The sequence below is a fragment of the Tamandua tetradactyla genome, chromosome 24 (genome assembly GCF_023851605.1).
Source record: "Tamandua tetradactyla isolate mTamTet1 chromosome 24, mTamTet1.pri, whole genome shotgun sequence".
Taxonomy (NCBI): domain Eukaryota; kingdom Metazoa; phylum Chordata; class Mammalia; order Pilosa; family Myrmecophagidae; genus Tamandua; species Tamandua tetradactyla.
Genome location: NC_135350.1, coordinates 45687749 through 45831927, shown reverse-complemented (window position 1 = coordinate 45831927; position 144179 = coordinate 45687749). Strand labels below are relative to the sequence as shown.

The 144179-nt window shown below is 37.5% G+C and overlaps 1 protein-coding gene across 8 annotated transcripts; it reads left to right on the top strand.

Moving 5' to 3' along the window:
- Nucleotides 1-67500: 67500 nt before the first annotated feature.
- Nucleotides 67501-137450, top strand: LOC143668318 (uncharacterized). 8 transcript variants are annotated; one of them, XR_013168379.1, is made up of 8 exons: nt 67501-67655; nt 72619-72689; nt 74929-75025; nt 77105-77206; nt 80762-80908; nt 88807-89036; nt 95402-95465; nt 95563-95674. XR_013168379.1 is itself a non-coding variant. In XM_077143032.1 (6 exons), the coding sequence occupies exons 1-6, from the start codon at nt 67578-67580 to the stop codon at nt 137368-137370; spliced, it is 645 nt and encodes a 214-aa protein (XP_076999147.1). In that variant the 5' UTR covers nt 67501-67577; the 3' UTR covers nt 137371-137450. The 8 variants fall into 8 exon arrangements, 2 of the variants coding, with proteins under 2 accessions (XP_076999147.1, XP_076999148.1); XR_013168380.1 differs by lacking the exon at nt 88807-89036; XR_013168381.1 differs by lacking the exon at nt 95402-95465 and having other exon boundaries at nt 95563-95671.
- The last annotated feature ends 6729 nt before the right edge of the window (nt 137451-144179 follow it).

Below are 144179 nucleotides of genomic sequence, written 5' to 3'. Positions count from 1 at the left end.
CCCCACAGAAATAAAGGAGGTAATAACAGGATACTCTGAACAATTTTATGCTAATAAATACAACAATGTAGATGAAATGGACAACTTCCTAGAAAGGCATGAACAACCAACTTTGACTCAAGACAAAATAGACAACCTCAACAAAGCAATCACAAGTAAAGAAATTGAATCAGTCATTAAAAACCTTCCCAAAAAGAAAAGTCAAAAAAACTAAAGAACAAATACTGTATGGTCTCACTGATATGAACTGACATTAGTGAATAAACTTGGAATATGTTGTTGGTAACAGAGATCATCAGGAGATAGAAACAGGGTAAGATATTGGGTAATTGGAGCTGAAGGGATACAAACAGTGCAACAGGACTGGATACAAAAACTCAAAAATGGACAGCATAATACTACCTAACTGTAATATAATTATGTTAAAATACTGAATGAAGCTGCATGTAAGAATGATGGAGGTGGGCTGGGGACATAAGAAAGATAGATGTTAAAGACTGGGATGGTATAATCTAGGAATCCCTAGAGTGTATAATAATAGTGATGAAATGTACAAATTTTAAAAATGTTTTTGCATGAGGAAGAATAAAGGAATGTCATTATTGCAGGGTGCTGAAAATAGATGGTAATTAATATTTTAAAATGTCACCTTATGTGTGGGACTAAAGCAAAAAATGTTTATGTGGTACAAAATTTATATTTTGACTAGTGCATTTCCTAATATAACTTATGTAGATAGTTTGATTGAATACCATCAGTACTTGGAATCTCAGGTAGAACATGAGATTTTGTTGGTTTGTCCAGAGTGATGCCCCGATGAATCCCAAAGTGATTCGATCAATGTGTGGAAAAGTATTTGCAAAGTCCCCTTTGGGGAATAGTGAGAACGGGGAGAAATTCAACTTTCCCAAGTTGAATTCTTGATATTCTCACAAGCACTGTGGACAACCAAAGCTATAGGCTGAGCCCCAGTCTTGGGTTTGTTCGCATGAAACTTAACCCCACAAAGGATAGGTCCAGTCTACTTAAAATTTAGGCCTAAGAGTCACCCCCAAGAGAGCCTCTTCTGTTGCTCAGATGTGGCCTCTTTCTCCAGCCAACACAACGAGCAGACTCACTTATTCTCTACATGGGACATGACTCCCAGGGGTGTGGACCTTCCTGGCAACATGGGACAGAAATCCTGGAATGAGCTGAGTCTCAGCTCATTCTAGGGTTTTTCTCAATCCCTTGATGCTCTATTATCATTTTATTTTTTTCTGTTGTCTTTTTATTTCTTTTTCTAAATCAATGCAAATGTGCTAAGAAATGATGAATATGCAACTATGTAATGATATTAAGAATTACTGATTGTATATGTAGAATGGAATGATATCTAAATGTTTTGCTTTTTAATTTTTTTAATTAATAAAAAAGTTTTTAAAAAATAATAATAAATAAATGATTTTTAAAAATCAAAGGAGAAGGTGGAGTTATAAAAAAGAAGATAGGATTTAACAAATGTATATGACTCCTGAATCATTATATTACTATTTCTTTTAGTCTCTAGTCTCTTGGAGCAACCAGAAGGAAAAATTAAAATTATGGAACTGTAACCCAAACCAAACTCTAAAATCTGTTCTATAACTAATTGTTGTGGTGTGCTTTGAAATTTACTACTTTTTTGTATATACATTATTTTTCACAATAAAAAATGTAAAATAAAAAAAATAAAAGATGTTATGAGAGGCTGGAGGGAACTGCCTGAAAATGTAGAGCTGTGTTCCAGTAGCCATGTTTCTTGATGATGACTGAATAATGATATAGCTTTCACAGTGTGACTGTGTGATTGTGAAAGCCTTGCGTCTGACGCTGCTTTTATCTACCTTGTCAACAGACAAGTAGAACAGATGGAATAAAAATAAGTAATGGGGGAACAAATGTTAAAATAAATTTAGTTTGAAATGCTAGTGATAAATGAAAGCGAGGGGTAAGGGGTATGGTATGTATAATCTTTTTTTTCTCTGTTATCGTTTTATTTCTTTTTCTGTTGTCTTTTTATTTCTTTTTCTGAATTGATGCAAATGTTCTAAGAAATGATGAATATGCAACTATGTGATATATTGGGAATTACTGATTATATATGTAGAACGGAATGATATGTAAATGTTTGCTCTAAATTTTTTAATTAATAAATAAATTAATTTTTAAAAAATTGATTTAACTATTATAATTATATTTAAAAAATCTTTTGACTATATGTGCCAAATGCAAAAGTAAACTGGGAAAAATGATGACTTCATCAAGCCTTATTTTGAATCTTCAATTTTATTAATATTTGGGCAAGATCTAAGTGGCTTGAGGAAGCACATCTTTAGCAACATCTCCCTACATTCCTAAACAAATTTTGCAAATGACTAGGAGTTCAAAAAAAAAACAAGAAAAGAGAGAGAACGAGCAAAAGCAATATTTAAAGATAAAATAGCTAAGAATTTTCCAGACCTGATAAAATGACATTGATACACAGATTCAGAAATTCTAATGAATTTCAACAAGAAATACAAAATGCAGCTAAATGTTTTATATTGAAATTATAGACCACCAGTGAGAGACTGTATTAGTTAGAGTTCTCTAGAGAAACAGAATCAACAGGAAATATTCATGAATACAAATGTATAAAAGTGTCTCACGTAACCATGGGAATGTGGAGTCCAAAATCTGTAGGGCAGGCTGTGAAGCTGATGATTCCAATGGAGGGTCTGGACGAACTCCATAGGAGAGGCTCGCTGGCCAAAGCAGGAAGAGAGCCTGTCTCTTCTGAATGCTCCTTAAAAGAATTCCAGTGATTAAATTAAGCATCACTCATTGCAGAAGACATTCCCCCTTGGCTGATAACAAATGGAACCAGCTGTGGATGCAGCTGACCATGATCACGATTTAATTCTATGAAATGTCCTCAGAGCAACAGACAGGCCACCACTTGCTCAACCAGACAAACAGGTACCACCACCTGGCCAAGTGAACCTGACAATGACAGAGCCCGAGGTGGATTTTCTGCAAATAAATGACATTTGGGCCAGGAACTGACAACCTGACAGTAGTGAATTGATGAGCAATGAAAGTGGCAAATGCATGCAAAAATCTAAACAACTGTGGACTGCAAGCAAAATAACAAAAATGTCTTATGGGGTTAAAAAATAAAATAAACCTACAATGCCCATCAATATTATATAAGTTAGGGGGACTGAAAGGGGAAAAGTGTTCTAAGTTCCTTATTTACTCTGAAGGAGGATAAAGATATGAATTTTAGACTTTGATGAATATACATTTTTCTAATATAAACACTAAAAGAAAAGAAATAAGGTGCATAACTTCATATTAGCAGAGAGCAACAACGGAATAAGAAAAAGTAATCAATTGGTTTAAAAGAAGATAAAAGGAAAACAGAAAGAGCAGAGAAAAGAGAAAGCACAAAATGAGAGGGCAGAGAGACAAATCTATATATATTAATAATTATATTAAATAATAATGAAATAAATGCTCAAATTAAAATATAAACTGTCATCCTGAATCTTTATCCAATTTTACGCTATTTATAAATGAAATATCTGAAGTGTAGAGACAGAAATGTTGAAAGAAAAAAGATGGAAAAAGATACAGCAGATAAATACTAGTCAAAAGAAAGCTATATGTAATATCTTTTAAGCTTGATTCAAAGACCAAAAAGCATTTCTAGGAATGGTGCTTTTAAACTTTCATCCTAATCCTACTGGAAACAGGGAGGCAGGTGTTTTTAATTGGGAAAGTAACTGTGGCTGGTTAGGGTGAGAAAGAGACCACAGGGAAAGGTCCAGAAAGAGAAGGCGGAACACAGGGAGGGCTAAACTCCTCTGAATAAGGAATTTGGGATTTACTTTATCTCCTGGGAAAGGAGGGGAGAGGTGGTCAGGTACCCTCATGGAAGCCTGCAGCCTTCTGCAGAGGTGGGAATGGCTATGGGTCCCTTAAGCTCATGGATGTCTAACATGCAACTTTAAGATTTTTGTATTTTTGCTATGTAAACCCCCTCCATCTCTCCAAATCATCAGTAAAGTCTGATAATACCCAGAAAAAAAAAAAGCATTTCTAGGGATAGAAATACTGCATAATAATAAAAAGCTCAGAACATAAGAAAGACATAAAATTCTAAAATTTTATTCACTTACAATAACTTCAAAATACATAAAGCTATGACAGAAGCTCAATAAGAAACAGGAAATTTACCAGCTAAGTGGGATATACTCACATACTTCTCTCAGTAATTGCTAAACAAGCAGACAAGAAATTTCTAAGGATATAGAATATTTGGACAACACAATAAGTTTGATCTAAAATTCATGTATAGAGTACCACATCTAAAAACAACTGGATACACATTATTTCTTTTAAGGCACACTTGAAATAGTTTAAAAAAAAAAAAAAAACTTTTACCAGGACATAAGGCAAACCTCAACAAATTTCAAAGGATTGATATCTTATAGATCATATTCTCTGACCACAGTACAGATAAGCTAGAAATCAGTAACAGCATTGATTGATCAATAATCAAAAAAGTGGTACCGGCAAATGGATAGACATAAAAGCCAATAGGATAGGATTAAGATCAAGTAATAAACACATACATCTATGGCCAATTGATTTGTCAATAAAAATGCCAAGTCCATTCAATTAAGAAAGAATAATATTTTGCACAAATGGCTCTGGAACAAATTCAACAATTACTGAATATCTACAAGCAAAAGATTGAAGTTGGACCTCTACCTTGCACCACATAAAAAAATTAACTCAAAGTGGATCAAAGTCCTAAACATAAGAGCTAAAACCATAAAACTCCTAGAAGAAAACATAAGGGTAAATTTTAGTGTTTCAGTTGGCTAAAGCTGCTGAAATACAATATACCAGAAATGGATTGCCTTTTAACAATGGGAATATATTAGCTTACAGTTACCATTCTAAGACCATTAAAATGTCCAAATTAAGGCATCAGCAGGAGGATACTGAACTCTGAAGAAAGGCTGCTGGCATTTGGGACACCTCTGTCACTTGGGAAAGCACATGGCTTGTGACTGCTGGTCCTAGGTTTCCTGGGTTTCATTGCTTTCAGCTTCTGGCTTCAGTGACTCTCTCATCTTCTGTGGGTATGTCCTTGTCTCTCTGTATCTCTGAGGTTCTCTGAGCTCTCTGGCTTTTTCTGTCTTTTATCCTCTCATAAGGGACTCTGGTAAAAGGATTAAGACCCACCTTGAATGGGGTGGGTCACATCCCTAACCAGAGTCTCACCTACAACAGGTCTATATCCACAGGAATAGATTAAGAGAACATGAACTTTTTTGAGTACATAACAGCTCCAAAGTAACACACTTAGATACAACACCAAATGCATAAGCAACAACAACAAAAAAAAAATAGATAAATTGGACTTCACCAAATTTAAAAACCTTTGTACATCAAAGGATATTCTCAAGAAAGGGTAAATACAACATACAGAAGGGGAAAAATATATCAAAACAATATAATTGATAAGAGTTTAATATCCAGAATATATATAAAGACACCTATAACAACAACAAGATAAACAACAAATTTAAAAATATTCAAAGGACTTGAATAGAATTTCTCCAAAGAAGATATACAAATGGCCAATGTTCTAGTTTGCTAGCTACCAGAATGCAAAACACCAGGAACAGAATGGCTTCTGCAAAGGAGAATTTAATAAGTTGCTAGTTTACAGTTCTAAGGCTGAGAAAATGTCCCAATTAAAACTAGTCTTTAGAAATGTCCAATCAAAGGCATCCAGGAAAAAATACCTTGGTTCAAGAAGGTCGCTGAAGTTCAGGGTTTCTCTCTCAAGTGAGAAGGCACATGGTGAACATATTAGGGTTTCTCTCTCAGCTGGAAGGGCACATGGCAAACATGGCGTCATTTGCTAGCTTTCTCTCCTGGCTTCCAGTTTCATGAAGCTCCCTGGGAGGCATTCTCCTTCTTCATCTCCAAAGTTGCTGGCTTGTAGATTCTCTGCTTCATGGTGCTGCAGCATTCTCTGCTCTCTCTGAATCTCCTTCATACTCCAAAATGTTTCCTCTTTTATAGAACTCCAGTAAACCAATCAAGACCCACCCAAATGGGTGGAGACATGCCTCCATCTATTCCAGTTTAACAACTACTCTTGATTAAATCTCATCTCCAGAGAGATGATGTAATTACAGTTTCAAACATACAATACTGAATAGGGTTTAGAAGAAACGGCTGCCTTTACCAAATGGGATTAGGATTAAAACATCATTTTTCTAGGGTCCATACATCATTTCAAACCAGCACAGCCAATAAGCACCTAAAAAGGTGCTCAACATCATTAGCCATTAGAGAAATGCTAATCAAAACTACATTGGGATACCACTTAATAACCCCTAGGATAACTATCATGAAAAAAAGAACACACAGAAACTAATCAGCATTGGCAAGGATGTGCAGTGCATTGCTGGTAGGGATGCAGAATGGTTCAGTCAATGTGGAAAACAGTTTGGTGATTCCTCAGAAAGCTAAACATACAATTACCACATGACTGAGTAATTCCATTCCTAGGTAGATACCCAAAAGAATTGAAAAGAGGGATTTGAACAGATATTTGTACAGCAATACCCATTGCAGCATTACTCGCAATAGCCAAAAGGCAGAAGCAACACAAGTGTGTCAACAGATCATGGATAAATAAAACAACAGATCAATGGATAAACGATATACATACAGAGGAATATTATTCAGCCTAGAGCAATATATAAGACTCCACAATGGTTCCATGCACTAGAGTAATTTTCCAGAAACCTACAACCTCCAAATGGGTCCCTGGATCACATTAAGTCCTGTAACCTAGAGGGCCCAGCCTCTCCAGAACATCAGATGGTTCCATCTCCCTCCCCATATTAGTGACACACTCTTCCAACATGAAAAAGTTAGAAAGGCCATAGCCCAAACATCCCTAAAGAGAGGGATGGAAAGATCGAAGGTGATGGTGGAGTTATACAGAGAAGATAGGATTTAACAAATTAATATGAATGCTGGATCATTAAATTGATATCTCTTTTAGTCTCCAGTATTTTAGAGCAGCTAGAAGTGAAAACCTAAAATTATGGAATTGTAACCCATGTCAAACTCTGAAATATGCTCTACAAGTAATTGTGGTGCTGTGCTTTGAAATTTATAGCTTTTTGGTATATATGTTATTTTTCACCAAAAAAAGAAAGAAAAAAGTCAGTTGTGATGATAAAAAATATATATTAAGCCTTCTAGCCTCCTATATTATGGAACAGCTCGAAGGAAAAATCTGAGAGGATCGTATGGTGGCTCATGACAAACTCTGGGATCTGTCCTGTAACTACTTGTTGAAGAGTGCTTTGAAAACTATTGCTTTTTTCTTTCTTCGTTTTGTATATATGTATACAATTTTAAAAGTTTTAAAAAAATAATAAAATAACAAAGGCTGGGACTTCCTGGAAGATGGTGGAATAGGATAGGCTGAGTTCATTTCATTCAAGGAACAACTAGAAAAGTAAAAGAAAACAACCAGAGCAGGAGTTCCAGGGAGCATGTGACCTGAGAGGGTCTTCTACACTAGATAGGGAAGTCCTGGATGAAAAAGTGGAAGAATTGAGACGCAGAGAAAGAGGTGATTAGGCTCTGTCAGGACTCCACCAGAGACTAGAGGCTGTACCCTGCAAAGTGCCTGCCCCTGCAGCCAGATTGGGATATGAGCCCTTCAGCTCCACAGCCCGGAGCTCCATGGGGGAACCTGGAAGCTAGTAAACTTGCTAGCTAGTGCACGGAACTTACCTATACCCTTTTCATAAGAGGCAGGGAGGCCTCAGGAGTGCATGGACAGGGAGGCAGGAATGAGGAAGCAAGCCAAGCTGTGTCTCTAGCCCCAGCACCCACACATGCCACATCCCAGGCCCATGCCTCCCTGCACCCCGCTCGGTGCTGTGCCCTGCCCCCATGCGCCGCACCCCACTACCCACACCCACCCTCCCAAGCAGCCCTATACCTGCAACCCTGCATCCTGTGCCTCATTCCCCACACACACACCCTCCTGTACATTGACCCCCGGGTCCCGCCCTACCACCCAGCACCCTACTCTGTGCCACCCCACCGCACTGCACCCTGCCAGTGCCCTGTGCCATCATGCCGTGTTCAGCATGTGCCCCACCCCAGTGTGCACCACAAAAAGCTCCACACCGCACCCCCATGTCCTATGCCAAGTCTCACCCCTGTGTGGCACCTCACCCTACACAGCTTTCCACGTCCACCCTGTACTGGCCCTGCCCAACACCCCATGCTGTGCCCTATCCCCGCACCATATCCTGCACCGCTGCCCCCATGCTTTGCACCTGGTGCCACACCCCGCACCCCATGGCCCATGCCAAACCTAACCTGCAGGCATTTGCAGGTAGGCTGTGGGCAGGGGCAGATGACATAACCAGTCCCATGACCAAAGGCCAACCCAAGCTGGACTCCAGGGGCCAACAGTCCCATCAGTCATGCAAGCAGAATCTCCGCTGCGGTGCACACTGCCCACTCCCCACCTCCACCCCAGCCCTGGAATTAGAGGCTTTCAGCAGGCACTGGGACCAGCAGAACAGGCTGAAAATGGCCAGGGTCTCCATCCAGCTTATCTAACTGACACAGTCCAGGAGAGATGGGTTGAGGAAAAGAGGAGGCCCAAGAAAGCCATCTGCTGGGAAGAAATGGAAAGCGCGGTCTGGCAAATTGCATGTCTAGCTTAAACAGATCCTCAAGTAGAGTTGCATTTTCTGCATGAGGCCTTGGTTTGGCAGGGAATTGCTGACAAACCAAGTGCAAAAGAAGATCTTCAACACAAATCCAAGCAAACAAAAACCTAAGAAAACTGAGGGAAATCAACTTCCAAAATAACCTTATTAAATCAGAAGACTTTGTCATAAAGGTGAAGAGGCAGCAAACTCAGTGGGAGAAAATATTTGGAAATCACATATCAGATAAAGGTTTGCTATCCCGTGAACATAAAGAAATCATACAACTCAATAACAAAAAAACCCAATTATAAAATGGGCTAAAGATATGAAAAGAGTTCCGGGCCAAGATGGTGGCTTAGCAATGTGCGTGTTTTAGTTCGTCCTCCAGAACAACTACTAAATACCAGAAACAGTACAGAACAGCTCCTGGGGCCACGTCAGTGACAGGACACACAGCATACCCCAGTCTGGACCAGCTGGACTAGCTGCAAGCCTCCCCAGAACCGTGAGTTCCCCAAGCCAGGGCGGCCAGCACCCCTCCCCCACAGGCTGTTTCCCAGAGGGGAAAGAAAAGAGACTTTAACAGCAGCAAGGGCTGAGCCCAACCAAACACCAATTGTGGCATTAATTAACAAATTCTGACTACTAAAAATAGGCCCCCAGCTCAGGTGAACTTGGTCAAAGCGGAGGTCTCTCATTTTTAATAGAGGTTTTTGTGGCTGTGTTTCTACAAAGGCTTGACTGCCTTTGGATTCAGTGCCAGGACTTCTCAGGCTGCAACTGCCCCAGACATAGGCAGAAACAAGCTCATTTGAGGGCTTGTCTGGAAACTGTGTCTTCCCCAGGGGAGGGGTGAAGCCCAACTCAGGTGGAATTCCTCCCTCAAGGAATTCAGACACCAGAGCTTGGTAATTTGAAGCCATTAAAACTAGCCTACCCTCTGTCATTAAAACTAACCTCTCCTCTGTCTCCACCACGCCCCCAGCAGGGAGAGTCTGCCAAAGTTAAAGGTACTGCATCATCTTATGCTGGTGGGACCTGCAGGCCCAGTAAGTGCCACATACTGGGCAGGATAAGAAAAACAGAGCCCAGAGACTTCACAGGAAGGTCTTTCAACCTCCTGGGCCTCACCCTCAGGGGTGACACTTATAGAACATTACACCCCACAACAGCAGGATACACCTTTTTCTCAAGTGCTCATGGATCATTCTCGAGGATAGACCATATTCTGGGTCACAAAGCAAGTCTCAATAAATTTAAAAAGATTGAAATCTAGAGGCACTGACTGGATAGCGAAGAGTTCAATGAGAATCTTCTTAATTACAGTAAAAAGAAGATAGCAACTTCCGGAGAAGATGGCGGCTTAGTAAGATGCGCGGGTCTTAGTTCCTCCTCCAGAAAAGCAACTAAAGAAACAGAAACAATACGAAACAGCTCCCGGAGTCACGACAGAGACCAAAAAGACAGCGTACCCCATTCTGGAACAGCTGAACGGGCAGGGAGAATCTGCTGCGGTGAGATACCCGAGGGGCGCGCGTTTTCCCGGCCGGGGCGGCTGGCGACTGGGGTCCCCTCCACGCATGTGGCTCCCCGGTCTGACTGGGAACGTTGGATAGCGGGGCCCTCCCATCACGCTTGGCGTTTCGGGCCAGCTGGGCAATTAGGACCGGCACTCTCCCAAGCCGCGGCGGCCAGCGCGACCCCCACCTCCACGCGTGGTTTCCCGGGCCGACTGCCGTGCAGACAGACGAGCGCCACGAGCACCACCTACTGGGCAGGAAAAGAAAAACAGAGCCCAGAGATTTCACAGAAAAAGCTTTCAACCAGCTGGGTCCCACACCCAGGGAAATCTGATCAAATGCCCAGACACCAGCAGAAAATAATGGATGACGCTCGGAAAATTGAAGATATGGCCCAGTCAAAGGAACAAACCAATAGTTCAAATGAGATACAGGAGCTGAGACAACTAATGCTGAATATACGAACAGAAATGGAAAAACTCTTCAAAAACCAAATCAATAAATTGAGGGAGGACATGAAGAAGACATGGGCTGAACAAAAAGAAGAAATAGAAAATCTGAAAAAACAAATCACAGAACTTATGGGAGTGAAGGACAAAGAAGAAAAAATGGAAAAAACAATGGATACCTACAATGGCAGATCTAAAGAGACAGAAGCTACAATTAGTGAACTGGAGGATGGAACATCTGAATTCCAAAAAGAAACAGAAACTATAGGGAAAAGAATGGAAAAACTTGAGCAGGGGATCAGGGAACTGAATGACAATATGAAGCGCACAAATATACGTGTTGTGGGTGTCCCAGAAGGAGAAGAGAAGAGAAAAGGAGGAGAAAAACTAATGGAAGAAATTATCACTGAAAATTTCCCAACTCTTATGAAAGACCTAAATTTGCAGATCCAAGAAGTGCAGCGCACCCCAAAGAGAATAGACCCAAATAGGTATTCTCCAAGACACTTACTAGTTAGAATGTCAGAGGTCAAAGAGAAAGAGAGGATCTTGAAAGCAGCAAGAGAAAAACAATCTGTCACATACAAGGGAAACCCAATAAGACTATGTGTAGGGCGGGCCGCGGTGGCTCAGCGGGCAAAGTGCTTGCCTGCTATGCCGGAGGACCTCGGTTCGATTCCCGGCCCCAGCCCATGTAACAAAAACGGAGAAACAGAATACAATAAAAACAAGAAAATGTTTCCCTTTCTTCCTTCCTTCCTTCCTTCTATCCTTCCTTCCTTCTCTCTGTCTTTCCTTTAAAAAAAAAAAAAAAAAAAAAAAAAAGACTATGTGTAGATTTCTCAGCAGAAACCATGGAAGCTAGAAGACAGTGGGATGATATATTTAAATTACTAAAAGAGAAAAACTGCCAACCAAGACTCCTATATCCAGCAAAATTGTCCTTCAAAAATGAAGGAGAAATTAAAACATTTATAGACAAAAAGTCACTGAGAGAATTTGTGACCAAGAGACCAGCTCTGCAAGAAATATTAAAGGGAGCACTAGAGTCAGATACGAAAAGACAGAAGAGAGAGGTATGGAGTAAAGTGTAGAAAGAAGGAAAATCAGATATGATATATATAATACAAAAGCCAAAATGGTAGAGGAAAATATTATCCAAACAGTAATAATACTAAAAGTTAATGGACTGAATTTCCCAATCAAAAGACATAGAATGGCAGAATGGATTACGACCCAGCAATACCACTGCTAGGTATCTACTCAAGGGACTTAAGGGCAAAGACACAGACGGACATTTGCACACCAGTGTTTATAGCAGCATTATCTACAATTGCAAAGAGATGGAAACAGCCAAAATGTTCATCAACAGACGAGTGGCTAAACAAACTGTGGCGTATACCTACGATGGAATATTATGCAGCTTTAAGACAGACTAAATTTATGAAGCATGTAATAACATGGATGGACCTAGAGAACATTATGCTGAGTGAGTCTAGCCCAAAACTAAAGGACAAATACTGTAAGGTCCCACTGATGTGAACCGACATTCGAGAATCAGCTTGGAATATATCATTGGTAACAGAGACCAGCAGGAGTTAGAAACAGGGTAAGATAATGGGTAATTGGAGCTGAAGGGATACAGACTGTGCAACAGGACTAGATACAAAAACTCAAAAATGGACAGCACAATAATACCTAAGTGTAATGTAACTAGGTTGGAACACTGAATGAAGCTGCACCTGAAATATAGTTTTTTGTTTGTTTGTTTGTATCTTTTGTTTTTGTTTTTTTCTTTTACCTTTATATATATATATTTTTTTTAGTAGTATTATTATTTTAATTCTCTTCTCTATATTAACATTCTATATCTTTTTCTGTTGTTTTGCTAGTTCTTTTCCTAAATCGATGCAAATGTACTAAGAAATGATGATCATACATCTATGTGATGATACTAAGAATTACTGAGTGCATTTGTAGAATGGAATGATTTCTAAATGTTATGTTAATTTCTTTTCTTTTTTTTGATTAATAAAAAAATTTAAAAGAAAAAAAAGATCAAAAAAAAAAAAAAAAGAAGATAGCCATTTCTGAAAGTTTTCTATTTCCTGAATTTTACTTTCTCTACTTGTCCAACAGTGGCTAATTCGTAAAGTTTATAAATAGTTATTACTGTTCCTTAAATTTTCTACTTTTTAATGAAAACTATAAAAGTTCTCATAAATGAAAAAAAAAAGATATGAAAAGACATTTTTCCAAAGAGGAAATACAAATGGCTAAAAAGCACGTGAAGAGATGTTCATTTTCATTAGCTATGAGGGAAACAGATCAAGACTACAATGAGATGCCACTTCACACCTATCAGAATGGCTGCTATTAAACAAGCAGGAAACTACAAATATTGGAGAGGAGGTAGAGAAATTGGAATACTTATGCACTGCTAGTGTGACTGCATAATGGTACAGTCTCTGTAGAAAACAGTTTGGTGGTTCTTTTGGCACATTACCCTATGACCCGGCAATACCATTACTTGGTATATACCCAGAAGAGCTGATGGCAGTGACACAAACAGACATTTGCACACCAATGTTCCTAGCAGCACTATTCGCAATTACCAGAAGGTGAAAACAATCTAAGGGCTCATCAAAAGACGAGTGGATAAACAAAATATAGTATATACATACAAAATGAAGTTCTGAAGCATATGACAACATGGATGAACCTTGAAGACATATGCTGAGTGAAATAAGTCAGACACAAAAAGATAGATACTATATGATTTCACTATTATGACCCTGGTAAAGATAAACTCAGAAGATTATAATATAGAATATAGGGGACCTAGAGATACATAGAAGCTACAGATGGGTGAACAGTTGGCTAATGAGGTTGAACTTAGATGTAAGGGAATGCACCAAAGTGAAAGTGATTCATAAATGGGTCTATAAGTAATAACCATATTGAAGGTGAACATGATTGAAAGGGGTGGTATAGAGCCATGTATCCTGCCGAATAACACTACAAATATAAATAAGTTCTTGCATGAACTACTTCAAAGGTATGAATCTTGTACAAAGAGTAAATAATAGAAGGGCATAAAAGGAAAACTATTATTACAGGCCATCATCTATATTTAAAAGGAAGACTTCAATAGCACCACAGCAATACCAGGGGTAAATAACTGAAGGAGGGGAAGGACAAGAGTTAAGGGGAAGTTTGGATTTTCTATTTGGTGAGGGTGTGTATCAGTTATTTTCCTCTTAGGAGCAATGAAAGTTGTCTAAAATTGAGAGTATTGATGACTGTACAACTCAGTGAGGATAATGTGAGCCATGGATTGTTGACTGTGGATATTATACATGATGCCCAATGGAAGGAGGTGGTTAAAGGATACATTGCCTGAGAAGTAGAATAGCAAACTGTGGTGTATACATATGATGGTATATTGTGTGGCTGCAGAAAGGAATGAAGTCATGAGGCATGAAATGAGGTGAATAAACCATGGGGACATTATGTGGTGCAAAACAAGCCAGAAACAAAAGAACAACTATTGTATGGTCTCTTTTAGAAAATACTTATAAGAAAATCGGGGTCTAGATTGTAAACTCATATAGCAGTCACATTTAGTCTGGAGCTGCAAATATTGCTTCTAGATTTTGAGATGCTGTGTTATATATGTATAACCTTGTATCTCCCTAGAACTTTGGCTATCTGTATAACACCAACGACTCAGAGATGGATTTCTGCACCCTCTGAAAGTCAGCATTGCTACACACAACAGTTAAAGAAACCAAAAAACAGATCAGGCTTCAATTAGAGATAAGAATGAAGCCTATCAGATCAGAACTAAGGTAAACCAGAATACAGGGGTAAAGATGATATTGTCAATATTTTAGAACTTCACCTACTGCATGAGACCAAAGGAAGAGCGATTTAGGTTGTCCAAAACCTAAATTTTCTGTAGCACATAATCTAACTCAACCTGTCCAGATGGTTCATTTAAACAACCCAAACACATAAAGCCCAGAATGGGAATGAGGGCTTGTGATTCTGTATAGCTTAATGTAATACCCAGAGACACCTCAGAGTATGTTGAGCAGAATTTAAAAGTATTAGCAATATTCTTTGAGGGACAGAAGAAAAAAAAATGGACCTTTTAGGCTTTACCACTGGGGAAATCCCTGATATTATCTTAAACATTACAGGCTCCCAAGCCAACAGGCCAAGCCCTTGATCTTGAGGCTTGCTCCTATGAAGCCTATCTCTGTAGCAGGGGAGCTAAGTCTACCAACAATTATACCTAAGAATTACTTACGGAGGAACTCTTTTGTTCCTCAGATGTGGTCTCTCTCTAAACACAACTCTGCAAGGAAAATCATTACCCTCCCCACTATGTTGGACATTACAAGCAGGGTGAAAGTCTCCCTAGCAATGTGGAACATGACTTCCTGGCTCTGGCCCTGGCACCATGGGATTGACAACACCTTCCTGACCAAAAGGGGGGAAAGAAGTATAATAAAATAAGGTGTCAGTGGCTAAGAGAGTTCAAATAGAGTCAAGAGGCTATTCTGTAGACCACACTTACACTAGTTTCAGTTAGATATTGCTAATTAACAGGGTTTGCCAAACCCCAACCAAAACTGTTCCTGTCAACCCTAGAGAATGCATAAGTCTATATCTGAGAGTCTACAAAAGTTTCACACACTGAGATTGCTTTCCAGAAATCTACAAACTCCAGGTGGGTTCCCAGGCCAAATAATACTGAAATCCAGAGGTCCAGCCTCTCCAAGAACAACAATTAGTTTCCATCCCATATTATCAACAATCCCTTCCAACATGAAAAAAGTTAGAATGGGCAAAGCCCAAACAACCTTAAAGATTCGTAAAAGGATCAAAGGAGAAGGAGGAGTTATAACAGAGAAGATAGGGTTTAACACATGAGTATGACTGCTGAATCATTATATTGATGTCTTTTAGTCTCCAGTGTCTTGGGAAAAACTAAAATTGTGGAACTGTGACCCATACCAAACTCTGAAATCTGTTCTATAACTACTTGTTACTATGTACATTGAAATGTATTGTTTTCATATATTTATATATATATATTCTATTTCACAATAAAAAATGTTTAAAAAATAAACCAAAGGCTGAAAATCAGCCAAGCATCTTAAAATGTTAGGGAAAAAAAATACAGAATAAACTAACAGAATAAATTTAAGGGAAAACAGAGGAATGAAATAATAAAAATTAGATTATAAATTAATGAAGTAGTACAAAAGTATATAATGAAGATAACGATCAAAAAAGCTAAAAGTTGGTGCTTTAAAAAAAAAACAAAAAAATAGAATGCCAAGATGGATGAAGAGAAAAAGAGAAAAGGCAAAAGCAATATTAAGAATGGAAAAGGAACCATAACTACCATAACTACAATGATGAAGACATTAAAAAGATTAGACTATATTATGAAAAATTTGTTGCAGAAAATAGGTGACTTTTCTGGAATGGAAAAAGTCTTATGAGAAATACAAATTGCCCAAATGAGCCAACAACTTTTTATAAAAATCCAGATAGTCCAAGAACCACTATAAAAATTAAATCAATAGTCAAAAATACTTCCCCATGGATGGACAGATACATGATAAAGTAAGTATAGTGAGATAGCGATATAATCTGGATGATAAGTACATGAGTAATCACTGTAAAATTTCTTAAACCTGGTTGTTTATTTGAAAATTGGCATAATGAAATGTTGAGAGAAAATATTCCCGCAAAGGAAACATAGCCCCCCCCCCCCCAGTTTTACTAGCAAGTTTTATCAAATATTCAAGGAATAAATGATTCTAATTTTATATTAAACTATTTCAAAACATAGAAAAAGAGAATACTCAACTAATTTTATTAATCTAACAAAACCTTGATTCCAAAATCTGTCAAAAGTAGAATAAGAAAAGAAAATTATAGGCCAAAATTGTTCAGAGACACAGATGCCAATATCCTAAACAAAATATTAGCAAACAATAAAGCAATTCAGATGAAAAGCAAATATATCAAACAAGATGGTTTTACCCCAGGAATGAAACATTGGTTTAATATTAGAAAAGCAAAAAAATATATATATATATGATTTACCACATTAAAGATTAGTAGGGAAAAACATATGATCATCTCAACAGATGCAGAAAAAAAAGTATTTGATAACGCTCATTTTAACAACTTTTAGCAAACCAGATATTCTTAACCTAGTAGAGAATATTCAAAATCCTATGGCAAACATTGTATTTAATGATAAAGCCTTGAAAGAATATATTTTAAGATTAGGAACAAAACAGGAGTGACTCTTATTTCCACTTCTATTCAACATTGGTTGGAGATTCTAGTTAGTGTAGTAAAACAAGAAAAATAAATGAAATGTTTAAGAATAGAAAGGAAGACACAAACAATCATGTTCACAGATGATATGATTGTCACTGTAGAAAAATTAAAAATAATCTACAGAATTAATAAGAGAGTTTAACAATACAAAATCAATGCATAAAAGTAAAGTCTCTGGCATTTCCATTCACTGGCAACAAATAGAAAATAATAAAAGATACCATTGCACCAAAACATACAAAATTCCTAGTAATAAGTCTAGACTTCATTAAAAAATCAAAATGATAGCCTAATATCATATTGATGAATTGGAAGAGTCACTATTATAAATATCTTTATTGTTCTCAAATTGATCCATGGATTTGATTTAACTCACAAAATTCCCAACAGATTATCTTTCAGGGAAGTTGACAAGTTAACTCTAAAATATATAAGGCAGGGCAAAAGGGCTAAGAATAACTCAGAAATAAAAAAAAAAAATCTGGGAAAAGGGCTCATTTTACCAGATATAAAAAATTATTAGAAGAATTTAAGATGCTGGTATTGGTACAAGGATAAAAAGAGTCTCACATAATATAGAAACATACTATTATGGATTCTGGTATTGCAGTCAGGAAAAGATAGACTTGCCAATAAATGCTGCTGGGACAGTTGGTTAAGCATATCAAAAAAATAATAATAAATTAAACCTCCTACTTCACACCAGTTCCGTGTAGATTAAAATATAATTTTGACAGGATAAAGTATATTGGGTAGATGGAAATATGAGCAGTCAATGAGAGGGAGGCGTAAGGGGTATGGTATGTGTGGGTTTTTTTCTTTTTTCTTTTTATTTCTTTTCTGAATTGATGCAAATATTCTAAGACATGATCATGGTGATGAATATACAATATACAACTATGTGATGAAATATATATATATAAAATTGTGAAAGGAAAAGCTATAAAACAATTAGAAGACAATAGGTAAGGATTCATTTAATAAGATGCAAAAAGCAGAAGCCACAAAAAATAAATTTGAATATCTTAAAGTTAAGAGTGTCTATTCATCAAAGGATGCAATAAAATGATTCAAGAATCAATTCAAAACTTAAAAATACTTCCAGCTCTTATAACTAGCAAATGATTTACTTTTAAAATATAAAAGAACTCCTACAAACCAATAAATAAAATTCACCTCATCCAATTGAACAAGTATTTCACAGAAAAGGAAACCAGCTAACAAACACATGAAAGTATGCTCAACTTCATTAAAAGTCATATAAATGCAAACTAAAATCTCAGTGAAATATTTCACACCAACCATAATGTCAAAGATTTTAAAGTCTGACAATAATAAATATTCTCAAGGATATGGAGCAAAAGAATACTCTTAATCTGTTAGAGGGAGTATAAATAAACATAAGCATTTGGGAAATACTTCTTTATCTAGCAAAGTTGAAAAGTGCCTTTCATCAGGTCTAGCGAATCCCAATCCTACAGCAGGCTTCCCTGCTCTTGGCCAGAGTTGAAAAGGCTAAGTGTTCTAGTTTGCTAGCTGCCGGAATGCAATATACCAGAAACGGAACGGCTTTTAACAAGGGGAATTTAATGAGTTGCTAGTTTACAGTTCTAAGGCCGAGAATTAAAACAAGTCTATAGAAAAGTCCAATCAAAGGCATCCAGGGAAAGATACCTTGGTTCAAGAAGGCCGATGAAGTTCAGGGTTTCTCTCTCATCTGGAAAGGCACATGGCGAACACAGTCAGGGCTTCTCTCTCAGCTGGAAGGGCACATGGCAAATATGGCATCATCTGCTAGCTTACTCTCCTGGCTTCTGGTTTCATGAAGCTCCCCGGGAGGCATTTTCCTTCTTCATCTCCAATGGACTCTCCACTTCGTGGTGCTGCAGCATTCTCTGCTCTCTCTGAGTCTCTCATTCTCCAAAATGTTTCCTCTTTTATAGGACTTCAGAAACTAATCAAGACCCACTCAAATGGGTGGAGACAGATCATCCCCTAATCCAGTTTAACAACCATTCTTAACTAAATCACATCAACCAGGGAGATGATCTCATCACAGTTTCAAATATACAGTGTTGAATAGAGATTATTCTACTTTTAAGAAATGGGATTTATATTAAAACATGGCTTTTCTTAGGGGACATGCTTCCTTTCAAACCAGCACACTAAGGACCACAGTCTCCAAGGTTAGTTGCTCTAGGTCCCATCCAGCTACTCCATGGCCTGAGGTGATCCATTCCTCTGCATCCATGTAGCCCACTTACTGCACAACAATGTGCAAAGAACACCAGTTGGGAAGTGCTTCAACAGAGAAACTCTCCCATATATACACCATGAGAAATAACAGAAAACCCTAAAACAATAAAAATGTCCGCTAACAGTAAAATAAATTATTAAATTCTGATATCTTCAAGTGATAGAACATAATAGTAAAAGTTTATAACAGCATTATTCACAATCGCCAAAGGTGGAAGCAAACCAAATGTCCATCAACAGATGAATGGATAAACAAAATGTAGTATGCACTTACAATGGAATATCATTCAGCAATAAAAAGGAATGAAGTTCTAAAGCATGCTAAAGCATGGATGAACCTTGATGACCTCATGTTGAAGGAAATAATTCAGACAGAAAAGGATAAAATTATATGATCTTACTGATATGAAACAATTAGAATAAGCAAATTCACAAAGTCGTAAGTTAGAATTCACAAATGCATCAGAGTAACAAAATATTGAGCATTAACAGCAAATTAGAAAAAAATAAATAGGTTCATTGCTGGTGGCAATGTAAAATCGCACAGCCACTGTGGAAAACAATTTGATGATTCCTCGGGAAGCCAAGCATAGAATTGTCATATGATTCAGCAATCCAGCTACTAGGTATATATTCAGAAGAACTGAAAGCAGGGACACAAACAGACATTTGCACATCGATATTCATAGCAGCATTATTTACAATTGCCAAAAGATGGAAACAATCCAAGTGTCCATCGGCCAATGATAAACAACATGTGGTATATACACACAATGGAATATTATCCAGTAATAAAAAGGATTGAAGTGCTGATGCATGTAACAACATGGGTGAACCTTGACGACATTATGCTGAGAGAAGTAAACCAAACACAAAAGGACAAATATTGTATGGTCTCACCAGTATAAACCAATTATAATGAGGAAACTCATGGAGTTAAAATTTAGAGTACAGGTTACCAGAGGATAGAATGAGGACAGGGAATGGGGAACTGGTGATTCATTTGGGCAGAATTTTTAATAAGGTTGATTGTAAATGTTTGAAAATGGATAGAGATGATGGAAGCACATTATTGTGAATATAATTAACAGCACCGAGAGAGTATAATATATATAGATAATACAGATTATGATTGTGGTTCAAAGAGTATATATATATGGATACATATGGATATATATATATATGTATCCATAATATAGATTAGGGTCATGTATGTCCTAGAAGGAAAGCTAGAGGATAAAACAGGGAACACTATAACATAATGAATTCTGTTGTGGATGATGACTATGGTTAATAACACAAATATAAGAATGTTCTTCCATGAACTAGAACAATGTATGTCACTATTATAGGGTAATCTTTGGGAAAAATACATTTAATGCAAACCATGAACTATAGTTAACAGTAATATTGTAATATTCTTTCATCATTTTTGTAACAAAGATACCATACTACTGCTAAGTGTCAATAATAGGAGAGTATAAGAGGTATGGGATTTTTCTTTTTGGGGCAATGAAAACATTCTCAAATTCTGTGAATATACCAAGAGCCATTGATTGTACACTTTGGATGGACTGTGTGGCATATGAATAAAACTGTTTAAAAAAAAGAGATTCATGCAGCATGACTCCATAAAGTTGAAAAACACACAAAACTAAACAATTTATAAATAGTACTTTTTTTAAAAAGGCAAGGGAATGAAATACACAAAATTCAGGGGTAGGGAATTTTTTCTGGGGAGTTGATGGAACATGTAGGAAACTTAAAAGTTAACAGTAATATTCCTTTTCTTCTGTTGGACTTTGAGTAGATGCATATTCATGCATTGTTATTCTTGTCCCTAATAGATTTATTGGTATTCCTTTATGCTATTCAATACTTAAAAACTATGTATAAAATTTATTATATAGCTACACACACACACACAGAATTCCAAAAGTGAAGCTGGTTCCAGGTTTGGTTCTTTAGTGACACAATGACATCATCAAGGATCAGGTCCTCACCACATCTCCACTCTGCCATCACAATAAATTAAATGGTTTTCCATTCTGCTCAGAAGATGACTACAGCACTTCTGCTGTAACATGAAAACAGGAATACATTCAGCAAAGAGGACTATTTCTACCCATGTATTTCTTTTTGTTAGTGAGACAAGAAGCCCCCCAGAAGACTTCACCTCAAGTCCCACTGGCCAGAATTGGAGCACATGTCCATACCTAAAGCAATCACCAGCAAAGGATGCACGACCTCTAAGACTGGCCAAGACCAGTGATTAGCAAAGTGTGATGCTTGGCCCATCAGCATCACTTCTGAACTTATTAGAAATGTCCCACCCCAGACCTACTGAACTTGAAATTCTGGGAGTGGGATCCAGCAATATGTATTTTAGGAAGCCTTCCAAAGGAAGTACATGCCTACTAAATTTTGAGAACAATGGCTTATGCTTAGACCAATTCTGATTTGACCTCTGGGGCTGGAGACAAGATCACATTTTTTTTTTTTTTTTTTTTTTTTTTTTTTTTTTTTAGGGAGGAAGGGAAGGAAAGACAGAGAGAAGGAAGGAAGGATGGAAGGAAGGAAGGGAGGAAGAAAGGGAAACATCTTTAAACATTTTCTTGTTTTATTGTATTTTGTTTGTTTGTTTGTTTTTTACATGGGCTGGGGCCGGGAATCGAACCGAGGTCCTCCGGCATGGCAGGCAAGCACTTTGCCCGCTGAGCCACCGCGGCCCGCCCAAGATCACATTTTTGAGGACACAGATGGGAAGTGAATACTCAAATTTCTGGCTCTAACAACAAGAAAGTTATCTCTCTGACATCTTCAGAGTCTTCCTGAAAAATGTTTAGGAAGATTAGAGAAGGGTAAGAGGACTCAGAGAGAAGTGAGACATGGCTCAGCCAGCAGGATGGGAGAGGGCATTTCAAGAAGTGTAAACAAAATGAAAAGGAAGTCACTATGATTCCCTCAGTTCAGATCTACTTAACTGATTAGGATTCATTTGTTGCAAATAAAATAAAAATTCATTTCCCCAAATGTCAACCTAATACATCTGAAAACCCAATTCCCTCTTCTTCAATTATAAGTATGCCTAAAGGGGAATTGCAATTTCAAAGCATCTCAGTGTGAGTAAAGCATTTAATACCCTTGAGGTTATTTTTCATATTTTAGATTAACTTAATGAGGCTCTATATTACCCACATCATAGCTCTCTGTTATACCTAAGGTATTACTATTTTTTTCAAAAGGCCAGTATGATTTTGTAACAACAATATCTGGGGTCATATTTTTAATAACTTGGTGGTTTTTAATGTGCACAAGAAATAAATAACAAATGGTGTCAAATAAATAAGTTAAAGACAAGGAACAAACTGGGAAAAATATTTGCAACTCATATAATTTGGAAGAAGCTAATATTCATAATATATAAAAAGCTCCTACAAAGAAAAAGAAAAAAACTCTATAGAAAAATGAGCAAGGGATACAAATAAGTGATTCATTCATTTATTCATTCAACAACTCATTTTTTTAGATTCAATACCATTTGGATCCTGGCTCTACCCCTTGTAGTTATGTGATTTTGAACAGTTTATTCAACCTTCCAATGAATCAGTCTTCCCACTGTTGCAGGAAACCAGGAGCGAAGGTCTGCAAGAGCTTCCAGGACTGTTATGCGGACCACCTAAGGAATTGGGACCAAGGCTCCGGAGCTTCAGGAAGCAAGACTTTATTTGTCCGTGCACATGGAGCCCAGTCGAGTCACCTCAAAAGTCTGAGCCCCAAACAAAAGGTTACAATAGCTTTTATTGATAGGATGACGCGTTAAAAACAAGGTATGAACTGGTGGTGTTGGAAGGAAACAATTGGCTGATTTAAATCAGGAAAGGCGGGAAACTGGGTTTTCAGAAGCAGATGAGCAGTTAGGGGAGGGGTTTCTTTACAGGAATTTGTCCTATCTTGCCACGTGCAGTTTTACTCGTTCTCGAGACAAACATCCTATTTATGTGTAGTTCTCACTGCTCAGAGAAATTTGGGAAATTTTTAAAGAGGAGGTAGTTTAAATGTGCAAGGAGGGGTGAGGGGCCCATCTGCTGCAAGAGGAAATGGCTTGGGCAAACAGGGGCTGCCTGCTACATCACCAGCCATAGACACCACAGGGCTCAAAAACATGCTAGCTATCACTATTATTATGTTAAATATTATAAAATAGGCACTCTACCAGACACTAGCAGTTCACAAAAGAAGAAAAATAAATGGCAAAAAAAAAAAAAATACTAGAAGATGGTTAATATCAGAGAAATGCAATAATTGAGCACAGGAGTGTGGGGGAAAAAGCATTCTCATACTTAGTGTGAATATCAACTTTAAATATGCATGCCCTTTGAACCACAGTTCCAAAAGCATGAAGAAGTTCATGACAACATTTTTATAATGGAAAAAAAAAACTAGAAAATTTCTAAATGCCAATATACAGAGACTTGTTAAAAGAAATGTGGTACATTCAAATAATGGAAAATCCATTAGAAATAATAAGTAGGCCTGTATTACTGCTATGAAGACATCTTCTATATAAATACAGTTATCCCTTTCACATCGTGGGGGTTGGGGTAAGTTAGGCACACAGCAACCCCATGATCTGGAAGATCCATGTGAAAAATTTTTTTTCAGGGTTTCAGGAAACTCCTTAGCTGTCTCTTGAGATTGGCAAATGCTGCCTCTCCCATTAGTTTAACATTGCATAAGCTAACTTTTTTCATTTACTTTTCAAACCAGACTTTGCTGGCCTGAAAATTCATAGGGGTGGACCTTTCACCTTCATTTTTCTTTAAGGAATCAAATAAGGACTTAACCTTTTCTCATGTGATGCCAGAGTCTACCAGAATGCCTTTTTTATAACAATCCTGCACCCAAAGTTACACTTTCTATCAAGAAAGATGCAGATCTCGTAGTTTATGCAAATGCTTTGCAGTTGTTGGTGTAGCTGCACAATGGTTTCTCGGATTTCCTTCTCTTTTTATTCTTGACATGCGTATAGTCTATTCAGTAATGCCTTAATGGCTGCCAGGAGCAGCAGCCATTTTGCCAGCCACTAGCGATATATAGAAACCAAAATGGGGAAAATCACCATGTGGAAGGGATAACTATATTGTGTTTCCAGAATGTAATATGATCCATTGTGAACACTTTTAAATAATTTACACGTATGTTACATACACATGAAATTTTCTGGAGAAATAAATATCTTGGTCAACTCGACAAGAAAAACTATAAGTCAGGAATGGAGGGAGAGTTTTATTTTAATTTCTTCTTTCTGTATTATTGGAATTTTTCTACAGATAGATAGTATTCTTTTTCACGTGGTGAGATTATGGTTTGTCTTTTATTTCTTCTTTATTTTCCAGTATTTTTTAAAAAACCTAATACATTTTTATTTTTTAAAAAACAAATTTATCATCTTACACAGTTTCTCAGGGTTAAAAATTCAGGCGCAGACTATCAGGGTGTTTCTAGCCCAGGGTCCCTCACGAGGTTACAGTCAAGACATAGGCTGGGAGTTCTCTATATGGGGTTTGTATTATTTCTGCAACTGAAATTATTTCAAAATATATGGTTAAAAAAATAAATGATGCTGGCCGGGGCTGGATGATCAGCTTGCAATTTCACTCACTTGTCTGTTGGTCAGAGACCACATGGGCGTCTTCATACACTTTCTCATCGTATGTCAGCTGCCTTTCCCCAGGGCAAGTGATCTGAGAGATAACAAGCAGGAAACCACAGTTTCTTTAATGATCCAGCCTCTGAAATTGCACATCATTGCTTCCACTTTATTCTCTCTGCTAGAAGCGAGCCCAGTCCACATTCAAAGGGAGGGGAATTAGGCTCCATTTCCTAAAGGAAAGAGTATCAAAGAAGGTGTAGATATTTCAAAACTACTACAGAAGGGGAATAATTGGGAAGGAATAGGAAAAAAGAGAAGCAGGAATCAACACATTGAAGCAGCTATGTGGAATGGACACTGCCCTTGAATCAGGAGAGCTTGAGTTTATTTCCTCAATAAATGTTACGTGCTTGTTAAGTGAATGCATGAATGACACTTCTCTGAGATTATTTTGAAGTCTGTGCTCATGGGCATAAAAGCAGTGACCAATTTACAGGGCTCCTAAGGGTTGAGTGGGAACATGAGTATCAGAGCTCTCTTGTAAGTTTAAACTGCTAGCCAAATGAAGCAAATATGGCCTGGGAGAGGGGAAGATGATTTGACATACAGGAGTCCCTTTAGGCCTTGTATGTTTTCAGCTCATCTGAGTCCCAGACCCTCCGGTGATGCTCTGATTCCAACTCCCTTTCTCAGCTCTTGATTTCAGGACCAATCCAGCCTCCTTGCAATGTTTTACCTCTAGTAGTTAATTAACGCCTAATATATCTTATTTTATGAAACAACATCGAACTCTTCCAGTCTTCCAGTCTTTCCCATTTCAATAAATTGCTCAGGCCAAATACTTGGAGCCATTCTTGACATATTTGTCTCTTTCACTCCCCACATTCAATTTATCAGCAAATCCTTCTAAATATATCCAGAATCAACCTCATCTCACTACTCTATCACTACCAAGCTGTCAAAGTATCACCATCCCCAATATGTCATGTGACATACCAGCATGTTTTCTCTATATGGTTGCAAATTTTTTCTCAACAAGCAATTTGCATGGATCTACCTCCAACTCTAGAGATAATCTCTTGCCCTGCAACTAGCATCATTTTACAATACTTTCCACAGGTTTTATAATATTATATAATGACTAGGCACAGTGCATTCCCAGCAGCACTGCACTGCAACCATGTCATAATGGCCAGTCCATGAGCATCATTTGTCTCCTGCATTACAAGGCCCAGGCCTGACCAGGATCTACCCCTGCATGTGACACCCAGAACTACTAAGCCATTTGTGCCAAGAAGAGGAGACTCTGCCTAACACTGAGTCTCATACAGCAGAAAAATGGAACATAAATGGGTCCTTCAGGATATCATAGTATCATTGAATCAGCCAATCCTCAATCTGCCTTGCTTCCAGACTTCTTATGTCAGATAATAAAGCCCTTATTGCTTAAACCACTATTTAGTTGGTTTTTTTGTTACAGCCAAAAATATCCTTATTAATACACTTAACCATGACTAGAAAGGATGGTGACAGTTTTAAACAAATACCAGAAGTTAGTTGAAATAAAATTACAAAAAGATTTCAAAAACCCAATAGAGGAACAGGATGGATGAAGCTACCAGATATCTGAGATAAAGTAGACATTGCAATAGCATTAAGTTTAAAGTTCCTGACTACAAAAAAAAAATTAATTAAAAAGAAAGAAAGAAAAGAAAAGCGATACCAACTCTTTATAAGAGAAAAACCTTCTCCTGATACTAATTCTATGAGGAATTGACCATGAGAAGATAAAAAGACACAGAATAACACAATGAAGTCAATGCCTCTGTGGAGAGATTGCTAATTCTCACTAAATGTCCATGTGCTCCTTTCCATTTCCCAGCCCCATCAATCGCAGTCAAATCATGTTGGTAATTTGAGCTTTTTGAATATGAGCAAAAGTGATGTGTCACAAAAGGTATACCTTCTCTCTCTCTCTCTCTCTCTCTCTCTCTCCCCCCCCCCCCCCCCATCATTGCAGCTGTAAAGTACTCCAAGATGGCAGAGTTGCAAGATGAAAGCAACTTGGGTTCCTGTGTCACCACATGGAGGAAAATCAAGCAGGGGAGCCACCCAACCTATATCAGACTGTGCTATAAAAGAGAAGTGAACCAGTGCTGTGTTAAGTTACTGAGATTTCAAAGTTTATCTACTCCACAGCATGGCTTAACTAGTCTAAATACTGCAATTTCCATCAATGATTTTATACTCTATTGAATTAAGATTTTAGAATCAAGATTATTGAGGCTTAATCCTTCTAAGGTGAAGTGAGTACATCCTTCTTTTACATAACCATCCTCAGCCCATCTTCCAAACACACACAGAAAGACACACTACTATTTGTATCTTTTCTTGAGTCCACTAAACATCGTATCTCTCTAACAGATGCTCTTTTCTCAGGGAAGTTTCTTTCACATCAACTCTATTTCAACCTTTCTCTGCAGCATTAAGGGAGCTGAAAACAGAGGAAGAAGACAAAGTTTAAATCACCAGAAGGTTCCATATATATTGGATGAGGCTTCTCTTTTTCAATATTAATAATATTTCATATTGTACTGTAGCATATTGTATCATTCGAAATGCTCTGGTAAAAAAAATATCAACAAGCCATTGTTATAAAAAATGCCAACCTGAAAATATTTAAGATCTCCAAATGAGTGATTTCTTGACTAGAAATATCTTAGGCACATACATTTTTTCAATTATATAAAAATAAAATATTCAATTATATTAAAAAACACTGGCGGCAGGAAGGGGAAAGAGTAGGTATGCAATAAAACAATTTCTGGTATATTGCATTCCAGCATCTTTACAAACTAATACACCATCACCACCACCTTCCTCCACCCCCGAAATAAAAAACACTACCTCTCAGGTCAGAACCTATAACCATGAGCAATTAATAATACTGAGTACATACCAATCTGTAGGGAAAGATTTTTCCTTCAATATCTTCAAATCCTCACAACCACACTTTAAGGTAGGTATTATTATTAGCCCACTCAGCAGATGAGGAAATGGAAACATAGAGAAGTTAAATAATTTACCCAGAATTTACAGGCAAGAAAGTAACAGATTCATGGCTTTCTGACTATTTTATTTAAAGAATTGATCATACCAAGGGGTAATGGATGTCAGTCGGTAAACTAATGTATTATTCAGTGTGCCAGGTTGAAAGGATGTATATACCCTAGAAAAGCCATGTTTTAATCCTAATCCCATTTTGTAAAGGCAGCCATTTCTTCTAATACCTATTCAGTACTGTATGTTGGAGACTTTAATTAGATTATCTCCCTGGAGATATGACTAAATCAAGAGTGGTTGTTAAAAATTTTTTAATGTTTTTGCATGAGAAAGAACAAAGGAATGTCAATACTGAAGGGTGTTGAAAATAGATGGTAATTCATACTTTAAAACTTTAACTTATGTGTGAGACTGAAGCAAAAAATGTTTATTTGGTACAAAAATTATATTTTGACTAGTACATTTCCTAACATAACTTATGTAGGCAGCTTAATTGAACACCATAAGTATGGAGCCTTGAGTAGGGCATGAGATTTTGTAGGTTTGTCCAGAGTGATACCCTGATAAATCCCAGAGGGATTTGAACAGTGAATAAAAAGTATTTACAAAATCCTCTTGGGGGAATGGTGAGAAAGGGGGAAAATTCAACTTCCCCAAGTGGATAATTCTTGATATTCTCACCAGCAGAGGGGACAACCAAAGCAATAGGCTGAGCCTCAGTCTTGGAGTTTGTTCATATGAAACTTAACCCCACAAAGGATAGGTCAAGCCTTCTTAAAATTAGGCCTAAGAGTCACCCCCAAGAGAACCTCTTTTGTTGCTCAGATGTGGCCTCTCTCTCCAGCCAATACAACAAGCAAACTCATTGCCCTCCCCCATCTGCATAGAACATGACTCCCAGTGGTATGGATCTGCCTGGCAAGGTGGGACAGAAATCCTAGAATGAGCTGAGACTCAGCATCAAGAGATTGATTAAACCTTCTTGACCAAAAAGGGGAAGAATGAAATGAGACCAAATAAAGTGTCAATGGCTAAGAGATTCCAGACAGAGTCGAGAGGCTATCCTGGAGGTTATTCTTACACATTAAATAGATATCACCTTGTTAGTCAAGATGTAATAGAGAGGCTGGAGGGAACTGCCTGAGAATGTAGACTGTGTCCCAGTAGCCATGTTTCTTGAAGATGATTATATAATGACATAGCTTTCACAATGTGACTGTGTGATTGTGAAAACCTTGAGCCTGATGCTCCTTTTTTCTACGTTATCAACAGATGAGTTAAACATATGGAATAAAAATAAATAATAGGGGGAACGAATGTTAAAATAAATTTAGATTGAAATGCTAGTGATCAATGAAAGGGAGGGGTAAGGGGTATGGTATGTATGAATCTTTTTGTGTTTTCTTTTTATTTCTTTTTCTGAATTGATGCAAATGTTCTAAGAAATGATCATGATGATGCATATACAACTATGTGACGATATTGTGAATTACTGATTATATATGTAGAATGGAATGATCATATGGTAAGATGTTTATGTTTGTACATTGGTACATTTAATAAATAAAATAAATTTAAAAAAAAAAAGAGTGGTTGTTAAACTACATTAGGTGGAAACATGTCTCCACCTGTTTCAGGTGGGTCTTTATTGATTCACTGGAATCCTATAAAAGAGGAAATATTTTGGAGAAAATGGGAGATTCAGAAAGAGAAGAGAAGGATGATAGAATGCTGCAGAACCAAGAAGGAGTGAGTCCATCAGCCAGTGGCTTTTGGTTATCAAGAAGGAAAACACTTCTTCTGGGGACCTGGAGAGGAAGCTAGCAGATGATGCCATGTTTGCCATGTACACTTCCAGTCAAGAGAGAAACCCTGACCATGTTCATCATGTGCCTTTCCACTTGAAAGAGAAACCATGAACTTCATCGGCCTTCTTGAATCAAAGTATTTTTCCCTGGATGCCTTAGATTGGACATTTCTATAGACTTGCTTTAATTGGGACATATCCATGGCCTAAAAACTGTTAACTTGCAACTTATTAAATTCCCATTTTTAAAAGCCATTAAGTTTCTGGTATATTGCATTCCGGCAGCTAGCAAACTAGAACAGTTTGGCACCAGGAGTGGGGTGCTGCTGTGGTTTGCAAATTCCAAACATGTTGGAACAGCTTTTTAAATTGATAAGGGGAAGATTTTGGAGGAGTAGTGAGGAGCTTGACAGAGAAGGCCTAGAATGCTTTGAAGAGACTGTTGGTAAAAATGGGAACTCTTAAGACACTTCTTATAAAGCCTTAGACAGAAGTGAGGCATGTGTATTATAGATTGGAAGGAAGGCAAGCCTTGTTTTAAAATGGCAGATAATCTGTAAAAAATGACTAATGGCTTTAGCTGGAAGACAGATTTTAAAAGCCATGACTTTGGGTATTTAGCAGAAGAGATCTCCAAATTAAATATAAAAAGTGCAGCCTGGTTTCTTCTCACAGCTTATAGTGAAAGAGATAAGCTGAGATCTGAACTCTTGGGTACAAAGAAACAAGAAATTGATGTTCTGGAAAATTCTGGGCTTCCAGGAAGGGAGACACCAGAAAATGGTGCCCCATGTGAGGATCTGACCAAATGTGATACCAGTCAGTCATTTCAGAGAAAGCCAGGATTGGACGTGGAGTTATCCAAGAAGGATTTCTGGAAACTCCTTATGTCTTATGGGCAAGAATCAAGGCTACTGCATAGAAAGCCAATGAGAGTGTTGCGGGATCTGTATAAAGAGAACGACTGCCAGTCAGGACTGAGAGTGACAGAGAAGGGACACATTGGAGCAAAAAGAACTTCAGAAGCAGAACCATGGAGGCTGAGATCTGAAGTCAAGAAGCCTCAGACCAGGAGAGTGAACCCACCCAAGCATGTGGAGAGGGTGAGTTTGCTCTGAAGGCAGAGGATGGGCCTTCCGCCTCATTGCAGTGGAAGAGTCATGCTGTCTCAGGCCTTGGAGAGGGTGAAACACACTCCTTGGGGTTTGGAGAGAGCCCGGCTGCCACCACATGGAGGGGTTGAGCATGTGCCCCAGATATGGCAGACAGCCCAGGTGCAGCCTCGATCCTTGGAGAGGTTGGAGCCAAGAAAAAGGTGGTCTCCCCAAGGTCCTCCAAAGTTGTGTTCGGAGATTGGTGGACCTCTGTGTAGGCCCTTGGAAGGGGAGGGACTGATGCTCTCAAAAGCTCTGAAGATAAATGACTCTCAGACCTTGAAATCTAATGGACTTTGCCCTGCAGGTTTTCAAAACTGTATGGCTCAGTGACCCTGTGTTCCTTCCTCCCTATGGAAATGGTTATATGTATCCTATGACTGTTCCTCCCTTTTCTGTTGGCAGTAAATAACTTGTTTGAGTTTTACAGGTCCATAGCCTGAGGAGAATTTTGCCTTAGGACAGATCATGCATGTAACTGATTTTGTACTGGTTTTAACCTTGTATTGTATTTATATTATTAGTGACATGGTTTAAGGTTCTCTGATATTTTTATGGAATGAATGTATTTTGTATATGGGAAAATATGTCTTTTTTAGGGTCCAGAGGGTGGAATGTGCAGGTTTGAAGGTATGTGCCCTAGAAAAGCCATGTTTTAATTCTAATCCCATTTTATTAAGGCAGCCATTTCTTCTAATCCCTATTCAGTACTGTATGTTGGAAGCTTTAATTAGATTATCTCCATGGAGATGGGACTCAGTCAACTGTGGGTATTAAACTTGACTAGGTGGAGACATGTCTCCACCCATTCCAAGTGGGTCTTGATTGGTTTTACCAGAATCCCTTAAAAGAAGAAGCACTTTGGGAAAAGCTAGAGAATGACAAGAAAGATAGCCAGGAGATTCAGAGAGAGCAGAGAAAGACAACAGAATGCTACAGAACCATGAAGAAGAGAGTCCACCGGGCAGCAACTTTTGGAGATGACGAAGGAAAATATCTCCCAGGGAGCTGGAGAGGAAGCTAGCAAATGATGCCATATTCACCATGTACCCTTCCAGCCGAGAGAGAGAAACCCTGACTGTGTTCACCATGTGCCTTTCCAGTGAGAAAGAAACCCTGAACTTCATCGGCCTTCTTGAATCAAGGTATCTTTCCCTGGATGTCTTAGATTGGACATTTCTATAAACTTGCTTTAATTGGGACATTTCCACAGCCTAAAAACTATTAACTTGCAACTTATTAAATTCCCCTTTTTAAAAGCCGTTGAATTTCTGGTATATTGCATTCTGGCAGTTAGCAAAGAGAGTGATTATTGGACTGACACACCATGTGATATTTTCCATACCATCTAAAGCCTCCCAGGCTTATGCAGGTAAGGCAGCACCTGCTCAAGGGGACCCTATGTGCATGTGTGTATGATGGTGGCAAATGGGGGGAGGGTGATCCAGCCAGCAAGGTATTACCCAAGTCAGCCCCTAAATGGACAGTTATGAAACAAAAGAATCTAGGGTTAAATTTCCATCAGTCAATCAAGATGAACAACTTTAAACTTCCTAACTTTGGGTATTAACCAAAGGTTTGGGAGAGCTAATCTAAGAACTGAGGGCAGGCAGAAGGGGATCCTATTTATGTGATGCCTGGACCACTAGGACTGGATTAGGGGGAAAGCACCTGGAGGACTGCTAAAGGAGCTTCATCAGTTGCTGTTCAGCTCCTCAATCTGATCTTTGGAAGGTTCTTAATTATTATAAATCTATACTGTACTTTATTTGGAGTAAGAAAAAAAAAGACAAGATTCCAATTCTTTTGTAGATGAATCTAAAATAAAATGCTCTATTTGGTTCAAAATAAATACACCTATATTCAAACTTGCTTCTTTAAGCATTATGTGAAATTATAAATGAGATTTAAAAATCCGTGCTCACACGATGCATTGAGCGAGAGCACCCTCATCTGGCCACAGCTAATTTGTTGTGTTGTATTAACAGTGCTAAACTATCACTTGGCTTCCAAAAAGAAAAGTTGTATAACAATGAGTACAAATCACAGAAGCATATTCCAGCCATCCCCAAAGGATCCCAAAATCATCCTACCCAAATAATTGTTCGATAAAGGCAATTGGTGAATTGCATTTTGTGTATAGGAAAAAAACAGTCATGTCAATTTTTTCAGTTCAGTCTCTACCACTGTGTGACCTTGAGCAAGATACAGCGTTAAAAAAATCAGATTTTGTTCATATTCAGAAGGTAAACCTTGAAAAAAAAAGACATGCTATGTTTGATATCCACATTTTGAAAAGATGGATAGAACCCTTAATTACTAAGTAAATAAATAAATAGATAAAACACCGGCTTCCCAGAGGATCTCTGCCACACATTAAGATCTGCCCTTCGGAGTCACATCTTGGACAATCCATCTCTATGGAACCTCTTGTAGCTCCACGGCAAGGCTCTGAATCACCTAACCAAGAGGTCAGTACCAACAAAGATTCACCAAAAGTACCAGAGGCAGGCATTGTACTAGGTATCCAAAGAGATACCCAGGGAAATGCATTGAATTTAAATCTTAATTCTAAAGGAATTTTATAATTTAAATCTTAAATGCTCAGAGGTGCCTCAAGAGGTCATCTAATGCACCAAGTAAGTTTCTCTTACAGCTCCTGTGTCTGAAACAGATCTCAAAGGATAAAAACTATTAATTCTAATTACACCTGCAAAGTATGGTTAAAGGCGAAACTGTCGTGCGTGTAGTGTTTAAAAGTTTTAAATAAAAAATACATGGTATTTTATCATCTTAGGAATCAAACAAAAAGTATTTGTACGTGCAAATAAATTTGTTTTAAAGCCTGAAGCCAGAAAGTATCAAGACCAAGCTTTAGTTTCACAGACATTCAGGAGTTGATGCCTGGCCTAAAGCAAGTCTTCGGCCTCCTTGGCTTAAATTTCATCTATATGAACATTGAAAAGCTAGTTTCTTTCTTGTGTGGTTTTAAGTTAAATATCTAAATTTTTCATGACAAATATAAGTGGCTTCAAGTGATATATTATCTGTATGTTGCCAGTAATATTTTTAAATGTATCCAACTGACTCTAAACACCATTGTTATTTGATCCTCATTATCACACATAAATAAGCAAGCTCTTCTTTAAAAGTTGAAAATTTTACATCACTCAATTTACTCCTTTAACTTTGAATTAGACAGGGTTCGATCAAGAAAAAGAAATCACTCAAGGCATTTTAAGCAAAGGGATTTAGTACAGATAATTTGTTTGTTGTTTTTATTTTTTCAAAATTACTAAGCATGCTCTAAGCAGGCTTCCAAAAATCCAGAATAGGCAAACCTTAAAGAGACAGAGAGTAGATCAGCGGTTACCTAGGGTTGGAGGGGAAACAGGAGAGGGGATGGAGAGTGACTGTTAACTGGGTAAATAACTTTAATGGAACACAGCCCTATCCATCCAGTTAAGTACTGTCCACGGCTTCTTTTGCACTCAAAGGAGTGTTAAGGCATATTATATGAGACTGTAAGACCCTCAAAGGCTAAAATTTCTGCTATATGGCCCTCTAAGAAAAAGCTTGCCACCTCCTGCTTGTATGCAAAGATGCAATGTTAAGACTGTCAGAAATAAACAAGTAAACTTTCACTTCTCTTCCTTAAGGTGAAGCTAAATAAGCAATGAGGGCAAGACACTGACAAAAAAAGAGAACTCACCAACCTGTTTCTCACTAAAAAGAACTGTAAAATTACAAAATGGCAGGCCTTGCAGATTGTTATTTCCAAGCATGCTTCTTACAAATCTTAAATATTCTAGATTTAAGATAAATGAATAGAGTTTTGTTTTTAAATATCAATATTTGCAGTACACCAGAAATTGTGATGAAAATTTTTAGATGTCAATTTAAAGGCATATAAGGGAGTACATGGTTGTGTTTGTTTCCAAAATTCTTGTAGAGGACGTGCAAGCAAAAATGTTTAAAAATCACTGGCCTTAATGAAGCCATCTCTGATTTTAGCAAGGGCTCCAGGTAGATGTACAATTCGCTATCCCCTTGTTAGGAATGCCCTAATGGCTAACTATCATATGTTATTTTTTTTAATTATTAAGATACACAGTGTCTCTGTTCATCTAGTATAACACACTATCAAAGTTTCCAGAAGTAAATGTCTAAGTACATGTAATTCTGAGGATAGATACAAAGTGAAGAGAGAATTAACATTTATTAGGCATCTATTATTTGCCAGGCCCCTTACATAAATTACCTCATTAATTCCCCCACAATAACATTTGGAAATGCATATTAATCCCATTTTTTTAGTTAAAAAAAAAAACTGATACCAAGTGAGTTTAGGTAATGTACCCAAAACCATATAGCTAGTATGCAGCAAAAATAGGAGGATATCATTGGTAACAGAGTCCAGCAGGAGTTAGAAACAGGATAAGACAATGGGTAATTGAAGCTGAAGGGATACAGACTGTGCAACAGGACTAGATACAAAAACTCAAAAATGGACAGCACAATAATACCTAATTGTAAATTAATCATGTTAAAACACTGAATGAAGCTGCATCTGAGCTATAGGGTTTTTTTTGTTTTTTTTGTTTGTTTGTTTGTTTGTTCGTTCGTTTTACTATTATTACTACTTTTATTTCTTTTCTCTGTATTAACATTTTATATCTTTTTCTGTTGTGTTGCTAGTTCCTCTAAACCGATGCAAATGTACTAAGAAACGATGATCATGCATCTATGTGATGATGCTAAGAATTACTGAGTGCATATGTAGAATGGTATGATTTCTAAATGTTGTGTTAATTTCTTTTTTTTTTCTTTCTGTTAATAAAATAAAAAATAAAAAATAAAAAAAAAATAGGAGGATATAAATCCAAGACTGTTTGACCCCCAAAGCCTTTGTACTTTGCCCTCCCTGCACTGCCTGACTCAATTTTCTTATCCCTCAGGTCTCTATTTACATATATCTGAACCCATGAAGACATGTATTCTAGAACCTACATGATAATCTTTGGTCCTTAACAGTCCCTGGTACCTTGTTCCCCTACCATCATTGCTAGAAGGAATAGTCAAAATACTTAACAACCAGTAGGACACTAGAGCAAGCACTCTGAACAGATGCCAGCCAAAAAAATGGGTACAGCCTAATCTGTGTTTTTTATCAGCCTTCTCTACATCTAAAATCATAGCGATTCTAGAAAAGCTGAAAAGGATGAACCTGTTCAATTATCCTATTTTTTTTCAGATAAAGGAGCTATAGACTAAGAGGTTAATGTCACATAGTCAGTTACTGACTTGGCCAGAATAAAACACCAGTCTCCAGGCTATCCTATATTTGAATGATTGATTGATGAGTGTGTGAATTAGTGACAGTATATACTCTGCTTTCTTTCTTTTAAAGTCTAAAAGAACTCAAGATGGCCTCTCGTACACAATCACCAGTCCTGCGAATTCAGCATTACCGGATGGTATCAAATAAGCACTTGAAGGTTCAGAATAAATCGATGAATGCCGGTTAAATGGTTCCAGTCGCATCACTTGTCCCCTGCATCATCCACTGCTTGTAATTTACCAGTGGATACAGCCACCTAGAACAGTGCATTGTAAACTACATACAAATCACCTGGGGATCTTACTAATTGTAGAATATGATTCAGTAGGTCTGGGAAGGGGGCTGAGATTCTGCATTTTAACAAGCTCCCAAATGATGCTGATGTTGCTAAAAGCAGACCACACTTGAAGTAGTAAGGACTTAGACAACATCCTAAGAGGAGTGTTACTTTTACAATGACTTTTCTAGATTAAGAAAAAAAGAGAGAGAGTAGATGGTGCCAGGGATTATCCAGATTAAGACACACTAAAGTGTCTATTTCTAAGCACTGAACTCTAACCGGTAACCAAGTAACTTCATTTTATATCTTGGGAAATGGGATAATCATTCCTCCTTAGCAAAGATAACTATTATATGAATGTACCTATCCTGGATTACCTTATCTTTTATACTTAAATAAAATTAGTTGCGTTGCTTAGAAAAATAACTACTAAAAACTATGCTACATTTTTCCCATGGCCAGGAATTCATGAGATTCTATTTCTCTTTGACTTGGCTCATCACTCCTCACACTGTCTTCTAAAAACAGTTCTACCACCAAAAGGAAAACACAAAAATAAGTTTATATGATACAATTTTCAGGCTTTTTCTAATTCCATTACCCAACGCTAAAGGTTAATGAAGGATTATTAATTCTGGACTAGTTAACAGAACCCCAAAAGGACTGATTATTTGAAGATAGACATCAAAAGATAAGCTATATTAATGGAAAATCATATTTCAGTATCATTTAAACAACCGCAACTGAGCAGAATTGATACTGTTGATAGGAGAAATGCATAACAACACTTAATATTTCCTCCACGGACAACTATGACTATACAAAGTAAAAGCAGTTTTCTAACATGTGAACTCTTGCTAAGTATTAATTCACAAATACAGATCTGGAACAATGAAAACAACATGGTTTTCACTACTTTGATCTTGGGTTTTTATGATTCTATGCCGATTTCAAAAGCAGGAAAACAACAATAAGCCATGCTATAGAGAAGCATACACAGGGAAAGTATGTTCTGCCCCACCTGTTGACTCTGTCCAGTCATGTTAACTATTTGGGCCAAGAGGATGTTATCAGGTGTATTTGGGCCAATATGATGTTATCAGATGTAACACAGCAGGCGCTTCAAAAGAGCTTGCTTAGTTGAGTTTATTTGCTCTCGTTCCTCTGCTATCACCATGATAGCATGCCCTGATAGCCTTCTGATGACAAAAAGACATGGAGCAGGGTTAAAATGCCCCAATAGCCCCAACCAAGAGGATGACCCCCAAACATGTAAGCAAGCCCAGCCAAGATCTGCCTCGTTGGTCCCCCACTGACCCAAGGCACATGAGCAATAAACTTATCTTTATGTCACTAAGGGTTTTTTTATTTTGCAGTATCATTGGGGCAATTGATAACTGATATAAAGTTAGATATAATGTTTCATGGTGAAATGAATGAGATGCAGTTAGCTTGAATGAGTGTGGTTAGCTTAGCAAATTGTACAAACACTTCTACCCTTGGTTGAATGGGGTATAAGAACCAGGCAAGACCAGCAGTTTAACATCTTCAAAGGTGACTCTAGGTTTAGAAGTGCATTTGATCCACCCACATCAAAACGAAGATGTGCCTCATCCAACCAGAAGGATCCTGTCTTCCTACAATATTGTTGCATTTTTTCTCAGAATGAAACTTACAAGCAATTACCTCGTTCAAGCACCTAAAATAAGGACCTCATTGAACATACAGTAACTGGTTATATCTTTTGTGTACGCTGGAAAATAAATGTTTGACCTGAGATTCGCTTTCATTGTTAAGATATCTGCAGGTATCAAGGTTGCAGCAAAGGAGATATAACTTCCACCCACCTTTAATAACCAGATATATCAATATCAATGTTTACTAAAAAAAAAACTGTCAATTGAGAACTGTTGGATTGGCTGAGGTCAGTTTGAAATACATCTGATACAATAGGAATTATATCTTATTCAAGTTAAGACTTGCCTATAACAAAAGTGGTTGAATAAATTTTATTGAATCCAGGTTGACTCGAATTTCATAGATAAGGAACTGAAACCTAGGAAAATTAAAACATTAAAATCATACCAGGAATTAGTAGCAATTTTTGCTATGAAATAGTTTCCCCATACACATACATAAAAATTTACCCCCTTATCAGTTGTTTTTCATTCAATTTTGTTGATCTTTTTTAAAAAAGCAATATTTAATCTCATTTATTTTCTCTATTATTTTTCTATTCTCTATTTCAATTATTTTCACTCTGATTTTTATTATTTTCTCCCTTTTGCATGATTTGAGTTTACTTTGGTCTTCTTTTTCCAGTATTTTAAGGTGAAAGATTAGATTATTTATTTGTGATCTTCTTCTTTTTTAATACAGGTATATATAGCTATAAATTTCCCTCTGAGAAAATACATCCCATCCTATAAGTTTAGTACATTGTGTTTTCATTTTCACTCATTTCAAGGTATTTACTAACTTTTTTGTGATTTTTTTCTTTGACCTATAGGTAATAAAGGAGCAGGTTGTTAAATTTCCACATATTTGTGAATTTCCTAAATATGCTATTGATTTCTAATTTCATTCTGTTGGGGTTGGAGAACATAACTTTGTATGATTTCAATCCATTTAAATTTCTAAGGCTTGTTTTATGACCAGTATGTGCTCTATCCTAGAGAATGTTCCATGTGCACCTCAGAAGAATGTACATTCTGCTGTTGTTGGTTTCAGGTTCTATAGATGTCACTTAGGTTTTGTTGGTTAAGGCTTCTATTGTCTTGTTGATTTTATGCCTACTTGTTCCATTATTGAAAGTAGGGTAATAAAATCCCAACTATTAATTTTGTTTGTTTGTTTGGTTGGTTGGTTGTTTAGGTGCATGGTCCAAGAATCAAAACCAGGTCTTCCACATGGAAAGTAAGCATACTAGCACTAAACCACCAATGCACGCCCAACTATTAATTTTGAATTTTCTATTTATCCTTGAATTTTGTGACTTTTAGTTCATATAATTTTATACTCTATTGTTGGTGCATACAAGTGTATAATTATTATGTCTTCTTGATTGAGTAATACTTTTATCATTATAAAATGTCCTTTTTAGTCTCTAGAAACACTTTTTGGTCTTAAAATCTATTTTGTTTCATGTTTTCTCTCATATTTCCTCTACCTCTCTTTACTATATTTTTCTACCCTTTTACTTTCAAATTATTTGTGTCTCTGAGTATGAAGTCTCTTATAAACAGCATAAATTGGATCACTTTTTAAAATCCATTCTGCAATCTATGACTTTTAATGGGAGAGATTAATTCATTTACATTTAATGTCATTATTGATAAGGTGGGATTTATGCTGTCGTTTTGCCATTTGTTTTCTATATAACTCATGTCTTTGTATTTTTCGAGTCCTCTATTACTGCTTTCTTTTCTGTTAAATAGATATTTTCTTCTTTATCATTTTAATTCCCATATCATTTCTTTCACTATGTTATTTTTAATTATTTTCTTGCTGGTGACTCTGGGGATTGCCGCTAACACCTTTTTTAATTTAGAGAAGTGTCATTTACAGAAAAATCATTCAGAAAGTACAGTTTCATATGTAAATACATACATGTTACAATACCATTTTCCCTATTATGACCAGTTTGTATTAGTGTGTTATCTGTTACAATTGATGATACAATCTTATTATAACTATAATATTAAATATAGTCCACACTTTACATTAAGTTTCACTGTTTGTGTTGCATAGTTCCTTTGCTTTTTAACATTTTTATTCCAGTACAATATATTCAACCCACAATTTCTCCTATTAACGACTTTCAAACATACACTTGAGTTGTGTTCATTACATTCATAATATTGTCCTACTATCCACTAGCAAAATTTTCCATCACCTCAAATAGAAACTCTGAACCAATTAAGCATTAATTATCCATTTCCTGTGCCCACCTTGCCTCTGGTAACCTGTATTCTAGTTCCTAGCTCTATGAATTGGCATATTCTAATTATTTCATATAAGTGAGATCATAAATTATTTGTCCTTTTAGTCTGGCTTCCTTCAATCAACATAATGTTTTTAAGGTTCATCCATTTTGCAGTAATTATCAGAATTTCATTCCTTTCAGTAGCTGAATAGTATTTCATTTTATGTACATACTACTTTTGTTTATCCATTCATCTGTTTATAGGCAGTAGGGTTGCATCCATCTCTTGGCAATTGTGAATAATGATGCTATGAACTTTGCTGTACAAATATCTTTGAGTCCCTGCTTTCAATTCTTTCAGAAATATATATAGAAGTGGGATTCTCAAGTCAGGTGGCAGTTCTATACTTATATTTCTGAGGAACCACCAAACTGCCTTCCTCAGTGGCTGTACCATTTTCTGCTTCAACCAACAATGTATGTGTTCCTAGTTTTCCGCATTCTCTCCAACTCAATTTTTTCTGATTTTTTTTAAGAGTAGCCATTCTAGTGGTCTGAAATTGTATCTCATTGTGATGCAAGCCTATGGTTAATTTCCAAAGATCCAGAAAAGTTTATTCTGGCTATTTTCACCAAGTTTTTTGCATTGCTTTTCTGGAGGGGAAAATTTTTCAGAGGCCCTTACTCTGCCAATTTTGCTGATATCCTCTCCCAATCTTTTTGAAACCAAAAATAATCCAAATCATTACAAAGTACAAAGGCACTAGTGATCAGATACCAACATCATGAAAATGGAGAGTCATGAGTTGTGAAGTAATGAAGACAAAACAAAGAGCTCAGGTCATCCTTGAAATTGTCTCATAAGGCCCATTCAGAATATCCACTCATTTTAAACATATCTTCATCCTCCTTTAGTTAAGCCTGCTCTGCCTAAAACACCAGCACAAAGATAAATAAGATCGAGCTAATTCAATCTTATTGATTCCCTGTTTTGTTCAATCACTAGAGTTATCGTTTTAATTACTAGGGAGTGTTTTCTACTATTTTTTAGCAAATGTACCTGTACTCAGTACAATATTTCTGCAGAGCTATATGCTTTACTTTCTGAACAATCAACTTATAAATTTTTGAAACCCAACCAATTTGTTAACAAAGAATTTGGTCTATGCAATTAGTGGCTGCAACCAACAGAGTAAAAAATAAATGGAACAGGCTGAAGGAAGTGAAACTTAGGCTGGATTTTTAAGGATAGAAGAGGAATTAAGAAAATATGGAAAAGATTTACAACCAAAAGCTTCCAGGCTGAAATTGGCCTAATATTATCTCAGATTGGCTACGATGGTATTTAATGTGGGGAAGAGAAGAAGTTTAAAGTTAAGGAGATACTGGGGTGAGAAAAGACAGTGGAAAACATTAAAAAACAGGCAGATAATTTTGGACTTTACTTGTAGGGAAATGATTTGCAACCATTTTCTCTTCTCTAATACACTTGAGAGATACAACCACTCCCAGTAATAGCAGTGGCTTGTTACTCAACAGATCTTCAATACAGGGATGAAGTAGTAAGAACAGTATCAAAATCTCTGGAGGGGTAGTGAGGAACATGTGAAATTTGAAAAAGCTACACTCCAGTGTCAGATACGCCTCCTTTCATTACACCACTCATCCCTTCATAGTGTCATTGATGGGAATGAGATGGGAATGGTGTCTACCCTCTGAATCCCATAAAGACATGTTCTTTCTATATGCGAAATGCATTCATTCTGTCACAATATCCCAAAAACTTTAAATCATTTCAGTAAAAATATTAAGTACAAAGTCTTATCAAAATCAGTTATAAGTGTGGGCTGTTCTGGGGCCCAATTCCCCTCTGGCCGTGAACCTGTGAAACTTAAAACAGACTATCTGCTTCCAATATACAAAAGAGAGACAATCATAGAGTGCACATTATCACTGTCATAGGGAGAAATTGGAAGGAAAATAGAGGTAGTGGGTCCCAAACAGTTCCAAAAACCTGTTGGGCATTCTTTATTAGATTTCAAGGTTTGAGAGACACCTATAAAAAGACACCTTTCCCTTGGGGCCTGATGGAGTAAAAGCCCTACACTTTTCAAGGGCTTGCACAGTGCCCAGCTCTCAAACACTGGAGTGGGGGCCCTAACATCTCCAAGCATTGAGGTAGCAGTCATGTTCCTGACTCCACTGTCTTCAAGCATCAGGGTGGCAGCCAGACTCTCCACAATCTCTGAGATAGAGGCTCAACCCCCTCAGAAGACAGGGGTGGTAGCCAGACTCTCCCCAATCCCTGGAGAATGTGCTCCACCCTCACTGAGCCTGGAAGAGCAGCAGTCTTCATGAAAAACAGGGCAGAAGGCCTGCCCTATGCAAGCTCTGGGATCTACTCACCCTTCTCACATGGGTGGGTCACTCTCTTGACCTGAGTTATCTCCATTCCAGACTTCAGCTTCCATGGCTCTGCCTTTGAAGTCATTTTTCCTTCAATCTATCTCTTTTCTGCCCCTTTCAGTCCAGGCTGGCAGTGGTTGTGTTCACAAAGATCTCATAAAAAACTCATCTCACAAAAAAACGCACTGGTTTCACAAGTATTACCCAAGGGTCCCAAGTGTCAGACAGTAAGACTTTTCACAGATCATTCCTGAAAAACTGCATTTCTAATCCTGACTTGCGCTGAAATGGCTGACTGGTCCCATATTCAGTTAAACTCTCACAAGGAACACTGTTTCCAGAAGACTTGTTTTCTGACAGCTAACTATCAACTGCTGGCTTCTTTGTGCCCAGGAATTGAATTCTCAGTTTATCCCTTTTTTCTCACATTTTATTTAAAAAGTGAGAAGCCAGGATGCACTTTTCACATTTGGTTTGGAAATCTCATCTAAATACACAAGCTCATCATTTTCAAATTCCGCCTTACATCCAACATCAGTACTCAATTTTACCAAACTCTATGCCCCTTGAAAACAAGGATTACCTTCTTTCCAGTTTGCAATGACAGACTCACCATTTCTATCTAAGACCTCCCCAGAAGTACCTTTAATGTCCATATTTCTACGATAGTCTCTTCAAAGCAATCTAGGCCTTTTCTATCAAGCACCTTACAATTCTTTCAGATTCTTTCCTTTACCCATTTATAGCCATTCCAGAATTTTTGGTATTTGCAAATAGCGCAGCACCCCACTCTTCTGTTACCACAATTTTTTAAAATATTTGTTAAAGCTACCAAAATGTAACATACCAGAAATGGGCCCACTTTTAACAATGGAGATTTATTCGCTTACAAGATACAGTTCTGAGACCATGAAAATGTCCAAATCAAGGTATAGTAAAGATGATACCTGGACTCCTCTGTCAGATGGCAAGGCACATGGCAGGCTCTGCTGGTCTCTTTCTTCCCTTCATGGATTCATTGCATTCAGCTTCTTGCTTCTGTGGCTTTCTCTCTGAATTTCTATGGTTTTCTCTCTCAGCTTCTATGCTTCTTTCTTTATCATCTGTGTCTTTTTTTCTGAATTCCATCCTTTTATAAAGGACTCCAGTAAGAGGATTCAGACTCACCTACTTAATGTGATGCCCCAATCCCAGAGTGATTTGAACAGGGAAGAAAGAAGTATTTGCAAAGTCTCCTTGGGGGAATGGGGAGAAAGGGGGAAAAATTCAGCTTTCCCATTTGGAGAATTCCTGATATCCTCCCAAGCAGTAGGGAAAACCAAATCAATAGGCTGAGCCCTCAAACTGGGTGTTCACCCCTATGAAACTTACACCTGTAAGGGACGGGCTACGCTTACTTAAAATTAGGCCTAAGAGTCATCCCCAGAGAACTTCTTTTGTTGCTCAGATGTGGCCACTCTCTCTAAGGTGACATGGCAAGCGAACTCACTGCCCTTCCCCCTCTACATAGAATATGATTCCCAGGGATGTAAACCTCCCTGGTAATGTGGGACAGAAATCCTAGGATAAGCTAGGAGTCAGTCAGCATCAAGGGATTAAGAAAACTTCTTAACCAAAAGGGGGAAGAGAGAAATGAGACAAAATAAAGTGTCAGTGATTGAGTGATTTCAAACAGAGTCAAGAGGTTATCCTGGAGGTTATTCTTACACATTATACAGATATTCCCTTTTTAGTTTATGGTATATTGGAGTAGCTAGACAGAAGTACCTGAACTGTAGAGTTGTGTCCAGTAGCCATTTTTCTTGAAGATGATTGTATAATGATATAGCTTTTGCAGTGTGTGTGTGTGATTGTGAAAACCTTGTGTCTGATGCTCCTTTCATCTACGGTATGGACAGATGAGTAAAAAACATGGATAAAAAATAAACAAATAATAAAAATAAACCAATAATGGGGGAACAAAGGTTAAAATAAATTGAGTAGACTGAAAGACGAGTGGTCAATGAGAGGGAGGGGTAAGGGGTATAGCACATGTGAGTTTTTTCTTTTACCTTTTTTTTTTAGTTTATTTTGCTGGAGAGATGCAAATATTCAAAAAAATGATCCTGGTAATGAATACACAACTATATGATGATATTGTTAGCCATTGATTGTAACTATGTCAATAATGTTTGTATGTCAAGAATCCTTGTATATTTGCTTGTTGTTTACAATTAAAATATTAAAAAAAAAAAAAAAGACTCACCTGGGGCATGCCTCAACTGCAATAACCTAATCAAAATGTCCCACCCACAACAGGTTTACACCCACCAGAATAGATTAGCTTTAAGAACATCTTCTGGAGTCCACATAGTCTCCAAACCATTACAAAAGCCAAAGAAAACCTTTAAAGAAAGCATCATTGTGCTGGTTTGAATCCATTATATACCCTGGAAAAGCCATGTTTTAATCCTGATCAAATCTTGTGGGACAGCCATTTCTTTTAATCCTGATTCAATACTGTAGGGTGGAAACTTTTGATTAGCTTATCTCCATAGAGATGTGGCATACCCAATTGTGGTGTGATCTTTTGATCAGATGGAGATGTGACTCTACCCATTCCCAATGTGTCTTGATTAGTTTACTGAGTCTTTTAAAAGAGGAAAAATTTTTGAGAGAGCTCAGAGCACAGCTGACAGGCAGAGTAGATGTAGACACTTGGAGAACAGTTTTTTCAGAGCTGACAGAGACAGACGTTTAGAGACGCTTGTAGCCTAGCAGAGGTAGCCATGTTCCTTCCCATGAGATGTTAAGAAAACTAGAACCTGGAGAAAGCCAAGGGAAGCCAAGAGATGAAAGCCAACCCTGGAGAAGTAGAAGTGAGGAACCCCCACAGGAACAGAGGCTGAAAGTAATGGAGCCCAGGAGCAAGGGACCAGCAGATGCCAGTCACGTCCCTTCCTGGTAGACAAAAATGTTACAACCCATCAGCATTTCTTGAATTAAGGTATTTTTTCCCTGGGTGTCTTAGTTTGGACATTTTTATAGGTTTAGAACTGTAAACTTGTAACTTATTAAATTCCCTTTTTAAAAGCCGTTCCATTTCTCATATATTGCATTCCAGCAGCTTAACAGACCAGTACAAACACCATTTTGAAACTGGGTGCTTTGTGGCTATATTTCATGGGTTAATTACCAACTAATTTGGTAAACATCAAACAAGTGTATATCAGCATTTTCCAAAACTAATTTATAGAATACTCATCCTGTAAGATGCCACCTGTTAAAAAATAAAAAGGTTCAGTCCAAATAAGTTTGGAAAACCCCACACATCATATCCCCTTCGAGCAGAGATTCACAAACCACATTAATTAGCATATTCAAGGAAATAGGGCTCCCATAGTAATCTGTCAAATTTTTTAAACCAAACTTCCCACATACTTCTTTTAATGCAATTTTCTTAAGATATACTCATATACCATAGAATCATGCAAAGTTTATAATCCTCACATATTTATTTGATCACAGACCTTATTCTCACATGATACCTATTAACATCCCACTATCCCACAGAAAAATTTGAGAAACACTGGTATATATTAGCCTCTGTGTGGTTGGGGAAATATCATGAATGGTTCTGTGTCTGCCATTGATCAGCTTACGTAAAATAGTACAGCAAGAAGAGGCATTCTTTCCACTCTCTGGAAACCCCCCTCCATATACCACTTCCTGACCAGCTCTCAGTTTCTCTTTCAACTCCAATCCCAGGCCTCAGCTTGACCCTTTAAATCCCCCCAAATGGCTTCTATTTAGTGGGGATGGGTGAGTCAGGACTCCTAGGGTTTTCAGTGCCCTTCTGAGACCCTCACCAATGTTCATCTCCTGGATCTGGGCTAAGGGACAGAGCTGGCTGAAAGACAAATCAGCCTGGACAAGATGGTACTTACAGGTCTTGTGTAATTAACTAGAGGAAAGGGAAGGGCTATAAAAAGCTGTTAAACTAGGTAAAAAGAAAAGATGAGAACAGGTCTTGGCCTGAATGACTTACAAAAGATAACAAGACAGACGAGAATGAAGATAAAGAATGACCTTCTTCCTGGTTCCTATTTCCTTCTGTAAAAGCCCTGAGCGGACTTTCTAATTCTTCTGCAGCACAGCTGTAGTCTGCTTTATCCTTCAAAGCTGTGCTCTGTGCTCCCTCTGCTGGCTCTGATACAGCAATTATATTTGAAATCAACCATAGTATAATGCATGCATTTGAGTTGCTTCCAGTGATGTATGCCACCTAGATATCCTGTCTTAAACTTAACTAAGCTTTATTGCAAAAATGAGAATTTAACCTTTTTGTATAAGGGGTGAAAATGGAGGTAGGAGAACAAATAAATAAATTATAATACTATCAATTATGGAATGTAGCCAACTAAACTGTGTCCATCTCTGTGTGAAACGCTGGTGATAAAAAATTTTCATAATGATTGTCCTCTGTTCTGAAGAAACTTCAAGCCAGAAAAAGGGGAAAGGCATTTAAGGACACTGTCTCAGTTTCCCAGCTGCTAAAACAGATGCCATATAATGGGTTGGCTTAAACAACAAGAATTTATTGGCTCACAATTAGGAAGCTAGGAGAAGTCCAAAATTGAGGTGTCAGGAAGGCAATGCTTTCTCCCTGAAGTCAGCAGCATCTGGGGCTGACTGCTGGTCATCCTGGTCCTTGCCTAGTCTGTCACATAGCAACGTCTTCTTTCTCTTCCAGGTTCTGTTGGCTTCTTTTGCATTCTGGCTTCTTCCTATGACTTTCTCTATGTTGGAATTTCAGTCTGCTTATTAAATACTCCCGTAATTCGGACTGAAAATCAATCTGATTTAGGGAGACCACATCTTAACTGAAGTAACATCTTCAAGAGACCCTATTAACAATGAGTTCACACCCAATAGAATGCAGACCAAGACTAAAAACACATCAAACTGGGGTGCCCAATTCAATTCACCATGGTCACATTTCTTTAAAGGGAGAATTTTAGGAAATTTCTGTTATTTGTGCCTTCACTCATCATTCAAACGTTCATTGAATGAATAAAAAAGTACTTCACATAAACCAGGCTGTGCTTTCTTAAATGTATCTTATTTGAAAGATTTGGTCACATGACAATATGAAATCATAAGAACCATTACAGCCATTAATTAAGAAGCACATGCTGGGAACCAGTAACAATGTGCTTTATATATTGTCAAAGAAAAATTGCACCAATGTTCAATGAGCAAAGATGACTTTATTCATAGAGAGAAGGAAGATAACTCAACTCCAAGCAAAGCAAGGACGTGGGTGAGTCAGGGTAAAGCTAGTGGGTACCAGCAAGCCATCTGACAAAAGAGGAGAGGAGGAGGTTGGGGACAAGGTTGAAATCTTGAAATAGTTAGTACCTGATGTACTTTTTTCCCCCTTTTTTTCCCCCTCTGGTCAGTGTTATTTTGCTATGCAGTGCCACAGCTTCAAGATTAAATTAAGGTAATCACGCTGGAGACAGGAGCAGGTAGGGGTATGTGAGGAGTAAGACTGGCAGCTTGGTCAAAAGGAAGAAATATCATTTTGGTCAATATGTTAGCTCATTTTATGAATTAAGTCAAAGAAAACACTATACTAAGTTAAAAGCCAAAACAATAAAACAGATTACAGAAAGTTATGTACACATATATGCATTAATGTTAAATATAAATATGTGAAAAAGAAAGGACAAATATAATTTAGATTAGTGCAGGGATTATTATTGTGGGGTGGTAAAATAGAGAGGTTTTTTACCATTATTCGAAATTTTACAGTGATTGAAGAAGAAAAAACTATTAAAATATTTCCATTTTGAAGAAGAACAACAGTAATGAGTCACTCGTTAAAAGAGAACTTAAATACTTAAATGAATTAGTGAGTGTCTGATGAGATAGACATTGCAATATTTACAAACTTTCCAGGGAAACCAGACCATTAAAAATCCATGACTTTTCCTTCTGAGAAGCTAACCTTTAAAAACAATTCACTGGTCAGTGAAAGTGGTCATGCAGGTTTTTTTTTTTCTGTTAAAATAGACAATTTTATTATGTATTTTTCAGATATACAGAAAATAGAAAATAAACAATACAATGAACAGCCAAGTACATACCACTTAAATACAATAATTAACATTTTGCCATATATGCTTCACAGACACACACACACAACTACTTTTTTAATAGTCTTATTGAGAAATATCCACACACAGAGGCCAACCACATTATACAATTAATGGCTCGCAGTATCATCACATAGTTGTGCATTCTTAACCACAATCATTTTTAGAATATTTGTATCACTCCAGTAAAAGAAATAAAAAGAAAAAAGGACTCATACATCCCATACCCCTTACCCCTGCCTCTCACTGACCCACAGTATTTCAATCTACACAAGTTTTACCCTTTATCTCCCCTTATTATTTATTTTTTATCCTTATTTTTTTTACTCATCTGTCCATACCCTCAATAAAAGGAGCATCAGACACAGGTTTTTACCATCACACAGTCACTCTGTGAAAGCTATATAGTTACAGTCTTCAATAATCAAGGCTACTGGAACCAGTTCTACAATTTCAGGTACTTCCTTCTAACCACTCTATATAATGCATAAGAATAACCTCCAGGATAATCTCTCAGCCACTGAGACTTTACATAGTCTCATTTCCCTCTTTACCCTTTTGGTCAAGAAGGGTTTCCCATTCTCATGATGCTGGGTCCCAGCCCATCCCTGGGAGTCATGTCCCATGTTGCCTGGGAGTCATGTGCCACCTAGGAGGGAGTGCAGTGAGTTCACCTGCCAAGTTGCTTAGTGAGAGGCCACATATGAGCAACAAAAGAGGTTCTTTTACTTCATTATAATTAAGCCTAAGAGTTATAATTTAGGACTACAACTACCGTTGATTGGAACTTGGCATACAGTTGTAGTTTGCAATATCTGGCTGAAATATAAGTTATATATTTCAAACTGCCATGGCTATATATGAATAACCTCCAGAAAGACTTCTCAACTCTATTTGAAATCTCTTAGCCACTGAAATTTTATATTGTTTCATTTCTTTTCCCTTTTGGTCAAGACAGCATTGCCAATCACACAATGTAAGGGCCAGTCTCATCCCTGGGGGTCTTATTCCACATAGAGGGGAAGTTAGTGAGTTTATTTTCAGAGTTTGGCTTAAAGAGAGAGAGACCACATCAGAGCAACAAAAGATCTCCAGGAGTGACTCTTAGGCATTAATTATAAATAGACTTAGCTTCACCATTACAGAAATAAGTTTCATAAGGACAAGCCTCAAGGGCTTAGCATATGAAATTGGGAGCCTCTATTATTTAAAAGAACATCAGGAATTCCCCAGATGAGGAAGTTTAATAGTTCCACATTTTTCTCCAGTCCCTCAAGGGACACTGCAAATATTTTTTAATTTTCTGTCCACAATACTTTGAAATGCACCAAGGTATTACATTAGCCTGTATATAATATTAAGATTGTAATCTCTATTCTAGATTCCATGTCAAATTAAGATGAATTAGTTTAAATTAGCTGACTAGACAGATTAAATTACATGGTGTGTGTGCTGGTTTGAAACGATGTATGTACCCTTGAAAAGCCATTTTTAATCAAAATCCCATTTCGTACAGGCAGAATAATTCCTATTCAATACTGTATGCAATTAGATCATCTCCCTGGAGATGTAACCCAATCAAGAGTGGTTGTTAACACCCTCCCCCTGTCTACATGGACATGACTCTCAGGGGTGTGGACCTTCCTGGAAACATGGAACAGAAATTCTAGAATGAGCTGGGACTCGGCATTAAGGGATTGAGAAAACCTTCTCAACCAAAAGGGAGAAGAGTGAAATGAGACAAAATAAAGTGTCAGTGGCTGAGAGATTCCAAACACAGTAGAGAGGTTATCCTGGAGGTTATTCTTACGCATTAAATAGGTATCACCTTGTTAGTCAAGATGTAATGGAGAGACTGGAGGGAACTGCCTGAAAATGTAGAGCTGTGTTCCAGTAGCCATGTTTCTTGAAGATGATTGTATAATGATATAGCTTTCACAATATGACTGTGTGATTGTGAAAACCTTTTGCCTGGTGCTCCTTTTATCTACCTTATCAACAGATGAGTAAAACATACAGAATAAAAATAAATAATAGGAGGAACAAATGTTAAAATAAATTTAGTAGATTGAAATGCTAGTGATCAATGAAAGGGAAGGGTAAGGGGTATGGTATGTATGAATTTTTTTCTGTTATCTTTTTATTTCTTTTTCTGAATTGATACAAACGTTCTAAGAAATGATCATGATGATGAATATGCAATTATGTGATGATTTTGTGAATTACCAATTATATATGTAGAATGGAATGATCATATGTTAAGAATGTTCATGTCTGTTGTTATATATTTTTTTAATTTAAAAATTAATAAAAAAGAAAAAAAGTGGTTGTTAAGATGGATTAGGGAAGGTGTGTCTCCACCCATTTGGTGGGTCTTGATTAGTTTCTGGAGTCCTATAAAAGAGAAAACATTTCGGAGAATGAAGGAGATTCAGAGAGAGCAGAAAATGCTGCAAGTCTATAGAAATCACGAAGCAAAAAGTCCACTAGCCAGCTCTTTGGAGATTAAGAAGGAAAACACCTCCCGGGGAGCTTCATGAAACAGGAAGCCAGGAGAGAAAGCCAATAGATGATGCTGTGCTCACCATGTGCCCTTCCAGCCAAGAGAGAAACCATGACTGTGTTCACCACGTGCCTTCTCACTTGAGAGAGAAACCCTGAACTTCATCGGCCTTCTCGAACCAACGTATCTTTCCCTGGATGCCTTTCAGTGAACATTTCTATAGACTTGTTTTAATTGGGACATTTTCTCAGCCTTAGAACTATAAACTAGCAACTTATTAAATTCCCCTTTTTAAAAGCCGTTCCATTTCTGTTATATTGCATCTGGCAGCTAGCAAACTAGCACAGTGTGCTATAGAAAATTTATATTTTAGACAAAGTAAACATCTCTTCCTTTGGTCTCACACAAAAGTTAAAGTTCTAAAAATATGACAATATCACCTTTTGCCCAGGTATTTTTATTTACCTTAGTCTAAACTAGACTGGCTTCATTAACATCTCCAATCTAAGTCTGATCTCTTTTTCAGTTTCTTTAACAGTTGCTGTATGGAGTAATGCTGACTTTCAGAGATGGAGAAGTATAACTCTGAATCACAGCTGCCACACAAAGTTCCAGGAAACTTTCAGGTTATATACAAAGGGCAAGGTATCTCAGAATTTAGAAACAACAGTTAAGGCTCAGGAGTAAATGTGAATGCTGTAAGAGCTTACAATTTAGGCTATAATCTTCTTTAAGCATTTTTCTAAAACATTTGACAGGTAACTTATACTGAGGTCATCAACCACAAATGATAGCAGAAGTTTTGTCCTGTCTCATATTTACAATTTACCTGGGCTATGTTAATTAACAAGTAGAACATAATTTATATACTTGCCTTGCTTCTCTTTAAAGTCTCTTTTTTTTTAAAATGAAGTTCTGACTTATAGTTGACAACACGTGCTTTCAGAGAGGCATTAAGGCACAGTAATGTAACTGAAAAATAAGTTTGATTGTTTCCGTGATCTGCAATATTTTTCTGAGAATAACTAAAACCAGGACTAACAACATCATACTGCTATCTAGCATCATACGCACCAATATCAGGTTATAACATGGACAGTGAGAACATTGTCAAGTCTTTAGGAATTTTATACAATCTCTAAATATATAAATAACATTTCATCTATACAAGTTTAATTAAAGAAAGAATAGAAAATCCCCTATAAGTACTGTAATACTTTCCAAATACTTCCTATGTAATATGTTAAACTATTTAGTACCTTACTTTTACAACATCTTTTTCCTTTAAAAGTGAGAAGACTTGTTTTCTGAAATAAAGGATAAGGTCAACATAAACATCAACAAGGATATTATTCTGATAGGATCTAAAATCTCTGTCTTCTAGACAGAGTTCTCAGATGCTTAAGAAAAACTTTGTATGCCCTTTCAATAAGAGACCAACAATCCATATTATTTTAACAGAGAGAAAACTAAACTCCAGTTTTGTATGAATACATGGTTTGACACAAATGTCTTTTGAAAAATACTATAAACAAGCCTATCAAATCTGTGGTCAGCATTGACTATGACAGACAGAATTCACTTTAACAAACCTTCTACAACTTTCATATCCATTCAGGTCTTGTCTTACATATTAAAAACTAGCTATTTTACTCTAGGACAAATCATACTCCCTTAGACAAGCTTGCCAAATTTTAGTAAGCAATAACTACATCAAACAAAATCCACTTCACAAATCTTCTACCAAGTTCCATATCCATTCAGGGCTTTGTTTTAGACATTCTCAAGGATACAACTACTCACTTTTCTTTACAAAGCACATATTGTATACATAGTTTACATACCTGCAAACAGTAAATTACCAAAAAAATCTTTGATATGTCCTTAAACATCTTACAAAACATAATTATTTTAAAAATAAACCTTGTCAAAATAATAACTTAATCTCATTAAGCACAAACTTATAAACTTTTTACCATCATAAAAATCTAACATACCTAAGTAGAACAAAATTGTATATGTTTCATCCAAAAAAGTCATTATAAAAACAGGAATAGGATAGACTTTGTCACTACATTTTTTGCAGTCATGTTCGCTTGTTTATTTCTTTAATTGGAGGTTAAAAAATCTCTTTGCTAAAATTATGAACAACCTTAAAAGTATATTGACTATCTAGTTCTGGAAAACATGCTACAATTCTTTAACTTGTCCCAGGCATAAATCCAGAAAAACTTTTCCATAACTCTCAAGAACATTTTCTTTTACTTACAGAAATTCAGTAATTATCTTACTCAATTACTCCTATCCCAAGGCAATTTATATTTTAATAATACTTGTTTACTATGGTTACTATTGCAAAGGTATTATTGAAAAAAAATAATTTTAAGTGGGGAATTCTTTCAGAACAAGCATGTCCTATTCCACAACATTTCTTCTGTGCCTACTATTTCGAATCTCCAGGCCCAGTAGAAGGAATTCACTTCCCCCATCTTTCTATATCCAACTCTTCCCCCATACTGTCTTAATTGGTTAGGCCCTAAGGGCAGCTGAGACAGAAAGAATGAGCTCTGGTCTGTTAAACCTGGTTTTAAAAGTTTTAAATGAGGGCTATGGGATTTAAGACCCCTGAGGTGGCCTTAGTATTGATGAGAGTCCCTAAGCCCTTCTTTTAATTGTTTCCAATTATTAGATCTATTTTACCTAAAGCTATAATCTGGACAACTGGAAAATCTTTGCCATTTCCTGAGGCATCCCTCTGCTGCCTTCCACAAATTCAGAGGGCTATTTCTTTCCAAATATCCAGGCTTGATTACAATAATTACAAAAACTAAGGCTTTGAACCCTGGTGCCTGGAGGGTGTTTTCCTTTTTCTCTGGCACTTCAGGATATGTGTGTGTGTGTGTGTGTATATAAAATAAAAAATAAATGTGTGTATATACATATATATGCATTTATTTATCTTTAAGCAAGAATAGAGCTCTCTAAGAAATTTTTTTTAATTTGCTATTATCATCCAGAGGTACAAAAATATACATTGACCAAGCAGACATAAATAGAAAGTCACATGAAAACAGAAACACAGATATATACTTTGAGAGGGACAAATAAAGGATTGAATATACATCATTGTGCTGGTTTCAAACTGTTATGTACCCCCAGAAAAGCCATGTCTTTCTAATCCATTCTTGTGGGTACAGACCTATTGCAAGCACGATCTTTTGACTAGGTTGTTTCCATGGAGATGTCACTCACCCAATTCAAGGTGGGTCTTAATCCTCTTTATGGGAGTTCTTTGTGGGAGGACAGAAAGACAGTAAAAGCCAAGAGAGCCCACAGAAGCTTAAAGAGATGAAGCCAAGTGAAGGAGGCAGAGACAGAAATGCCCTGAAAGAAACAAGCAAGGACCCACAGAAGCCCACAGATATTTTGGAGCAAAAGGACCAGCAAGCATTGCCATGTGCTTTCCCATGTAACAAAGAAACCCAGGATGGCATCAGCCTTTGTTCAGTGAAGGTATCCTCTTGTTGATGCCTTAATTTGGACCTTTTCATGGTGTGCTGGTTTGAAAGGATGTGTGTTCCGTAGAAAAGCTGTCTTTTAATCTAAATCCCATTTCATAAAGGTAGACTAATCCCTATTCAATACTGTATGTTTGAATCTGTAATTAGATCATCTCCCTGGAGATGTAACCCAATCAAGAGTGGCTGTTAAACTGGATTGAGTGAAATGTGTCTCCACTCATTTGGGTGGGTCTTGATTAGTTTCTGGAGTCCTATAAAAGAGGGAACGTTTTGGAGAAAGAAAGAGATTTGGAGAGAGCAGAGAATGCTGCAGCACCATGAAGCAGAGTCCATGAGCCAGTGACCTTTGGAGATGAAGAAGGAAAATGCTCCTGGGGAACTTCATGAAACCAGAAGCCAGGAGAGAAAGCTAGCAGATGACACTGTGTTTGCCATGTGCCCTTCCAGATGAGAGAGAACCCCTGACATTGTTCACCATGTGCCTTTCCACTTGAGAGAGAATTTCCTGACTGTGTTTGCCATGTGCCTTCTCACTTGAGAGAGAGAGACCCTGAACTTCATCAGCCTTCTTGAACCAAGGTATCTTTCCCTGGATGCCTTTGATGGAACATCTCTATAGATTTGTTTTAACTGGGACATTATCTCAGCCTTAGAACTGTAAACTACCAACTTATTAAATTCCCCTTTTTAAAAGCCATTTCATTTCTGGTATATTGTATTCAGGCAGCTAGCAAACTAGAACACATGGCCTCATAGTTTTAACTTGTAACTTAATAAATCCCCATTGTTAAAAGCCAACCTATTTCAGGTATACTGCTTTTCAGCAGCTTTAGCAAACTGAAATAATCATCTCATTCCATTTCTGCTCTCTTTTGCAGAACAACTATTATTGCAATATAGCATCCTTTCTATAGAACCATTTTCAGGCCATTTCTTTCTTTAAATCATATTGAGGTCAGATTGTGTTACAGAAATAAACTATTTTTTATTGTTTTATTTTCATAGGTTTGTATGAAAATCTTTCCAAATATTCAAAATACAGTGCTAAGGGCATATTCAGGAACACTATTAGAATTAGAATTTCCCATTTTAAAGAACATCTGCATTCAGTTTACCAATTGGGAATACTTGAACAATACAAATGCAGTAACACACCAACTAACAACTTTAAACAGACATTTAACACTTACTATATATTTAAGTAACACACCAATTAATAACAAGGCCAAACACACCAATTAACAATTAAGCAGGCATTAAACACTTGTACCTGAGTAACACACCAATTAACATTTAAACAGGCATCATACACTTACTTAGTTTCATTAAATACCAATTAATTGTTGGATTACTTATTTTCTAGTATGCTCAACAGAACAAACACAGGTCAGGGCTTTGAACCCTATACAGAATGACACCCAAAAAAAGAAAAGTGGAGAGCAAAAGGGGATCATTATGGAAGCAGGACTCAAACCCCCATACTAACTTACTGTTCAAGTTTGCTAGCTGCCAGAATGCAACACATCAGAGATGGATTGGCTTTTAATAAAAGGGGATTAATTTCATCAGTTCTTCAGAGGAAAGGCAGTTAACTTTCAGCTGAGGTTCTTGCTTATGTGGGAAGGGACAGGGTGATCTCTGCTGGCCTTCTCTCCAACCTCTGGGTTCCAACAACTTTCCTTGGGGTGATTCCTTTCTACATCTTCAAAGGCCTAGGCTGAGCTTCAAGTGCTGAGATGAGGTATGCTGAGCTGCTTGGGCTGTGCTATTTTAAGTCTATCATTTAAGCACCAGCCAATTAAATCAAACATCATTCATTGCAGCAGGCATGCCTCCTAGCTCACTGCAGATGTAATCAACAACAGATGAGAGGTTCACATGCCATTGGCTCATGTCCACAACAACAGAACTAGGTGCCTTCACCTGGCCAAGTTGACAGCTGAATTTAACTACCACACTTACCAACACACTTTTACCTTGATGACCCACTCACCCTATCTGATGTTCAAATTTAGGACTGGAAACTATTTCTCTCTTTGAAGCTTTTTAAGGTGCTTAGGTCTGAAATGTCAGCAGAACAGAGAAAGACCCAGTTGCTGAACCTCTAGATTAAAAGAGTCTAGCAGGTACAAAAGGCTTACTTGTGTTTACTTGTCCTGCAAGTAACATAACCTAATCAAAAGATTCTACCCTACAGTACTAAATCAAGAAGAAAAGAAATGGCTGTCCCACAAGATTGAATCAGGATTAAAACATGGCTTTTCTGGGGTACCTAATATTTTAAAACCACCACATGTGCATATAAATTTCAGTTCAATATCAAGGTACCAAAAATTGAATTTTTTTATTTAGCACTTTTGTGTGTAATTGATATACCATACTGTTCTAGTTTGCTAGCTGCTGGAATGCAATATACCGGAAATGGAATGGCTTTTAAAAAGGGGAATTTAATGAGTTGCTAGTTTACAGTTCCAAGGCCGAGAAAATGTCCCAATTGCAAGAAGTCCTTAGAAATGTCCAATCAAAGGCATTCAGGGAAAGATACCTTGGTTCAAGAAGGCCAATGAAGTTCAGGGTTTCTCTCTTAAATGGAAGGGCACATGGTGAACACAGCCAGGGTTCTTCTCTCACCTGGAAGGACACATGGCAAACACAGTGTCATCTGCTAGCTTCTTCTTCCCTGGCTTCTGGTTTCTTGAAGCTCCCCAGGAGGCATTTTCCTTCTTCATCTCCAAAGGTGGCTGGCTCATGGACTCTCTGCTTCATGGTGCTGCAGCATTCTCTGCTCTCTCTGAATCTCCCATTCTCCAAAATGTTTCCTCTTTTGTAGGACTCCAGTAAACCAATCAAGACCCACCCAAGTGGGTGGAGACATGACATCACCTAATCCAGTTTAACAACCACTGTTGACTAAATCACATCATCCAGGAAGATGATCTGATTACAGTTTCAAACATACAGTATTGAACAGGGATTATTCTACCTCTATGAAATGGGATTTTGATTAAAACATGGCTTTTCTAGGGGGCATATATCCTTTCAAACCAGCACACATACCAAATGGTTTGAACTATGATCCTACAGAATCAAATACTCTCAGTGGTGAGAATTAACACCTTTTGAAAACAATTAAGGTGCCAACTAGGTGGCAAAACCTTGAAGGGCTGGGGTAATGTTCTCCATTAATGAATGATTATTTGCTGAATTATGCATTTCTTTATCAGTCTCTTTTAGTCCGACCTTCAAAACAAGATTCCTCAGGAAACCATTGTCTTTTTGAGGGTATTAATTCAAAATGGCATTTAGGAAGACAATATTATTGCAAAAAAGACCTTAAGTTCACAATAAAGCTCAAGGAAATGCTGATTGGAAATGCTGATTTGTTCTATTTAACGAAGACCCAGCATTTAATGAACTGTAAAGACTAGTCACCCAAGTGAATCAGAAGCCAGGAAAGGCAAGATGAGGAGGCCCAGGTGATCAGCCTAGTAAGGAGGAAAGCAACAAAGGACCACAGTGAAGGGAACAGAAAGCTTCAGTGAAGTGTCACATAAAAAGGCAACTGGGTAGACAAAACTGCAACAGGTATGTTGGGGTGAACTAAGGGGAAAAACAAAATACTTGACTGTCATAAATAACAAAAAGCATAGATAAATCAAAGTACAGGCCTTTTCAACTATAGATTTCAGATTTTCATAACAGAATTTGAAGAAAGACATGCAGAACTGTATTACCGTTCTCTAAAGAAACAGAAACTAACAGGAGAGATCTGTGAATATGAGATTTATAAAGGTATCTCACGCAACCATGGGAACGGAAGAGTCCAAAATCCATTGGACAGGCTGTGAAGCTGGCAACTCCAATGAAGGGTCTTGACAAACTCCACAGGAGAGCCTCACTAGCTGAAGAAGCAGCGAAAATTCTCTCTTCTCCCTTCAAAGCCTGCAACTGATAATATCAAATCCAACTGATTGCATTATCTCATTTGCAGGAGAAGCGCCCTTAGTAATCATAGATGTCATCAGCCACAGCTGCAATCAACTGACTGATGAGTTAAAATAATTCTTCCAGTTTATCAACCAGCCATGAAATATCCTTGCAGCAATACTTAGGCCAGTGCTTGCCTGACCAGACAAATGGGTAGCATCACCTGACCAAGCAGAAACCAGACCTAACCATCAAAGAAGGAAGGATTTTATTCACTCTCATAGCGGAAATTGATAGCTATGTAAATCCTGAACAATGAAACAAATGTTCAACATGATTTGGAACGAGTGCTCAATTTGTTGTATTCTAAATGGTTAGCTCTCTAAAAGTAGGCACTGTCCCTGTCTTGCTCTGTGCACAGCTAGAAATATAATAGGCTTCCAATAAATATTTGCTGAATAATTCATGAATAAAATATATTTCAGACCAATTTTTATCAAAGTATATGTCAGTGTGCTCGCTATCATAGGCCCTAGGTTAATTGGAAAATATCCATTTAAAAAATCCAACAGAATGGATGCATGGGTAGTTCAGTGCTTAGAATGCCCACCTTCCATGTGGGAGACCCGGGTTCAATTCCCGGACCATGCACCCAAAAACAAAAAAAAAAGGAAAAATGCAACAGAGTTAGCATCTGAAGGGTGACATTAGTAGGTAAATTTAAGAAGTTAACCAGATTTTATTCATAAATTTGACAAATAAACAGTAGCATTATGAAATATCAAAGAAAAAATATATCTTTATTGTATTGGTTAAGGTTATCTAGAGAAACAGAAACAACAGGCAATATTCGTAAATAGAAAATTTTAAAAGAGTCTCACGTAATCGTGAGTGCATAGAGTCCAAAATCTGTAGGGCAGGCTGTGAAGCTAACAACTCTGACAGAGGTTCTGAACGAACTCCAAAATATTCCTAGTGGATCACTAGGGGTAATAGTGAGTTGTGCACTCCCATTTCCATCCCTTGGTTCCTGGACCCATGGATCCTGGCTATGGGAGAAACAGCACCATACAGCGGATGCTGATTCAGAGGATACACAGCTTCCTGGAGAACATTACCCCAGCCTTTCACAGTATTGCCACCTAGTTGGCACCGTAATTGAGTTTTCAAAAGGCCATTCCACTATTCTACCAATCCAGCTGCTTCTGGATGATGGGGAACATGGTAAGACCAGAGAATTCCATGAGCATATGCCCATTCCCATACTTCATTTGCTGTGAAGTGTGTTCTCTGATCAGAAGCGATGCTGTGTGGAATACCATGATGATGGATAAGGCACTCTGTAAGCCCATAGATGGTAGTTTTGGCAGAAGAATTGCATGCAGGAAAGCAAACCCATATTCAGAGTATGTGTCTATTTCAGTCAGAACAAATCACTGCCCCTTCCATGAAGGGAATGGTTCAACGTAATCAACCTGCCACCATGTAGCTGGCTGGTCATCTCAGGGAATGGTGCCATATTGGGGGCTGAGCATGGGTCTTTGCTGCTGTTAGACTGGGAACTCAGCAGTGGCTGTAGCCAGGTCAGCCCTGGTGAGTGGAAGTCCATGTTGCTGAGCCCATGCATAGCCTCCATCCCAACCATCATGACCATATTGTTCATGAGCCCATTGGGCAATGACAGGAGTTGCTGGGAAAAGAAGCTGACTGGTATCCAGATAATGGGGTCATTTTATCCACTTGATTATTAAAAGCTTCCTCTGCTAAAGTCACCCTCTGGTGCACATTCACATGGGACACAAATATCTTAATGTTTTTAGCCCACTTAGAAAGCTCTATCTACATACCTCTTCCTCAAAACTCTTTGTCAATAATTTTCCAATTATGTTCTTTCCAAGTTCCTGACCATACAGCTAAACCATTAGCAACAGCCCATGAGTCAGTACACAAATGCACCTCTGGCCAGTTCTCCTTCAAAGCAAAATGAACAACCCAGTGCACTGCTCAAAGTTCTGCCCACTGGGAGGATTTTCTCCTCACCACTGTCCTTCAAGGACACCCCAGAAAGGGGCTGTAGTGCTGCAGCTGTCCATTTTCGGGTGGTACCTGCACACCATGCTGAACCATCTGTAAACCAGGCCCAAGTTTTCTCTTCCTCAGTCAATTCACTCTAAGGGACTCCCCAAGAGGCCATAGCTCTGGTCTGGGAAAGAGAAGGTAATGTGGCAGGAGTTGAGACCATGGGCATTTGGGCCACTTCCTCATGTAACTTACTTGTGCCTTCAGGACCTGCTCTGGCCCTATCTTTACATACCATTTCCATTTTATGATAGAGTGCTGCTGTGCACACCCAACTTTATGGCTTGGTGGGTCAGACAACATTCAGCTCATGACAGGCAACTGAGGTCTCATGGTAACTTGGTGACCCGAGGTTAAGCATTCGGTCTCTACTAAGGCCCAGTAGCAGGCCAAAAGCTGTTTCTCAAAAGGAAAGTAGTTATCTGCAGCAGATGGTAAGGCTTTGCTCCAAAATCCTAAGGGTCTGCACTGTGATTCTCCTATTGGGGCCTGCCAAAGTCTCCAGACAGCATCTCTATTTGCCGCCGACACTTCCAGAACCATTGGATCTGCTGGATCATATGGTCCAAGTGGCAGAGCAGCTTGTACAGCAGCCTGTACCTGTCACAGAGCCTCCTCTTATTCAGGACCCCACTCAAAATTAGCAGCTTTTCTGGTCACTCAATAAATGGGCAAGAGCAGCACACCGAAATGAGGAATATGTTGTCACCAAAATCCAAACAGAACAACTAGGCATTGTGTCTCTTTTTTGGTTGTAGGAGGGGCCAGATGCAGCAGCTTATCCTTCACCTTAGAAGGGATATCTCGACATGCCCACACCACTGGACACCTACAAATTTCACTGAGGTGGAAGGCCCCTGTATTTTTGTTGGATTTACTCCCATCCTCTTTCTCGTAAATACCTTACCAGTAAGTCTAGAGTAGTTGCTACTTCTTGCTCACTAGATCCAATCAACATGATATCAATATAATGGACCATTGTGATATCTCGTGGGAGGGAGAAACAATCAAGGTCCCTGCAGACAAGATTATGACACAGGGCTGGAAAGTTGATATACCCCTGAGATAGGACAGTTAAAGTATATTGCTGACCTTGCTAGCTGAAAGCAAACTGCTTCTGGTGATCCTTACTAACAGCTATTGATAAAAAAGCATTTGCCAGATCAATAGCTGCTTACCAGGTACCAGGGGAGGTACTGATTTGTTCAAGCAATCTTACCACATCTGGAACGGTAAGCTGGAGCAGCTGCAATAGGAGTTTTCACCTGGTTGAGCTTACAATAATCCACTGTCATCCTCCAAGACCCATCTGTTTTCTGTACAGGCCAAATAGGAGAGTTGAATGGGGATGTGATGGGAATCATCACCCCTGCATTCTTCAAGTCCTTAAGAGTGGCAGTTATCTCTGCAGTCCCTCCAGAAATCTGGTATTGCTTCTGATTTACTCTTTTGCTAGGTAGGGGCAGTTCTAGTGGCTCCCACTTTGCTTTTCCCACCATAATAGCCCTCACTGCGTGAGAAAGAGCCAATATGGGGATTCTGCCAGTTGCTCAGGATGTGTATTCCAATTATGCATTCTGGAACAGGGGAAATAACTACAGAATGGGTCCTGGGCCCCACTAGACCCAATGTGAGACAGACTTGAGCCAAAGTCCATCAATCACCTGACCTCCATAAGCCCCCACTTTGACTGGTGGACCAGAATGATTTTTTGGGTCTCCTGGAATTAATGCCACTTCTGAACCAGTGTCTAATAATCCTCGATATAGCTAATCATTTTCTCTTCCCCAAAGCACAGTTACCCTGGTAAAAGGCCGTCGGTCTTCCTGGGGAAGGCTTGGAGGAGGATTAACAGTATAGATCTTTGAGAGTATAACAGGGTTTTCCCCCAAAGGGACCTGGCCTCCCCTTCATTCAAGGGGCTCTGGGTAAACTGTCTCAAGTCTGGAAATTGATTAAGAGGCCATGACTCTGTGTTTTTGTAATTCAAGTTAAACTTCTGTTCACTTGACCTAGAACTCATTTGTTTATGCAGCTCAAACAAGAACTTAGTAGACTGCCCATCTATTGTATCTCTAAGTATTCCATGATTTACTAGCCAATGTCACAAATCTCTGTGAGTCCGATTATTTTGACTCCTGTTTTGAGTTTGCTGTCTATTATAATAGCCACATCCACCCTGTCTTTGGTGATTAAGTGCTGCCACCTGACTTCTGCCAACTCAGGATCCAGTCACACCCATTGTGTTTAAGGATTTCACCTCAGTGACAGCAGTTCCTACAGTAATATCTGACTTACAGAGAAGTGCAACTACAGAGCTCTTCAGGGATGATGGTGCTAGTCTCACAAATTTATTTCTCACTGTTCTAGTAAAAGGTGCATCCTCCAGACATTCTAGGGGTGTAAGAGCAGGCTTTGCATGATAAATCCACCCTAACATTCCAATCTCTTTAAACCTCTGGATCCCCTCATCTACATTATACCAGGGTATTTCTGGCATTTCAACCTCAGGTAATGGCCACCTTTTGATCCATGTTTCAGTCAACCATCCAAACAAACTGTTTATGCCTTTTCTAACCCCTCGAGCTATAACACTGAATGCAGAATCTCTGCTTAGTGGGCCCATATCAATAAATTCAGCCTGATCCAGCCTTATATTCCTCTCACCATTATCCCACACCCTTAAAATCCATTGTCACACATACTCGCCTGACTTTTGTCTATATAAATTGGAAAATTCACAGTTCTTTTGGAGTATAACATACCTTCTCATGTGTGATGCTTTTTACCTCACCTTTGGGGCCTGCTGGGACTTTAGTCTAGTTATAAGTCTGGAAGAAATGAGGGGCGGTGAGGGTTGGTCATGAAAAGAATTAGAAGTCTCTTCCAAGCCATTTGCTTCAGGGCATTCATTTGCAGTTTCATCTGTTGAAACAGGATTAATGACTCTAGGGCTAATCCCTTCAGATGGGATTGGGTGGCCAACTCCTCAAGGCAAGCTGGAGGTGGAGTAGCTACATCCTCAGGGCACACTATTCAAGGGTCATCTAGGAAGATTCAGCATGACCTAGGGTTTCAACCTCACCACCAATATCATTATCCATCCATATGTTGCCATCCCATTTTTCAGGGTCCCACTCTTTTCCAATACTCCTTTCCAATCAATGCCCTCAATGTAATGACAGACACCATCCAAGATGAGATTTCAATTTACATTGTAAAGTTGCTACTCTAACTATAAGATTCTGAGTCTGAGTTTCAGAGATCCCAAGTCGACGGCTGCAGAAAATAAGATTTCCTTCAGGACACTTGCAGAAACGCCTACATCTGTCAGACAGTGCTTAAGCTTCTTGTTTGAAGCCTTAAGTTCATCCCTTTCACTCATTAATGTATACAATATATCTAACAACAACCAGCCAACATCTCTATACTTCCTATTTCCACAAAACTCCATAAAGGTGTCAAAAACATTATCCTCCAGAGCCTGGCTTCATAAAAACAAAGCATTACAAGAACTGAATGGTGATACTCTGACTATCTTTTTTGCCAACTCACTCCATGGATTGGTAATGTCATTCTGACTATGGGAATCAGAGTCCTTAGTGCCTTTGAGTCCAATCAGAGTAGAAAACCATTCATAAAAACCCATTTTCAGGATTCTATTTCTTAAGAACCACTCCTGGTATCAAGGTGTATTAGTTAGGGTTCTCTAGAGAAACAGAATCAACAGGGAACACTCGCAAATATAAAATTTATAGAAGTGTCTCATGCGACTGCAGGAACGCAAAGTCCAAAATCCACAGGGCAGGCTATGAAGCTGACGATTTCGATGGAGGGTCTGGATGAACGCCACAGGGGAGGTTTGCCAGCCAAAGCAGGATCCTCCTTAAAAGGCTTTCGGTGATTAGATTAAGCATCACACATTGCAGAAGACACTCCCTTTTGGCTGATCACAAATGGAACCAGCTGTGGATGCAGCTGACATGATCATGATTTAATTCCATGAAATGTCCTCATCGCAACAGACAGGCCAGCACTCGCCCAACCAGACAAACAGGTACCACCACTTGGCCAAGTTAACACATAAACCTGACCATGACATTTACTGAGGTGAAACTGTACTGCTGATGTTTGGGGAAGTTTTCATTTTTATAAAGAAAATTTGACGTTCAAAGTTCTGGGACTTACAAAGAAATTTATGACCACCCTTTATTGGATTTTTGGTTCAATTTAGATTTTTCTCTATTCTGTTTCTAGCACAAAAATCTGTCTGCTGGGTATGAATATACGATGTCATGTGCTACAAAGTGATTTAACATATTTTCTTGGTTTGGAAATAAGTTCTTAAAAACATTTTTTTAAATAGCTGGACATTTTGTTAGTAAATAAATATAATCCATAAATTCTTATTTTGTGCCACAAGCTGTCAAGTATTGTATTCAGTTTAACACATTATTGGCACATAATTGTGGTAGTTAGGTTCAGATGTCAACTTGGCCAGGTGAAGGTGCCTAGTTTTGTTGCTGTGGACATGAGCCAATGGCATCTGAAGCTCATCTGTTGCTGATTACATCTGCAGTCAGCTAGGAGGTGTGCCTGCTACAGTGTATGATGTTTGATTTAATTGGCTGGAAGCTTAAATGAGAGAGCTCAACATAGCACAGCCCAAGCAGCTCAGCAAACCTCACCTCAGCACTTATAGCTCAGCCCAGGCCTTAGGAGATGCAGAAAGGAATCACCCCAGGGAAAGTTGTTGGAACCAGAGGCCTGGAGAGAAGGCCAGCAGAGATCACTCTGTGCCTTTCCACATAAGAAAAAACCTCAGTTGAAAGTTAACTGCCCTTCCTCTGAAGAACAATACATTTTTAACTAAATAAATCCCCTTTTATTAAAAGCCAATCCATCTCTGGTGTGTTGCATTCTGGCAGCTTTAGTAGACTAGAACAATAATTAATATCTTATGAAATACATTCTGGTTTACTGTTTTTAAAAAGGGCATATGGAAGTATTACCTCAAAATTATCATATTCTGTTTTCTTCCCCCATATAAGCAAACTGGTTTTAATTCAGTCACCTACCTGTAACACAAGATATTACATCTAAACTGATAAGAAACACTGATTCAAGATTTCCTTTATAAAGGACAATACATGATTTAGCAAAGCTTTTTTTTTCCCCCCTAATCTAGACCGGTTTTGTTGCTTCCTTGTCAAATTCAATATGCTTGAACTGGGTTAAAGTAAACTCAACGACTACCTATCTTCACCGCTTGCCTGGCACCTCAGAAGGCCACTGATTACCTTTTCTTTAATATTACACCACTGGGAACAAGAAACTATTTCTCACTAATGTATTTATCAAAAAAAGGATAGCAATATCTATTGCATATCTACTGTATGCTAACTATTTTGCATAATTACTACATTTATCTTGACAACTATCATTTTAACGATTAGGAAGCTAAGTCTCAAAAAGATTAAGTCACAGTAAAGGCAGAGAGTAAATGGCAATGCTTATAACTGAATCCAAATTTGTCTCACTTCAAAAGCCATGCTCTTTCCACTATACCACAATGAAAATATATAAACTTAACTCTACACTTAAAAGCAATTCTTTTCAAGGCACCCATGGTCTAGAAAAGTTAAAGTCAGTTCTCCTACCTACTCCTCCCTACAGTTTTCTTTCACCACATTGACCTATACCTATTCCCCAAACCCATCTGCCCTCTTCCAGGCCTTTACAGAAGCTGTTGCTTCCTAACATGCCCTTCTCTTTCCTCCCCACTTGCAGAAATCCAACCCATCCTCTAAGACAGACTCTGTGGGTATGAAAGCCTTGCTGGTTCTCCCAAGGACAATTAGCTGCCTCCACCCCAGCTTCTACAATACTTTATCTTTCCACCATTGCACAAACTACTCGAGATTGACCTTTGTTTAAGACTCTGTAACCACTACTAGAATATGAACTCCTTCAAGTCAGGATCTAGGACCCACATCTTTGCATACCCAGTGACCAAAGATACTTAGTGCACAATAGGCGTTCAAGAAATGCTTGTTGAATTAATGCGTTGAGTGTAATCAAGGTCTATATTTTATATACGTTAGACTGTGAATGAATCATAAGATAGGAAGCACTATCCGTAGGGTGGCTCTCAAATTATTTTAAGGACGAACATCAAAAGCTTCAACCACCAGGTTTTTCCAGAGGGACCCCGTCCCCGTCTCCTCGCCTGAGCAGCCAAAACCAGAGATGGCTCCGCCTCTCTCTCTGCCAATCAATCCCTTCTCGCGCCGGCGCATGCCCCGCCCCCCTCGGAGCCCCGCCCCAGCCACCGCCCAACGGCTATCGCTACGGTTAGGTCCGGCTGGAGGCGTTCCTTTTCTGACCCGCTTGCTATGACGATCACCTACAGCTGCATTGCTAATGGCCGAGTGGTCCTAGCGGAGCTGGCCCTCACCGGTGGTTCTTATCAGGTAGTCCTAGGTCTGCGCCTGAGCCTTGGCGGTTTCGTTTCTTAAGGGCTGTGGCTGCCAATCCCGCCCCCCAGGACCCGGCGCTGCGGGGCGATCGGGAATAGCTGTGAGGACGCGAGGCTCCGCCTCCGGGAGAGGCTCCGCCCCCGCGCGCTGCGAAACTAGTAAGGCGAGAGCCTTTAGCGCCCTAGGAACTGTGGGGCCCATGTGTGCACCGCGCAGCGTTTAGGGGTGATGCTGCAAGAGTCGCGTCTGTCAGTGGTTTGCACCCAACCTCCGATTCCGGAGACCCTTAGAGATTTTCTCTCTCTTGCGAAGAAATAACCTGCGGTTCAGCACACGTTCATTGGACATGTGTTAGTTGCCAAATCCAGGGGTAAAAAAAGGTGGGGATGCAGTGATAAAGAAAAGTCAGGGCCTGGCGTTGTGTCCCTTAATGCCCATTTCTTGATGTGCGAGAGCTATATACAATTGTCCTACAGTGCGGAAAGTATTTAAGTGGAGGCAGATCGAGGTGCTGCTGCAACACTCAAGATGGATGGCTGCCTGACTGCCACAAAGGAGGTGATGTTAGAGTACTTCTTGGCTCATAAGCAGTAGGTCTAGCCTGGCACAGAAAAGGGTAATGGAAATGGGGCTTTGCGGAAAACCCCAAGAACCTCAGTGTGGTTAAAATAGATGGCAGGGGCTGTAGATGAGGCCAGAAAAAGTGAGCAGAGGATATTAATAAAGGGCCCTATTCATACGGTTGTTTCCTTATCCTAGAGAAACTGGGGAGCAATTAAAGATTTACAAATAGGGAACAGCAAGATCTGATATACCCGTCTGGGAAATTCAGATGATTATAGTTTGGAAGGTGGGTTGGAGGGGAGAAAATCAGTTAGGATAATATTGTTAAAGTTTTGGAAAGAGATCTCAGGGCCTGAATTAAGGCACTGGAGGTGCAGATGGAAAGGAGGGGGCAGACCTTAGAGAGACTGTAGAACTAATCCTCAGGTCTTGTTGACTGGTTGAATATGTGGCATAAGGGACAAAGTAATGCCCAGGATGAGTCTCAAATTTTTCTTTTTTTTTTCCTTTTAAAAGACAGAGAATATGGATGGAGGGGCAGGACTTGGGGGAGGGGTCACAAAGTTTGGGAGAGAAGAGTTCAGTCTAGGAAGTGTTGAATTTTGTTGCCTGTTGGAAATGGCCAACCTATTTATTTATTCCTCCAACTTCTTCCCAAAAGGTTTTAAGTCAGGGAAATGTCCAATAGGTGGCAAATATGTTGGTCTGGTACTCAAAGGGGTAAAGCTGACAGTTGAACTTAGTAGACATGGTCAAGATTGTCCAGGAAAAGTTATAGAGAATGAGAAGAGAAAAGGAGCAAAAGGAAAAACACTGTTAAGAGAACAGAAGAAAGATGGTTCACCCTGTGACAGAAGTTGCGTTCTGAAAGCTAAGAGAAGGAAGTTACAGGGATGTCTCATACCCCAAAGAAGAAGATCAATAAAAGGTGTTCATTGGACTTTACAAGTGGGAGGTTATCAGGGATCTCACTGAATACTGTGGGAGAAGTGGTAAAGACCAGTTAGATTGCTTTAGGCCAAGTAAGTGGGAGATGAGAGAGTAGGGAGACTGAGGTTAGACTGTTCTTTCCAGAATTTGAAAAGGAAATGAGATAGGGTAGAGGCTAGAAGCATGGTCAAGGAAGGGTTGACTTTGAGCAAAACTTGAGCGTGTCTATATGTTAAGGGGAAGGAGAAGAGGTTAAAGATATAAGATAGGAGATGGAGTAAGGCCTGAGGAGACACAAAGATACAGAATCCAATATGGCAGTAGAGAGATGAGCCTTGATTTAGAGAAATACCCTCCTTCTCTTGGGGAAAATAAGGGATGTGAATAGAGAGACAATTAACTTATTCTCTTCCTGGAACTGTCTTTGCCAGTCCCTTAAATGCCATGTTCCTCAGAGTTCTAACTTCAGTCCTCTTTTAACCTGACCACTGGGTCAGATGAGTCATCTGCACCCATGAACACCTTCACTCTGATGGCTTCCAAATCCACATCCCCAAAGTAATTTCTCTCCAGAGTTAGATTGCCAAGTAAAAAAATTCAAACATATCATGTCCAGGAATAAATTAATTATTGTTCCTAACAGATTCCCCCCCCCCCGTGTTTCTATTCTTACTGAGTAGCTCTACTCAGTCATTCAAGCCAGAAACTGGGAATCACCATCAACTTTTCCTCTTTGTCACCAACACATCAGCTCAATCATCATCTAGACTTTTCTCTCCTGAGTACATTTTTTTTAATTGAGAAAAATCTTCATACATTACTTTATACATAGTGCAGAATCAGTGGCTCACAATATCACATAGTTGTGTATTCATCATCGTGATTATTTTTTAGAACATTTGCATCACTCCAGTAGAAGAAATTTTTTTAAAAAAAATTTTTTCTTTTAAAAAGAAAAACTCATAGATACCATACCCCTTACCCTCCCTCTCGTTCACCACTAGTATTTCCATCTACTCAATTTATTTTACCATTTCCCCCCTATTATTTAGTTCTTTATTTTATCCATATTTTTTATTCCTCTGTCCATACCCTGGACATAAGAAGCATCAGACACAAGGTTCTCACATCACACAGTCACACTGTAAACATTAAATCTTTACACGATTGTCTTCAAGAATCTAGGCTACTGGAACACAGTTCAGCAGTTTCAGATATTTCCCTCTAGCCACTCCAATACACCATAGACTAAAATGTTTAGATGTTTAGATATCTAAAAAGGGATGTCTATATGATATATAAGAATAACCTCCAGGATAACCTCTCAAGTCTGTTTGAAATCTCTCCTGAGTACATTTTGATTCCATTTCCTTCTTCCTGAGCCACGTATTCATCCAGGCCCTCATTACTTCTCACCAGAGTTTCTGAAAATGCCTCCTGATACCCCAGAGTTCAGGCTTGTCCCACTTGAAAGCAGCCTCCACATTGCTGCTCAAGTGTTCTTTCTTAAAAGCAAATATAATCATGTCAGCCCCCTATTTAAAATCATGTGGTGGAAGACTGCCTATACCAAAAAAAAAAAAAAATCACGTGGTGGTTCCTGATTACATTCAGAATAAAATCCATACTCCCAAGCCAGCATTTAAAACCTTTCTTTTCTATGATTGTCTCCTTTCCCTCACCTCATATCCCTGTGCCCCGGGTATCCTGAACTCCATGCTCTTCTGCAATCACACCACAATTCCAACTTGCATCTCTTGTTCCCTCTGCCCAGAATCCACTTTTCTCAAGTTTTTGGCAGCATGATCTCTTTTGTGCTTTGAGACTTTTGTCAGTTCCTTCTTGAAGCCTTCTCTAAACCCAAGCTAATATCTCTCTCTCTCTCTACCAAACTGCTTACCAGGCTGAGTTGCCATCTTCTTTGACTTATCGATCTACTTCATCAGACTATCAGTTCCTTAAGGACAGAGACTCTGTTCATTTCCAGTTTGCAGGGCCTAGTAAACAGCAGGTTCTCAATAAACATTTGTTTAATTAAAAATTAAGGAGGCACAGACACAAGGTTGTAGGAGTTCCTAGGCCAGATGGCCTCTCCTGGTGAAGCCACAAAACAGGAAGGTAAGAAAGAGAAAAGTAAGAAAATGGAAGAGGATGGGTAGCACATAGTTTGGGGAGATGAGTCAAGGTTGGAACTACTGCTGTGCAGAAAGCTGATCAGGGAGAAGTAAGATGGCATGGAACTGTTCAAGTGGGAAAGAAAGCGTCACTTCATCCCTCCATGCTAAGAATTAATGTCACAACAATTTTATAATCATTAGAAAAATATTAGTACCTACCAAGGCTTAATCATGAGATCAGATCAGCTACTATTTTGGAGTCCTAGAGCTGAATAGGATCCTAGAGATCATCTTTCATCCTCTGCAAGAGGAAACTGATACTCAGACAAGTCACTTTCTTAAGTTGCTCAACACAGTAATTACAGAAACAGAACTAGAACCCAACCTGTCATTCATTTTACTGCCTCATATTGCCACTAAGCAAGTTTCAAATTTTACTATGATGTCATTGTTTGTATACTCTAAAAGAAGCACCAGGGAAAGCTAGGGGGTTATGTTCCAATGTTAATAATAGAGGAACTGAAATTTTATGTATCCCTTTACTTTTTCAAGTTTCTTAGGAAATTCTACCCTAGAGAATACCACCTGGTTTTTTCAGGCAATACAAAGAGTTTCCAGTTTTACTTTCTACCATTCATAATAATCTTTGTCCTCCCATTAAGTTTTTAAGTGTCATTTTGTGGAAATTGAAATTTTAATTAGTGGTGTGGCTATTCAAGGTTTCTTAGGTACCTTTCAGGTTCCCTTCATACTTATAAACTAAATTAATGGGCTTACATACAATCAACTAAATATAAGGTATTTGGGATAATAATATCTTGCAAATTTTCCCCCAAAGAATGAATCTCATAAGAAACAAGTATGATAGTTCTTCACAATTATTTGTTTTATAGAAAGTGAATAATAATGAATAAAATGTTTTCTTAATAAAAAAGAGGTAGAAGATTGTTTAAGATATTCAGAAAATAAAAGCTGAATAATTTTAGACGATTAGTATGTCATGTATAGTTTCAGTGAAAAATATTTATTAGATGGTTCCTCCAACCCCTGAAGCCATGTATAAGATGTGACTGTAAAAATAAGGCTGATTATCTACAGCAACTTATATTCTCACACTTATATACATATATTACATTATATGATTCCTTCAGATACATATGAATATTTTCATGATTACTTGCCTCTTACCATGCATTGTGAATTATTACCCATTAGTTCTCCTAATAAAGTCGTTTCCTTAACAAATTCATTGGAATATTAGTAAGTTTGGTAGGGGAATAATGAAAGACGCTACATTCTTCTATAAAGTAAATATCAACAAATTTTTTTGATGAATTTAATTTTAGGAAGCAGCGGCAACAGTCCTTAAACTAGTGCTTCTTAGAGCTGAACCAAAAACCATAACTCAAATGGGAAGGTACGGTATCTTCTAATGCTTATGGTTTCTACGAGTCAACTTTTTAACAATTTCACTGATAAAGACATAAATAAAAATATGTATTATTTGCACATACTCTTGATTGCCCTCAGAAAGAAGAATTTATATTTATTAAAGCATAAAACCGTGAATGGGAATGATAATCACAAGATTCAAGATAGTGCTTACATCTGCAAAGCAAAGGGAGGAGAATTGAGTTGAGAAGGGGCATACAGGGCACTTTTATTGAATATGAAACATTTTAACTGGAAAGTGCTTGTACACATGTTCTTGTTGATTATTCTCCTACTTTTTGTATATCCTAAGTATTTCATTAATAAAAAAGGAAACTTCTACCTTAAAATATCTTTAATAATACCAAGAATGATGATCACCACTCTAAGCATTACTTAGGATATTACATATGTGGCCTAAATCAATTGTGATAATGTTTTGTTTGTAAAGGAACAGATGAGGGATAAGAGAGCTTCCATTATTTTTAACCTCTGAATTCTTTGGTTTGAAGAGTAGTTTTCTTTTAACCATTTCATTATAAAATAAGACACATATACCAAAAAAATCAAATAAAACATATAGCTTTGTAAAGTATCACAAGGGAACCCCCATACCAACTGCAACCACCACCTAGGCAAAAAAAAAAAAAAAAACAAAAAAACAGAACCCTGCCAAATACCCCAGATACCCCACCATGTGTTCCATGTCACAGCTTCCTCCCTTCCCCAAAATCAACCACCACCCCAGCTTCCATTGCGTCTCTTCCCTGTTTCTTCATTGCCTCGACACCCATGTGTGCAATCAAACAAGACAGACCAGCCCTACTTTTTTAAGTCAGTATCTTTTAAGTCTTTTTTAATCTATATAAACTGCTCCCCGCCCCCATTCCTTTCTTTTCCTTACGACTTATTGAGAAGTTGAGAAGCCTGGGTATCTTATCTGTAGAGTTTCTCAGAGTCTGATTTTGCTGATTGCATACTCAAAATGTTTCAAGAAATCGCATCCAGAGGCTTGATCCCTTTGGCAAGACTTCAGGGAGTGCATGTGTTTTCATCAGATGGCACGTAATATTTTATTATATCTCCTTTTGAGATGTTAGCAGCCATCACTACTCATTGCCTAGGCTCTAAATCCATTACTTTTGGGCGGTGTTACAACATGGTAAACTAGTTTTGTTTTCGCTGGTTAGCTGAAATGATTTTAAAAAGGAACACTTCATTCATTTCTAGTTGCTTACATGTATTTTGCATTCTAATTTGAATCTTTTTAAGACCTCCTCTCTAAACTCTAGACTCATATATTCAACTGTCTATTCTACTTCTCTGTTCTAACAGGCATTCAAATTTGATATGTTCGAAGCCAAAGCTCCTCTTGCCGTTTTCCACAATATTAAAACTTTTGCACATACTTTAAATATTGTACCTCTGAGATCATCTTTTCTATCTGATTTTGAGATTCCTCATTCTTATGTATATCCAGTTCTGCATTTAACCAGGTCTGTTGCCTGTGACCCATTTGAATACAGAGTGTTCAAAAAGACTAAATTTAAGTCTGAACACCAAGCAACTACTTTTATTTCCATATTCTTAAATTTTCCAGGTTGTTGGGCAGTAAGAATGGAAGTATTTATGAGCTTTCTAACCTCCTAATATGTGATTCTGAGATGGTAGAAAGGTCAAGAAGTTGGAATAATAAGTCAGGATAAAGTATATCCTATATTTACAAAAGGGAAGTTTAATTTCCTCCTCCTAATCCTTTCCTCCCCAACTCATCCTTCTGTCCAGAATATTTGGGATTGGAAATTTACAACTTTTAAATCCTCATCTATCATAATAGAGAGCCAAGAAATACCAAAACTAAACAGGTCAACCCAAAAATCAGTGACTATAGCATTTTCTGTTTGGTCAGAATCTTGATTCAGTCCTGAAATATGAGTGACTTCAACAAAGCCATTTAAAAACTTTAATTCAGATTGTTATAGAGTTTTCCATTTAATATAATTTATTTTTACTTACACCATTTTAAATAAATATTCAAGTTTAAAGAATTTGTTTAACATAATTTAATTTTTCAAATACATAAAATATATTCTAATTATTTTGATAGTAAAAATTATCTGTGTAGTCTTTATACTACTGTGAGCTTGAAAAACTAATTTAAATTCTCTATGTAGGTATTTAATTTCTTCATTATAATCATGTAACTGAAAATATTCTTTTCAAAGCTATGTCTACCATACTCTCTTTGTTAATGGAATCACTTACTTATGTGCTACAGACAATGCCTTTGATTCTGTGGGGCCATCAGCATTTCTTAAAAAAGTAAGTAATTTCTTACACTACTTTAAGGACTTTTTTAGTTACTGAAATTATGACGTCTCTGCTTTATAGTTTATTCAAAGTGTGTCACTAACCACAAGCACATTGCCCATTTCTGTCTATACAGCAGAAGCCATGATAACCTTCAGAAATTTCTGCTGTCCCTTCATGTCGTCCTTCTTCAGTCTCTTGCTTCATGCTTCTTTCTACTCTAAAGCAAGATCTGCAAAGATGATCCACGCAGATCTATTAGAACCTCTTTTGTATTTATTTTTCTTAAAAAATAACATAAACTTTACTGATATTTAATGCATCTTGTCAATAGCTCATGTATATAATGTACAAATAACTCTATTCACGAGGAGATAAGTAATCAAAAATGTTTGAGACCAGTATTCTGAAGACACTTCTGGTGATGTGTCAATTATAGGAGTTAAAGAAATTTTTTAAAAATCAAGACATACATCTATTATTTTACATGAGAATTGCCAGCGAATATAAACTATGGTAAATAGAATACGTATGTTTGTGCTTATGTATATATGTGAGATTTCATAAATTTCTTAAAGATTAATTAATCTCCTCAGTAGATATCATCTATTGCTGATCTCAACCCACTTGACCAAAAGAAAGAGACTGTGTGAAATGAGGTGTCAGAGACAGATTAGGGCTGAACCATTATTCTGGTAACTTAGGATGCAGATAGCATGTTTGCTTCTTATTTTAAAAACTAGATTCTGGGATCTGTCCTGTAACTATTTGTTGAAAAGTGCTTTGAAAATTATTGCTTTTTTCTTTCTTTGCTTTGTATATCTGTTTTATTATACAATAAAAATGTTAAAAAAAAAAAAAAAAAAAGTAAATGGGGGTACGAGGGGAGTTCACTGGTAGAATTCTTGCCTGCCATGTAGGAGACCCATGTTTGATTCCCGGCCTATGCACTTCCAAAAAAAAATTTAAAAAAACACAGTTCAACAAGTGGTGCTGCGATAATGGAATAGCCACATGGAAAAAGAATGAAATGTGACCCCCCCACCACACAGCATACAAAAAAATAAAAGTAAATAAAACTTCTTAAATTTTATTAACAAATGTAATTCAGGATAGGCATTTTAATAAAAAATGCTGATGGAAAAATCAGCTAGTATACTGTAATTACTAATAGTTATTCCCCAGTCACATTCATGAATCATACATATATTTTATCAGTTTAGTGTACTGACTGATTTTAACACAACTCAATAGTTAACCATATATTTTGGAAATTACAGCTCCATATATATATATATATATATATATATATATATATATATATGTACATACATACATACACACAGAGTCAAGGAGTATAAGGCCTAAATATCATAATTCACTCTACAGCTATGCTTCAACAATAGCTAGAGTCCAAATGCCAAGCACTGTTAGCCATTTCACTCAATATACCCTGAATTCTTTTCTCTCTATCCATGATGACAGCCCTACTTTACCACCTTTGGAAAACAAGAGGACACAAAATGTTCATCATATTATTTTTACATCTGCTTCTGAAGAATATAACATTACCTAGAAACAGTTGTTAGAATGTCTTTTGAGGTTTCAAAATGTCCTGTTTGGACAGGTAGAGTTTGAAAAATAGCATAATGATGTTTGGTTAGGGTTGTTTTGTTATCGTTAGAAAGGAATTTGAGGGTAGGAGCCAGAAGGGAAAATAAAAGTGCTTATTATGAAAGTATCACAACTCCATCTGTCCTTGCCTGATATCTGCTCTTCAGATCAAGTCCTCAGATATACCCAAAAATCAAGGAAGCACCTGCAATCTCACTCTATGAGGTTCTGATCCACATAGCAGCAATGGATAAGTCTGGAGCAAGTACATTTTTCACAAATACTGCATCTTTAAATAGAAAGGATACCCTGCCACTAAAAGTAACAAATATGATTTCTTTAATTTCAGGTTTCAGTCATATTTTGCTTCACATGAACATTTGCTCTGTAATTCTCCAGCTGAAATTTTATATATATATAATTTCAAATATTTCAATAACGTGTATATATGTTAACTATTTCCATTAATTTTCTCAGGTTAGTGATACTTTTGTGAAAAACCCTTTGATGTCACAAGAACATTTTTCTCCTTCACATGCAGTTGCTGCTGATTTTCAACAAGTATTAGGAAAATATATGGTATGTAACCTCAAATTATATCCCTAACTGTTAAATTACCTCTAACAAATCATTAAAAATCATGAGTTAAGAACTGTAAAGATGATAATGGGTCAAGATGGCGGCTAAACAACGTGCGCATTTTAGTTTGTCCTCCAAAACAACTACTAAATAAGCAGAAACAGTACAGAACAGCTCCTGGGGCCACGTCAGTGACTGGACACACAGCATACCCCAGTCTGGACCACCTGGACTGGCTGCGAGCACCCCCCAGAACTGTGAGTTCCCAAAGCTGCGGCGGCCAGTGCTCCTCCCCTACAGGCCACTTCACAGAGGGGAAAGAAAAAGACTTTACCAGCAGCGGGGACTGGGCACAATCAAACGCCAATTGTGGAACTAATTAACAAATTCTGACTACTGAAAATAAGCCCCCAGCTTAGGTGAACCTGATCAAAGCAGAGCTTACTCATTTTTGCCCCAGCGCCAAGGGGGCAGAACTGACAGAAAAAGGGGGAAAAAAAAAAAAAAAGAAGGAAACAGAGGTTTTTGTGGCTGTGTATCTACAAAGGCTTGACTGTCTCTAGATACAGTGGCAGAAATTTTCAGGCTGCAACTGCCCCAGGCACAGGCAGAAGTGAGCTCTTTTGGGGGCTTATCTGGAGACTGTGCCTTCCCCAGGGGAGGGGTGAAGCCCCACCCAGGTGGAATCCCTCCATCAAGGAATTCAGACACCAGGGCTTGGTAATTTGAAGCCATTAAAACCAGCCTACAACCTCTCCTCTGTCTCCACCATGCCCCCAGCAGGGAGAGTCTGCCAAAGTTAAAGGTACCTCATCATCTTATGCTGATGGGACGTGCAGTCAGACAAGCATATTGGGCAGGATAAGAAAAACAGAGTCTAGAGACTTCACAGGAAAGTCTTTGAACCTGCTGGGTCTCACCCTCAGGGAAAACTGACACAGGTGACTCTTTCCTCCTGATAGGAGGCCAGTTTGGTCTGGGAAAATCTGGCTGGGGTCTATAATATCTAAGTAGACCCTCCTAAGTGTGGGGAGGGGAAAGACACCACACAAGCAGGGAAAAAAAAAAAACAAGAAAACAAGAACTGAAAAATTCTCCTCTGTTAAACAAAACTTATGCTAAGGGTCCAGATAAAGCTGAACAGAATGTCAAAGAACAGATAGACAACAAATTCATCCAGCAAGAAAAGCCTAGGTAAAAGAAGTGAAAGCAATCTCCAGAATAAACTAATTAAGGTAATTAAATGCCTAGACGCCAGCAAAAAATAACAAATCAAACTAGGAAAATTGAAGATATGGCCCAAAGGAAGAAACCAACAATTCAAATGACATACAGAAGCTGAAACAATTAATTCAGAATATACGAACAGACATGGAAAACCTCATCAAAAACCAAATCAATGAATTTAGGGAGGATATAAAGAAGGCAAGGAAAGAACAAAAAGAAGAAACTGAAAGTCTGAAAAAAACAAATCACAGAACTTATGGGAATGAAAGACACAGTAGAAGAGATGAAAAAACAATGGAAACCTACAATGGTAGATTTCGAGAGACAGAACATAGGATTTCTGAACTGGAGGATGGAACATCTGAAATCCAACAAGAAACAGAAACTATAGGAAAAAAAATGGAAAAATATGAGCAGGGACTCAGGGAATTGAAAGACAATATGAAGCGCATGAATATACATGTTGTGGGTGTCCCAGAGGGAGAAGAGAAGGGAAAAGGAGGAGAAAAGCTAATGGAGGAAATTATCACTGAAAATTTCCCAACTCTTATGAAAGACTTAAAATGACAGATCCAAGAAGTGCAGCATACCCCAAAGAGAATAGATCCAAATAGACATAATCCAAGACATTTAATAATCAGAAAGTCAGAAGTCAAAGAGAAAGAGAAGATCTTGAAAGCAGCAAGAGAAACGCAATCCATCATATACAAGGGAAGCCAAATAAGACTATGCGCAGATCTCTCAGCAGAAACCATGGAGGTGAGAAGACAGTGGGATAATATATTTAAATTATTAAAAGAGAAAAACTGCCAACCAAGAATTCTATATCCAGCAAAATTGTCCTTCAAAAATGAGGGAGAAAGTAAAACATTTTCACACAAAAAATCACTGAGAGAATTTGTGACCAAGAGACCAGCTCTGCAAGAAATACTAAAGGGAGTACTAGAGACAGATGCGAGGACAGAAGAGAGAGGTGTGGAGAAGAGTGTAGAAAGGAAGACTATGAGTAAGGGTAAAAAGAAGGAAAATTAGATATGACATATAAAATCCAGAAGGCAAAATAGTAGAAGAAAGTACTACCCATGCAGTAATAACACTGAATGTTAATGGATTAAGCTCTCCAATCAAAAGACATAGTCTGGCAGAATGGATTAAAAAACAGGACCCATCTATATGCTGTCTCTACTCAAAGGACACGAGGCCAAGGACACAAATGGACATTTACACACCAATGTTTATAGCAGCATTATGAATGATTACCAAGAGATGGAAATGGCCAAAATGTCCATCAACAGACAGTTGGCTAAACAAACTGTGACATTTACATAAGATGGAATATTATGCAGCTGTAAGACAGAATAAAGTTATGAAGTATGTAACAACATGAATGGACCTTAAGGACATTATGCTGAGTGTGATTAGCCAGAAACAAAACGACAAATACTGTATGGTCTCACTGATATGAACTGACATTAGTAAATAAACTTGGAATATTTTGTTGGTAACAGAGACCATCAGGAGATAGAAATAAGGTAAGATATTGGGTAATTGGAGCTGAAGGGATACAGACTGTGCAACAGGACTGAATATAAAAACTCAGAAATAGACAGCACAATATTACCTAACTGTAATACAATTATGTTAGAACACTGAATGAAGTTGCGTATGAGAATGATACAGGGAGAAGGGCTGGGGCATAAATGAAATCACAAAGAAAGATAGACGATAAAGATTGAGATGGTATACTCTAGGAATGCCTAGAGTGTATAATGATAGTCACTAAATGTACAAATTAAAAAATGTTTTTGCATGAGGAAGAACAAAACAATGTCATTACTGCAGTGTGCTGAAAATAGATGGTACTTAATATTTTAAAATTTCAACTAATGTGTGCGACTAAAGCAAAAAATGTTTATTTGGTACAAATCTATACTTTGACTAGTGCATCTCCTAATATAACTTATGTAGATAGTTGATTGAACACCTTAAGTAGATGGAACTTTGTATAGGACATGAGATTTTGTTGGTTTGTCCAGGTGATGCCCTGATGAATCCCAGAGTGATTTGATCAGTGAGTGGAAAAGTATTTGCAAAGTCCCCTTTGGGGAATGGTGAGAACGGGGGAAAACTCAACTTTCCCAAGTTGAATTCTTGATATTCTCACAAGCAGTGTGGACAACCAAAGCTATAGGCTGAGCCCTCAGTCTTGGGATTTGTTCATATGAAACTTAACCCCACAGGGGATAGGTCAAGCCTACTTAAAATTAAGCCTAAGAGTCACCCCCAAGAGAACCTCTTTTGTTGCTCAGATGTGGCCTCTCTCTCCAGCCAACACAGCAAGCAGACTCACCACCCTCCCCCTGTCTACGTGGGACTTGACTCCCAGGGGTGTGGATCTTCCTGGCAGCGTGGGACAGAAATACCAGAATGAGCTGAGATTCAGCATCAAGGGATTGAGGAAAACTCTAGAATGAGGTGAGATCCAGCATCAAGGGATTGAGAAAACCTTCTCAACCAAAAGGGGGAAGAGTGAAATGAGACAAAGTGTCAATGGCTGAGAGATTCCAAACAGAGTTGAGAGGTTATCCTGGAGGTTATTCTTATGCATTAAGTAGATATCACCTTGTTAGTCAAGATGTAATGGGGAGGCTGGAGGGAACTGCCTGAAAATGTAGAGCTGTGTTCCAGTAGCCATGTTTCTTGATGATGATTGTATAATGATATAGCTTTCACAATGTGACTGTGAAACCTTGTGTCTGATGCTTCTTTTATCTACCTTGCTGACAGATGAGTAGAACATATGGAATAAAAATAAATAATAGGGGGAACAAATGTTAAAACAAATTTCGTTTGAAATGCTAGTGATCAATGAAAGGGAGGGGTAAGGGATATGGTATGTAAAATTTTTTTTCTGTTTTTGTTTTATTTTTCTGTTGTCCTTTTATTTCTTTTTCTGAATTGATGCAAATGTTCTGGGAAATGATCGTGATGATGAATATGCAACTATGTGATGATATTGTGAATTGCTGAGTGTATGTGTAGAGCGGAATGAGCATGTGTTGGGAATGTTTGTGTTTCTTGCAATTTTTTTTAATTGATAAAAAATTTTAAAAAAAACTACTAGAGCTAATAAATGAGTACAGCAAAGTGGCAGGTTACAAGATCAACACTCAAAAATCAGTAGTGGTTCTATACACTCATGTGCTGATTTGAAATGATGTATGTATCCTAGAAAAGCAATTTTTTAAATCCTTATCCCATTTTGTAAAGGCAGCAAAAGTGGTTGTTAAGATGGATCAGGTAGAGGTGTGTCTCCACCCATTTGGGTGGGTCTTGATTAGTTTCTGAAGTCCTATAAAAGAGGAAACATTTTGGAGAATGAGATTCGAACAGAGCAGAGAATGCTGCAGTGCCATGAAGCAGAGAGTCCTTCAGCCAGCGACCTTTGGAGATGAAGAAGGAAAATGCCTCCCGGGGAGTTTATGAAACTAGAAGCCAGGAGAGAAAAGCTAGCAATGATGCCATTTTTGCCGTGTGCCCTTGCAGTTGAAAGAGAAGCTCTGACTGTGTTCGCCATGTGCCTTCTCACTTGAGAGAGAGACCCTGAACTTCGTCAGCCTTCTTGAACCAAGGTTTCTTTCCCTGTATACCTTTGATTGGAGATTTTCTTGGCCTTAGAACTGTAAACTAGCAACTGATTAAATTTCCCTTTTTGAAAGCCATTCTGTTTTCTGGCATATTGCATTCCAGCAGCTAGCAAACAGGAACAGATTTTGGTACCGGAGATGTGGGGTGCTGCTGCAGTTTGCAAATACCAAACATGTTGGAACGGTTTTTTAAATGGATAAGGGGAAGAATCTGTAAGAGTTGTGAGAAGCTTGATAGTGAAGGCCTAGAATGCTTTTAAGAGACTGTTGTTAGAAATGTGGACTCTAAAGGCACTTCTGATAAAGCCTTAGACAGAAATGAGGAGTGTTATTATAGACTGGAAGGAAGATGAACCTTGTTTTAAAATGGCAGATAACCTGGAAAAATTGACTAGTGGCTTTGGCTGGAAGGCTGATTTTAAAAGCCATGCACTTGGATATTTAGCAGAAGAGATCTCCAAATTAAATGTTGAAAGTGCAGCCTGGTTTCTCCTCACAGCTTATAGTGAGCTGCAACATGAAAAAGATAAGCTGAAAACTGAATTCTTGTGAAAAAGAAACCAGAAGTTGATGTTCTGGAGAATTCTGGGCTTCCAGGAAGGGAAACCCCAGAGAATAGTGCCCCACATGAGGTCTTGGCCAAATGTGAAACCAGTCACCATTTTAGTGAAAGCCAGGATTGGACATGGAGTTATCCAAGAAGGATGTGTGGAAACTCCTTATGTCTGATGGGCATGATCCAAGGCTAGTGCATAAAAAGCCGACGAGAGTGCTGTGGGACCTGTATAAACACAGCCACTGCCAGTTTGGACTGGGGGATTCAGAGAAGGGACACATTGGAGGAAAAATAACTTCAGAGGCAAAACCATGGAGGCTGAGGTCTGAAGTCAGGAAGCCTTGGACCAGGAGAGCAGATGCACCCAAGCCCAGGGAGCAGGTGAGTTTGCCCTGAAGGCAGAGAATGGTCCTTCCACCTCATTGCACTGGAACAGTTATGCTGTCTCATGCCTTGAAGAGGCCTTGAAGAGGGTGAAGCACATTCATTGGGGTTTGGGGAGAGCCTGGCTGCCACCACATAGATAGGCTTGACCTATCCGGATTGAGCGTGTGCCCCAGAGATGGCAGAGAGCCGAGATGCAGCCCCAATGCTTGGAGAGGGTGGAGTCGAGAAAAAGGTAGTCTCCCCATTGTCCCCCAAGGTTACATTTGGAGAGAAGCAGGCCTCTGCATAGGCCCTTGGAAAGAGTGGGACAGCCGCTTTCAGAAGTCCCAAAGATAAATGACTCTCAGAGTTTGAAATCTAATGGACTTTGCCCTGTGGGTTTTCAAAACTGTATGAGACTAGTGACCCCTGTGTTCCATCCTCCCTATGATATGTATCCTATGAATGTTCCTCCTTTGTATGTTATGGAAGCAAATAACTTGTTATGAGTTTTCAAATGTCCAGAGACAGAGGAGAATTTGCCTGAGCACAGACTACGCTTGTACCTAACTTTGATGAGACTTTGTACTGGTTTTACCTTCTATTGCATTTGATTGTTACTGAAATGCTTTAAAGTTTTCTGATACTGTGATGAATGAATGTGTTTTTTTTTGGGGGGGGGGGACATGTCTTTTTTAGGGTCCAGAAGGTGGAATGTGCTGGTTTGAAATGATGTATGTACCCTAGAAAAGCCATGTTTTAATCCTAATCCCATTTTGTAAAGGCAGCAAAAGTGGTTGTTAAACTGGATTAGGTAGAGGTGTGTCTCCACCCATTTGGGTGGGTCTTGATTAGTTTCTGAAGTCCTATAAAAGAGGAAACATTTTGGAGAATGAGATTCGAACAGAGCAGAGAATGCTGCAATGCCATGAAGCAGAGAGTCCATCAGCCTGCGACCTTTGGAGATGAAGAAGGAAAACACCTCCTAGGGAGCTTCATGAAACTGGAAGCCAGGAGAGAAAAGCTAACAGATGATGTCGTGTTTGCCATATGCCCTTCCAGATGAGAGAGAAGCCCTGACTGTGTTTGCCATGTGCCTTTTCACTTGAGAGAGAAACCCTGAAATTCATCAGCCTTCTTGAACCAAGGTATCTTTGCCAGGATACCTTTGATTGGACATTTCTATAGACTTTTTTTTTTCTCATGTTTGTGGCTTTTTGTATTTTTTTAAAAATATGACAAGAAAGAAACACAGTCGTTCTTAACATATGATCATTCCGTTCTACATATGTAATCAGTAATTCACAGTATCATCACATAGTTGCATATTCATGATGATCATTTCTTAGAACATTTGCATCAATTCAGAAAAAGAAATAAAAAGGCAACAGAAAAAATTCATACATACCATACCCCTTACCCCTCCCTTTCATTGATCACTAGCATTTCAATCTCTTTATTTTAACATTTGTTCCCCCTATTATTTATTTTTATTCCATATGTTTTACTCATCTGTTGATAAGGTAGATAAAAGGAGCATCAATCGCAAGGTTTTCACATTCACACAGTCACATTGTGAAAGCTATATCATTATACAGTCACCTTCAAGAATCATGGCTACTGGAACACAGTTCTACATTTTCAGGCAGTTCCCTCCAGCCTCTCCATTACATCTTGACTAACAAGGTGATATCTATTTAATGCATAAGAATAACCTCCAGGATAACCTCTCGACTCTGTTTGGAATCTCTCAGCCATTGACAGTTTATTTTGTCTCATTTCACTCTTCCCCCTTTTGGTCAAGAAGTTTTTCTCAATTCCGTGTTGCTGAGTCTCAGCCCATTCTAGGATTTCTGTCCCATGTTGCCAGGAAGGTCAACATACCTAGGAGTCATGTCCCACGTAGACACGTGGAGGGCAGTGAGTTTGCAGGTTGTATTGGCTGGAGAGAGAGGTAACGTCTGACCTACAAAAGAGGTTCTCTTGCGGTGACTCTTAGGCCTAATTTTAGATAGGTTTGACCTATCCTTTGTGGGATTAAGTTTCATATGAATAAACCCAAAGATTGGGGGCTCTACATAGCCATGTTTGAACTAATGTTTTCTCAGCCTTAGAACTGTAAACTAGCAACTTAATAAATTCTCCTTTTAAAAAGCAATATATTCTGTTTCTGATATATTGCATTCCAGCAACTAGCAAACTAGAACTAGTAATGAACAATCTGAGAGGGAAATCAAGAAAAAAATTCCATTTACAATCTCAACCAAAAGAATACAATATTTAGGAATGAATTTAACTAAAGAGACAAAAGACCTATACAGAGAAAACTACAAGAAATTGTTAAAAGAAATCACAGAAGAACTAAATAAATGGACAGGCATGCCGTGTTCATGGATTGAAAGGCTAAATAGAGTTAAGATGTCAATTCTACGTAAATTGATTTACAGATTCAATGCAATACCAATTAAAATCCCAAAAACTTACTTCCCAAAAATAGAAAAACCAATAACCAAATTTATCTTGAAGGGCAGAGTGCCCCAAATAGCTAAAAGTATCCTGAGAAAGAAAAATGAAGTCAGAAGTCTCACACTACCTGACTTTAAGGTGTATTATGAAGCTGCAGTGGTCAAAACAGCATGATACTATCATAAAGAGAGATATACTGACTAATGAACTTGAATAGAGTGTTCAGATAGAGACCCTCTCATCTATGGACAATTGATCTTTGATAAGGCAGTCAAGCCAACTCACCTGGGATAGAACAGTCTCCTCAATAAATGGTGCCTAGAGAACTGGAAATTCACATGCACAAGAATGAAAGAGGATACATATCTCACACCCTATACAAAAATTAATTCAAATGGATCAAAGACCTAAACATTAGATCTAAGGCCTTATAACTGTTAGAGACAATACAGGGAAATATCTTATAAATCTTATAATAGGAGGTGGTTTCTTAAATCTTACATCCAAAGCACAAGCATTGAAGAAAGAGAGAAAGAAATGGAAACTCCTCAAAATGAAACACTTTTGTGCATCAAAGAACTTCGTCAAGGAAGTAAAAAGATAGCCTACACAATGGAAGACAACATTTGGAAACAATATATCAGATAAAGGTCTCATATCCCGAATATATAAAAAGATTGTTCAACTCAACAACAAAAAGACAGACAACCCAATTACAAAATGGGAAAAATACTTGAACAGACACGTCTCAAAAGAGGAAATACAAATGGCTAAAAGGCACATACCAAGATGCTCAACTTCCCTGGCTATTAGGGAAATACAAGTCAAAACCACAATGAAATATCATCTCACCCCACCAGAATAGCCATTGTCAGTAAAACAGAAAACAACAAATGGCACATTTATCCACTGTTGGTGGGAATGTCAAATGGTACAACCACTGTGGAAGGCAGTTTGGTGGTTCCTCAGGAAGCTAAGTGTAGAATTGCCATATGACGTGGCAATACCATTTCTAGGTGTCTACTCAGAGGACATGAGGGCAAAGACACAAATGGACATCAGCACACCAATATTTATAGCAGCATTGTTTACAATTGCCAAGAGATGGAAACAGCCAAAATATCTGTCAACAGATGAGTGGATAAACAAGCTGTGGTATATACATACGATGGAATATTATGCAGCTGTAAGACAGAATGAAGTTACGAAGTATGCAGCAACACAGGTGGACATTATGCTGAGAGAGATTAGCCAGAAACAAAAGGAGAAATATGTATGGTCTCACTGATATGAACTAATATTAATGAATGAACCCGGAGAATTTCACTTAAGAACAGAGGTCATCAGGAGATAGAAATAGGGTAGATATTGGGCATTTGGAACTGAAGGATACAAATTGTGCAACAGACTGATTGTAAAAATTCAGAAATGGATAGCACAATACTAATTAATAGTAATACAATAATGTTAGAACAGTGAATGAAGCTGAATGTGAGAATGATAGAGGAAGGAGACCTGTTCATTTCATCCGCAAATGAAATCAGAAGGAAAGATATATGATAAAAAACTGAGATGTTATAATTTAGGAATGCCTAGAGTGTAGAATGATGGTGACTAAATGCACAAATGTAAAAATGTTTTTGCATGAAGAAGAACAAAGGAATGTCAATAATTCAGGGTGTTGAAAATAGATAGTAATTCATATTTTAAAACTTTACCTTTTTTGTGAGACTAAAGCAATACATGTTTATTTGGTACAAAATTTATATTTTGACTAGTGCATTTCCTAATACAACTTATGTAGACAGCTTAATTGAACACCATAAGTACATGGAACCTTGAGTAGGGCATGAGATTTTGTAGGTTTGTCCAGAGTGATGACCTGATAAATTCCAGAGTGATTTATTTGAACAGGGTTCTAGTTTGCTAGCTGCCAGAATGCAATATGCCAGAAATGGAATGGCTTTTCAAAAGGGGAATTTAATAAATTGCTCGTTTACAGTTCTAAGGCCGAGAAAATGTCCCAATTAAAACAAGTCTATAGAAATGTCTAATCAAAGGCATCCAGGGAAAAGATACCTTGGTTCAAGAAGGCCGATGAAGTTCAGGGTTTCTCTCTCAAGTGAGACGGCACATGGCAAACACAGTCAGGGCTTCTCTCTCGGCTGGAAGGGCACATGGCGAATACGGCATCATCTGCTAGCTTTGTCTCCTGGCTTCCTATTTCATGAAGCTCCCCGGGAGGCGTCTTCCTTCTTCATCTCCAAAGGTCGCTGACTGGTGGACTCTCTGCTTTGTAGTGTTGCTCTCTCTGAGTCTCTCTGAATCTCCAAAATATTTCCTCTTTTATAGGACTTCAGAAACTAATCAAGACCCACTCAAATGGGTGGAGACATGTCATCCCTTAATCCAGTTTAACAACCATTCTTAACTAAATCACATCAACCAGGGCGATGATCTCATCACAGTTTCAAATATACAGTATTGAATAGAGATTATTCTACCTTTAAGAAATGGGATTTATATTAAAACATGGCTTTTCTTAGGGGGCATACTTCCTTTCAAACCAGCACAAACAGTGAATAAAAAAGTATTTGCAGAGTCCCCTTGGGGGAATGGTGAGAAAGGGGGGAAATTCAACTTCCCCAAGTGGAGAATTCTTGATATTCTCACAAGCAGTGGGGACAACCAAAGCAATAAGTTGAGCCCCCAATTTTTCGGTTGTTCATATGAAACTTAACCTGCAAAGGATAGGCTAAGCCTACTTAAAATTAGGCCAAGAGTCACCCCCAAGAAAACCTCTTTTGTTGCTAAGATGTGGCCTCTGTCAGCCAACATGACAAGCAAACTCACTGCTCTCCCCCTCTCTATTTGGGACATGACTCCCAGGGGTGTAGACCTTCCTGGTAACGTGGGGTAGAAATCCTAGAATGAGCTGGGACTCAGCACCAAGGGATTGAGAAAACCTTCTAGACCAGAAGGGGAAAGAGAGAAATGAGACAAAATAAAGTGTCAATAGCTGAGAGATTCCAAACAGAGTCAAGAGGTTATTCTTATGCATTAAGTAGATATCAATCTTTTAGTTAAGGTAACAACCTATTTAGTAACAGGCTAGAGGGTACTCCCTGAAACTATAGAGCTGTGTTCCAGTAGCCATGTTTCTTGAGGCTGATTGTATAATGATATAGCTTTCGCGGTGTGACTGTGTGATTGTGAAAACCTTGTGTCTTATGCTTCTTTTACCTGCCTTATGGACAGATGAGTAAAATGTATGGATTAAAAGTAAATTTACATGAGAGGGGCCAAGATGGCATCTTACTAAGGTGCATGCGTCTTAGTTCCTCCTCCAGAACAACTACTAAATAACTAGAAACAGTACAGAACAGCTTCCGGAGCCACGACAGAGACCGGACACACAGCGTACCCCAGTCTGGACTGGCTGGACCGGCTGCGAGACTCTGCAGCACTGAGATCCACGAGCGGCACATGCTTACCCAAGCCGTGGCAGCTGGCAGCCGGTGCCCCTCCCTCACGGGCAGCTTCCCAGACAGCTGAGAGTCTCGGAGAGGTGAGTTCCCCAAGCCACAACGGCCGGCGGCCGGCACCCCTTCCCCCCAAGTGGCTTCCCAGACCGACTGAGAGTCTCAGAGAGGCGAGTTCTTCAAGCCACGGCGGCCAGCGGCCGATACCCATCCCTCGCGGGCGGCTTCCCAGACCAGCCGCAAGTCTCAGATCAGCGAGTTCCCCAAGCCACGGCAGCCAGCGACTGGTGCCCCTCCCCCACAGGCGGCTTCCCGGAGGGAAAGGAAAGAGTCTCCAACAGTAGCAGGGACTGAGTCCAACCAAACACCAATAGTGGCATTAATAAACACGTTCTCACTACTAAATATAGGCCCCCAGCTCAGGCGAAATTGATCAAGGCAGAAGTCGCCTATTGGGCTAACTGAAAAAGAGGAAAGGGGGTGAAACAGAGCCTTCTGTGGCTGTTTCTATGGAGGCTTGGTTGCCTCTGGGCTCAGCGCCGGGATTACACAGGTTGCAACTGCCCCAAACGCAGAAACAGGCTGCTTTCAGGGCTCTCACCACCTGAACCTTCCCCACGGGAGGGATGAAACGCAACTCAGGTGGAATCCCTCTCTCAAGGAATTCAGATCCCAGGACTTCACAATTTGAAGCCATTAAAACCAGCCTACAACCTTTCCTCTGTCTCCACCATACACCCAGAAGGGAAAGCCTTCCAAAGTTAAAGGAGCCACAACATTTTTTTCTGGTGGGACCTGCAGACAGACAAGCGCCACATACTGGGCAGGATAAGAAAAACAGAGCCCAGAGACTTCACAGGAAAGTCTTCCAACCGGCTGGGTCTCACACGCAGGGAAATCTGATTAAATGTCCAGAAGCCAGCAAAAAATAACAAATCACACCAGGAAAATTGAAGATATGGCCCAGTGAAAGGAACAAACCAGTAGTTCAAATGAGATACAGGAGCTAAGACAACTAATTCTGAATATACGAACAGAAATGGAAAACCGCTTCAAAAACCAAATCAATAAATTGAGGGAGGACATGATGAAGGCAAGGGATGAACAAAAAGAAGAAATGGAAAGTCTGAAAAAACAAATCACAGAACTTATAGGAATGAAAGATAAAGTAGAAGAGATGAAAAAAACAATGGAAATCTAAATGGTAGATTTCAAGAGACAGAGGTTAGAATTAGTGAACTGGAGGATGGAACATCTGAAATCCAAAAAGAAACAGAAACTATAGGGAAAAGAATGGAAAAATTTGAGCAGGGGCTCAGGGAACTGAATGATAATATGAAGCACACAAATATACGTGTTGTGGGTGTCCCGGAAGGAGAAGAGAAGGGAAAAGGAGGAGAAAAACTAATGGAAGAAATTATCACTGAAAATTTCCCAACTCTTATGAAAGACCTAAAATTACAGATTCAAGAAGTGCAGTGCACCCCAAAGAGAACAGATCCAAATAGGCGTTCTCCAAGACACTTACTAGTTAGAATGTCAGAGGTCAAAGAGAAAGAGAGGATCTTGAAAGCAGCAAGAGAAAAACAATCCATCAGATACAAGGGAAACCCAGTAAAACTATGTGTAGATTTCTCAGCAGAAACCATGGAGGCAAGAAGACAGTGGGATGATATATTTAAATTACTAAAAGAGAAAAACTGCCAACCAAGAATTCTATATCCTGCAAAACTGTCCTTCAAAAATGAGGGAGAAATTAAAACATTTTCAGACAAAAAGTCACTGAGAGAATTTGTGACCAAGAGACCAACTCTGCAAGAAATACTAAAGGGAGCACTAGAGACAGATACAAAAAGACAGAAGAGAGAGGTGTGGAGAAGAGCGTAGAAAGAAGGAAAATTAGATATGATATATAAAATACAAAAGGTAAAATGGTAGAGGAAAGTACTACCCAAACAGTAATAACACTAAATCTTAATGGACTGAACTCCCCAATCAAAAGACATAGACTCGCAGAATGGATTAAAAAACAGGATCCTTCTATATGCTGTCTACAGGAAACACATCTTAGACCCAAAGATAAACATAGGTTGAAAGTGAAAGGTTGGGAAAAGATATTTCATGCAAATAACAATCAGAAAAGATCAGGAGTAGCTATACTAATATCCAACAAATTAGACTTCAAATCTAAAACAGTTAAAAGAGACAAAGAAGGATACTATCTACTAATAAAAGGAACAATTCAACAAGAAGACATAACAATCATAGATATTTATGCACTGAACCAGAATGCCCCAAAATACATGAGGCATACACTGCAAATACTGAAAAGGGAAATAGACACATCTACCATAATAGTTGGAGACTTCAATTCCCCACTCTCATCAATGGACAGAACATCTAGACAGAGGATCAATAAAGAAACAGAGAATTTGAATATTACAATAAATGAGCTAGACTTAACAGACATTTATAGGACATTACACCCCACAACAGCAGGATACACCTTTTTCTTAAGTGCTCATTCTCAAAGATAGACTATATGCTGGGCCACAAAGCAAGTCTCAACAAATTTAAAAAGATTGAAATCATAGACAACACTTTCTCAGATCATAAGGGAATGAAGTTGGAAATCAATAGTAGGCAGAGTGCCAGAAAATTCACAAATATGTGGAGGCTCAACAACACACTCTTAAACAACCAGTGGGTCAAGGAAGAAAGTACAAGAGAAATTAGTAAATATCTCGAGGCAAATGAAAATGAAAACACAACATATCAAAACCTATGGGATGCAGCAAAGGCAATGCTAAGAGGGAAATTTATTGCCCTAAATGCCTATATCAAAAAAGAAGAAAGGGCAAAAATTCGGGAATTAACTGCCCACTTGGAAGAACTGGAGAAAGAACAGCAAACTAACCCCAAAGCAAGCAAAAGGAAAGAAATAACAAAGATTAGAGCAGAAATAAATGAAATTGAGAGCATGACAACAATAGAGAAAATCAATAAGACCAGAAGTTGGTTCTATGAGAAAATCAACAAGATTGATGGGCCCTTAGCAAGATTGACAAAAAGAAGAAGAGAGAGGACGCAAATAAATAAGATCAGAAATGGAAGAGGAGACATAACCCCTGACCTCACAGAAATAAAGGAGGTAATAACAGGGTACTATGAACAACTTTATGCTAATAAATACAACAATGTAGATGAAATGGGCAGGTTCCTAGAAAGGCATGAACAACCAACTTTGACTCAAGACTAAATAGATGACCTCAACAAGCCAATCACAAGTAAAGAAATTGAATCAGTCATTCAAAAGCTTCCCAAAAAGAAAAGTCCAGGACGAGATGGCTTCACTTGTGAATTCTACCAAACATTCCAGAAAGAATTAGTACCAACCCTGCTCAAACTCTTCAAAAAAATTGAAGTGGAGGGAAAGCTACCTAATTCATTCTATGAAACCAACATCACCCTCATACCAAAACCAGGCAAAGATATTACAAAAAAAGAAAACTACAGACCAATCTCTCTAATGAATATAGATGCAAAAATCCTCAACAAAGTTCTAGCAAATCGAATCCAGCAACACATTAAAAGAATTATACATCATGACCAAGTAGGATTCATCCCAGGTATGCAAGGATGGTTCAAAATAAGAAAATCAATTAATGTAATACACCATATCAATAAATCAAAGCAGAAAAATCACATGATCATCTCAATTGATGCAGAGAAGGCATTTGACAAGATTCAACATCCTTTCCTGTTGAAAACACTTCAAAGGATAGGAATACAAGGGAACCTCCTTAAAATGATAGAGGGAATATATGAAAAACCCACAGCTAATATCATCCTCAATGGGGAAAAATTGAAAACTTTCCCCCTAAGATCAGGAACAAGACAAGGATGTCCACTATCACCACTGTTATTCAACATCGTGTTGGAAGTTCTAGCCAGAGCAATTAGACAAGAAAAAGAAATGCAAGGCATCAAAATTGGAAAGGAAGAAGTAAAACTATCACTGTTTGCAGTTGATATGATACTATACGTCGAAAACCCTGAAAAATCCACAGCAAAACTACTAGAGCTAATAAACGAGTACAGCAAAGTGGCAGGTTACAAGATCAACATTCAAAAATTTGTAGTGTTTCTGTACACTAGCAATGAACAAGCTGAGGGGGAAATCAAGAAACGAATTCCATTTATAATTGCAACTAAAAGAATAAAATACTTAGGAAAAATTTAACTAAAGAGACAAAAGACCTATACAAAGAAAACTACAAGAAACTGTTAACAGAAATCACAGAAGACCTAAATAGATGGAAGGGCATACCATGTTCATGGATTAGAAGACTAAATATAGTTAAGATGTCAATTCTACCTAAATTGATTTACAGATTCAATGCAATACCAATCAAAATCCCAACAACTTATTTTTCAGAAATAAAAAAACCAATAAGCAAATTTATCTGGAAGGGCAGGGTGCCCCGAATTGCTAAAAGTATCTTGAGGAAAAAAAACGAAGCTGGAGGTCTCACGCTGCTGGACTTTAAGGCATGTTATGAAGCCACAGTGGTCAAAACAGCAATGGTACTGGCATAAAGATAGATATATTGACCAATGGAATCGAATAGAGTGCTCAGATATAGACCCTCTCATCTATGGACATTTGATCTTTGATGAGGCAGTCAAGCCAACTCACCTGGAACAGAACAGTCTCTTCAATAAATAGTGCCTAGAGAAGTGGATATCCATATGCAAAAGAATGAAAGAAGACCCGTATCTCACACCCTATACAAAAGTTAACTCAAAATGGATCAAAGATCTAAACATTAGGTCTAAGACAATAAAACAGTTAAAGGAAAATGTAGGGAGATATCTTATGAATCTTACAATTGGAGGCGGTTTTATGGACCTTAAACCTACAGCAAGAGCACTGAAGAAAGAAAGAAAGAAATGGGAGCTCCTCAAAATTAAACACTTTTGTGCATCAAAGAACTTCATCAAGAAAGTAGAAAGACAGCCTACACAATGGGAGACAATATTTGGAAACGACATATCAGATAAAGGTCTAGTAGCCAGAATTTATAAAGAGATTGTTCAACTCAACACAAAAAGACAGCCAATCCAATTCCAAAATGGGGAAAAGACTTGAACAGACACTTCTCAGAAGAGGAAATACAAATGGCCAAAAGGCACATGAAGAGATGCTCAATGTCCCTGGCCATTAGAGAAATCCAAATCAAAACCACAATGAGATATCATCTCACACCCACCAGAATGGCCATTATTAACAAAACAGAAAATGACAGGTGCTGGAGAGGATGTGGAGCAAGAGGCACACTTATCCACTGTTGGTGGGAATGTCAAATGGTGCAACCACTGTGGAAGGCAGTTTGGCGGTTCCTCAAAAAGCTGAATATAGAATAGCCATATGACCCAGCAATACCATTGCTAAGTATCTACTCAGAGGACTTAAGGGCAAAGACACAAACAGACATTTGCACACCAATGTTTATAGCAGCATTATTTACAATTGCAAAGAGATGAAAACAGCCAAAATGTCCATCAACAGATGAGTGGCTAAACAAACTGTGGTATATACATACGATGGAATATTATGCAACTTTAAGACAGAATAAACTTATGAAGCATGTAATAACATGGATGGACCTAGAGAACATTATGCTGAGTGAGACTAGCCAAAAACTAAAGGACGAATACTGTATGGTCCCACTGATGTGAACCGACGTTAAAGAATAAACCTGGAATATGTCATTGGTAACAGAGACCATCAGGAGATACAAACAGGGTAAGATAATGGGTAATTAGAGCTGAAGGGAAACAGACTGTGCAACAGGATTGAATACAAAAACTCAGAAATGGACAGCACAATACTACCTAATTGTAATGTAATTATGTTAAAACACTGAGTGAAGCTGCATCTGTTGTATAGTTTTGTTTTTTGTTTTTTTTATTCTTTTTTTTTACTTCTTTCCCTCTATTATCATTTTATTTCTTTTTCTGTTGTCTTTTTATTACTTTTTCTAAATCGATACAAATGTACTAAGAAATGATGAATATGCATCTATGTGATGATATTGGGAATTACTGATCGTATATGTAGAATGGAATGATTTCTAAATGTTGTGTTAGTTAATTTTTTAATTAATAAAAAAAGTAAATTTACAAAAAAAGGTAACAAACAGTGTTATGCTGTATTTGCATTTGTGAAAAAAAAATGAGAACAGTACATAGGCATTTGTTACTAGATGCATAGATGTCTCCAGAAAGGTACTTTTTACTATATAGCATTTAATAACTGTAATGCTATAGTTATTAAATCTATCATCTATTTTCAAATAAACAATTTCAATTTAGACAAACAAACAAAAATCTTCCACTGATGATAGGGACATTAATGTATTCCTTTTTTCTTTTTTTTCCGGTGGAGGACAAGTGAGACCAGTAGGACAATTTGTGGTTTAGCTGATTCCTTAAAGTGAAATACAAGTGAGGTGTGCCTTTGACATTTTTGGTCTACTTTGTGCAATATCTTATAATAGATTCCATTTATAGAAAATCAAATCTGCATTCTCTTTATTTTCTATATAGATGAAGTACAATAAAGATCAAGGTGACAGCATGTTTTCCACACTGAGTCATCAAGTGAATGATGTAAAAAATGTTATGACACAAAATATTGATACAATTTTGGAAAGAGAAGAAAGACTGAATATGTTCATTGATAGAACAGATGATCTCCAAACAACTGTAAGCAACTCACACCTGTTTTATACCCAAAACAGTGCTCTAAATCAAAGGAATGTGACCTTTGAGACAGATTACCTAAAGCAAAATTATACTAGGTATGCTGTGGGCTAATTCCATGACACCAGTCTATGGTATTATCAAAAAGTTCTTGGAATGCAACTAAAACAATGAAAGCATAATTATAAAACAATCCAAATAAATAAATCCAATAAATTAAAGGATACAAAAGGGGGATTCCAACCAAAATGCATAAAAATTCCTGTCATTCCACATCCCTGTCAGCATTTAGTTTTGTCAGTATTTGGGATTTTAGCTATTCTATGGGTATGTGGTTGTATCTCACTATTTTAATTGCAGTTCCCTAATTAAGTATAGTGTTGATTTCTTTTCAGGTGATTATTTGCTATCTGTATATCTTCTTTGGTGAGGAATCTCAATCTTTTGCCTATTTTTTAAATTGGCTTGTTTGGTTTTTTTTTATTGTTGAGTTGTCAGAGTGCTTCGTATGTTTTGGATACAAGTCCTTTACCAGATATGAGTTTTGTAAATATCTTTTCATAGTCTGGGACTTGTCTTTTCATTTTCTTACCAGTGTATTTTGCTCTTTTCATTTTAATGAAGTACAATTTTTCCTTTCATAGATTGTGTTTCGGTGTTATATCTAAAAACTTATTGCCAAACACAAGATCACCTAGATTTTCTCCTGTTGTATGCTAGAAGTTGTATAGTTTTGCATTTTACATTTAGGTCTGTGATCCATTTTGAGTTAATTTTTGTGACAGGTATAAGGTCTATGTGTAGATTTATTTTCTTACATATGGATGATGTTCACTTGTTCTAGCACCCTTTCTTGAAAAGGCTGTCCTTTCTCCATCAAATTGCCTTTGCTCTTTTGTCAAAGATTTATTGACTGAATTTGTGCAGCTCTATTTCTAGACTTTCTGTTCTTTTCCATTCATCTATTTATCTTATTCCAGCAATGTCACACTCTTGATTACTGTAGCTTTGTAATAAGTCTTGAAGTTAGTGTCAAGCCCCCAACTTTGTTCTCCTGTGTAGGGTCGGCTATCCTAGGTCTTTCATCTTTCCATATAAACTTTAGATATCAGTTTGTTGATAATATACAAAATAACTTGCTGAGCTTTTGATTGGGATTGCATTGAATCTATAGATCGAGTTTGGAAGAACTGATGTCTTAACAATATTGACTCTTCCTATCAGTGAATATGGAATGTCTCTCCATTTATTTAGTTCTTCTTTGATTTCTTTCATCAATATTTTATTGTTTTTCTCATATAGATCCTCAACATATTTTGTTATATTTACACCTAACTATTCCTTTTGGGGGAGGGATGCTAATGTAAATGGTATTGTGTTTTTCAATTCCAATTCCAAATGTTCATTGTTGGCATATAAGAAAGAAGTTGATGTTTGTATACTAACTGATGATTAATTAATTAATAATTAGTTTGTATATTTTTAAAATATTGTATATTAACTTTGTATCCTGCAACCTTGCTATAATCACTTATTAGTATAAAGAATTTTTATTATTTGCACTTTTCTACATAGATAATCATGTGAACAAAGGCAGTTTTGTTTCTTCTTTCTCAATCTGCATACCTTTTGCTTCCTTTTCTTATCTCACAGCATTACCCAGGACTACAGTATGATGCTGAATAGGATTGATGAGAGAGAGTATCTTTGTTTACTTATCTCAAGGAGAAAGCCCCTAGTTTCTCACCTTTAATTTTGATGTTAGCCATAGATTTTGTGTATGTGGTGTGTGTTCCTTATCAAGTTGAGGAGTTCCCCTCTATTCTTAGTTTGCTGAGAGTGTTTATTAAGTATGGGTGTTGAATTTTGCCAAATGCTTTTTCTTTATCTATTGATATGATCTATTATTTTTCTTTAGCTGGTTTATGTGATGGATTATATTAATTGATTTTTAAATGTTGAATTAGCCTTGTATAGTTGGACTAAAAACCACTTGGCCATGGTGTGTAGTTCTCTTTTTTTTTACATTGTGGAATTTTACTTGGTAATATTTTGTTGATAATTTTTGCATCTATTTTCTTGAGAGATACTGGTCTAGAGTTTTCCTTTCTTGTAATATCTATTTGATTTGGGTGTTATGGGATGCTAACCTCAAGAACGAGTTAGGAACTGTTTCCATTCATTCTGTCATCTGGAAGAGTTGTAAGAATTGGTAACATTTTTTCCTCAAGTGTTTGATAGAATCCAACAGTGAAATAATCTGGGCCTGGTGCTTTGTGTTTTGGAATTACTGATTTTATTTATTTGATAGAGGCCTATGCAGATTATGTATTTCTCCTTGGTGAGAAATTTGATAAATGGTATCTTTCAAATAATTAGGCTATTTCATCTAAGTTACCATTTGTGTGAACACAGAATTGTTGATAATATTCCTTTAGTGTTCTTTTAATGTCTGTGGGATCAGTAGTGGTGGCCCCTCTTTCTTTTCTGACATTAGTAACGTGCATCCTCTCTTTTCTTCATGGATAGCCTGATTAACAGGTTTATAAATTTAATGATCTTTTCAAAGAACCAGCATTTGGTTTCAGTGATTTTTCTCTGTTGATTTCATGTTTTTAATTTCATTGATTTCTGCTTTTTCATAATTTATCTTCTACTGTTTGCTTTTGGTTTATATATCTAGGCTTTCTCTAGTTTCTTAGGGTGGAAGTTTAGATTATTGATTTTAGCTTATTCATCTTTCCTAATATGTATGTATTCAATGCTATAACTTTCCCCCTAGGTACTATTTTGGTTGCATCCCACAAATTTTGATGTTATATTTTCATTTTTATTTAGTTCAAAATGTTATTTAATTCCCTTGAGACTCCTTTGACCCATGTGTTATTTAAAAGTGTGTGTTTAATCTCAGATATTTGGGATTTTTCCAGCTTTCTTTTTATTTTTGATTTCTAGTTTATTTCCATTGTGATCTAAGAGTATAGTTTGTATGACTTCTCTTCCTTTAATTTTTGTCTTTAATTTTTATTAAAATCCATGCATGATGTACAAATAGTGGCTACAATATCATCACATAGTTTTGTATTCATCACCATGATCAGTTTTAGAACATTTGCATCACTCCAGATAAAGAAATAAAAACAAAAAAGAAAAAAAAAAACGCACCATACCCCTTAACTCACCCTCTCATTGACCACTAGTATTGCAATTTACCCAATTAATTTTACCCCTTATTTCCCCTATTATTTATCTGTTTATTATCCATATTTTTTACTCATCTGTCTGTACCCTGGATAAAAGGAGCATCATACACAAGGTTTTCACAATCACATAGTCACTTTTTTTTTTTAACATGGGCAGGCACCCGGAATGAAACCCGGGTCCTCTGGCATCGCAGGCAAGCATTCCTGCCTGCTGAGCCACCATGGCCCAACCCACATAGTCACATTGTAAAAGCTAGATAGTTATACAGTTGTCTTCAAGAATCAAGGTTACTGGAACACAGCTCAACAGTTTCAGGTATTTCCCTCCAGTCACTCCAATATACCATAAACTTAAAAGGGATATCTATGTGATACATAATAATAGCCTCCAGGATAGCCTCCTTGACTCTGTTTGAAATATCTCAGCTACTGAAACTTTATTTGGTCTCATTTCTCTCTTCCCCTATTTGGTCAAGAAGGCTTTCTCAATCCCATGATGCTGGGTCCCAGTGACTCCCAGGAGTTCTGTCCCATGTTTCTCGGGAGATTTGCACTCCTGGGAGTCATGTCCCACATAGGGGAAGGGCAGTGAGTTCACCTGCGACTTGGCTTAGAGAGAGAGGCCACTTCTAAGCAACAAAAGATGTTCTCTGGGGGTGACTCTTAGGCCTAATTTTAAATAGGCTTAGCCTATCCTTTGTAGGAGTAAGTTTCATAGGGCCAAACCCAAAAATCAAGGGCACAGCTTATTGATTTGGTTGTCCCCACTGCTCCTTTAACGTTTTAAGGTGTTTTACGGCCCAGAATGTAGTCTATGTTGGTGAATGTTCCACATGAGCTTGAGAAGAATATGTGTTCAGTTGTCAGATGAAGTATTCCTTAAGTGACAAGTCCAGTTGATTGATGGTGCTATTCAGTTCAACTACATATATAGTTTTTCTGAGCTTTCTTCTGACTATATTGCCAGTCATATTGCTCAGAGATCTCAGAATGTAGTTTATAAATATCAGAAAATAAAAAACTATCTGTAGTTTGCTATATATGTTTCATTATTTCACATCTTTACATGTGCCCTTCCCTCTCTTTTCCTTTGCCCTAGAAACCTTATATACATCCTTCAAAACCTAACTCAAGGGTCATATCCCAACCCCCTAAACGGAGTTTATCACTCTCTCCTCTCTACCATCTCTGTATTTTTATCTTTTCATTCATTCAACTAATATTTTTTGAGGCCTGACTATCTGCTAGGCACAATATTAGTCACTAAATATATAGTGATGAATATGAGAGCCACAACTCCAGCACTTAATCACTCAGTAAGTTGGATACTGTTTATTTGAACAAAGCAATCAAAATTTCAAAAACACACACAAAAAAACAAAGTTACTTTAGTAAACAATTAACTAATCAAATTAGCTAATCAGTTTATGTAATCTACAGGCAAGCATCAATAAAGTAAATCAATACCTTGATTAGCAATTACATCTAATGACAGTTACAACCAAAAATACCAATAATTCTGTCTAAGCCATTTAGATCCATTCAATATTCATTACTAAACATTCTTTGGGAACCCATTATGTACAAGATATATTCTGTCATATTAAAAATAAAAGAATAATGCTGAGCACATGGTGGTTCAGAGGTAGAATGCTCACCTTTCATGCGAGACACCTGGGTTCAATTCCCAGACAATGAACCCCCAAAATATAAATAAATAAAAGAATAAAATAAGTCACCTGCCACAAGGCAAGTTTATTTAATGTACTGCAAAAGGTAGATTTGCATAAGCCTAACAGCAATATAATGTGTTAAATGTCATAATAGAGGGATGAAGTATAACAGCCTCACAGTGGAGGACTGATAGTATTTGCCTCTTTACAAAGCATTTTCAAATTACAGTCATAAAACTCAAAAGTCAATATTACTTCATTCTGTTATGTTAGAAGGTTATGTGGTATTTACATACTATATACCTCAGAGGCCAAAATTAGGACTGTTGAGAAAGTTAAACTGTTTTATTATGAAATATTTATTTCAAGCATATAAAAGTACTGAAAATAATATATCTAATAACTTTGTAACCATCACCCTGCTTTATCAGGCCTTAGTGTTTTGCTATATTTGATTAAGCTTTCTGATTTTGAAAGAAATTAAATTACAAATATTATTTAAATCCCTCATGTACCCTACCCAATCCTATTCCACTGCCTCACCAGAAGGGCCACTATTATGAATTTGATATGAATAATTGGTATGCATGTTTCTATTCCTCTACTAGCATGTAGTAGAGGAATATAGTTTTCCTCTATATATTTTACTTTTTTTTTAGTTTTTGTTAATGACATTATAATGTACACATCCTTTTGCAACCTGAGTTTTAGTTCAACATTATGTTTTTGGAATTTTATTCATTTTAATACAATTATTGTAATTACTAATTCACTCATGTATCACATATCATTGTTTTTTAAAAAAACATGTGTTTATCCTTTCTCGTTTTAATAAATATAATGTAGATTACAATTTTTTTTAATATGAACAATAATTCAGTGAACATCCTTGTACATTTCTCTTAGTACATTGCAAATATGTATCTAGGGCAGTGTTACAGAGTTTTTTGATCATGCATGATTATTTGTAAAATATTCTTGAGAGGGTGGGCCACGGTGGCCCAGTGGCAGAGTTCTTGCCTGCCATGATGGAGGCCCAGGTTCGATTCCCAGTGCCTGTCCATGTTAAAAAAATAAATAAGTAAATACATATATTTATTCTTGAGAATATATATATATTCTTTAGATATATATATATATATATTCTTAAGAATATGTTAAATATATGCACATTTATTTATAAATTACATTTTTTCTATAATAATGGTATATTTTATGAAACATGCAAAAATAGAAATTAGAAGAGAATGTGGAAATTTAAAATTTTCTTTATTATTTGGGTAGGCCATGGTGGCTCAGCAGGCAAGAATGCTTGCCTGCCATGCCAGAGGACCCAGGTTTGATTCCCAGTGCCTGCTCATGTAAAAAAAAAAATTATATATATATATATTTTTTTTCTTTATTGGGAAAATGAAACTCTATTAAAGAAGATATTAATAATAAATAAAATATTAATAGCATTAAAATAATAATGTATATTAGTGATAATAAGGTGATTCTAAGTCAGATCTGATTAGAGCACTACTTTTTACTTCCAAGTATGGCAAATGTAGTACACAAATTCGAAAACGAAATGTATCTTATTTGCCATTTTCTTATTGCTTGTATTTGCCTTACTATTATCACTTTTAAGCCACACATCCACTTTTTAGTTTAGCTAAAACTAAATAATATTACCCATAACTCCACTTAATCAGAGAGATATGATTCATTAAAAGCAAATGATTAGAATTCTGGGAAGATAGCAGAGTAGGGAAAGCTGGATTCACCCTAGGTCCATGAAATAACAAGAGAGATGACAGAAAAAGATGACAGAAACTGCAGTCCCGTGGGACTAGTGAACAAAGATGGTCTTCAGCATTCCATAGGGATGTCCTGGATGAGAGAAGGGAGGAGATTGGGATGGGGAGAAGAGCATGAGTCTGAGTGGCCATGACCCCACAGATGTAGCATTTGGGAAAGTGCAGATTCAGCAGAGCAGAGTATCACTCACTCCAGCCTGTCCCACAGCCAGCTAGGCAGACCTCCGCATGTGGCACTGCAAATGGGAGCAACTTTTGGGAACCCAGAGGCACATCTAGCCTCCCACCATGAAAGGCATGCTGGCCAGGCACTGTGATCAGTCACCCCACCGGGTTCTGAAAATAGCAGGCTTGTTGGGCACTATGATCAGCTGTCCCATCTCATGTGCTGGCACTGGCCGTACAGCTGCCACACACACCATCTTGACCAGCTGGCTGCTGCAATTAGGGAAAGTGGGCCTGAGGGGAAGAGGTGCCTCAGGAGCACCATCTGATTGGAAGAGGCAATAAGTGCAGTTGGTCAAACTCCCTATCTGCCTAGACTTTATATATATATATAGTTTATATTTCGATTTTTCTTTGTTTTCTGTGAGCACCAGTCTGAATGAATTCCCAAAATATCTTGGGGCATCTCTTCTGGCTTCAGGGCCTACTATTGCTGAGGGGTTTTTGGGGGGGAGGGGGGGAGTTATTTGTTTGTTTCTTGTTTGGTGCATGGGCAAGGAGTCAAGTTGTGGTCTCCCATGTAGTGGACAGGCATTGGCCACCGAACCACCCATGCACTGCTACTTAGCTTTTAATAGGCCCTGAAGTAGAAATGCACCCCTTACATGTGATCCGTCCCTTGGTTTGATGGAATTTCTGACAAACCAAATACAAAAGGGGACTTTCAGTGCAAACTCAAGTAAATAAAAATCTTTAAACAAGTGAAGGAAACCAACTTGCAAAATAACCTTATTAAGATTATCAAATGCCTGACCATAACAGAAAATCACAAAGCCATTGACAGTCCAGGCAGAAATGGCCCAGCTAAATGACCCGATCAAAACACCAGAGGTAACACAGAATGTGGGAAAACTACTCAAGGATATTTGTAAAGAAATAAATGATATCAAGAAGACACTAGAAGAGCATAAAGAAGAATTCAAAAGATTAAATAGAAAAATAGCAGATCTCACAGACATTAAAGATATTGTAGATCAAATTAGAAATATACTAGAGATGCATGGTAGCCAATTCAAAGAAGCAGATGGAAGGATAAGTGAGATAGAAGACAGAACACTTGAAACTAGAGCACACAAAGGAACAAATGGCAATAAAGATGGAAAACCTGAACTTGATCTCAGGGAAATGATGGACAACAAAAGGCACACAAAGGATTAGAAGGATTAGAGAAGACTAAAGAGCTGGGAAGATTAGTTGAAGATATAATCAGAGAAAACTTCTTAACTCTTATGAAAGACATAAATATGCAAATTAAAGATGTCCAACAAACCCCAAACAGAATAAATGTAACTGGGCCTACTGTAAGGCACAGACTAATCAGAGTGTCAAATGTTGAAAAGATGCAGAAAATCCTTAAAGCAGCACAAGAAAAGTGATCTACTATATACAAGGGAAACCACATAAGACCTAATTCACATGCCTCATCAGCACCATGGACTTGAGAAGGAGTGGTATAATACATTTAAGATCCTGAATGAGAAAGGCTTCTAGCCAAGAATTCTTTATTCAGCCAAGTTATCCTTCAACATTGAGGAAGAGATTAAAATCTTCAAATAAAAAAAAAAACTGAGAGAACTAATCAATAAGAGACCTGCCCTACAAGAAATTTAAAAATGGAGAACTATCAGCTGGAAAAAAAGAACAGGAGAAGGAAATGTAGAGGAGGGCACAGAAATTCAGAGTACCAGTAAGGGCAAATTAAAAGATAAAAAGAGAGGGGAAATAATATACAGATTTGACAAATAGAAACTAAATGATAAGATGGTACATTCAAGAAATGCTTTTACAATAATAACTTTGAACATTAATGGACTAAATTCACCAATTAAAAGGTACAGACTGGCAAAGTGAATTTAAAAATATAAATTTTTACATCTCTTATATACAAGAGATGGATCTTAGACCCAATGAAATAAATGGACTGAAATTGAAAGGATGGAAAAAGATGCTGTATGCAAGCTGTAACCAAAAGAAAGCAGGAGTAGCTAAACTAATATCAGATAAAAGTAGACTCTTAATGGGAAGACATCATAAGAGGCAAAAGAAAGACATTACATATTAACAAAAAGGACAATTCACCAAGAAGAAATAATAATCATAAATGTTTATGCTTCCAATCAAGGAGCTCCAAAAGTACATGAGGCAAACATTGGCAAAACTGAAGAGAGCTACAGACATTTCAACAATAATAGTGGGAGACTTCAATACACCACTCTCCACTATAGATTGAACAACCAGACAGAGGATCAACAAGGGAATAAAGAACTTAATGTGATAAATGAATTAGACCTAAGGGACATGTATAGATTCTTATGCCCCAAAACAGCAAGATATACATTCTTCTCTAGTACTCAAGGAATGTACTCCACAATAGATACTGGGACCTAAAAAAAGGTCTTTATGAACTTAATTAATATTATTTAAAGCATTTTCTCCGACCGTGATGGAATAAAGCTGGAAATCAATAATCACCAAAGAACCAGAATGTTCACAAACATATGGAGATTGAACAATACACTTCTAAATAATCAGTGAGTCAAAGAAGAAATTGCTAGAGAAATTGATAAACATCTGAATACAAATGATAATGAGAATACAACATATTTAAAATTATGGGAAGCAGCAAAGGCAGTGCTGAGAGGGAAATTTATCAGCCTAAATGCCTATATTTAAAAATCAAGGACTTAATGGCTCACCTGGAGAAATGAGAGAAAGACCAACAAACTAACCACAAAGCAAATAAAAGAAGAGAAATATCAAAGATTAAAGCAAAAATAAATGAACTGGAGAACAAAAAACTAATAGAAAGAATCAAGAAAACCAAAAGTTGGTTCTTTGAGAAAATTGATCAAATTGATGAACCTCCAGCTAGGCAAACAAAGAAAAAATGAGAGAGGATCCAAATACACAAAATCAGAAATGAGAGGGGTGTCATTACCATGGATCCTGAAGAAATTTTTAAAATCATGAGAGAATGCTATTAATAACTATACATCAACAAACTAGACAACTCAGGAGAAATGGATAAACTCCTAGAAATGCATGAACTCCGTATGCTAACTGGCAAAGAAATAGAAAGTCTCAACAAACCAATTACAAGTAAAGAGATTCAAAGAGTCATCAAAAACTTCCTAAAGGGGATGAAATGGCGGCTTAGTGAGGTGTGGAATTTAATTTGCCCTCCAGAGAAGCTAGTAAATAGCCAGGAAGAGTGCAGACAACTGCTGGGGCCACATCAGTGACCAGATACACAGCATACACAAGTCTGGACAAGCTGGAGCAGCTGAGACCCTACACAGAATTGTAGGTCTCCCAAGCCATGAAGGCCAGTGTCCCTCCAAATGGGCATGGCAGCCTTGTTCCCTATGGGGAAAGGAAACAGACTTAACTAGCAGCAAAGGCTCCAATTGCAAAATTAATTCACAAGTTCTGACTACTGAAAATAGACCCCCAGCTCAGATACACCTGGAATAAGAGCTAAAGGTACTTGGAGATTTTGCCCTGCAGAGAGGGACTGGGACTGATGGGGGGGGGGAAACAGAGGCTTTTTGAGTTGAACAGCACAAAATACTTGAAAAGCAGTTGACCCCAACAAAGGGGAGGCATGTAGAACCTGGAGATACATAGAGCAATCTATCAACTTAAGCTCTTGACAAACAAACTGGAAGAATGGGGGTCCTGCTCTGAAAAGGATTTTTTTTTTTTGCTTTGTTTCTACTACTTAACAACTCATTAGCTAGAACTGCAAGGCTTCTCAGGCTCCAACTGGCCCAGGCAAGGGCAGAATTAAGCTTGTCTGAGAGACAAAATAACTAGTCAGGTGAAGGGAGTTGATTTCCTAAAAGCTGTACCTTCTCCAAGAGAAAGGTGGGGGCCAGCTCAAGTGGAACCCCTCCCTCAAGGAATTCAGTCCCCAGGGACTGGAAAACTGAAGCAAATTAATACCAACCTAAAACCTCACCTCTGTCTCAACATGCCCCCAGCAGGGAAGGTCTGCTGAAGTTAAAGGCACTTCATCATTTTACATTGGTGGGAAGCCACAAACAAACACCACATACCAAGCAGGATAGGAAAAACAGAGAGTCTTGAGGCTTCATAGGAAAGTCCGTCAACATGCTGGATCTAACCTTCAGGGAAAACTGATGCAGGAGACTCTTTCATCCTAAGAGGAAGCCAGTCTGGTCCAGGAAAATCTGACTGAGGTTTATAATATCTGAGTAGACATTCCTCAAAAATAAGAAAAGAAAAGAATACAAAAAACTCCATATAGATAGGGCAAGAAACAGAAAAACAAGAGCTGAAAAATTCTAATCAATTAAATAGGACCTATGCTAGAGGTCTAGAATAAGCTGAAATGAATGTCAAAGAACAAATAGAGAACAAAGCCATCCAGCAAGAAAATCCTAGATAAAATGACCTCTAGAATAAACTAATTAAGGAAATCAAATGCCTAGAAGCCAGCAAAAATTAATGAGTCATACTAGAAAAATCAAAGATGTGATCCAGTGAAAGGAACAAACCAACAATACAAATGAGATACAGGAGTTGAACAACTAATTCAAGATGTTTGAACAGACATGGAAAATCTCACCAAAAATCAAATCAATGAGTTGAGGAAGGATAGAAAGAAGGCATTGGGCAAACAAAAAGAAGAACTCAAAAGTTTGAAAAAAAACAAATCACAGAACTTATGGGAATGAAAGTCACATTAGAAGCGATGAAAAAAACAATGGAAACCTGCAATGATAGATTTGAAGAGGCAGAAGGAGGGATTAGTGAACTGGAGGACTAGACATCTGAAATCTGACAAACAAAAGAAAATAAAGGGAAAAGAATGGAAAAATCTGAACAGGGTCTCAGGGAATTGAATGACAACATGAAGCACATAAATATATATATCTTGTGTCCCAAAGGAGAAGAAAAGGGAAAAGAAGGAGAAAGACTAATGGAGGAAATAAAACTGAAAATTTCCTAACTCTTATGAAAGACATAAAATTACAGATTCAAGTAATGCAGCATACCTCAAACAGAATAGGTCCATTAAATAGTCATACTCCAAGACACTTACTAATCAGAGTGTCAGATGTTAAAGAGAAAGAGAAAATTTTGAAAGCAGCAAGAGAAAAGCAATATATCACATACAAGGAAAACCAAATAAGACGGTGTGGATTCCTAAGCAGAAACCATGGAAGTAAAAAGGCAGTGCTTTGATATATTTAAGATTCTAAAAGACAATGGAAACCTACAGTGGTAGATTTCAAGAGACAGAGGATAGAATTAGTGAACTGGAGGATGGAACATCTGAAATCCAAAAAGAAACAGAAACTATAGGGAAAAAAATGGAAAAATATGAGCAGGGGCTCAGGGAATTGAATGATAATATGAAACGCACAAATATATGTGTTGTGGGTGTCCCAGAAGGAGAAGAGAAGGGAAAAGGAGGAGAAAAACTAATGGAAGAAATTATCACTGAAAATTTCCCAACTCTTATGAAAGACCTAAAATTACAGATTCAAGAAGTGCAGCGCACCCCAAAGAGAATAGACCCAAATAGGCGTTCTCCAAGACACTTACTAGTCAGAATGTCAGAGGTCAAAGAGAAAGAGAGGATCTTGAAAGCAGCAAGAGAAAAACAATCCATCACATACAAGGGAAACCCAGTAAAACTATGTGTAGATTTCTCAGCAGAAACCATGGAGGCAAGAAGACAGTGGGATGATATATTTAAATTACTAAAAGAGAAAAACTGCCAACCAAGAATTCTATATCCTGCAAAACTGTCCTTCAAAAATGAGGGAGAAATTAAAACATTTTCAGACAAAAAGTCACTGAGAGAATTTGTGACCAAGAGACCAACTCTGCAAGAAATACTAAAGGGAGCACTAGAGACAGATACAAAAAGACAGAAGAGAGAGGTGTGGAGAAGAGCGTAGAAAGAAGGAAAATTAGATATGATATATAAAATACAAAAGGTAAAATGGTAGAGGAAAGTACTACCCAAACAGTAATAACACTAAATCTTAATGGACTGAACTCCCCAATCAAAAGACATAGACTCGCAGAATGGATTAAAAAACAGGATCCTTCTATATGCTGTCTACAGGAAACACATCTTAGACCCAAAGATAAACATAGGTTGAAAGTGAAAGGTTGGGAAAAGATATTTCATGCAAATAACAATCAGAAAAGATCAGGAGTAGCTATACTAATATCCAACAAATTAGACTTCAAATCTAAAATAGTTAAAAGAGACAAAGAAGGATACTATCTACTAATAAAAGGAACAATTCAACAAGAAGACATAACAATCATAGATATTTACGCACTGAACCAGAATGCCCCAAAATACATGAGGCATACACTGCAAATACTGAAAAGGGAAATAGACACATCTACCATAATAGTTGGAGACTTCAATTCCCCACTCTCATCAATGGACAGAACATCTAGACAGAGGATCAATAAAGAAACAGAGAATTTGAATATTACAATAAATGAGCTAGACTTAACAGACATTTATAGGACATTACACCCCACAACAGCAGGATACACCTTTTTCTTAAGTGCTCATTCTCAAAGATAGACTATATGCTGGGCCACAAAGCAAGTCTCAACAAATTTAAAAAGATTGAAATCATAGACAACACTTTCTCAGATCATAAGGGAATGAAGTTGGAAATCAATAATAGGCAGAGTGCCAGAAAATTCACAAATATGTGGAGGCTCAACAACACACTCTTAAACAACCAGTGGGTCAAGGAAGAAATTACAAGAGAAATTAATAAATATCTCGAGGCAAATGAAAATGAAAACACAACATATCAAAACCTATGGGATGCAGCAAAGGCAGTACTAAGAGGGAAATTTATTGCCCTAAATGCCTATATCAAAAAAGAAGAAAGGGCAAAAATTCGGGAATTAACTGCCCACTTGGAAGAACTGGAGAAAGAACAGCAAACTAACCCCAAAGCAAGCAAAAGGAAAGAAATAACAAAGATTAGAGCAGAAATAAATGAAATTGAGAGCATGACAACAATAGAGAAAATCAATAAGACCAGAAGTTGGTTCTATGAGAAAATCAACAAGATTGATGGGCCCTTAGCAAGATTGACAAAAAGAAGAAGAGAGAGGACGCAAATAAATAAGATCAGAAATGGAAGAGGAGACATAACACTGACCTCACAGAAATAAAGGAGGTAATAACAGGATACTATGAACAACTTTATGCTAATAAATACAACAATGTAGATGAAATGGGCAGGTTCCTAGAAAGGCATGAACAACCAACTTTGACTCAAGAAGAAATAGATGACCTCAACAAACCAATCACAAGTAAAGAAATTGAATCAGTCATTCAAAAGCTTCCCAAAAAGAAAAGTCCAGGACGAGATGGCTTCACTTGTGAATTCTACCAAACATTCCAGAAAGAATTAGTACCAACCCTGCTCAAACTCTTCAAAAAAAATTGAAGTGGAGGGAAAGCTACTAATTCATTCTCGAAGCCAACATCACCCTCATACCAAAACCAGGCAAAGATATTACAAAAAAAAGAAAACTACAGACCAATCTCTCTAATGAATATAGATGCAAAACTCCTCAACAAAGTTCTAGCAAATCGAATCCAGCAACACATTAAAAGAATTATACATCATGACCAAGTAGGATTCATCCCAGGTATGCAAGGATGGTTCAAAATAAGAAAATCAATTAATGTAATACACTATATCAACAAATCAAAACAGAAAAATCACATGATCATCTCAATTGATGCAGAGAAGGCATTTGACAAGATTCAACATCCTTTCCTGTTGAAAACACTTCAAAGGATAGGAATACAAGGGAACCTCCTTAAAATGATAGAGGGAATATATGAAAAACCCACAGCTAATATCATCCTCAATGGGGAAAAATTGAAAACTTTCCCCCTAAGATCAGGAACAAGACAAGGATGTCCACTATCACCACTGTTATTCAACATCGTGTTGGAAGTTCTAGCCAGAGCAATTAGACAAGAAAAAGAAATGCAAGGCATCAAAATTGGGAAGGAAGAAGTAAAACTATCACTGTTTGCAGTTGATATGATACTATACGTCGTAAACCCTGAAAAATCCACAGCAAAACTACTAGAGCTAATAAACGCGTACAGCAAAGTGGCAGGTTACAAGATCAACATTCAAAAATCTGTAGTGTTTCTGTACACTAGCAATGAACAAGCTGAGGGGGAAATCAAGAAACGAATTCCATTTACAATTGCAACTAAAATAATAAAATACTTAGGAATAAATTTAACTAAAGAGACAAAAGACCTATACAAAGAAAACTACAAGAAACTGTTAACAGAAATCACAGAAGACCTAAATAGATGGAAGGGCATACCGTGTTCATGGATTGGAAGACTAAATATAGTTAAGATGTCAATTCTACCTAAATTGATTTACAGATTCAACACAATACCAATCAAAATCCCAACAACTTACTTTTCAGAAATAGAAAAACCAATAAGCAAATTTATCTGGAAGGGCAGGGTGCCCCGAATTGCTAAAAGTATCTTGAGGAAAAAAAACAAAGCTGGAGGTCTCACGCTGCCGGACTTTAAGGCATATTATGAAGCCACAGTGGTCAAAACAGCAATGGTACTGGCATAAAGATAGATATATTGACCAATGGAATCGAATAGAGTGCTCAGATATAGACCCTCTCATCTATGGACATTTGATCTTTGATAAGGCAGTCAAGCCAACTCACCTGGGACAGAACAGTCTCTTCAATAAATGGTGCCAAGAGAAGTGGATATCCATATGCAAAAGAATGAAAGAGGACCCGTATCTCACACACTATACAAAAGTTAACTCAAAATGGATCAAAGATCTAAACATTAGGTCTAAGACAATAAAATGGAGGAAAATGTTGGGAGATATCTTATGAAACTTACAATTGGAAGTGGTTTTATGGACCTTAAACCTAAAGCAAGAGCACTGAAGAAAGAAAGAAAGAAATGGGAGCTCCTCAAAATTAAACACTTTTGTGCATCAAAGAACTTCATCAAGAAAGTAGAAAGACAGCCTACACAACGGGAGACAATATTTGGAAACGACATATCAGATAAAGGTCTAGTAGCCAGAATTTATAAAGAGATTGTTCAACTCAACAACAAAAAGACAGCCAATCCAATTACAAAATGGGGAAAAGACTTGAACAGACACTTCTCAGAAGAGGAAATACAAATGGCCAAAAGGCACATGAAGAGATGCTCAATGTCCCTGGCCATTAGAGAAATCCAAATCAAAACCACAATGAGATATCATCTGACACCTACCAGAATGGCCATTATTAACAAAACAGATAATGACAAGTGCTGGAGAGGATGTGGAGCAAGAGGCACACTTATCCACTGTTGGTGGGAATGTCAAATGGTGCAACCACTGTGGAAGGCAGTTTGGCTTTCCTCAAAAAGCTGAATATAGAATTGCCATATGACCCAGTAATACCATTGCTAGGTATCTACTCAGAGGACTTAAGGGCAAAGACACAAACAGACATTTGCACACCAATGTTTATAGCAGCATTATTTACAATTGCAAAGAGATGGAAACAGCCAAAATGTCCATCAACAGATGAGTGGCTAAACAAACTGTGGTATATACATACGATGGAATATTATGCAGCTCTAAGACAGAATAAACTTATGAAGTATGTAACGACATGGATGGACCTAGAGAACATTATGCTGAGTGAGACTAGCCAAAAACTAAAGGACAAATACTGTATGGTCTCACTGATATGAACAGACATTAGTGAATAAACTTGGAATATGTCATTGGTAACAGAGACCATCAGGAGATAGAAATAGGGTACGATAGTGGGTAATTGGAGCTGAAGGGATACGGACTGTGCAACAGGACTGGATACAAAAACTCAGAAATAGACAGTACAATACTACCTAACTGTAATGTAATTATGTTAAAACACTGAATGAAGCTGCATGTGAGAATATAGAGGGAGGAGGGCTGGGGACATTAATGAAATCAGAAAGAAAGATAGATGTTAAAGATCAAGATGGTATAATCTAGGAATGCCTAGAGTGTATAATAATAGTGAAATGTACAATGTACAAATTTTAAAAATCTTTTTGCATGAGAAGAACAAAGGAATGTCATTATTTCAGGGTGCTGAAAATAGATGATAACTAATACTTAAAATGTCACATTATGTGTGAGAATAAAGCAAAAAATGTTTATTTGTTACAAAATTTAGATTTTGACTAGAGCATTTCCTAATATAGCTCATGTAGATAATTTGATTGAATGTATTAAGTACTTGGAATCTCAGGTAGCACATGAGATTTTGTTGGTTTGTCCAGAGTGATCCCCCGATGAATCGCAGAATGATTTGGTCAGTGACTGGAAAAGTATTTGCAAGCCCCCTTCAGGGAATGGTGAGAGTGGGGAGAAATTCAACTTCCCCAAGTTGAATTCTTGATATTCTCACAAGCAGTGTGGACAACCAAAGCTATAGGCTGAGCCCCCAGTCTTTGGGGTTTGTTCACATGAAACTTAACCCCACAAAAGATAGGTTAAGTCTACTTAAAATTTAGGCCTAAGAGTCACCCCCAAGAGAGCCTCTTTTGTTGCTCAGATGTGGCCTCTCTCTCCAGCCAATATGATGAGCAGTCTCACCACCCTCCCCCTCTCTGCATGGGACATGACTCCCAGGGGTGTGGACCTTCCTGGCAACGCGGGACAAAGATCCTGGAATGAGCTGAGACTCAGCACCAAATGACTGAGAAAAACCCTAGAATGAGCTGAGAATTAACATCAAGAGACTGAGAGAACCTTCTCGACCAAAAGGGGGAAGAGTAAAATGAGGCAAAGTGTCAGTGGCTGAGAGATTCCAAACAGTGTGGAGAGGTTATTTTTAGCATTAAATAGATATCACCTTGTTGTTCAAGATGTAGTGGAGAGGCTGGAGGGAATTGCCTGAAAATGTAGTGCTATGTTCCAGTAGCCATGTTACTTAATGATGATTGAACAATGATATAGCTTTCACAATGAGACTCTGTGAATGTGAAAACCTTATGTCTGATGCTCCTTTTAGCTACTGTATCAACAGAAGAGTAGAACATATGGAATAAAAATAAATAATAGGGGGAACAAATGTTAAATTCAGTTTGAAATAGTGGTAAATGAAAGCGAGGGGTAAGGGGTATGGTACATATAGTTTTTTTTTCTCTATTATCATTTTATTTCTTTTTCCGTTGTCTTTTTATTCTTTTTCTAAATCGATGCAAATGTACTAAGAAATGATGAATATGCAACTGTGTGATGATATTAAGAATTACTGATTATATATGTAGAATGGAATGATTTCTAAATGTTTTGTTTGTTAATTTTTTTAATTAATAAAAAATAAAAATAAGTAAAAATAAATCAGGCCTAAGAGTCTCCCCCAAGAGAGCCTCTTTTGTTGCTCAGATGTGGCCTCTCTCTCCAGCCAACACAACAAGTAAACTCACTGCCCTCCCCCCGTCTATGTGGGACATGACTCCCAGGGGTGTGGACCTTCCTGGCAACGTGGGATAGAAATCCTAGAATGAGCTGGGACTTGGCACCAAAGGATTGAGAAAACCTTCTCCACCAAAAAGGGGAAGAGGGAAATGAGACAAAATAAAGTGTCAGTGGATGAGAGATTCCAAACAGAGTCAAGAGGTTATCCTGGAGGTTATTTTAAGCGTTAAATAGATATCACCTTTTTAGTTAAGATGTAATGGAGAGGCTGGAGGAAACTGCCTGAAACTATAGAGCTGTGTTCCAGTAGCCATGTTTCTTGAAGATGACTGTATAATGATATAGCTTTCACAATGTGACTGTGTGATTGTGAAAACAATGCTTCTTTTATCTACCTTATGGACAGATGAGTAAAACATATGGATTAAAAATAAATAAATAATAGGGGGAACAAATGTTAAAATAAATTTAGTGGATTGAAATGTTAGTGATCAACGAAAGGGAGTGGTAAGAGGTATGGTATATATGATTTTTTTTCCATTTTCTTTTTCTGAATTGATGCAAATGTTCTAAGAAATGATTATGATAATGAATATACAACTATGTGATGAAAAAAATTTGCTCTTTTATTTCTTTGCTTTGTATGTAATATTTTACAATAAAAAGTTTTAAAAAATGAAATAAATAAATAAATAAATAATGGGGGAACAAATGTTAAAATAAATTCAGTTTGAAATAGTGGTAAATGAAAGCGAGGGGTAAGGGTTATGGTACGTATAGTTTTTTTTCTCTATTATCATTTTATTTCTTTTTCTGTTGTCTTTTTATTTCTTTTTCTAAATCGATGCAAATGTACTAAGAAATGATGAATATACAACTATGTGATATTAAGAATTACTGATTATATATGTAGAATGGAATGATTTCTAAATGTTTTGTTAATTTTTTTTAATTAATAAAAAAAGTTTTAAAAAAAGATTCTAAAAGAGAAAAACTGCCAACCAAGAATTCTATATCCAGCAAAACTGTCCTTCAAAAATGAGAGGGAAATTAAAATATTTTAAGACAAACAATCACTGAGAGAATTTGTGATTAAGAGACTGGCCTTGCAAGAAATACTAAAGGGAGCACTAGAGGCAGATAGGGAAAGGCAGGAGAGACAGGTGTGGAGAAGAGTGTAGAAATGAAGACTATCAATAAAGGTAAAAAGAGAAAAAAATTTTTTGATATGACATATAAAATCCAAAAGGCAAAATGGTAGAACAAAGTACTGCCTTTACAATAATAACACTCAATGTTAATGCATTAAACTCCCCAATCAAAACACATAGACTGGAAGAAAGGACCCATTTATATGTTGTCTACAGGAAACTCATTTAGACCCAAGGACAAAAATAGGCTGAAAGTGAAAGGTTGGGAAAAGATATTTCATGCAAACAACAATTAGAAAAGAGCAGGAGCAGCTATACTAATATCCAACAAATTAATCTTCAAATGTAAAACAATTAAAAGAGACAAAGAAGGGCCCTGTGTATTAATAATAAAGACAAAGAAGGGCCCTGTGTAGTAATAAAAGGAACAATTCAACAAGAAGACATGACAGTCATAAATATTTATGCATCGAGCCAGAGTGCCCCAAAATACATGAGGCAAACACTGAAAATGCTAAAGAGAGAAATAGACACATCTACAATAATAGTTGGAGACTTCAGTTCACCACTCTCATCAATAGATAGAACATCTAGACTGAGGATCAATAAAGAAACAGAATTTAAACAACAGAATAAATGAACTAAACTTAACAGACATTTATAGAACATTACACCCAGAAGAACAGGATACACCTTTTTCTCAAGTGCTAATGGAACATTCTGAAGGATAGGCCATATGCTAGGCCACAATGCAAGTCTCAATAAATTTAAAAAGATTGAAATCATACAAAACACTTTCTCAAAACATAAAGGAATGAAGCTAGAAATCAATAACAGGCAGTGGGGCAGAAAATTCACAAATATATGGAGGCTAAACAACACAATATTAAGCACCCAATATGTCAAGGAAGAAATTACAAGAGAAATCAATAAATACCTCCAGGCAAATGAAACATATCAAAACTTATGGGATGAGGCAAAGGCAGTCCTAAGAGGGAAATTTATTGCCTTAAATGCCTATTACAAAAAAGAAGAAAGAGCAAAAATCTAAGAATTAACTGTTACTTGGAAGAACTAAACATAGAACAGCAAACTAACCCCAAAGCAAGCAAAAGGAAAGAAATAATGAAGATTAGAGCAGAAATAAATGAATTAAAAACATGAAAACAATCTAGAAAGTCAACAAAACCAGAAGTTTGTTCTTTGAGAAAATTAAAAAATTGATGGATCCTTAGCAAGGTTGACAAAAAGAAAAAGGGAAAGGATGTAAATAAATAAAATCAGAAATGGAAGAGGAGACACAACCACTGACCCAGCAGGAATAAAGGAGGTAATGAGAAGATACTATGAGCAACTGTATGCTGATAAACTAGACAATGTAGATTAAATGGAAAACTTCCTAGAAAGGGATGAACAACAAACATTGACATGAGAAGAAATAGAGGACCTCAGCAAACTAATCACAAATAAAGAGATTGAATCAGTCATCAAGAAGCTCCCAAAAAAGAAAAGTCCAGGACAAGATAGCTTCACATGTGAATTCTACCAAGAATTCAAGAAAGAATTCTCACCAATCCTGCTCAAACTCCAAAAAAATTGAAGAGGAGGGAAGACTACTGTTCTAGTTTGCTACCTGTTGGAGTGCAATATACCAGTAACAGAACGGCTTTTAAAAAGGGAAGTTTAATAAGTTGCTAATTTACAATTCTAAGGCCAAGAAAATGTCCCAATTAAAACAAGTCTGTAGAAATGGCCAATCTAAGGCATCCAGGGAAAGATACCTTGGTTCAAGAAGGCCAAAGAAGTTCAAGGTTTCTCTTTCAAGTGAGAAGGCACATGGTGAACACAGTCAGGGTTTCTCTCTCATCTGGAAAGTTATGTGGCAAACATGGCATCATCTGCTAGCTTTCTCTCCTGGCTTCCTGTTTCATGAAGCTCCCCTGGGAGGCATTTTCCTTCTTCATCTTGAAAGGTCACTTACTGGAAGACTCTCTGCTTCTCATAGCTATGTCATTCTCTGCTCTCTCAGACATCTCTCTCATTCTTCAAAATGTTTCCTTTTTTATAGGATTCCAGTAGACTAATCAAGACCCACCCAAATGGGTGGAGACACTTCTCCACCTAATCCAGCTTAACAACCACTCTTGATTGAGTCATATCTCCAGGGAGATGATCTAATTACAGATTCAAATATACAGTATTGAATTGGGATTATTATGCCTTTACAAAATGGGATTTTAATTAAAACATGGCTCTTCTACCTAACTCATTCTTTGAAGCCAACATCACTCTCATACCAAGCCTGGACAAAGATACTACAAGAAAAGAAAATTACAGACAAATCTCTCTAATGAATGTAGATGCAAAAATCCTCAACAAAATACTTGCAAGTCAAATCCAGCAGCACGTTAAAAGAATTATACACCATGACCAAGTGAGATTCATTCCAGCTATGTAAGAATGGTTCAACACTAGATAACCAAATAATGTAATATACCATATCAACAAATCAAAGCAGAAAAACCAAATGATCATCTCAATTGATGCAGAAAAGGCATTAGACAAAATTCAACATCCTTTCTTGATGAAAACAACTCAAAGAGTAGGAATAGAAAGGAACTTCCTCAACATGATAAACAGAATATGTGAAAAACCGACAGCTAACATCATCCTCAATGGGGAAAGCCTGAAAGCTTTCCCCCTAAGATCAGGAATGAGACAAGTATATTCACTGTCACCATTGTTTCAACATTGTGTTGAAAGTTCTAACACAGAGCAATTAGACAAGAAAAAGAAATACAAGGCATCAAAATTGGAAAAGAAATAAAACTCTCACTGCTTACAGATGATATACAGTCAAAAACCCAAAAAAATCCACAGCAACCCTACTAGAGCTAATAAATGAGTACAGCAAAGTGGCAAGGTCCAAGCTTGGCACCCAAAAATCAATAATATTTCTATATACTAGTAATAAACAATCTGGGAAGGAAGTCAACAAAAAAATTCCACTTACAATTGCAACCAGAAAAATAAAATATTTAGGAATAAATTTAACTAAGGATATAGAAAACCAGTACACAGAAAACTACAAGAAATTACTAAAAGAAATCATGGAAGACCTAAATAAATGGAAGGGCATACAGTGTTCATGGATTGGAAGATTACATGAAGTTAAGATGTCAATTCTACCTAAATCCATTTATAGATTCAATGTAATACTAATTAAAATCCCAAAAACTTACTTTGCAGAAATAGAAAAATCAATAACCAAATTTATTTGGAAGGACAAGGTGCCCTGAAAAGCTAAAAATATCTTAAGAAAGAAAATTGAAGTGGGAGGTCTCACACTATCTGACTTTAAAGCATATTATGAAGCTTTATATTTTATATTTCAAAGCATATTATGAAGTGGTCAAAACAGCATGGTACTGGCATAAAGATAGGTATACTGAACAATGGAATCAAATACAGTGTTCAGATATAGACATTCTCATCTACAGACAATTGATCTTTGATAGGCAGTCAAGCCATCTCACCTGGGCCAGAGCAGCCTCGTCAATAAATGGTGTTTCGAGAACTGAATATCCAATTGCAAAAGAATGAAAGAGGATCTATATCTCACACTGTATTAAAAAATTAGCTCAAAATAGATCAAAGACCTAAACATTAGAGCTAAGACCATAAAATTTTTAGAAGAAAATGTAGGGAAATATCTTATAAAACTTTTAATAGGAGGCAATTTCCTATCTCTTACACCCAAAGCATCATCATTGAAGAAAGAAAGAAATAAAGGCAAACGCCTCAAAATGAAATGCTTTTGTGTATCAAAGAACTTTGTCAAGAAAGTAAAAGACAGCCTACACAATGGGAGATAATATTTGGAAACCACATATAGATAAGGATTTCGTATCCAGAATATATGAAGAGATCCTTCAACTCAACAACAAAAAAGACGGCCCAATTAAAAAATGGGCAAAAGATATGAACAGACAATTCTCAGAAGAGGAAATACAAATGGCTGACAGGTACATAAAAATATGCTCAACTTCCCTGGCTATTAGGGAAATGCAAATCAAAACCACAATGAAATATCATCTCACACCCACCAGAATGGCCATTATCAATAAAACAGAAAACGACAAGTTCTGGAGAGGATGTAGAAAAAGAAGCACACTTATCCGCCGTTGGTGGGAATGTCAAATGGTACAACCGCTGTGGAAGGCAGTTTGGCAGTTCCTCAGGAAGCTAAGTATAGAATTGCCATATGACTAGCAATGATGCCATTGCTAGGTATCTAGTCAGAGGACATGAGGGCAAGTACACAAATGGACATTTGCACATCAATGTTTATAACAGCATTATTTACAATTGCCAAGAGATGGAAACAGCCAAAATGTCCATCAACAGATGAGTTGCTAAACAAGCTGTGGTATATACATATGATGGAATATTATGCAGCTATAAGACAGAATAAAGTTATGAAATATGTAACAACATGGATGAACCTTAAGGACATTATGCTGAGTGAGATTAGCCAGAAACAAAAGGAGAAATATTGTATGGTCTCACTGATATGTGCTAACATTAATGAATGAACTTGGAGAATTTCAGTTAAGAACAGAGGTCATCATGAGATAGAAATAGGGTAGATATTGGGCATTTGGAACTGAAGGGATACAAATTGTGCAATGGGACTGATTATAAAAATTCAGAAATGGATAGCACAATACTACCTAACTGTGATACAATAATGTTAGAACACTGAATGAAGCTGAATGTGAGAATGATAGAGAAAGGAGGCCTGTGCATTTCATCCACAAATGAAATCAGAAGGAAAGATATAAGATAAAGACTGAGATGGTATAATCTAGGAATGCCTAGAGTGTATAATAATGGTGACTGAATGTACAAATTTAAAAATGTTTTGCATGAGGAAGAACAAAGGAATGTCAATAATGCAGGGTGTTGAAAATACATGGTAATTAATACTTTAAAACTTATGTGTGAGACTAAAGCAAAAAAATATTTATTTGGTACAAAATTTATATTTTGGCTAGTACATTTCCTAATATAACTTATGTGTATAGCTTAATTGAACACCATAAGTACATGGAACCTTGAATAGGGCATGAGATTTTGTAGGTTTGTCCAGAGTGATGCCCTGATAAATCCCAGAGTATTTGCAAAGTCCTCTTGGGGGAATGGTGGAAAAGGGGGAAAATTCAACCTCCCCAAGTGGAGAATTCTTGATATTCTCACAAGCAGTGGGAACAACCAAAGCAATAGGCTGAGCCCCCAATCTTGGGGTCTGTTCATATGAAACTTAACCCCACAAAGCATTGGCTAAGCTTACTTAAAATTAGGCCTAAGACGACTTCCAGGCCAAGATGGCAGCTTAGGAATGTGCGCATTTTAGTTCGTCCTCCAAAACAACTAGTAAATAACCAAAAACAATACAGAACAGCTCCTAGGGCCACTTCAGTGACTGGACACACAGCGTGCCCCAGTCTGGACCAGCTGGACTAGCTGCAAGCACCCCCAGAACCGTGAGTTCCCCAAGCCGTGGCGGCCAGCACCCCTCCCCCATGGCTGCTTCCCCAAGGGGAAAGGAAATAGACTTTACCAGCAGCTGGGGCTGAGCCCAACCAAACGCCAATTGTGGAATTAATTAACAAATTCTGACTACTAAAAATAGGCCCCCAGCTCAGGTGAACCTGGTCAAAGCAGAGGTCCCTCATTTTTGCCCTGGTGCCAAGGGCTGATGGAAAAAGGAATAAAAGACAAGGAAACAGAGGTTTTTGTGGCTGTGTTTCTACAAAGGCTTGACTGCCTTTGGACGCAGTGGCAGGGCTCTTCGGGCTGCAACGCCCCGGGCATAGGCAGAAACAAACTCGTTTCGAGGGACTGTCTGAAACCTCCCAGGGGAGGGGTGAAGCCCAACTCAGGTGGAATCCCTCTCTCCAGGAATTCAGACACCAGGGCTTGGTAATTTGAAGCTATTAAAACCAGCCTACAACCTCTCCTCTGTCTCCACCATGCCCCCAGCCAAAGTTAAAGGTACTGCATCATCTTATGCTGGTGGGACCTGCATGTAGACAAGCACCACATACTGGGCAGGATAAGAAAAACAGAACCCAGAGACTTGACAGGAAAGTCTGTCAACATGCTGGTTCTCACCCTCGGGGAAAACCAATGCAGGTAAATCTTTCCTCCTGATAGGAGGCCAGTTTGGTCTGGGAAAATCCAGCTGGGGTCTATAATACCTATGTAGACCCTGGGGGGGGGGGCGGGGGAGGCACCGTACAAGCAGGGCAAGAAACAAGAAAACAAGAACTGAAAAATTCTTCTATGTTAAATAAAACCTAAGCTACAGGTCCAGAAAAAGTTGAACTGAATGTCAAAGAACAAATAGGCAACAAATTCATCCAGCAAGAAAACCCTAGGTAAAAGAAGTAAAGCAATCTCCAGAATAAACTATTTAAGGTAATTAAATGCCTAGACGCCAGCAAAAAATAACAAATCACACTAGGAAAATTGAAGCTATGGCCCAGTCAAAGGAACAAACCAACAATTCAAATGAGATACAGGCCCTGAAACATTTAATTCAGAATATACGAACAGACATGGAAAACCTCATCAAAAACCAAATCAATGAATTGAGGGAGGATATAAAGAAGGCAAGGAATGAACAAAAAGAAGAAATCGAAAGTCTGAAAAAACAAATCACAGAACTTATGGGAATGAAAGGCATGGTAGAAGCGATTAAAAAAAAAACAATGGAAACCTACAATGGTAGATTTCAAGAGACAGAAAATAGGATTTGTGAACTGGAGGATGGAAAATCTGAAATCTGGCAAGAAAAAGAAAATACAGGGTAAAAAATGGAAAAATATGAGCAGGGACTCAGGGAATTGAAGGACAATATGAAGCGCACGAATGTACGTGTTGTGGGTGTCCCAGAAGGAGAAAAGAAGGGAAAAGGAGGAGAAAAACTAATAGAGGAAATTATCACTGAAAAGTTCCCAACTCTTATGAAGGACTTAAAATTCAGATCCAAGAAGTGCAGCATACCCCAAAGAGAATAGATTCAAATAGATATACTCCAAGACATTTAATAATCAGAATGTCAGAGGTCAAAGAGAAAGAGAGAATCTTGAAAGCAGCAAGAGAAAAGCAATCAATCACATACAAGGGAAGCCCAATAAGACTATGCACAGATCTCTCAGCAAAAACCATGGAGGCAAGAAGACAGTGGGATGATATATTTAAATTATTAAAAGAGAAAAACTGCCAACCAAGAATTCTATATCCAGCAAAATTGTCCTTGAAAAACTAGGGAGAAACTAAAACATTTCCAGACAAAAAATCACTGAGAGAATTTGTGACCAAGAGACCAGCTCTGCAAGAAATACTAAAGGGAGCACTAGAGACATATGAAGGCAGAAGAGAGAGGTGTGGAGAAGAATGTAGAAAGGAAGACTATGAGTAAAGGTAAAAAGAAGGAAAATAAGGACATATAAAAGCCAAAAGGCAAAATGGTAGAGGATGGTTATTACTTCCTGGGCAGTAAAAACACTGATGTCGATGGATTAAGCTCCCCAATCAGGGGACATGGACTGGAAGAATGGATTAGGGAACAGGACCCATCTATATGCTGTCTCTACTCAAATGACATGAGGGCAAGGACACAAACGGACATTTACACACCAATGTTTATAGCAACATTATTTACAATTACCAAGAGATGGAAACAGCCAAAATGTTCATCAGCAGACTAAACAAACTGTGGCATATATACATAAGATGGTATATGCAGTTGTAAGACAGAATAAAATTATGGAGTATGAAACAACATGGATGGACCTTAAGGACATTATGCTGATTGAGATTAGCCAGAAACAAAAGGACAAATACTGTATGGTCTCACTGATATGAACTGACATTAGTGAATAAACTTGGAGTATCTCCTTGGTAACAGAGACCATCAGGAGATAGAACTAGGGTAAGATATTGGGTAATTGGAGCTGAAGGGATACAGATTGTGCAACAGGACTGAATGTAAAAACTCAGAAATGGACAGCACAATACTACCTAACTGTAATACAATTATGTTAAAACACTGAATGAAGCTGAATGTGAGAATGATAGGGGGAGGAGGGCTGGGAGCATAAATGAAATCAGAAAGAAAGATAGATGATAAAGATTGAGATGGCATAATCTAGGATTGCCTAGAGTGTATAATGACAGTGACTAAATGTACAAATTTAAAAAATGTTTTTGCATGAGGAAGAACAAAGGAATACCATTACTGCAGGGTGCTGAAATAGATGGTAATTAATATTTTAAAATTTCAACTTATGTGTGATACTAAACCAAAAAATGTTTATTTGGTACAAAATTTATATTTTGACTAGTGCATTTCCTAATATAACTTATGTAGACAGCTTAATTGAAGACCATAAGTACATGGAACCTTGGGTAAGACATGAGATTTTGTTGATTTGTCCAGAGTGATACCCCGATGAATTGCAGAGTGATTTGATCAGTGAGTGGAAAAGTATTTGCAAAGTCCCCTTTGGGGAATGGTGAGAACAGAGTAAAATTCAACCTCCCCAAGTTGAATTCTTGATATTCTCACAAGCAGTGTGTACAACCAAAGCTATAGGCTGAGCCCCCAGTCTTGGGGTTTGTTCCTATGAAACTTAACTCCACAAAGGATAGGTCAAGCCTACCTAAAATTAGGCCTAAGAATCACCCCCAAGAGAACCTCTTTTGTTGCTCAGATGTGGCCTCTCTCTACAGCCAACACAAGCAAACTCACCATCCTCCCCCTGTCTACATGGGACATGACTCCCAGGGGTGTGGACCTTTCTGGCAACGTGGGACAGAAATCCAAGAATAAGCTGGGACTCAGCATCAAAGGATTGAGAAAAACCCTAGAATGAGCTGAGACCCAGCATCAAGGGATTGAGAAAATCCTCTCAACCAAAAGGGGCAAGAGTGAAATGAGACAAAGTGTCAATGGCTGAGAGATTCCAAACAGAGTTGGGAGGTTATCCTGGAAGTTATTCTTACGCATTAAGTAGATATCACCTTGTTATCCAAGAGGAAATGGAGAGGCTGGAGGGAACTTCCTGAAAATGTAGACCTGTGTTCCAGTAGCCATGTTTCTTGATGATGATTGTATAATGGTGTAGCTTTCACATTGTGACTGTTGTGATTGTGAAAACCTTGTATCTTATGCTCCTTTTATCTACCTTGTCAACAGATGAGTAAAGCATATGGAATAAAAATAAGTAATAGGGGGAACAAATGTTAAAATAAATTTAGTTTGAAATGCTAGTGATCAGTGAAAGGGAGGAGTAAGGGGTATGGTGCATATGTTTTTTTTTTCTGTTTTCATTTTATTTTTCTGTTTTCTTTTTATTTCTTTTTCTGAATTGATGCAAATGTTCTAAGAAATGATCATGATGATGACTATGCAACTATGTGATGATATTGTGAATTACTGATTATATATGTAGAATGGAATGATCGCCTATTAAGAATGTTTGTGCTCCTTTCTGGTAATTTTTTTTAATTAATAAAAAAAATTTTTTAATAAAAAATAAAAAGCCTGTGCCTCAAAAGACTTTGTCAAAAAGGCAAAGAAGCAGCCAACTGAATGAGAGAAAATATTTGAAACCACATAGCAGATAAAGGTTTGATATCCTGTGTACATAAAGAAAGTGTATAACTCAACAGCAAAAGAACAAACAACTCAATAATAAAATGAGCAAAGGATACAAATGGACATTTTTCAGAAAAGCAAACACAAATGGCTATAAAGATGAAAAGATGCTCACATTCATTATCTATAAGGGAAAAGCAAATCAAGATTACAGTGAGATATCACCTCACACCTATAAGAATCACTGCTATTAAACAAACAGAAAACCACAAATGTTAGAAAAAGATGTGCAGAAATTGAAGCACTTATGCACTGCTGGTGGAAATGTATAATGGTACAGCTGCTGTGGAAGACAGTTTTAGGTGATTCCACAGAAAACTAAATATTGAGGTGCCCTATGACCCAGAAACGTCAATACTCAGTATATACCCAGAAGAGCTGAAAGCAGTGATACCAACAGGCATTTGTGCACCCAGTGTTCATAGCAGCATTTATTCAACAATTGCCAAAAGATGGAAACAAACCAATCATCCATCAACAAATGAGTAGATTAAAAAATGTGGTATATACCACATTACAAATTACGATGTAATATTATACAGCAGTGTTCTAGTTTGCTAGCTGCCAGAATGCAACACACCAGAGATGGATTGGCTTTTAATAAAAGGGAATTTATTTTGTTGGTTCTTCAGAGGAAAGGCAGCTAACTTTCCACTGAGGTTCTTTCTTATGTGGAAGGCACAGGATGGTCTCTGCTGGTCTTCTCTCCAGGCCCCTGGGTTCCAACAACTTTCCCCGGGGTGACTTCTTTCTGCATCTCCAAAGGTCTGGGCTGAGCTGCAAGTGCTGAGATGAGGAATGCCAAGCTGCTTAGGCTGTACTACGTTAAGCTCTCTCATTTAAGCACCAGCCAATTAAGTCAAACATCACTCATTGCAGCAGACTTGCCTCCTAGCTGACTGCAGATGTAATTGGCAACAGATGAGGTTCACGTACCGTTGGCTCATGGCCGCAGCAACAAGACTAGGTATGCTCACCTGGCCAAGTTGACAACTGAATCTAACACAAGCAGTAAGATGAAATGAGGTCACTAAACATATGAAAACATGGATGAACCTTGAGGACATAATGCTGAGTGAAATAAATCAGACACAAAATGATAGATAACTGTGATTTCGCTACTATAACTCTGGTAAAAATAAGCTCAAAGGTTTACACTGTAGAATATAAGGAACCTAGAGGTACACAGAAACTACAACAGGGGAAAGTTTACACAATGAGGGTGAACTTAAAGGTAAGGGAATGGATAGACATGATGGTAGCTGACTAGTGGAGTTATAAGTAACATTGCTATTTTAAAGGTGAATGATTGAAAGGGGATGTTTAGTGCCACGTATCCCACTGATTAACTTTATAATTGTAAATAGGTTCTTGCATGAACCCCTTAGAAGTTTTAATATTGTACAAAGAGTCAATTGTAGAGGGATATAGGGATATAGGGGGAAGACATATCGCATGCTATGGCCTATAGTTTGCAGGAAGATGGCATCAGTACCACAGCAATACCAGGGGTAAATAATTAGGGGAGGTTTTGATTTGATATTTGTTGAGGCTGTGTTTATCAGTTCTTTCTGTGTTTGGACCAATGAACACTGCCTAAAATTGCCAGTGCTGTTGATTGTACAACCAAGGATACTTTTTTGTTTATTTTGGACAATTAACATGATTTGTTTATTTTGGACATTATCTATGATGCCTAAGGGATTGACGGGGCTGAAGGTACAATGACTGAGAAGCCGAAAGGCATATTTTATACATAAAATTTTATAAATATGCATATATATATAATGGAAAACTGTGCAGCTAAAAAAAAGGAATGACATCATGAGACATGCAATGAACTGAATAAACCTTGGGGACAATGTGTTGTGCAAAGTAAGCCAGAAACAAAAGAACAAATATGCAATGGTCTCTTTCAGAATATAATTATAAGAAAATTGGAGCCTAGGTTGTAAGCTCTTATAGCAGCCATACTTTTAGCCCAAAATTGTAAGTGTATTTCTATATTTGGAGACACTGAGCTATATGTGTATAAGCTGGTATTTCCCTGGAACTTTAAGTACCCCTATGACACCTAAGACTCAGAGTTGGAGTTCCGCAGTTCTGAAAGTCAACATTGCTACATGCAATAGTTCAAGTAACTGAAAAAGAGATCCATCTTCAATTAGAGATAAAAACAAAGTCAATCTGGTTGGGACTGAGGTAAATCAGAATACAGGGCAAAAAATGATTGTGTATGTTCTCTAGAGCTTCAACTACTGTATAAGACCAAAGGAAGAGAAGTTTGTTGTGTCTAGAACCTCAATTTTCTGTAACACACAATTCAAATCAACTTGTCTGGATAGCTCATTTAAACAACCCAAGCACACAGAGCCAAGAACAGGAATGAAAGCTTGTAATTCTGTATAGTTTAATGTAATGCTGGGGGGCATCTCAGACTATCATTGACTTATAATTAAACAATATTGGTAGAGTCTCTTGAGGGACTGGAGAAAAAGTATGGAAACACTAAATTTTCTCATCTGGGAAACCCCTGGTACTCTCTTGAGCATTAGGGAGTCCCAAGAAAATAGGCCAAGCCCTTGATTTTGAGACACACCCTAACGAAATCTATTTCTGTAGCAGAGAAGCTAAGGCTACCTATTATGCCTAAGAGTTGCTTTCAGGAAACGTCTTTGCTTTCTCAGATTTGGCCTCTCTCTCTCTCTCTCTGAGTCAAACTTTGCAAGGAAAATTATTACCCTCCCTCATACATGGGACATGACTCCCAGGGTTGAGCCTGACCCTGGCACTGCAGGATCGACAGTGCCTTTCTGACTAAAAAGGGAAAATAAATGTAACAAAATAAGGTATCATTGGCTAAGAGAGTTCACATGGAGTTGAGAGGCTATTCTGAAGGCTACTCTTAGGTAAGCTTCAACCATGGCTTGCCATATCCCAATATCATTTCTATTAACCCTAAAGAACACTTAGGGCTCTGCGACTCTACAGAGGTTTCATGTTACAAGTTTAGTTTCCAGAAACCTATAATCTCCAGAAGGTTCCTAGGCCAGATAAGTCCTGGAACCCAGAAGAACCAGCCTCTCCAAGAATATCAACTAATTCCATCCCCTATCCTATATTGTTGACACGCTTCAACATGAAAAAGTTAGAATATGGGTGGCCCAAAACCCCTATAGATTGAGAGTAGGATAAAAGGAAAAGGAAGGATTATAGCAGAGAAGATAGGATTTAGTAAACGAGCATGACTGCTAAATCACTATAGTGATATTTTAGTTCCAGTGTTTTGGAGCAGTTTTCAGTCTTTCATATTAACTAGGTTGTTAGCTGTGGACTTTTCATATATGCTCTTTATCATGAAGAGAAAGTTTCCTTCCATTTCTAGTGTTCTAAGTATTTTATCAAGTAAGGATGCTGTATTTGTCAAATGTCTTTTCTGCATGAATTAAGAGGGTCATGTGCTTTTGTTCCTTTATTTGGTTAACTTAGTGTATTATATTAATTCATTTTGTTATGTTAAATCCTTTGCCTACCAGGGATCAATTCCACTTGATCATGGTGTATAATTATTTTAATATGCTATTGGGTTCTATTTCCTAGCATTTTGTGGAGGATATTGCATCTATATTCATAAGATTTTGGTCTGTAGTTTTCTTGTAGTATCTTTATCTGGCTCTAGTTTGAGATGATATTGGCCTCAAGAATGAGTTAGGGAATATTTCCTCTTCAATTTTGTGGAAGAATTTGAGCAGAATTGAAGTTTTCTTGGAATGTTTGGTATTATTCCCCTGTGAAAACATCTGATCCTGGGAGTTTTCTTGTTGAGAGGTTTTTGATTACTGATTCAATACCTTTACTAGTAATTAGTTTGTTGAGATCTTCTATTTCTTCTTGAGTCAATGTATGTAGTTTGTTTCTACAAGTTTGTCCATTTCATCTAGATTATCGTCTTCTAGTCCTTTTTATTTGAGCAGGGTCAATGGTCGTGCCCACCTTCTCATTTCTGATTTGTGCTATTCGTGTCCTCTCTTTTTCTTTCCTGTCTAGAAAAAATTTGTCGATTTTGTTGATCTTCTCAAACAACTAAATTTTTGTTTTGTTGATTCTATTGTTTTATTGTTGTTTCTATTTCATTTATCTCTACTTTAATCCATAAGTCCCATGATGTGTATCTGTGTGTGCTTGATGGTATCCTGTTGCTGTCTTACTTTCATTTTAAATATATTTTTAAATTTCTGCTTCTCATCCTGACTCATTTCAAGTGTCTTGTCTTCTAGTTCATTGATTCCTCTGATCATTCCAATCTGCTCTTGAAACTCTCTTGGACATTTTTCATTTCAGTTATTGAGGTTTCAACTCCAAGGTTCTGTCTGGTTCCTTTTTAAGATTTCTGTCTTTACTTAGACTTTCCTATTGTTCATTCACTGTTTCCTTATATCCTTTAGTTCTTTCTCTGTATTTCCTTCATCTCCTTAACCACTTTGAAAAATTTTTTAAAGCTGTCTTTGGTATGTCCACATTCTCATCTTCTTCATTGGTGTTTTCTCTGTATCCTCTTCCACTGGATGGGACATCATTCCTTTTTTTTCACTCTTTTGTTGCACACAGTACATTTTAGTATTTTTAAATGTTAACTCTGGGATTTACTACCTGAGATGTCTGTTTCTTGATATGTAACCAGTTGATAAGACAGAGATTTTCTTGAGATGCAGACTTCCTATCAGGAGGTTTCCCCTTTCTTTCTGGGCCTCTATCTTGTCTTTGGCTTTCACTTTTTTAGTTGTTTTGGAGTTCCCCTGTTCACAAGAGTTTGGTTGTCCACTCTGTTTCTAGAGACAGACCTCCCTCTCCCGGGTGTTTTAAGTCAGCAGGCCTTTGTCCCATACTGTCTGCCCCAAAAGTGTTCTATACTCCTTTCATAGTCTCACACTGCTTTGCCTGGAGGGCAAATTCTTGATGGAAGGTTACCCTAGAGAAGACTTTTCCAAGTCAAATTTTCCCAGCCAAAACAGCTGGGAACCCACTGTTTCTGTGGGTTTCCAGAAACCCAGAGAGAGAGAGCACAGAAATGTCCTCTCCAACCACTACAAAAGAGCAGAAAGAGGTTTTCTCTGAATATGTTTCGTTACAGACACTTGCCAAATGCCCTCCTATCTCCCAACTATTCATACCCTGGGGATGTGATCAGGAAGGGCACCAAAAGTTTCTCCAATGGTTCCTCAAAGTTGAGCTCTCATAGTCTGTCCAGCAAATGCAGCACTTCAGCTAACTGCCCACTGTGGCCTTGATGAAGCACTGTGTCTTTAAATCTCCACTGCCTCTACCTGTCTGGGGAGAATTGAAACAATGGCCACCATGCCTTTATCTGCAGTGAGTTGAAACAATAGCTGCCCTCAATGCTGCAATGCAGAGATCCAAATTCATTAATCAAAAACCATAATCAGAGATCCACCATACCCACCCCTATTCTTAGGTAAGAGGGTTTTTATGCCCCTCTCTGTCACTAGCAGCTAGCCAGCATTTGGCTCCTATGGTAGCCTGCTATGAGAGAGGGGGGTGGACATCACTAGCCATCACACAGAGAATTAATAATTTCCTGTCTTTTACCATCATTTGTTTGCCTCTTCCTCCCACTCTTCGCTGAATGCTATTCAATGTTCTAGCCTCTGGAGTTTCAAAATAGTTGATTCAGACAGTTCCTTCCTGTTTAATAGTTTTTGTGCCTGTGTGTGGGAGGACTGAGTCCTGGAGCCCACTAATTGAGTATCTTCCTCAGAGGTCTCTCAACGCATGTTTTTTTTTTTTATATTTTTATTGACAAATCTTCACACATAGTCCATACAGGGTGTACAATCAATGGCTCACAATATCATCACATAGTTGTGTATTCATCACCATGATCATTTTTTAGAACATTTGCATCATTCCCGAAAAAGAAAAAGAAAAAATGTGTATATCTCATACCTCTTACACCTCCCTCTCATTGACCACTAGTATTTCCATCTACCCCATTAATTTTACCCCTTATTCCCCATATTGCTTATTTTTTATTCATTTTTTCTTTTACATATCTGTCCATGCCCTGGATAAAAGGAGCATCAGACACAAGGTTTTCACAATCCTACAGTCATATTGTAAAAGTTATGTCTTTATACAGTCATCTTCAAGAATGAAGGCTACTGGAACACAGCTCAACAGTTTCAGGAACTTCCCTCCTGCCATTCCAGTACACCATAAACTAAAAAGAGATATCTATACTGTGCCTAAGAATGACATCCAGAGAGCCACCAGAACCAACAGAGCCGACAGAAAGGACAGAGCCCTGGTGGAAGCCATTGGAGAGAAAGCTAGCAGATCTCACCATGTGCCTTCCCAGATGAGAGAGAAACCCTGAATATCATTGGCCTTCTTGAACAAAGGCATTCTGGATTTCAAGACAAGGCCCAAAGATGTCAGGAGTGCATGAATAGAGAGACAAGGACAAGGAAGCACCAGTGTAGCATCCCCAGCCAGTGCATATACCTGCACTACAACCCATCACCACACTGTTGTGCTCCTCTCCACGCCCTGCATCCTGCTCCATACCCGTCCTGCAAATACAAAGCTTTAGACTACTGAAGGAAGTCAACATCCAAAGTAACCCTATCAAGATATTTACATGCTGCAAAGACAAAAGAAGATCACTAACCATATGAAGATACAGATACAGCCCAGCCTAAGGACCTAAGTAAAACACCAGAGGAAACAAATCTTTTTTAAAGTTGTCCTATAACTTTACTAAATAAAATCAGTGGGATGGTTAATGACATAAAGGAAATCAAGAAGACACTAGAAGAGCATAAAGAGGAACCCAAAAGAATAAATGGAAAAATAGCAGATATCACAGAGATTAAAAATGCTGCAGACAAAATAAAAAATATACTAGAGACACACAACAGCAGATTTGAAGAGGCAGAAGAAAGAATAAGTGAACTAAGGGACAGGACAACTGATTTTGAACACACAAAAGATTTTGAACATGCAAATGACAAAAAGGATGGAAAATTTTGAATTGGATCTCAGAAAAATGATGGACAAACAGAGCACACAAATATAAGAACCATTGGTGTCCCAGAAGAAAAGTAACGGAAGATTAGTGGAGGATATAAAAGGGGAAAGCTTCTTGACCCTTATAAAGGACATAAATATGCAAGTCAAAGAAGCCCAGTGAACTCCAAATAGAATAACTCCAAATAGGCCTTCCCCAAAACACATAGTAAATAGTCTGTTACATGTTGAAGAGAAGCAGATAGTCCTGAAAGTGGCAAGAGAAAAGCAATCTACTACATACAAGAGAAACCACATAAGACTGAGTTCAGATTACTCATCTGGCACTATGGAGGTGAGAAGGCAGTAGTTTGATATATTTAAGATGTTGAAAGAGAAAGCCAGACAAGAATTTTGTACCCAGCCAAACTGTCCTTCAAAACTGAGGGAGAGATTAAAATTTTCACAAAAAAACAAAGGCTGAGAGAATATGTCAACAAGAGACTAGCTCTACAAGAAATACTTAAGGGAGTTCTGCTAGCTGAAAAAAAAAAGACAGGAGAGGGAGGTCTGGAGGAGAGCACAGAATTGAAGAGTACCAATAAGGGCAACTTAAAGGATAAAAAGAGAAAGAGGGAAAACAATACACAAATCTGACAAATAAAAACAAAGGATAAGATGGTGGATTCAAGAAATGCCTTTTCAGTAATAATTTTGAATGTTAATGGACTACATCTACCAATTAAAAGATACAGATTAGCAGAATGAATTAAGAAATACAATGTAACTATATGCTGTGTACAAGAGACTCATCTTAGACACAAGGATACAAATAGATTGAAAGTGAAAGGATGGGAAAAAGATGTTCTATGCAAGCTGTAAAAGAAAGTAGGAGTAGCTATACTAATACCAGACAAAACAGACATGAGACAAAAAAGGATACTATATATTAGACAACGGGAAAATTCACCAAGAAATAACAATCATAAATGTCTATGCCCCCAATTAAGGAGCTCCAAAGTACACAAGACAGACGTTGGCAAAACTGAAGAGAGCGATGATGTTTCAACAATAATACTAGGAGATTTCAATACACCACTCTCCTCTATAGACAGAACAAACAGAATCAACAAGGAAATAGAGAACTTAAACAATTTGATAAATGAATTATATCTAACAGACACAGGTTGTTACACCCCAAAACACCAGGCTATTTCTCCAGGACAGATTATATGCTGGGACACAAAACAGGTCCTTATAAATTTAAAAACATTGAAATTATTCAAACACTTTCTTAGATCACAATGGAGTGAAGCTGGAAATCAATAATCACCAAAGAACAAGAACTTTCACAAATATATGGAGATTAAATAACACACTCTTAAAAATGAGTAAGTCAAAGAAGAAATTGCTAGAGTAGTCAGTAGCTGTCTGGAGATGAATGAAAACAAGAATACAGCATTTCAGAACTTATGGAATATGGCAAAGGCTGTGCTGAGAGGGAAATTTATTGCCCTAAATGCCTATATGAAAAAAGAAGAGCAAAAATTGAGGAACTAACTGCTAACCTGGAGGAACTTGAGAAAGACCAGCAAACTACCCCAAAGCAAATAGAAGAGAAATAACAAAGATTAAAGCAGAATTAAATGAATGTGGGAACAAAACAATAGAAAGAACTGATAAAGCCAAAAGTTGGTTCTTCAAGAAAATCAGTCAAATCGATGGGCCACTAGTAAGGCTGACAAAGAAAAAGGATGCAAATAAGCAAAATCAGAAATGAGAAGAGGTGCATTACCACAGACCCTGCACAAATAAAAGAAATCATAAGATGATACTGTGAACAACTATACACCAACAAACTAGACAACTAGTCTAGTCTGGCTGCTATTAAACAAACAGGAAACTACAAATGTTGGAGAGGATAAGGAGAAATAAAATAAAATTAAAATGAATTAATTAAAAAGAATAACCTCCAGGATAAACTCTCAACTGTTTGAAATCTCCCAGCAACTGAAACTTTTTCTTTTATCTCTTCACCCTTTTGGTCAAGGCTTTCTCAATCCCTGGATGCCAGGTCCCAGCTCATCCCAGGAATTCTGTCCCACGTTGCCAGGGAGCTTTATACCCCTGGAAGTCATGTACCACATAGTGAGGAGCGCAGTGAGTTCACCTGTCATGTTAGCTTAGAGAGAGATGCCAGATCTGAGCAATGAAAGAGGTTCTCTGGGGGTGACTCTCAGGCATAATTTTAAGTAGGCTTAGCCTATCCTTTACAGGAATAAGTTACATAGGGGCAAACCCCAAGATTGAAGGCTCAGCCCATTGGTCTGGTTGTCCCCATTGCTTGCAAGAATATCAGAATGGGGAAGTTGAACATTTCCTCTTTTCTCCCCAGTCCCCCAAGGAGATTCATAGTATTCTTAATGTAGGCATGTAGAATGGACGAATGACTGGGTGAAAAGTCTGTAAATGGAACTTGTTAGCCAATTAGCCACAGAGCCCTTCCTTACTCTGTACAGCTGCTTGGAGAGCCATCATTCAAGATGGGAGCAGGAAGATGAATGATTTGGGAGGAAGGAAGGCCTTTGGCAAATGTGTGTATTTAAATTTATTTAGACGAAATTTCTTTCAGCTCTTTTGTAGTGTTTGGAGAGGACTTAGTGATTGGTAGATTAAAAACTAAGCACATGAAAACATTTTGGTTAGTTTATCTACCTTCACTAACTCTAGAGAAAACAAAAAGTTAGACATTAAAGTCAATTTAATTCACGGCTCATCTGTGCATATTTACAAAGTTTGGATTAAACAGAAAGAGAGGATAAGAGAGAAGGAAAAGATGTGTGTCAGGAGAAGGGAGAAAAAGTATGTGGTAAGAGTTAATCCTATTTTTGATAACTAGAAATAAAAGTAGATATAGAAAGAAATAGAGACATATATAAATATCTACTATTTGTTAGTATATATGCTTTCTAGAAATGCAGAGGAAAACAAACACCAGAAAATAATAAACTGTAAAAGAGGCTAAGTACCTACCATATGCCAGATACTATTCTAGGTCAAGTTTTCTCAACCTTGGCACATTTGGACTGGGTAATTTTTTATCAGGGCTGTCTTAATAATTTTTAGGGTGCTAATAAGTGAGGAATTTTATTCAGGTTTAATTAGGTTAAGATATAAAACTTTTTGTATCATAAAATATTTAAAATCCATCTTATTCATCAAAAATAATTATGACAAGTTTTGTGGGATGTTTAGCAGCATCCCTGCCCTCCAACCACTAGATACCAGCAGCAGACCCTCAGTTATGACAATGAAAAATATCTCCTGTCATTGCCACACATTCCTGGAAGGCAAAATCACCCCTGGTTGAGAACCACTGCTCTAGGTATACAGCAATACAACAGTGAACAAAACCAACAAAAATTAAGGTTTGGGGTAGGAGACTGTTGTTTTACTCATAAGCCCATAGAAATATGATTTCTTGAACTATATATGTCTATTACATTAATTCAAAAAGTTAAGTAAACAATATAAGAGAACGATGGAAAATCCATTTACACTTTAATATTTCGATAACACAGCAGTATGGTCAAGTCTAGATTTGAATTCCAGCTACACCACTTACTCCAGCTACACCACTTAAGTAAATATTATAACCTTAGGAAAGTGACTTACAGTTTGAGTCTCATTTTTTTCGATGCTGTAAAAAGGAATGTTCCCTATAAAAAGGGATCACCCACAATCAGGCATATAATTCATATAATACATGCATTATTAAAGCATTCAATAAATTATAGCATCTTGAAAGTACATACTTCCATGTGCCAGATCCTTGGAAATAACTCAGCAAATGTGCTGTCTATATAAACTTGGGGTGCCCATGAACTACTCATACATTAATGAGATTAACTGAGTAACACACCAGGACACATAGCATTGACAGCATGCACTGTAAACCATGTATACTGGCCTGACTCTTGGAAAGTCATCATATATATAATGTAAGGAAGCCAATGTTATGAGGTTAAGTTCACTGAAATATAACCAGCAGTTTTACTTGTTATGTGGTTAAGTAGAGCTCAGAAAAGAGAGCAGAGAGCAAAAGTAAAATGCTTGCAGCAAGCATTTTACTTAAATCATGGCTATATAAAAAACAGTTGTTTTTTTTAAGAATTTTATAATTTTGTATGTCCTTTTCCTTATTTCTCTCCACTGTTCCTTGAATTATTTTAATAATTTTGGGGGTGTTAGTGAGGAATTTTATTTAGGCTTAATTAGGTTAAGATATAAAACTTTTTGTATCATAAAATACTTAAAATCCATCCTATTCATCAAAAAGAATTATGGCCAATTTTATTACTGTATGCAGGCTACATGCAGTATATTTCCTATCTCAGTTAAACTCACAATACAGGGTCCTATATTTTCTAACTCACTTAATCCTTAAGTATATAGGGTACTAAGTGATAGATACTGTTATCTTTATTTTATAGATCTATTTGTTCATTCATTCTGTAAATAAAATGAACACCAACTATGTCATACACATTTTCTTGCCGGCAATACAGAGACAAGAGTCCAACCTTAGTGGAATTTTCATTCTAGACAAACAAAAAATAAGTAGAAGTTATAGAATGTTACTAATAAAGAGGGATAAGGCTTATGGGACGGAGATGGGCAGTAGCAATAGAGTTATAAAGGAGAGTGACATTTAAATAAAATCACAAGGAAGAGAAAATGAGGAAACAGGCTTCAAAAGTTAGTAATTTGTCCAAGGTTACAAAGTTAACAAAGCTAATAAAATTTGAAACCAAGTCAATCTGAAGATGAAAACATAACACATATAAATACACACACACACACACAGATAGATACACAGGGTCAACACATTAAACTTGCTAAGACAGTTTTTATGGACCTAAGAGCCACTGGCCACACTTCCATACACTACACCCTTCAGCATCAGGGCAGAGCCTATGAAAGGTGGCATGGTCATCCCTGTCCCTTCTTATAGCTTAACGTAATAAGCAAGGACCTAGAACTTTAACGACACTTAATAAAAGCTGTTCAGTCCTATTAACACTTTTTTTTTGAGGTTTATAAAACCAAGGTAATCTATAATGTCAAATAATTCCAATAAGTATTATAGTGTTTATTAATCTAGAAAATAGAAAACATTAAATCTACATTTTTATTTTAGGTAAAAGGATTCCAAAACACAAGAAAGATTCCTAGAAGAGTATGTCGGAAATACTTCAAAAAGATTATAATCATCACTGTGGCAATTGTCCTTTCAATCATCATCATTCTGTTAAGTATAAATGTAATACCAACCTGAACCTTCCTCTCCCCATCCCCAATAGGTACCAATAAATTGTTATATGTAACTGCAGCATTCTCTAACCAAGTGATTGAGTCATTCTCCAGTGGTGGGATTGGAGGGAGGATGGGTTGAAAGTATTACCTTGTCCTTTTAGTGTTCCATGAGTTCTTCTTTGTAACTTCTTGCATTGGTAAGGTTTGTGTCTGCGTATTTTCCACTGCCCTACTACATCCCCAGCCTCTGTTTTTAAGATTAAGAGGGCAAATCCTGGAATGAGACATGCAGGGTTTAACTCTCAGCTGTAATGTACCATCTTTATGACTCTGATAAGTTACTTGTATTCTTGTTTCTTCATCTATAAAATGGAGTTAATAGTAGTACTTATCACATAGAGTTGCTGTTAGGTATAACCCACAGTAAATGCTATTTAAGGGTGAACTATTACTTAATTGGAAAAAAAATGACTACATTCATGGCATCTATTAATGGTTCTATTAAACTCCTATAACTTTATTCCCTGACCAGAACTGATCTCAACCTTAAAACACTCTTAAGAAGTAAGAATCTTAACACAAGTACAGCCCAACGATACACGTTCATCTCTTCTACATTTGAAATGAAAACTCAAAACTATAATGCTTTACTAGGAATTTCCTTGTATAAGGATTAAAAAAAAAAAAGCAAAACAAAAACAGTAAACCACGTTCTTTCTCTAGTAATCCACAAATCCTGTCCTTACTACCCTAATAGATTTTTTTTCTATAATACACTTCATTTAAGAACCTCAAAGCACTAAACTTAACTTCTAATAAAGCATCCAACTTCACTTTGCAGTTAATAACAAGGTATCATGAGTTCTACTTCCCAAATTGAGGCTGTCAATTTAAAAAATCTCTTAGTGATTAATGGGGAAGGATCAAACATTAGTGGTGCCTGACTGTAAATTTTAACTCTGATAATGGTCAAATATCAGCATTTTAAATAGGCACTGAGCTTCTTATTCTTCCAGCAGATTATCACCTTTCTATTCACATATTTTTTAAAGGATTTTAAACATCAGAAACTTTCAAGTTCCTGTAGTTCACACCCAGGGAAAACTGGTGATTTTAAGTGCTTTGTGTGTGTGTGGGGGGGGGGGGTGTCTTTCATTTAACTATTGAGTTGTTATAATGTAAAACAAGTAGAACTTACAAAATGTAAATGTAAATTCATATTATCATCTCCATTTGGCAGATGAGAAAATAGTTAGCAAAGTTAAATGGCATGTTCAAGGTCACCCAACTAGAAAGCCTGGAGCTGAGATGTGATTGACTCAAGCACCAAATGTAATATATAGCCAATAAACCCACATAACTCAGAATTTATTATTCAACCCCCTAAGTTAATTGTGGATCACACAAGATGCAACAGTACTATTTTATTTGCTGCCAGGTTGAAAGGTTGTTTCTTGGAAGCAGAGACAGCAATTTAAGAGGAAGCACATGAGAAGAGCCATGTATTTTGCTGCCATTATTTTTGAAGCCCTATAAAATTTGCCTAACATTTCTATAATTTATAATTATGTATAACAATATATTTGTATACTGATTACCAGTGAGGACTGCATACATATTTTTAGAAGACAGTGAACTTTTAAAGATAACAATCTAGTCCCCTTATTTTACGTTAGGATGCCAAAACCCAGAAACCTAAGACAGTAAAGTGCTTTTGCAAGTTTCTCTCCACTTGGCAACCTGGTTAAACCACAGGCTATCACCCTGATTCCAAGAAGGAAGTACCACATAAAGACTGTTTTCCCAGGCAATCTTAAACTTAACATTTTCCAAGACGATTTGCATTTCTATGAATTGTTGAAAGCTGCCTGGAAGTAAGGAAGGCATTGGATTAGAAAGCAGTGTTTCCCTGCTGCTTGTGCTAGAGATCTCAAAACATACTTGAATAGAAGGAAACAAATATTAGGGTAATCTTGGATTTTTCATTCATTTATATATTCAAATATTGCTGCGCTCCTTCTCTGTACCAAAATGGTTATGAAAAAGGATTTATCTGTTACCACACTCACAGAAATGAAAATTTAATGGTTGTATGCTATGGGATAATCCTATGGTATAGCCATAATCCCAAAGGAAATTTACATTTCAATTGAGGCAAGACCAACAAAAATTACAAACCCATTAAAACAATGTCTACTTACATGGTGCATTGCATGGCAGAGAATTCAAGGAAGATGATGACCAAGGAAGCTAGCCACAGGTTTCATGAGATGTAAGTGGGATGTGAATTGGATCTTATTAATGTCCACATTCCAGTTTGATCTAAGTAAAGGCCATCCAGTCAACAGAAACCATTTGATTTAGTGAGCACTCATGTGCCACTCTTGTACATACTATAGAGGTTCTTATTTAATCTTCATAACCAAAGACAGAAAGTATTTCCATTTTACACATGAGAAAACTGAAGCAAAATTATGTCACTTTCCCAATTCTATTGACCTAGTAAGAGGAATGAGGATCAACACATGAAGACACTGCTTGTTGTGGGGGTGTGGATGGCTTTGGAAAAGTTCAATCAGGCATTCACTCATTCAAATGGCCTGCAGCAGAGTTCAACCTGATACCCAGCAGAATTCTTTTATACATACCCAGATCCTCAGTTCTATCCTCTTCTGAATACTAGACAATATTTTCCAACTCATTAAAATACTCCCACTTGGATTATCATGCCAACACCTCAAATTCTAAATCGCCAAACCCAACCGTGTATTCTTGCCCCTTTTCCAACAAAACCTCTTGTTAAAAAAAAACCTTCCAATCTCTATAAAACGAGCACGGCTACCCTCTATTCTATAAGTGTCTTAGCCTACTGACTTCTCCTTATCTCCTGTCCCCAAGTTAGTCGCCAAAATGTGGGTTCTACTAAATATTCCAAAGGTCTATCATCCAGGGAGACCACGAAGTTTTAGAAGTAAATGTAGGGAGACCATACAGGCACATCACATCAGTCGACAGTTGTGTCTTCCTACTTCCCACAAGCCTTACTACACACTTGTGTTCAGACAGCCCAGTGCAAAGAAGCATTAACAGCTGCACTTCAATTGCATGACTTGTACAACTTCTTAAACAAGGTAAGAGAATAAATGTAATGCTTTCTAGTATTCAAGCTGAGCATCAGCATCACCTCAGGATATTCAAAAATACAGATTTCTAGACTCCAGCCCTGAAATGATACTGCTTAAATCCAGGTAGGGGCCTCAAGGGTATGTTTAGCCTAAACTTCAAAGCATTTTCACCTATCATTTACTGCCCACACCTGAGGAAAACAGTGTAATTTTACACTTGGAGAAGGTAATATTAATTTGCCCAATATCAAAGGGCTATTAAGCAATTGAGCTGGGTTACAGAACCATTCATTAGAATACTCCGTTGCACTGGATGTATTAAACTAGAGATTTTTTTAATCTGCTAATTAGAATGTTGTCAATATTCTATTTACATCATCATTCAGTATGACTCCTTTGGTCAACATGATTACTATTACAAACATTCGATCTGCTATCTTCTAAAAACTTTACAAAATCTGCACAAAATGAGGTTAATATCAACCAGTGCTTTTAGTGGTCACACCACATTTGATACCAGGACAACAGAGGCAAAATTTGTAACATTCCCATTCAGAATCTTTCCATTGTCAAGATACTTTTTCATGAATATTTGGGAAAAACTGAAAATTGACCTATTTTCTTTCATCAAATTCAGTGACTCTTCAACTTGTAGTGCTGCTTATTAATGCACTAGCTACCCAGCTTCCAAAAAAACCCCATCATTTAAAATTTTACATCATTTTAAACATAAACTGGTAGTTGCCTTGCCTTTCCAACTGAGTAAATAAGACCTGTTATTTCAGAATAATCACTTAAGAGAATGCTTAAATTAAAAAGTACAAAAATGCATAAGTGCTGTAAGAATTGTAAGATACTACTACATTGTAATTTGAACACAACTAAGTTTTCAAAAGTGAAAACTGAAACCCCATTAAAGCCCACTATAAACTTATGAATAAAAGCCCCAATTTAAACTTACGAAGACTCTGAAAGTAGGCTTCTAGACTGGAAACATTCTATTCCAACAGAATTTGTTTGAGGAGAATGTCTTAAAAATATTAAAATGGTATAAAGAATATCATTTTAGGTTAAAATCAGGTTAGCCAGATATTTTGGTTTCCTTTACTGCCTTAGCCAATTTCTTAACTACACTAATAATCAAAGAATATCTTTCAATTTTCATTTTAAAAAGGATCCCACACTTCAGTATGGCCAAAAAGCATTTTATAAAAATGTGATTAACTCTTGTGTAATCCAAGGCCTTCCATACAACCAAATAGGCAACTATGTAATTCCTTTATTCAAGTGTTTATTCAAAGAAAAGATTCTGAAATATTAAATGTCACATTTAGGTAGTGGTATTAACAGACCTCTTATAAATTTCTTATATTTTCTTCAAGATATATAAGCCACCAAGGAAGCCCTGCTTTCAAATTCTAAAGGGCCAACAGAATAGACTCAAAACATATACCAATAACCTTGAAATAGACTATCTTCCCAGGTCCATGTGACTTAGAGAAAATAAATTTCTCAAGACAGAATCCAGTAGCATGTGTTATCACTACTTAATTAGTACCTCTCCTTTACCTGTATCGTCCCTATAAAATTTCTCCCATGACAGCTAAAATAACTTCATTTAGAATACAATAATTTTAGTTGTCAAACTATCTGTCCATTTATGTAAGAACACCTTGCTCTTACTTAGGATCTAATTGCTATAAAATATTTCACCCATTTTAATGTTGTAGAGTCCTTTTTCTGTGGCTTTACAAGAGCAATCTCTGTACCCCAAATTCCTGCCCATAGAGTTTACTGGGGAAAAGTTACTACCATTTAGGAATTACCCTAAAGTTCTACCTTCCAAACAGTCCCGAGTCCTACCTTCTTTACTGAAAAAGCTACCTACAGTCATTTACAATGGGAGGTTAACATAATTACACATCTTTCTAGAGAAACTAAAAAGGTGCTAAGGACAATAGGGCAATTTATGAATAACTCAGTTCAAGACAATAGCAAGATTCTACGTTAGAGCTGCTGATTATATCACAGTAATGCAACAGATGACTGAGATGAGTAATAAAGGGGCCAGGGACAGGATGTAGGCAGTAAGGTAGTGTATTATGCACAGAGAATTCAAAAACAGTAAACCCAACTTGAAGTCACCATGCTCCCAGCCTGCAGCTGACTAGCCTATGGCCTCCCCTCCCCTGCTTGGTTCACCATTGAGCATTGTCATCTAGCACATTTCAACTTGTTGGAATTTTCTTCTGACTTCTTCCTTCAAGCCACACTGAGGGTCATGATTAAAATACATGAATGCCATAAATTTCATGAAACCTGCATCCTTCTTCAGCTTTACATATAAAACAAACAAAAAAATGCTTCTGAAACATAACTCTCACCAGAACTTAAAGTCCTTAAAATTTTAACATAGGCAGGCCACAGTGGCTCAGCAGGCAGACTTCTCACCTGCAAGGCCGGAGACCGGGGTTTGATTCCCGGTGCCTGCCCATGCAAAAAAAGCATAAAAATATATATTAAAAAAAAAAAACTTTAATGTAGGTAACATCACCTGGGGTGTGTGAAATACAGGATTCCAGCAAAACCTCCTATGGAGGGTCTGCAGGGCTCTTTGAAATGCCAACCTTCTCCAATTTACCAAAGTATAGAGAGGTGACAACAATAAATAAAACAGGTAGTGTCCATTAGCACAACTGAATATTCATCTTGCTAGAACCATTTTACCCATGGAAATTTTCAGACTAGACTCATGCAAAATTGGTTTGAATATGGCCAGTAGTGAAGAAAATAAAAATCTTGTCAACCTTGTCAAAAGCAGGTGGTAGAAATTACTTTGTATGAATAGTTCGGGGTTACTCTTAAATGTTAAGTGCACTGATAAATTACACTAAGTAAACTTCTCCAGAAAAAAATATTTCCTTTATTGAGATGTGTCAGTGAATTATACACAGATCTAGATTTTGATATTTCAGGTTAAACTGATCCTAAGCCAAATAAACTACATTATACAAACCAAATAAACTCATTATACATTTTAGGATCAACACAAATACTGTGGTGGATAGTGGGTTGTTAGTCTTTCCAGTTTTCAAATTCCTAATACCTTAAGGCCCTAAACATGCTGTTCTTACAGTTGGCGTAAATCATAAATCCTTCAAAGTACAAGATAGTCATGATGACTTCAAATAAAACTTTTCTAAGCAGTAAAACAATTAGAGCACACAGAGTGGAAGTTTCTAAAATACAGAACACAAAAGGCTAATGGAATCCCAAAATAATCGGTGAAACAAGCTTTCAAAACGATCTCAGCATGAACTGTCACCTGGACAGGTGTTGCGCACATACATTGTACTCTAACTTGCACACAATAAAACAATGACCATCCTAGTGAAGAAGCAGTAATACCGTGACAAGACTTGCTATCTTATATATGTGCAATGAAAATTAGAGGGGTGCAATGAAAATTAGAAAAGGTCTAAAAAGGAGGAAACCCATAATTCCAGAAAAAACATATTAACTCACCTGGTAGCAGCCATCTAGTAAACCAGAAAGTATGAAACTTTGAACTTAGGACAGCAGACCTAAAAAGCTCAATACCTAAGAAAAGGTGGGATTGGTAATTTTACCAATCTTCGAAACTGATAGAAAATTGTGATCGAAGCTACTTATCACTGCCCACTAATAAACAGATTGATTCTACGAT

Bases quoted from the DNA above. Each gene is read 5' to 3' on its own strand.
- LOC143668318 (XM_077143032.1), top strand. From the start codon at position 67,578: ATGACGATCACCTACAGCTGCATTGCTAATGGCCGAGTGGTCCTAGCG. The intron at 72,690-74,928 runs GTACGGTATCTT...TTCTTTTCAAAG, and splicing joins ACCATAACTCAAATGGGAAG to CTATGTCTACCATACTCTCT. The intron at 75,026-77,104 runs GTAAGTAATTTC...TAATTTTCTCAG, and splicing joins CATCAGCATTTCTTAAAAAA to GTTAGTGATACTTTTGTGAA.